Genomic DNA, 144,179 nt, shown 5'->3' with positions numbered 1-144,179 from the left:
CATAGTAGAATAAGTTGAAAAAAGTCATGAATATTTATAGTATAGTATGTAGCAAAAAGTCATAAACAAGGCATAGTATAGTATGTCGAAAAAGTCTTAAAAAAGTAATAGTATAGTATGTTGAAAAAAAGTCTTAAAAAAGTCATAGTCTAGTATGTTGAAAAAAGTCATAGTATAGTATGTCGAAAAAAGTCATAGTATAGTACGTTGAAAAAAGTCTTAAAAAAGTCATAGTACAATATATTGAAAAAGTCAAATAAAGTAATAGTATAGTATGTCAAAAAAAGTCATAAAAAAGTAATAGTATAGTATGTCGAAAAATTCTTTAAAAAATCATAGTATAGTATGTCGAAAAAAATCATAGTATAGTAGGTCGAAAAAAGTCTTAAAAAAGTCATAGTTTAGTGTGTCAAAAAAGTCACAGTATAGTATGTCGAAAAAAGTCTTAAAAAAGTCATAGTATAGTGTGTCAAAAAAGTCATAAAAAGGTCACAGTATAGTATGTCGAAAAAAGTCATAAAAAAGGCATAGTATTGTATGTTGAAAAAAGTCAAATAAATCATAGAATAGTATGTCAAAAAAAGTCAGGAAAAAGTCATAGTATAGTATGTTGAAAAAAGTCATAAAAAAGGCATAGTATAGTATGTCGAAAAAATCCTTAAAAAAGTCAAAGTATAGTATGTTGAAAAAAGTCAAATAAATCATAGAATAGTATGTAAAAAAAGTAATGAAAAAGTCATAGTGTAGTATGTCGAAAAAAGTCATATAAAAGGCATAGTATAGTATGTCGAAAAAAAGTTATAAAAAAGCCATAGTATAGTATGTTGAAAAATGTCTTAAAAAAGTCATAGTATAGTATGTTGAAATAATTCTTAAAGTCATAGCAAAGTATGTTGAAAAAAGTCTTAAGAAAGTCATAGTCTAGTATGTTGAAAAAAGTCATTGTATAGTATGGGTAAAAAAAGTCATAGTATAGTAACGTTGAAAAAGTCTTAAAAAGTCATAGTACAGTAGTATTGAAAAAGTCAAATAAAGTAATAGTATAGTATGTCAAAAAAAGTCATAAAAAGTAATAGTATAGTATGTCGAAAAATTCTTTAAAAAATCATAGTATAGTATGTCGAAAAAAATCATAGTATAGTAGGTCGAAAAAAGTCTTAAAAAGTCATAGTTTAGTGTGTCAAAAAGTCAGCAGTATAGTATGTCGAAAAAGTCTTAAAAAGTCATAGTGATAGTGTGTCAAAAAGTCATTAAAAAGTCACAGTATAGTATGCCGAAAAAAAGTCATAAAAAAGGCATAGTGCATTGTATGTTGAAAAAAGTCAAATAAATCATAGAATAGTATGTCAAAAAAAAGTCAGGAAAAAGTAATTGTATAGTATGTCGAAAAAAGTCATAAAAAGGGTATAGTATGTTGTCGAAAAAAGTCATAAAAAGGCATAGTATTGTATGTTGAAAAAGTCAAATAAATCATAGAATAGTATGTCAAAAAAGTAAGGAAAAAGTCATAGTATAGTATGTTGAAAAAAGTCATAAAAAGGCATAGTATAGTATGTCGAAAAATCCTTAAAAAGTCAAAGTATAGTATGTTGAAAAAAGTCAAATAAATCATAGAATAGTATAAAAAGTAATGAAAAAGTCATAGTGTAGTATGTCGAAAAAAGTCATATAAAAGGCATAGTATAGTATGTCGAAAAAAAGTTATAAAAAAGCCATAGTATAGTATGTTGAAAAATGTCTTAAAAAAGTCATAGTATAGTATGTTGAAATAATTCTTAAAGTCATAGCAAAGTATGTTGAAAAAAGTCTTAAGAAAGTCATAGTCTAGTATGTTGAAAAAAGTCATTGTATAGTATGTCGAAAAAAGTCATAGTATAGTACGTTGAAAAAAGTCTTAAAAAAGTCATAGTACAGTATATTGAAAAAGTCAAATAAAGTAATAGTATAGTATGTCAAAAAAAAGTCATAAAAAAGTAATAGTATAGTATGTCGAAAAATTCTTTAAAAAATCATAGTATAGTATGTCGAAAAAAATCATAGTATAGTAGGTCGAAAAAAGTCTTAAAAAAGTCATAGTTTAGTGTGTCAAAAAAGTCACAGTATAGTATGTCGAAAAAAGTCTTAAAAAAGTCATAGTATAGTGTGTCAAAAAAGTCATAAAAAAGTCACAGTATAGTATGTCGAAAAAAGTCATAAAAAAGGCATAGTATTGTATGTTGAAAAAAGTCAAATAAATCATAGAATAGTATGTCAAAAAAAGTCAGGAAAAAGTAATTGTATAGTATGTCGAAAAAGTCATAAAAAAGGCATAGTATAGTATGTCGAAAAAAGTCTTAAAAAAGTCTAAGTATAGTATGTTGAAAAAAGTCAAATAAATCATAGAATAGTATGTAAAAAAAGTAATGAAAAAGTCATAGTGTAGTATGTCGAAAAAAAGTTATAAAAAAGCCATAGTACAGTATGTTGAAAAATGTCTTAAAAAAGTCATAGTATAGTATTAATTCTTAAAGTCATAGTAGAGTATGTCGAAAGAAGTCACTAAAAAGTCATAGTAGAGTATGTCGAAAAAAATCACTAAAAAGTCATAGTGTAATATGTCGAAAAATTTCATTAAAAAGGTCATGACAGAACTGTGTCTTTGTGATGGGAGCAGACACACGCAAACCCCACGCTCTGACTGGGAACTGAAGCAGAAACTTTGATGTCAATTCTCAATGGTGAAACGGTGTTTACCACTGAGCCACAGCACTGCAGTCTATAATGTGGAAAAAGTGACAAAAGAGTCATAGTATAGTGGCGAAAAAAGTCATAGTATAGTATGTCGAAAAATGTTATGATAAAAGTCATAGTATAGTGTGTCGAAAAAAAGTCTTAAAAAAGTCATAGTATAGTATGTTGAAAAAGTCATAAAAAATGCATAGTATAGTATGTTTAAAAAAGTCAAATAAATCATAGAATTGTATGTCAAAAGAAGTCATAAAACAGTCATGGTAGAGTATGTCGAAAAAAATCACTAAAAAGTCATAGTGTAATATGTTGAAAAAAGTCACTAAAATGTAAAAGTATAGTATGTCAAGAAATGTCATTAAAAAGGTGATAGTATGACAAAAATGTCACAATATACTTGTCTTTGTTGTGGACAGCCACACAATCTCCACATACAAACATCATGTCCTGACTGGGAACCAAACCAGAAACTTTGTAATTTTAACTCTCATTGGAGCAAAAGAGCTTACCACTGAGCCACAGCACTTTGGTCTAAAAAAAAAGTCATAGTATAGTATGTTGAAAAAGTCATAAAAAAGGCATAGTATAGTATGTTAAAAAAAGTCAAATAAATCATAGAATTATATGTCAAAAGAAATCATAAAACAGTCATGGTAGAGTATGTCGAAAAAAAATCACTAAAAAGTCATAGTAGAGTATGTCGAAAAAAATCACTAAAAAGTCATAGTGTAATATGTTGAAAAAAGTCACTAAAATGTAAAAGTATAGTATGTCAAGAAATGTCATTAAAAAGGTGATAGTATGACAAAAATGTCATAATATACTTGTCTTTGTAGTGGACAGCCACACAATCTCCACATACAAACATCATGTCCTGACTGGGAACCAAACCAGAAACTTTGTAATTTTAACTCTCATTGGAGCAAAAGAGCTTACCACTGAGCCACAGCAATTTGGTCTAAAAAAAATGTCATGGTATAGTATGTTGAAAAAAGTGAGGAACAAGCCATAGAATAGAATGTCGGAATAAAGACAAAAAAAAGTCATAAAAAAGTATATTATAGTGTGTCGAAAAATGTCATAGTATAGTTTGTGAAAAAAAGTTTTAAAAAAAGTCATAGTATGTCGAAAAAAGTCATAGTATAGTACGTTGAAAAAAGTCTTAAAAAAGTCATAGTACAGTATATCGAAAAAAGTCAAAAAAAGTAATAGTATAGTATGTCAAAAAAGTCATAAAAAAGTAATAGTATAGTATGATGAAAAAAATCTTTAAAAAGTAGTAGTATAGTATGTCGAAAATAATCTTAAAAAAGTCATAGTATAGTATGTCGAAAAATTCTTTAAAAAGGCATAGTATAGTATGTCGAAAAAAGTTATAGTATAGTATGTGGAAAACAGTTATAAAAAAGTCATAGTATGTCGAAAAAAGTCATAGTATAGTATGTCGAAAAAAGTCATAAAAAAGGCATAGTATAGTATGTCGAAAAAAGTCATAGTATAGTATTTAGAAAAAAGTTATAAAAAAGTCACCGTATAGTATGTCGAAAAATTCTTTAAAAAGTCATAGTATAGTATGTAAAAAAAAGTCATAAAAAGTCACAGTATAGTATGTCGAAAAAAGTCTTAAAAAGTCATAGTATAGTGTGTCAAAAAAGTCATAAAAAAGTCACAGTATAGTATGTCGAAAAAAGTCTTAAAAAAGTCATAGTATAGTGTGTCAAAAAAGTCATAAAAAAGTCACAGTATAGTACGTCGAAAAAAAGTCTTAAAAAAGTCATAGTATAGTGTGTCGAAAAAAGTCTTAAAAAAGTCATAGTATAGTGTGTCAAAAAAGTCATAAAAAAGGCATAGTATTGTATGTTGAAAAAAGTCAAATAAATCATAGAATAGTATGTCAAAAAAAGTCATGAAAATGTCATAGTATAGTATGTCGAAAAAAGTCATAAAAAAGGCATAGCATAGTATGTTGAAAAAAGTCTTAAAAAAGTCATAGTATAGTATGTTGAAAAAAGTCAAATAAATCATAGAATAGTATGTAATAAAAGTAATGAAAAAGTCATAGTGTAGTATGTCGAAAAAAGTCATAAAAAAGGCATAGTATAGTATGTCGAAAAAAAGTTATAAAAAAGCCATAGTATAGTATGTTGAAAAACGTCTTAAAAAAGTCATAGTATAGTATGTTGAAATAATTCTTAAAGTCATAGTAGAGTATGTCGAAAGAAGTCACTAAAAAGTCATAGTAGAGTATGTCGAAAAAAATCACTAAAAAGTCATAGTGTAATATGTCGAAAAATTTCATTAAAAAGGTCATGACAGAACTGTGTCTTTGTGATGGGAGCAGACACCACTAAACCCACGCTACTGGCCGGAACTGAAGCAGAAACTTTGATGTCAATTCTCAATGGTGCAACAGTGCTTACCATTGAGCCACAGCACTGCAGTGTCTATAATGTGGAAAAAGTGACAAAAGAGTCATAATATAGTGGCGAAAAAAGTCATAGTATAGTATGTCGAAAAATGTTATGATAAAAGTCATAGTATAGTGTGTCGAAAAAAGTCTTAAAAAAGTCATAGTATACTATGTCGAAAAAGTCATAAAAAAGGCATAGTATAGTATGTTGAAAACAGTTTTAAAAAAGTCATAGTATGTCGAAAAAGGTCATAGTATAGTATGTTGAAAAAAGTCATAAAAAAGTCATAGTATGTCGAAAAAAGTCATAGTATAGTATGTTGAAAAAAGTCATAAAAAAGGCATAGTATAGTATGTCGAAAAAAAGTCATAGTATAGTATTTAGAAAAAAGTTATAAAAAGTCATAGTATAGTATGTCGAAAAATTCTTTAAAAAAGTCATAGTATAGGTATGTCGAAAAATTTTATTAAAAAGTCGTGTATAGTATGTCTCAGTATGTAAGTATGTCGAAAAAAGTCTTTAAAAAGTCATAGTAAGTTGGACATGTAAAAGCATTGTAGAGTATGTCGAAAAAATCACTAAAAAGTCATAGTGTAATATGTTGCAAAAAATTTCATTAAAAAAGGTCATGACAGAACTGTGTCTTTGTGATGGGAGCAGAAATAACGCGAAACCCCACGCCTGGATCGGAACTGAAGCAGAAACTTTGATGTCAATTCTCAATGGTGCAACAGTGCTTTACCATTGAGCCACAGCACTGCAGTCTATAATGTGGAAAAAGTGACAAAAGAGTCATAATATAGTGGGCGAAAAAAAAAGTATGTCGAAAAATGTTACGATAAAAGTCATAGTATAGTGTGTCGAAAAAGTCTTAAAAAGTCATAGTATACCTAATGTCGAAAAAGTCAAAAAAAGGCATAGTATAGTATGTTGAAAACAGTTTTAAAAAGTCATAGTATGTCGAAAAGAAGTTCGTGTATAGTATGTTGAAAAAAGTCATAAAAAAGTCATAGTATGTCGAAAAAAGTCATAGTATAGTATGTTGAAAAAAAGTCATAAAAAGGCATTAGTATAGTATGTCGAAAAAAGTCATAGTATAGTATTTAAAAAAGTTATAAAAAAGTCTAGTATAGTATGTCGAAAAATTCTTTAAAAAAGTCATAGTATAGTATGGGTAGAAAAATTTCTTAAAAAGTCATAGTATAGTATGTCTCAGTATAGTATGTCGAAAAAAGTCTTTAAAAAGTCACAGTATAGTATGTCGAAAAAGTCTTAAAAAAGTCGTAGGAAAAAAGCATAAAAGGGTATAGTATGTCAAAAAAAGTCAAAGAAAGGCATAGTATTGTATGTTGGCGTCAAAAAATCATAGTATAGTATGTCAAAAAACTCAAAAAGTAATTGTATAGTATGTCGAAAAAAGTCATAAAAAAGTCATGGTATAGTATGTCGAAAAGTCTTAAAAAGTTAAGTATAGTATGTAAAAAGTCAAATAAATTATAGAATAGTAATAAAAATCATAGTATGGTCAAAAAGTTATAAAAGCATAGTAAGTATGTTGAAAATGTCTTAAAAGTCATAGTATAGTATTAATTTTAAAGTCATGTAGAGTATGTCGTGAAAGAAGTAAAAAGTCATGGTAGGTATAGCAAAAATCAAAAAAATAGTGTAGTATGTCTAGGAATTATAAAAAGTCAAGTGGAAACCAGTGTGTGAAAATGTTGAAAAAGTCATAGTATAGTGTGTCGAAAAAAAGTCTTAAAAAAAATCTATAGTATAGTATGTTGAAAAAAGTCATAAAAAAGGCATAGTATAGTATGTTAAAAAAGTCAAATAAATATAGAATTTGTGTCAAAAAAGTCATAAAACAGTCATGGTAGAGTATGTCGAAAAAAATCACTAAAAAGTCATAGTGTAGATATGTTGAAAAAAATCACTAAAATGTAAAAGTATAGTATGTCAAGAAATGTCATTAAAAGGTGATAGTATGACAAAAATGTCATAATATAATTTTATCTTTGTTGTGGAAATAGCCACACAATAATCACATACAAAACATCATGTCCTGACTGGGAACCAAACCAGAAATTTATTTTAACTCTCATTGAGCAAAAGAGCTTACCACTGAGCCACAGCAATTTGGTCTTAAAAAAATGTCATGGTATAGTATGTTTGAAAAGTGATGAACAAGTCATAGAATAGAATGTCGGAATAAAGACAAAAAAAAGTCATAAAAAAGTATATTATAGTGTGTCAAAAATGTCATAGTATAGTTTAGGGAAAAAAAGTTTTAAAAAAAGTCATAGTATGTCGAAAAAGTCATAGTATAGTAACGTTGAAAAAAAGTCTTAAAAAAGGTCATAGTACAGTATATCGAAAAAAAGTCAAAAAAAGTAATAGTATAGTATGTCAAAAAAGTCATAAAAAGTAATAGTATAGTATGATGAAAAAAATCTTTAAAAAGTAGGTAGTATAGTATGTCGAAAAATAATTAAAAAAGTCATAGTATAGTATGTCGAAAAATTCTTTAAAAAGGTATAGTATAGTATGTCGAAAAAAGTTATAGTATAGTATGTGGAAAACAGTTATAAAAAAGTCAGTATGTGAAAAGTCATAGTATAGTATGTCGAAAAAAGTCATAAAAAGGCATAGTATAGTATAGTCTAAAAAGTCATAGTATAGTATTTAGAAAAAAGTTATAAAAAAGTCATCGTGATAGTATGTCGAAAAATTCTTAAAAAGTCATAGTATAGTATGTAAAAAAGTCATAAAAAGTCACAGTACTATATGTCGAAAAGTCTAAAAAGTCATAGTATAGTGGTCAAAAAGTCATAAAAAGTCACGGTGATAAATGTTAAAAGTGTGAAAAAGTCAGAAGTATAGTGTGTCGAAAAGTCATAAAAAGTACACAGTATAGTATGCCGAAAAAGTCTTAAAAAAGTCATAGTATAGTATGTCGAAAAAAATCTTTAAAAAAGTCATAGTATAGTGCGGAAAAAGTCATAAAAGGTATAGTTGTATGTTGAAAAAAGTCAAAAAATCATAGAATAGTATGTCAAAAAAGTCATGAAAAAGTCATAGTATAGTATGTCAAAAAAGTCATTAAAAAAGTCATAGTATAGTATGTTGAAAAAAGTCATAAAAAGGCATAGTATAGTATGTTGAAAAAAGTCAAAAAAGTCATAGAATAGTATGTAATAAAAGTAAATTAAAAAGTCATAGTGTATATGTCGAAAATTCATAAAAAAGGCATAGTATAGTATGTCGAAAAAGTTATAAAGTCATAGTATAGTATGTTGAAATAATTCTTTAAAAGTCATAGTAGGGTATGTCGGAAAGAAGTCACTAAAAAGAGTCATAGTAGAGATATGTCGAAAAAAATCACTAAAAAGTCATAGTGTAATATGTCGAAAATTTCCTTAAAAGGTCATGACAGAACTGTGTCTTTGTGATGGGAGCAGACACACGCAAACCCCAGCTCTGACTGGGAACTGAAGCAGAAACTTTGATGTCAATTCTCAATGGTGCAACAGTGCTTACCATTGAGGCCACAGCACAGTCTATAATGTGGAAAAGTGACAAAAAAGTCATAATATAGTGGCGAAAAAAGTCATAGTATAGTATGTCCAAAAATGTTATGATAAAAGTCATAGTATAGTGTGTCGAAAAAAGTCTTAAAAAGTCATGGTATACTATGTCGAAAAAAGTCATAAAAAGGCATAGTATAGTATGTTGAAAACAAAAAATAGTATTACAAAAAGTGTCATAGTATAGTATGTTGAAAAAAGTCATAAAAAAGTCATAGTATGTCGAAAAAAGTCATAGTATAGTATGTTGAAAAAAGTCATAAAAAAGGCATAGTATAGTATGTCGAAAAAAGTCATAGTATAGTATTTAGAAAAAAGTTATAAAAAAGTCATAGTATAGTATGTCGAAAAATTCTTTAAAAAAGTCATAGTATAGTATGTCGAAAAATTCTTAAAAAAGTCATAGTATAGTATGTCTCAGTATAGTATGTCGAAAAAAGTCTTTAAAAAGTCACAGTATAGTATGTCGAAAAAGTCTTAAAAAAGTCATAAAAAGTCATGGTACAGTATGTCGAAAAAAGTCACAAAAAAGTCATGGTATAGTATGTCAAAAAAAGTCACAAAAAAGTCATAAAAAGTCATGGTATAAGTATGTCGATAAAGGTCATAGTATAGTATGTCGACAAATTCTTAAAAAAGTCATAGTATAGTATGTCGAAAAAAGTCTTAAAAAAGTCATGGTATAGTATGTCGAAAAAAGTCATAAAAAGTCATGGTATAGTATGTCGATAAGTCTTTAAAAAATCATAGTATAGTATGTCAAAAAAAGTCATAGTATAGTATGTCGAAAAAAGTCTTAAAAAAGTCATAGTATAGTATGTCGAAAAAGTCATAAAAAAGGCATAGTATAGTATGTTGAAAAAAGTCAAATAAATCATAGAATTGTATGTCAAAAAAAGTCATAAAACTGTCATGGTAGAGTATGTCGAAAAAAATCACTAAAAAGTCATAGTAGAGTATGTCGAAAAAAATCACTAAAATGTAAAAGTATAGTATGTCAAGAAATGTCATTAAAAAGGTGATAGTATGACAAAAATGTCATAATATACTTGTCTTTGTTGTGGACAGCCACACAATCTCCACATACAAACATCATGTCCTGACTGGGAACCAAACCAATTTTAACTCTCATTGGAGCAAAAGAGCTTACCACTGAGCCACAGCACTTTGGTCTAAAAAAAATGTCATGGTATAGTATGTCGAAAAAAGTGATGAACAAGTCATAGAATAGAATGTCGGAATAAAGACAAAAAAAAAGTCATAAAAAAAGCATATTATAGTGTGTCGAAAAATGTCATAGTATAGTATGTGGAAAAAAGTAAAAAAAAAAGTCATAGTATGTCGAAAAAAGTCATAGTATAGTACGTTGAAAAAAGTCTTAAAAAGGTCATAGTACAGTATATCGAAAAAAGTCAAAAAAAGTAATAGTATAGTATGTAAAAAAAGTCATAAAAAAGTAATAGTATAATATGATGAAAAAAATCTTAAAAAAGTAGTAGTATAGTATGTCGAAAAAAGTCATAAAAAAGGCATAGTATAGTATGTCGAAAAAAGTCATAGTATAGTATTTAGAAAAAAGTTATAAAAAAGTCATAGTATAGTATGTCGAAAAATTCTTAAAAAAGTCATAGTATAGTATGTCACAGTATGTTGAAAAACGTCTTAAAAAAGTCATAGTATAGTATGTTGAAACAATTCTTAAAGTCATAGTAGAGTATGTCGAAAGAAGTCACTAAAAAGTCATAGTAGAGTATGTCGAAAAAAGTCAAATAAATCATAGAATAGTATGTAAAAAAATGTAATGAAAAAGTCACTGTAGTATGTCGAAACAAGTCATAAAACAGTCATGGTAGAGTATGTCGAAAAAAAATCACTAAAAAGTCATAGAGTATGTCGAAAAAAATCACTAAAAAGTCATAGTGTAATATGTTGAAAAAAGTCACTAAAATGTAAAAGTATAGTATGTCAAGAAATGTCATTAAAAAAGTGATAGTATGACAAAAATGTCATAATATACTTGTCTTTGTTGTGGACAGCCACACAATCTCCACATACAAACATCATGTCCTGACTGGGAACCAAACCAGAAACTTTGTAATTTTGTAATTTTAACTCTCATTGAGTATGTCGAAAAAAGTCATAGCATACATAGTATGTCGAAAAAAGCCATAAAAAAGGCATAGTATAGTATGTCGAAAAAAGTCATAGTATAGTATTTAGAAAAAAGTTATAAAAAAGTCATAGTATAGTATGTCGAAAAATTCTTTAAAAAGTCATAGTATAGTATGTCATATTATAGACTATAATATGACTTTTTAAAGAATTTTGACTATAATGTGACATACTATAATTTATAGTATGTCACAGTATAGCATGTCGAAAAAAGTCTTAAAAAAGTCATAGTATAGTATGTCGAAAAAAATTATAGTATAGTATGTGGAAAACAGTTTTAAAAAAGTCATAGTATGTCGAAAAAGGTCATAGTATAGTATGTTGAAAAAAGTCATAAAAAAGTCATAGTATGTCGAAAAAAGTCATAGTATAGTATGTTGAAAAAAGTCATAAAAAAGGCATAGTATAGTATGTCGAAAAAAGTCATAGTATAGTATTTAGAAAAAAGTTATAAAAAAGTCATAGTATAGTATGTCGAAAAATTCTTTAAAAAAGTCATAGTATAGTATGTCGAAGAATTCTTAAAAAAGTCATAGTATAGTATGTCTCAGTATAGTATGTCGAAAAAAGTCTTTAAAAAGTCACAGTATAGTATGTCGAAAAAGTCTTAAAAAAGTCATAAAAAGTCATGGTACAGTATGTCGAAAAAAGTCACAAAAAAGTCATGGTATAGTATGTCAAAAAAAGTCACAAAAAGTCATGGTATAAGTATGTCGATAAAGGTCATAGTATGTATGCCGAAGAATTCTTAAAAAAGTCATAGTATAGTATGTCGAAAAAAGTCATAAAAAGTCATGGTATAGTATGTCGATAAGTCTTTAAAAAATCATAGTATAGTATGTCGAAAACAGTCATGAAAAAGTCATAGTACAGTATGTTGAAAAAAGTCATGGTATTGTATGTCAAAAATAGGTCATACTACATTATGACTGAATATGCATGTCTTTGTGGTGGGAGGAGACCCACACAAACTCCATACCCAGATTGGGAACCGAACCAGAAACTTTGAAATGTCAACTCACAATGGTGCAACAGTGTATACCACTGAGCCACAGTACTGTAGTCTACAATGTGGAAACATTGTCAAAAGAGTCATCATATACTTTCGAAAAAAGTCATAGTATAATACCGTATTTCCTCAAATAAAAGCCAGGGCCTTTATTTACCTGATCTGCAGAAGGTACCAGGCTTGTATTTGAAGCAGGCATTTATCAGAGGCAGGCCTTTATTTCTAATTCCATCTGTTTCATAAGTATAATTATTTTAAATAAACTGTTTTAAATGAAAAACCATAGCGTTCCAGTGGATAGAGAGCATTCATTTTTTAAGAAACATTTTGCAAAAATATCACCAATATACAACAACAGCCAGAAGGGCGACAAAGCAATTTGGGTCAGAAATAATCAAACACCACCATCGTGTCAGTTTGAACCCTGTAAATGTAATGGGTATTTATTTCAAATACAGGTACTACAGTATTGCTGGTAGAATACAATAAGAGCATAGTCCCTCCAGCAAAACGCGATTATGCGATCGCATAATTCAATGCATAATCAGCCAAAGTCCGCATATTCATGCGGGGGCCGCATTTTTTCAAATTGATTCACAAAAATGTCATAGTATAAAATGTCGAAAAATTTCATTAAAAAGGTCATGACAGAACTGTGTCTTTGTGATGGGAGCAGACACACGCAAACCCCACGCTCTGACTGGGAACTGAAGCAGAAACTTTGATGTCAATTCTCAATGGTGCAACAGTGCTTACCATTGAGCCACAGCACTGCAGTCTACAATGTGGAAAAAGTGACAAAAGAGTCATAGTATAGTGGCGAAAAAAGTCATAGTATAGTATGTCGAAAAATGTTATGATAAAAGTCATAGTATAGTGTGTCAAAAAAAAGTCTTAAAAAACGTCATAGTATAGTATGTCAAAAAAGTCATAAAAAAAGGCATAGTATAGTATGTTGAAAAAAGTCAAATAAATCATAGAATTGTATGTCAAAAAAAGTCATGAAAAAGTCATAGTATAGTATGTCGAAAAACGTCTTAAAAATGTCATAGTATAGTATGTTGAAAAAATTCTTAAAGTCATATTAGAGTATGTCAAAACAAGTCATAAAACAGTCATGGTGGAGTATGTCGAAAAAAAAAAAAATCACTAAAAAGTCAGTGTAATATGTTGAAAAAAAGTCACTAAAATGTAAAAGTATAGTATGTCAAGAAATGCCATTAAAAAGGTGATAGTATGACAAAAATGTCATAATATACTTGTCTTTGTTGTGGACAGCCACACAATCTCCACATACAAACATCATGTCCTGACTGGGAACCAAACCAGAAACTTTGTAATTTTAACTCTCATTGGAGCAAAAGAGCTTACCACTGAGCCACAGCACTTTGGTCTAAAAAAAGTGATGAACAAGTCATAGAATAGAATGTCGGAATAAAGACAAAAAAAAGTCATAAAAAAAGCATGGTATAGTATGTCGAAAAAAGTTATAAAAAGTCCTAGTTTAAGTGTGTCGAAAAAAGTCATAGTATAATATGTTGAAAAAAGTCATAAAAAAGGCATAGTATTGTATTTCGAAAAAAGTCATAGTATAGTATGTAAAAAAATTCACTAACAATTTTAGTATAATATGTCAAAAAAGTCATAAAAAGTCATAGTATAGTATGTCGAAATAAGTAAAAAAAATCATAGTATAATATGTCGAAAAAAGTCAAAGTATAGTATGTAGAAAAAAGTCATAAAAAAACGTCATAAAAAAGCATAGTATAGTATTTCGAAAAAAGTTATAAAAAAAAGTCATATTCACTGTGTTGAAAAAAGTCATAGTATAGTATGTCGAAAAAAGTCATAAAAAGTTATAGTTTGTTGCAGCGGTCGAGAGGATAATTAACTAGTTTGGATTTGGTGTGTGCCTCCAAAGCAGCTCCAATGTTCACTCTTTTTCCAGTCTCTTGCTCATTTCAATATCCGTTTTCTTTTTCTGGGTGAAGAAGAAGACAGATGAAATTTTGATTTTGAATACGTGTGGTCCTCCATGTTTCCTTCTTCAAACTTGCCGGGGCCAGGAAGCTATTAGCAGCAGCTGTGAGTTGAAAATGCAAAAGGCTGAGCAGTATAGCCTGTATGTCCCTTACCGGCTAACGTATTTCAAGATGGCGCATCATTATGGAGCGTCTACCCCAGTTCATGCAAGTGCAAATGTAAAATTCCAAGCTAATAGGAATACTTGAAATTGATGGTTGTGGTCAATATTCATGAAAAAGGACAAGTTTGTGAACGGCAATACAGATTTTGATAATGAACAACTACAAACGTACACTCTGGGGCTTTAAAAAGTCATAGTATAGTATGTGATAAAAAAGTTATAGCATAGTATGTGATAAAAAAGTCATAGTATAGTATAAATGTTTTCCTACACTCTTTGGTTATAAAAATTAAGTGCTTTTGAACATTAGACCTTGGGGATCAGTGGCCATCTTGGATTTGACCTCTAACAGTCCTCAGAGGTCAAATTTAACTTCCCTCCACATCTGAAAATAAACCTTATGCTATATAGTTTTTTTTTAGAAATGTCATGCTTTTCTCATAAAATGCACAATTTTTTGAGAACTGATCCGCTATACACTTTAATATAGTGTATGTTGTACAAGCAACTTGTTTACATTATCAGTTCAGGACTTGGCCAGCAGATGGCAGTGCATGACTATTGCATACTATCTTCAGCCTCTATACCGTTTTACAAAGAGACAGATCCTATAAAGTACAGGTTAAGCTAATATTATGGGGGTTAATCAGCAATAAGTACCTTTGTTTGTCTTTTCAAAAGCTAATACCATTGGACACTAATGAGGAAAATAATGAATGTACTGTGCTACTCACAATATAATACATCCATGCAGCAGCAGCAACAGGGACTTTATTTTGAAAGTCATGTTTAGGTAGCTAAAAAGGAGGCAGTCGAACGTAATAATTTGAATAGTCTGATATCTCAGATATAATATGTGCAGGATTTGTGTTAATCCTTATTTTAGATAGGGAAATATCAGCTCTAACAGATTTTCTAATTCTAAAGACGTTATTTAGTTTCTTTTAAAACTTGTGGATAAACCTTGTGTGGACATTTTGATCTGGATTCACTGACTTTTCAAGCAACTTCTTAGACCAAAAATGTCAAAATGTTCAGAGTTTAAGTCCAGAGAGTTAAACATCTTATGGGTTTCCACTAGGACATCTTCCCCACTGTCCTCTTGTAATTTAAATGCTCATTGCAAAATTCTTTTTATTTTACTTTCTCCCGTTCTCAAGGAGTTAGAGGTCAGAGGTCACCCGCAAAAAAACCTCCTGGATCTGGAAAACATTCGGTGTACTCCTTAAAGACACCCAGCAGCCTCATAAGTACATTGTCCATCTTGAACACACCCTCCTGCTGTAATCTTATTAAAGACATAATAATAATTTAATCATTCTTATCTTAATTATCATTAATGCAATCATAGCTTGCTCTGCTACTGCTATCTAAAGCTGCTCTGGTTCATTATTATGTTTTGACCTGGAGTGGCCTTATCACTCTATTTGAGGCCGGCCAATAGTTTCCCCACAAACAGATCCCACACACACACACACACACACACACACACACACACACACACAAACGTCACAGTGATTGTTGTGTAAAGCTGCTGACGCATGGAGGGGTGTAAAGTCCTTTCTACACTTATGTAGGACATTGGGCAGGGGTCAGTAGCCCAAACTCCTTCCAACCAGAACTAGTAAATGTATACCAGATCTTCATTTTTTTTTTTTTTTTTTTTTAGTTTACTTTATAACTTACTAATAAATGCTTTGATGTCATTATTTTATAGGGACTCTCCTGGACTGAACTGGAAATGTCAAGAAAAGATTATGTAACAATCATCTGTCATCACATTTCAGACTAAAGAAAAAATCAATAAAAGCAATTTCACGTACATGTAGTCCATTTATCAATTATTACAAACAAGGTTATAAGGTGTAATAAAGTTAAACTTTTATTGCAAACCAAACATGGTCACATAAATCTTAAACAATTTTACAATTTACAGTACATTTAACATGAATTGTTACATATACATATTTAGGCATACCTTTAGTCATTTCTTGTTCAATATACATTAAATCTAGTACACATAACTCCAAATATACAAACAAACTTAAATACCGTCAAACTGCATTACAGCAATATTAAAATGGAATGTTCAGTTTCGATGTTGTCGGCTTACTATTGTGAGACGAATGGAAGACTACTGTATATGAGGGGGACACAGTTGGCAAGCAGAACTACACAAACATCACTCTCTTTCTCACCTAGCAGCTGTGCTCTCTCTTTCTCTCTCTCTATCACCACTATTGTTGTATGTGCAAATGAAGATATGAAACATCGTTTGAGTTTCTTTACGTCCCGCGTGTTAAAGCCAGAACAGGTGTGTTAATTTGGTGCTACGTCGTTCCTCTCAAAACAGCTGCTCTCCCTAAAATGAGCTAAATGAAACGCGGTGACCTTAAGGTTGACGCAGAGAAACCCAAAAGATGTGAGTTCTGATGGAGAGAAAAAAATAAAAGGCACCTTTGAGAGAAACATTTTTTATCATCCCCCTCTGTAACATTCAGCATCACATGACTCCCTTGTTCAACCACACAGACAGTAAGTAAATAATAAAAAACTAAAGCACCAAAATAAATGTCATCTCCAAGCTACTTATTCAAACACAACAGGTAGGTCCCCTGTGGGTTGTTAGACAGAAACACAAAAGAGGGAAGATGATTCGCTACATCGATGAAGATGGAAATCCTTGTCAGGGCTGGTACGGTACGGTCCAGCCTTCCTCTTTTGAGAAAAGGTGGAAGTTGGTGTGTGTGCTTGTCAGTTGTGGCTTTAGGGTCGAGGGAGGCTATAAAGCTGCCTGAGCTGTGTGCAAAGGACCTCCACTATCAGGTAAGAGATGGGCAATTGAGGGCTGCAGAGCGTCTCTGTCTGTTGTGGAAGGTTGAAGTATTTGTGTGTTGGTAAATCAGGGTAAGATGGAGGATTACAAACCCCAATGAATCATCTCATCATGGCAGGCTTCCTCTCGTAGCAAGTCTTCTTTCAAGAGTTGGAGAGATCATGGCAAGTACACACGTTTAAATTCTTTGCAGATGCAGAGTTGTTGCAGGCATTGCTTCGGGATTGTCCATCATCCCGACGGGAAATGTAATGTGGGGTCAAGATGCAAGTCCATGGACACGCCACAGTTCTTGTAAGTCTGAACTGGAGTCCATTGAGTGCCTGTGTTTAAATACTATAGATAAGAGTCCATAGACGGGGCATAGGAGAAGCCCACAAAGGCCTCAGCAGCCTCTTTGATGCTGGCTGTGGCGAGCGCGCTGTCTGGGGAACAACCAATGGAGTTGGGCACCGGCTCGTCTGTGAACTCTGGATCAAAGTGCCGCAGGTCGTTGGGTCCCGTCTGGGAAGGAGGAAGGAGGGAAAGAGAGGATTAGTCAGGCTGTAGAATACCTTGCCATAATTGGAAATGTTTTAAACCTCAGCGAGGATGTTCCAGGCTCTTGGTCTAGTTCTATAAATGTAAATACTGAGGACTAGGACATGAGCAAGTCTCCTGTAGAAAATCACAAGTCTGCCATAATCAGCACTTATTGGGGTATTAAAAAGGAACGTACCACGTTGGGGTTGAAGGGAGGGGTGATCTTTTTGGCATTGAGGTCATCCCAGTTGATGGGGGAGAAGAACATGTGGTTCTTAATTTCAATCTGTGAAGAGACAAAAAAGACAAATAATTAAACAATGTCCTTTAATGTACATAATATGTTAATATGCATACAGATATACACACATACGATCGACATGATCAAACACTTACAAAGTCGTCTGTGCAGCCCAGCCTCTTGGTTCGGTCCTTCTGCAGAAGGCCCTCCAGCAAGTGTCTGGCTGCATTGGAAATGTTGGGTTTCAACTGCAGCGGCTTGTTCAATATGTTGTCATACATTTCTGCTGTGTTGCGGCTGTAGAACGGAGGCTGGGGAGGGACAAAAATAACTGATTATCATCTTGGCAACAATAAGGAGCGAGAAATCCACATGACGAACACTGATTGCATCATTTTAAATCAGTATAACTCAATGCAATATAATTCAATATTATCAGATATATTTCTGACAAGAAAACATTAAGGGTGGGGTGTAACTTTACTATAAAAGCATGTAAGGTGAATGTGAATGTTACTCACCAAGCCATAGAGCATCTCATAGAGAACAGCTCCTAAACACCACCAGTCTACCGTCCTGTCATACGGCTGCTTGTGTAGAACCTCAGGAGCTAAATACTGTAGAGAGAAATGGTAAGTTACAGTACTGAATATAAGTTTTTATGACTATGAATATGACTTTTATTAGTGCTGTTTCCGAATCACCGGATGTTTTGTCCTTACCTCTGGCGTACCGCAGAAGGTCGACGTGGTCCCGTTGGGTTCAATGTTCTCCTTGCACAGGCCGAAATCTGTAAGAATGATGTGTCCCTGTGAGTCCAGCAGGATGTTCTCTGGCTTCAGGTCTCTGTAAACTATGTTGAGGGAGTGGAGGTAGCCCAGTGCGCTGCCGATCTCTGCCGCGTAGAACCTGGCTCTGGGCTCGAGGAAGCAGCGCTCTCTCTGTAGATGGTAGAACAGCTGGAAGACAGAGAAAAAGAGTGTTTTGAGTAACAAAACCTTAAAATGTCTTGATTATGTCATAGATTATCCACAAAATGACATGAGCAGAGATAGGAAATTAGAAGACTAACGATAAAACAGACAAATACAGAGACAAAGAGGAAATCGGATGGGAGGAAATAAAGAGGCAGGAAGGCGGCAGCTTAAAAAGTTTGACAAGGGAAGAGAGATGGGACGAGGGCCAGAGGTGGGGAGTGAGAGAGCAGCAGGATAGAGGGGGAAAAGAGGAGAAGAAAAGAGAAAGGGGAGAAGGAGAGTAAATGCTTCCTGTTTCTCAATGAGGCCCATATATTATCAACACTGTCTTTGCTTGTCCAACAATCGCAGGAAATTAACTCGATTAGACACACACTGAGTCTGAATGGTGCCGCTAATTTTGGCCCCAAGTCTGTCCCACTGTCCCAACCCACCACATGATTTCCTGAGAGGTGTTTCCTTTAAAGAAAGACAGAGAGCGGCAGCTTCTGTTCTGCTTCTCATGACAGGATATCCCCTCTGTCTGTCTGTGTTTCTGCCTCATCTTGCACTATATTATTATTCCTCCAACTATGTCCATCTTTAAAATGTCCTCCTAGGCCATTCGTTTATCTTTAGCTCCTTCTTTAAATAGCTCAGCTTCTCCCTTCTCTTATATCATCTCTGCTTCATGTCCTCAACTTTTTCTGGCAGCAGTTCAGCCGGTAACTCACCTCTCCTCCATTGATGTAGTCCAAGATGAAGTAGAGTTTGTCCGCTGTTTGGAAAGAGTAGTGCAGGCCCACCAAGAACGGGTGCTTGACATTCTTTAGCAGTACATTCCTCTCTGACATGATGTGTTTCTCCTGAGGAATACAAAGAGCATGCTGTTAGAGGGGTTGACACTTTGTGTTGCATGCGTACTTTCGGTATGTCGGCATGCACATTTACCTCCTTCTTCTTGAGGATGGCCTTTTTCTGTAGGACTTTGACTGCGTAAAACTCGTCATCTGCACGATGGCGTGCGAGCAAGACCTTGCCAAAGCTGCCCTTGCCGATCACTTTGAGGAAGTGGAAGTCGCTGGGTTTGGCCGAGGGGTTGGAGGATGGACCGAGGTTGATCTGTTGGGATGGACTAGGCTGTGAGAGGAGATGAGGAAGTTATAACCACATTATGAACCCCAAGATGTATGGTAAACATGCAAACAGAGGATATGTGTGTGTATCTCTGCATACGGTGAAATGTAAGCAAAGGTAAAAGCACACATTAAACTGTTTAATGCAAATATACTTACAGGAGGAGAGGGGTTTGTGTTCATGAGCTCAGCATCCTGAGGGGGACTCAAGTTCAGAATAGACTGGACTTCAGGGCTGAAAAAAAAAACACAAAAATTTCAAACTCATTTAACAAAGTATCTAAAGTATCCAGATTTTTTTTTCAGTGTGAATCAGCTGATCTGGGAGTCACATTAAGTCACAAAGCTTCCCCAGGGGACATATAACTGGCATGTCTGGTTGTTTCCCAATGTTTGTCCTCCAGTGAAAGCAGAACAATAACATGAGTCAGATGGTACTCACTGCTTGCAGGCGTAGGAGTTTGTGGCAAGCCTCTGAATGAAGTCGTTCAGACCCATTCTCCTCTGTTTCATAAAAGCTGCAACACGAGAGAGAGAAAAATGTTTAGATTTTTAAATTAAAAAAACAAACAAAAAGATGTCCATTCATGAAGAATCAGCTTTAAATATCCAGTTATGATTCCGTACCAGTGACTAATGCCACTAGCCCTTTAGATTTGGAGTAAGTCAGGACAGACTTTTCTGTCTCTGTCTTGATCGTCATGATGTGATGAGTTGAACGGCAGCTCTGTACTCATCAACTGCCTGTCAGCTAAAATATAACTATCATGCCTTTGGCTCTTGTTTTATAACAGACAGGGGAGGAGGGAGGAGCTTCCCTCCCACACACCCCCTTGGTGGGCGTGATAGGCCTACTCTACTCTCCTTTCAGCTAAATGGACCGTGAGAAGACGATCGACCCCCTTCTCGACCAATAAGAGGCCGTTGCGCTCCTTGCGCGTCATAGCCGCACCTCAAGAGGTGCTTGCGTCAAAAACATAGGAAAAAAGGGGGAAAAAAGTTCTTTACCACAACTCACTGAAAGGTCGATCTGTACTATTTGCACATATGTTTGTTCAACACCATGGCAACTTTTCACACAGTCTGAACTTATCACAAAGAAAGCAACACTTCAATCTACACTAAGCTGCGAAAACAAATCCTATAGGCTAATGACATCCAGATGTGTCCACTAACGGTGTCCCTTAATCTTATTCTGTACTCTTACAGAATAAACTGCAAATTGTACAAACATGTGAACACTAGTAATTGAAACTAGAGAGTTCATGAGATTCAGGATTATTCTCCAAGCTCCTGAATAGTTTTTATTACAGTGTATCCATGTTCCCCGCCTAGCCCCCACTGAGATTGCAACTTGGTCCTGTACAAATAATCGGATATAGCCTCTTAACTAGGCCTATCAGCTTTACCTTTTGGCTGCTTCTCAATTAAAACGGCCGGGGGTGACGCAGGTTCCCTCGGTATACAAAAGGAGGGAGAGCCTAAGCTGAGCCGAGGGAGGCCCGATGCCAAGAAAATGCCGCTGCTAGTGGAAAAGTACAGACTGAGAAACTCCTGAATAGCCTACATCCAACTCAAACAAGAGAAAAAAACACAGATCGGCAAGCCTTTCAGAAGAAGCCAAAATACTTCAATGTGATGATCAGAATGGAATTATGTTGAAAAATGCCACTCTTTTTGCGTTTTATGCGTTGGCACACATGAGACCAGACGGGCTCAGTTAGGTACAGTTATGTAAGACACCTGGTTCAAGTTTAACCAACATGCATGGGTGGAATGAAAGTATGAAAGACGATATCACCTATGAAAGGCCAAACCCATTTTATTGATAATAACCGTGCATAAAAAGGAAGAAGACAGAAACGCAAGATTTTACTTATTCAACTGTAATTAGGCTACTAATATATAATTCACAGTCTTGCGTAAAAACATCAAAACACGCTGTAATTTCGCAGGCACTTGGTTTCTTAGTAGCCTGAAAAGACATATGAACTTTAGTTTCCAGACAATACAAACAAACCTATCAGATCTGAAGGAGTTCTCATTTCTCTGCCTGCAGCGCTCAGCGTTCAACAAGTTGCAAAAGAGAGTTGCCAAGGTTTCTCTGGCGCTTTCGACAGAAGCTCCTTATCAGCGAGCCTTAATGTCCATAGATAGCATCATACATCTAGGTCACGCGATTATGGGGTGATAGGAGCACCCCCCCCGCCCCCAAGTAGGCTATGTCTGCCTGTGCTTTCTTCCCGACCACAGACGATCCTGACACAAAAAGTAGACCGCAGCAATACCATTAATTCCCACAACACAGACCTACAGTTCCCTACAGGAGCATTATAGGAATATTATGGCGATGGTTTCCGAATGGAGAAACCCATCGCTGTTGGTTTAAAATGAATAACGTTACAGCCTACTTACACGTCAAAGCGGCTGTTTTGTCTTTCATAGGGATGCTTTATTTTCCGAATCACAAGACGGAGAGCAGACTTCAGGGTCCTCGGCAGGCATGCAATCGAACTACACTGCATTCCTCTTCTTTGAGATTTTCATCCAGAAGATTTTTTCCCTTTCTTTTCAGGGCGGAGACGTCCCGCCTCTGTTTCCTTCCACTCTACAGTTTGGTGTTTGATGCATGCTGAATGAGTTTCCCTCGGGGGGGAGGGGCTTCAAATGGTCATAAGCTCCTACTTTAGAGTTCAGCCATTACAAATATAGACCTCACTTCTATTTACTGTAATTAAAAATCGAACAAAAGGATTAAATAATGCATTTATTCATTTAGATCTGCAGTTGCTTTCACCTGCAGCGAAATGGATAGAACGGTATTTAAACCCATGAAACGGATGTTTGTTTTTTTATCCAAATAAAAGGAGAAACAGAATCAATCTGCAACTATGTTTATTTACACAGCTGGTCCCATGCACTATCAATATATCACTAACACCATTAGGTGTTGACACATTTTTCTAGCTTAGCACCTCCTCAATTATTTGCATTCCATTTGAAACCACACTTTTCTTTATTTGTAATCTTTCACATAAAGACAAACACTTGCTTATAGTAAAATGCTGAATGCAAACATTTGGTTTACATACTGTAAATGTAACCTTGAAGGCAGTTTTTATTTTTTCCAACACAGCCTGCTAGCTCAGGTCATTCACCCGCTGAGCTCAGAATTAAAAAGTCACCCGGATTTGGAAATTCACTGAGTTCACATTCATTCGAAGTTTGGAGCTGCCAACAAGTTAAGGCCACATTAAATACTCTTGATGCATTGCTATCCTAACTACTGTATGTTGTGCATGAGTGTACACGTAGGATAATGTTTTGCAGAGTTTTGTCTTTGGGAGTGAGTGAAAGAGTAGAGAACAGAGAGAATAAATGAGAGTAAACAGATGTGAGGACACCAGTGGTGGACAGGTGATGCAGTAAGGAAAACATCCTGGAAATGTGGATCAGACGAAGAATACAGAGATGAGACACTACCAGTGACCTTCCAGTCACTTATTTAACTGAGAGCAAGGGACTGTGTGTGGAAAGGTATGCTTTGATGTGTAAGGGTGAGAAAGAAAGTGTGTTCTTTTGCACTTGACCCGCAGCCTCTTTCAGAGAAAATCATTGTGTTTATTGTGCAAGTGTGACTCTGCAGTTTTTAAATATAGCCTCTACTTTTTACTGCTGTCTCAGTTTCTCTCTTAACTCAGGTCAAATATATTATTAATAAGCCCCCCATAGCCACCTGATGACACACACACACACACACACAAACACACACACACACACACACACACACACACACACACACACACACACACACACACACACACACACACACACACACACACACACACACACACTCTCTCTCACTCTTGCTAAAACAGAGAGAGAGGGAGAGGGGGAGAAAGGGCACATCAGGTACTTCCTAAAATCCCTCAAGGTGTCCAACACGCCCCTCGCTCACTGCACCAACAACAATTTAGCGCTAGATATTTCTCCCTGAGACAGCACAGGTTGCCAGCCTTCAACATGCATCCAATCCCCAATATCACACCATTGAACACTACAGCAGCAGTCCACATGGGACCTAAACCGACATCTCTCATCAGCACTTGAAAGCATCTCACGTCAAACAAGCGAGACCTTGAACATCAAATGCTGCTTTCTCAAAAACTACGAAAAGCATTGACCTTGATAACTTGACACAGATGTACAAACATTAGAATGGTTTTAAAGTCTGAATGATGAACAGCTACTTTGCATTATTATCCAACAAATAAGAACTAAAACATGTAACAGGAGAGGATTAAAAGTGACGATGAAGAAGACGTTACCTCCGAGCACTGATCTTGTGTCTGCATCTGTGGTCATAGCCCAGAGTTGAATGAAATGAGGAGGAGGTGTAGAGAGAAGATCAGGAGAGAGGAAGGAAGAAAAAAAAAAAAAAAAAAAAGAGAGAGAGAGAGAGAGAGAGAGAGCAATACTAACAATAAGTTCACTCAGTGTTTTTCCTATCTGGCCCTCTTTCCCTCAAGAGGAGGCTCCACAATACTCAAGCTGTGTTGATTGCCTTTCTGTGTGTGTTAGTAGCCTATGTTATGTAACCCACTAGTGCCACTGTCACTGATGCCAAAGTCTTGACACACACACACACACGCACGCACGCACGCATGCATGCACCCCCCCCCACACACACACACACTTAGGGGGCCATTTCGTGAAAGGACAGGAAGAAGTTCGCTGCAGTGCCAGAGTGGTTGAGGTGCAGGATATCAGAGTTGTAATATAAACACACACAGTCCCTCAGCCAACCCACCTACAGTATACCCATACACAGAGAGCCCCATATGCCCATATTCACACTGTCTCCTGACAGATGCCATCCATCATTTAAATCCTTTCCTCTCTTTCATCCTCCCATCTCTCCAATCTTGTAACACCGACTCCCTGTGCCGGAGATGATGAGGCTGTCCGTGGCTACAGTTGATCTGGCGTTGAATGTGAATGAGCCTTGATGCTGAGGAACCAAATGACACCGTTACATAAAGACCTCGGCTATTCAGAGAGGACAGCTTGGCTTTTGTTTTGGAACTGGTGTGTGTGGAGTGTTTGGCTAGCTATACAAAAAGTAAATGGCCTACTTATGCCTTTAGCTAGTGAGACGATTGAGACTCCCCTCTGTTTGAATTTTGATATTCTTTGGCTTGTGTGATTGTCTCTGTTAGAAATGTCCGCTGGTCATTGGTGTGTTCGGTAACACTTTATTTTGTAGGTCACAGACTTCTTTGATTTCCTTGAAATAAATTAATATGTAACTGTCAATTGTTAGGGTGTTCCAGGAAAGGATCATGTGATTTGGAGCACAATACCAATTACTTAACATACCATATAGTCAGTGCACAGCAGGTCAGCTAAACATTCAAAAATGTACAATACAATTATTACCTTATATGAAGAATAAATAATCAAGGAATGGCTGTTTACCTGGGTTATACTCATAATGGAGAAGTTATTTTAAGGATATTAACAGCTGCTTATGAACTCAACACAACTGTTTCACATTACCGTAATAAATACATAAATACTACAGACCCATTGCTCTGACCTCTGTGGTTATGAAGTCTTTTGAGCGCCTTGTTCTGGCTCACCTCAAAACCCTCACTAACCCACTCCTGGACCCCCTACAGTTCGTAGAGCCTATAGAGCCAATAGGTCTGTAGAAGAGGCAGTCAACACGGCTCTTCGTTTTATCCTCCGGCACCTGGACTCCTCAGGATCCCACGCCAGGATCCTGTTTGTGGACTTCAGCTCTGCCTTCAACACCATCCTCCTGGCTCTGCTACAGCACAAGCTGACCCAGCTGCATGTGCCTGACTCCACCAGCAGGTGGATCACAGACTTCCTGTCTAAACAGGAAGCAGTGTGTGAAGCTGGGGAAACACATCAGTGACTCTCTGGTCATCAGCACTGGTTAAATGTATCCCCTCTGCTCTTCTCCCTGTACACCAACACTGCACCTCCAGTCACCAGTCCATCAAGCTCCTGACGTTCGCGGATAACTCATTGGACTCATCTCTGGTGGGGAGTCCACCTCCAGGTGGGAGATTGACCACCTGGTGACCTGGTGCAATCAGAACAACCTGGAGCTAAACACTCTGAAGACAGTGGAGATGGTTGTGGACTTTAGAAAGGACGCAGTCACACCCGATCCCATCACCTTTGGTGACTCCACAATGTAAATAAGGTGCCAGAGTGCATGAAAGAAATCATCAAAAGAAAGTGCCAGGGGATGATTCGGGACTTTCTGCTAAGGTCCTAATGTCCTCAAATTCTTGAAACATCCCTGGGTATGTACACATTTGACCTGTGCGGGGCTGCTGCCACTGGATTTGCCTCTTGGCGAAGATAAGTGAGGACAGCAAATGTCAAATTTTGAAAAATGGAAGGATGAATTTGATAAATGTTTATTTACTGGCCCCTGCTTGGCATCCTCTCGAAATGCAAAATGTGTCCCTCGGACAAAGTAAGTTGAGTTTTTTGCCGTAGGCCATCAGGATGTCCAAAAGGGATAACATTTTTGCAAGGAGAGGATTTTGTGGTTGATCCACATTTTTTAGTGGCCCATATGAGGGCAAGGATTTGGCTTTTGGATTAAGGCTAGAATTAGGTAGAGGTTGTGATGGTCAAAGGTAGATTTAGGGGACAGAGATTATATAATTGGCAGCCCTGGCTCTGAATACAGTACACACACCTAAATTTGTCAGACTGTAAATCTTCAGGGTATAATGGCAACAAACATGTTCAGACAATCTTCAGAACTGTCTCTGGTTTGGGAGTGCCTGAATGGAAATGTAAAGTATATGCACATGTTTGTGTTGTGTTTGTGAATAGGTGCGTGTGTAGGTTTGTATGTTTTCCTGTGTGAAGTGCAGGTTGACACAGGTGAGCGATGTGTCATGAATGGTGGAGGAAAAAAGTAAATAGCTGTAATGTTGATATTATTTTTGCATTACTGAGAACAAAAGTGTTATGTTTGAGAACACACACACACACACACACACACTGGCTTTGCACTCACATATAAACCTGTTGGCATATCAGGAAGAAGAGCACTATAAGTCAGTAAGTGTACATTTTGATTAACTGCTTAAAAGCAAGTTGACGAACATGCTCTTTGGTAATTACAGTAAGACCACAGAGAAAGAACGCCCAGTTTGTTCCTCTGTGAAATGTTACTGTCAGAACTCTACTCAACATAATTATTATTGTATTGCATTTAACCCTGGCTCTCCAGCATTGCTCTCTACTGCTCCCTCAGTCACACACATCATATGTGACAAACTCCAACTTGTAAGTGCTTCGAATGCTGCTAACCGCTGTTCTTGGAACGACAGGGTGTAGCTGCATCACGGCCGAAGCCAAAGGAACAGCTTGTCACCAGGTTGGCTAATTACTCGGATGTCTATCCCTGTGCTGAAAACTCCCATAATAAACAGGCAGACAGTTACTCCCAGTAAAAAAACATTTTCATCAGAGGGGTTCTTGTCACATTTCTCTCTCTGGGGATGTTCCAGCAGGCAGCAGGTACCAGCAGATCTGCCACAAAGTTGTGGTATTGCAGTTGCACAGTGTGATAAGAGGTGGTGGAAAGTAACTAAGTACATTTAGATTACTTCTGTACTTTAGTAATTTGAGGCACTTGTTCTTTGAGTATTTCTACTTCATGTTCCTATACTTTATACATATTTAGTTACTACTGCTACAGGTAAAGACTTTACACACAAAATACTTACACATTAATTCAGTAATATTAATCCAATGATATACTATGTAATATAGCACATAGCACATGGTTTTTCAGAATTATGAGTATTTTTTCCTTTGATGCTTTACAGTTTTTTTCGATTGCTAAACGTCAGTGGGCACAACTGAAGTCACATGTGCAAAACTCAAACTACAGTCTGCACTACCAACAGTCACCTGAACTAAACAGTTCACATCACCTGCAAAACTCATTCAAAGCAACACAACTCTTTACACACTTCTCAAAACAGGCTCGGTGCAGCCAAACACTATGAACAGTCCTCACTGAGATAACACACACTGTCACTCAGAACACACTAACAGTAAACACACTAGCATCAAAAACCAATACAGAAATTACAAACGTTTCATCTTTACAGTTTGAACGATTTGAGTGACTTCACACTACTCAATAGTTTCTTCAAAGAAAAGATATAGATTTTATAATACACCAATTTGTACGTAAGGTAAACAAGAAAGAATGAAAATTAGCAGTTTGCTTCAATATAGTATTTTGTCTCTAGTAGTTTATGGAATTACTGGAAAGGTGCATAACAGTAACAAAGAACAGTGTGACTAATCCTGCCTCTCTCCAGCATCATGCGGCAAGTTTTCTTCATCACATTGGATGTCTGCATCATCTCTAAATACAAATGAATGTGGAGTTTCCATTGCTTTCACCTCCATTACTTTCTGAAAAACAGTAGGAACAGTTTTACTATTGTAAAGATATAGTGTTTTTCACTTTTTTTTATAGCTGTGTACATAACTTCAGACATCTTACCTGGACATATTGGTATCTTTGCTCTTTTACCTGTTTCTCTCAAACGGTACAGTGTATAATTGTTTCATTCTTATTTGGTGTTTGTATACAAAAAAGGCTTTCTGAGCTTTCTCTATATAAGGACCATATATGTTCACTAACTAGTCTAAAACAAGACACCTGCTTAGACTTTCAGCTAAAATTCCAATCAGCAGTGTTTGAAATGCACCAGACTAAAATCTATTCTGTTTTGAATGTGTGGTTAACAGTTTTGACAGCAGTGTGTTAGCATTTGAACAAAGTGCTGTAAATCTACAGTGTTGTGCATGTTGTGGTTAAAGTCATGGGATACGTGTGTAGAGTTTTGAAAACTGTGTTCAAGCAATGAAAAACGAACTAGAGTTTGGTCCACATGAACTGCTGCTGTGCAGACTGTAGTTAGAGTTTTGCACATATAACTCCAGTTGTGCCCACTGTCGTTTAGCAATAAAAAAAAGGTACATTTTACTAATAATGCTTATGTACTTTTACTTAAGGGACATTTTCAGCATATCTACTTTATATATTTTATATCGCAGTATTGATACTTTTACTTAGGTAAAGAAGTAACTTTGACTACAAAGGAAAATATATATAATAATCACAATATTTAATAATAGAATACATAATGTTATAGCAATGCACTACAAATTAGAATATGTAAAATTTTAGTTTTCATCTGCTAATTATGATGTAAAAATTCAAGAATTCATAAAGTTTTATCCAAAGGTGAAAGAAAAGTTAAAGTTTGTTGGTAAAAAATTATGTAATGGTGAGCTGAAACACACATGAACATGAGAAGAGCCCATGCACGTTTCCCAGCAAATTTCCATTTCCCTCTAACCCTGTGACCAAACCAGTGTTTCTGCTGCAGCGAGTGCCAAAGGTGTGGAAAAGGTCACTGTCATGTGTATGATGATCAGCGCTCAGTATTGTGTCTGTAACTACTGTTTTACTCTCCAAGCCGGTTTCCACAAAACACCAAAATAGTAATTTTGGTTTATGAACAACAGTTATCATCCTGGGAGTTTAGAGGTTGGATTAGAGAGCCAAGTTGAATAAGGTCATGTTACACTGTGTGTGTGTGTGTGTGTGTGTGTGTGTGTGTGTGTGTGTGTGTGTGTGTGTGTGTGTGTGTGTGTGTGTGTGTGTGTGTGTGTGTGTGTGTGTGTGTAAAATCATTTTGCTCCCACAGCCATTAGGTTTGGAAGAACGGTAGGAGATTATTTTGAAATGGTTGGGAAAATAAGAAAACCTGCAGATAATAAAGAGAAATTACCCAGGACTGAATGGCAAGGGATGATGGAGAGAGATAACAGAGGAATGAGAGTCACAGTGTCAAAGACGGATGGGAAAGAAGGAGAGACGGGAGGAAGTGGAAGAATACAAAAACAACGGGCTTAGTTGCCGGGGACTTACTGTTGTCGCCAGGGCAACAGTAGCTGTCTGGGTCTGACTCATTGTGGTAGTACAGGTCCATCGCCTGGGGGAGAAATATGGCATTAATTAGTAAAAACAAATTGAATACTTATATGACAAAAACATGCAAATAAAAGTACAGTAGATGCACTCACACTGCCATTAGAGATTCAGACTGTGGATTTAGTTCCATAGCAATCAAATAATTTCCTTAAAGTTTAAGTCATGTATTCATCAATGAATGACCTGACATTGTTGTGTACAACCCTGCAAATCCAGTTTTGGCAATTTTCTTGTTTCAATTCAGTTGAATGATAATAGGTGTTCTTCACCTTGTGAAAACTGTACAGCCCTTATAACATTCTTGTAAGTCCTCATTAGATAAATAAATAAAAGAAATAGGCTTGCCAAGCTACAATCTCTCAGTAGTTCCCAACCTGGGGGTTGGGCTGAACTGAACACAGGTTAACATGCAAATAACATGCTGTGAGAAGGGGTCACAAGAAAACATTGGTTGAAAGGTAGGGATGTAACGATACACTCAACTCACGATTCGATACGATTCACGATTTTAAGTTCACGATACCATTTTCTTACGATTTTTTAACAGAATGAACTGCAGACAAATGACTCAGAAATATTACTTCATATAAACTGTGCAAAACAACACGTGTCCTCTTATCAAAGGTTAAACTAAAATTGTATTTTATCTTAAATAACAAATATTAAATTAAAAGAAATGGATTTTTAAGTGACCGTTCAGTGGGTAGAGCAGGTGCACATAAACACACGCACACACACATATATATATATATATACACACACACATACATATATATATATATATATATATATACACACACACACATTTATACACACACACATATATATATATATACATACACACACACGCATATATATATACACACACATATATAAATATATATATATATATATATACACACACACATACATATATATACACACACACATATACACACACATATTATATATATATATATAACAAATAAAGTAAGAAGACGTAGTAATGTCTGAAGTCAAAGTAGATTACACCCTAGGTCGTTTCAAAATTGCATCGCGATTCATTTTTTATCTCAACCGGTGGTAATCTTTACACATTTAGATCGATTTTTAACCGATTCACGATGCATCCTTACATCCCTATTGAAAGGGTTACAACCCAAAAGGTTTGGTAACCACTGATCTAAGCTGCTTTTCTAAGCTCTTGAAAAGAGTGACTCTAAGAGATGTGACATCAACATCAGCTCTCTTAATCAGCATTTCTAAAACCACAGTTCTGACCCAGACTTGTTCGTGCTCCAGTTTCAGTTGGTTCCCCGCATGACGTGTTTTAATGAGGCTGGGTTTCCAGGGTGAGACTGCATTAAATCACTTGAGTCCTGTGCTGAAAGCGGTGGGAAACCTCTGCTCTAACAACATGACGACACAGTGTTATTGTGCTTAAGTGAGACTAAATGCCAGGATGAAAAGAAGATGAACTGCTTTTGACAGCTGGGCTAAGTTCACTGTGCAATATCTTTAAACTGTTTATAGAGACAGAAGAGAGTCTCAAATGTATCTCTTTAATAAAAGACAGACCAGTGGTGGAAGTGGTCAGCAAAATGTTCGTAAAGTAGTAAGTAAAAGTATTCATTCTGCAGATTTTCTTTACTGTTGGGACTGGCCCCCTTCAAAGGCTCACAAGATAAATCTCGAAGGAAAGAAAAATAAAAAATAAGGGTCTGCTACACAAATCTGAATTCACGATTTGGGAGGTTTAGAGGGGAAACTGACAGCAACTCATACACAAAAGGCCTCAACAATACACTGTTTTTGTAAGATGCCAAACGCCATACAGGCTGGGAACCACTGGTTTAATCTTTAACAAGGCATTTCATTCTATAAACTTTCCAAATAATGTTTTATATAAAATTGAAATCTGAAAACTAGTAACAAGCACTTGAGTAGATGTGCTAAGTTCATTTTCACCACTGCATGTAGTGCAGTGGTGAAAAGTGCTGCATACACCACATGTATGTCTTTGTGTTTGAGTGTTGACCTTTGGCATGCTCCATTTGATTATAAAAGTCAATACATTGCTCTATATACGTGGAAGGTTGAATGATTTAGAAATGTGCATGTAAACACTCCTGAATGTGCACAACAGCAACTACTTTGAGTCAGTCCCACTTATTCTTTTCACATACAATACCAGTATAATTGGCAGCTTTTGCATCTCAGGACATTTCCATGAAGCTGACTGTGAAATACCATCTTAGCCTAGTTTGCTGTTCCAGGTTACAGCTCTGAAAACTTAGCCCTGCTCTCAGTATTCTGCCATGGGTGTTTTCTGAGAACAAGACAAGCTGAGGCATGTGTGTGTGCGAGTGAGTGTGTTTGTGTTTGTGTGTGTGTGTGTGAGTTGTCTTAATCTTATCACTTTGTGTATTCATTCAGAGGTATCTGTAGTCACGCTGGTCTCTCTGAAGTCAACAATCACTTCACCATTCATGCCCCTTTCTCCTTGGATTTGCCTCTCATGCACATTCCCTCTCTTTCTTCGGGGTTGTTTATTGATTCATTATAGGATTTGATGGAGTCGTATCCATAGTGATGGTGAATCTAGGCTTTCCGTTCATTAATATTTCATCGCAGATTTATGTTTCTGAAAGAAGACAGAAAGTTTGGGTTGTTCAAGCAGTGGCAAAGAGAGCCAGGGAGGAATATTTATTTTCTGTGTGAGTGTCAAGGAGAGGTAGAGGCTTGGCTGTGAGTCATAACATAAAGCACATTTAACAACAAAAGGGCTAGAAATACGATGCTGTTTTAGCATCGTATATCTTCTTTTTTTTTTTTTTTAATAAGAAATCAGTAGTAGTAGTACAGTCCCTCCAGAAAAACGCGATTATGCAATCGCATAATTCAATGCATAGCTAATCAGCCCAAGTCCGCATATTCATGCGGGGGCCGCATTTTTTTCAAATATGCCGCACTTTCGCCGCATAAATTGCCAATTTCTGTGCAAAATATGCGGTGCTTGCATGATTTCATAATCCCCGCATATTCGTTGCAAAAAAGTCACATATAAGTTGAAAACATTTTGTTTACTTCACACAAGAGCAGCCATTTTCCCCTGTTGCCATGGGAACATTATGAAGTGACGTAATTACGCGACGTGAACATCATCGAAAAGCAGGTGTTGGAGGTTGATACTTTGAGTCTCTTAAGTTGGTATCCAATAAGAAAGCTATCTTAATATCTGATGTTTACACAAATTTCTTTGTTTAAGTGCTCCTGCTGTCTATATTATTAACGATTTTTGAAAGTCTGTCTCTTTTGTATCTTTTATTTCCCTCTGTTTAGACTATTACTTTTATTTTTACTTTAATATTATATTATTTGTATATATTTTTGTATCTTATTTGTTTACTTATTGCAATGACTGAATATCTGTAAACTATTTTTGGAAATTAAGTTTAAAAAAAGCAGGGTGTTGGGGAATCACTTTTTCTTCTCTTTTTCATCAAACCGCATTTTTTGCAAGTTCCCGCAATTTCATCGCATAAAATTGCCTAAATATCCCGCATATTCCATCGCATTTTTTAAGAAAATGTGCCACATAATCAAGGATTTTTGCCCGCAACAATCACAAAAAACCTTTTCTGGAAGGACTGGTAGTAGTAGGTGTTATCATATCAACTGAGAAAACACAGTGTCTTCAACACAATCAATTTCATTGCACATTGCTAACATCTATTGTATAATATGACAAAGACTGAGGATTACCTGAAATCCATCAAGGACACCTGGAAGTCCCCTGCTTTGGAATCAACTGATTAATGCAATCAAATTAGTGTTTCCTACCCGTAATTTAATTAGCTGTAGGCTAACTTGCCTGTGTACGTTGGCGTGGCTGCCAGGTATCCTCCAGGGCGTAGCTGATGTAGGGCCCACTGCAGATGGAGCACTCCAGCATGACAGGGCTGGCTAGGAGGGGCGAGGTGTGGATCCCCCAGGACTGACAACCGCCCAGGTGGACGTCTGACTCTGCTTCCTTCTGCTTGCCTGTACCGTCGGTGTGATGGCGGGCCAGCATCTTCCACTTCCTGACCTGTAAGTGAAGATAAGTGAAGGTGTTTTTGCAATGGCCCGAAAAAGTTTTAAACCAATTATGTGGAATGAAAGCAACATTTAAGACCAGCTAACAGCTCTAGTCAACTCCTTCACTTTATGAGTAAAATATATTCGGGTCACATTTGCATTGCACAGGAGGCAGTGAGTGAGTTAGTCTCAGCTTTAGCAGTAATCTCCTCTCGTGTGACAGCTGCAGTGACACACTCTCCTGAGGATTTTTCATCACAAACACCTCTTCACAATCATTTAGCATGTGGCAGGCAACACTGACTGAATACATGTCATGGGCATGAACCACAAATACCCATCAAGCACACATACACAGGAGAGAAAAGGTGCGAGAGAGAAAAATAAGATACATGGGATAAATGGCAGCCATGGTCAAGGTGCACATAGCTCTTGAGGAAACCAAATTGTTTCGGTGGATGTGTCATTGACCCAAAATGGCTGTTATGTAAGGTAAAGTGTGTCCTTGGCACAGAGAGCCAACATGTTTAGTCATTGCAGCCATTTCAAATAAGTCTTATCAAGGCCTCTATCAGTGGCTGCTGGCCTCAACTTGGCATGGGGAACTGTGTGTGAGTGAAATTATGTGTTTGTGGATTAGAGTCCAAACCTTGCAGCTCTACCCGTGTGTGAATGGTTGCTCCCTTGACTATATTTATAGCTCAGGGCTGGAAGGACAGAATGTATCCAAACAATTACTGAGGGTGTCAAATACAATATGATACCATTCTGTCATAATGCTCTGTGTGTGTGTGTGTGTGTGTGTGTGTGTGTGTGTGTGTGTGTGTGTGTGTGTGTGTGTGTGTAGGACTGCCTCTATCCGTATGTAGTGAAATTATTGTCAATTTTGTCAAAGTTGAGAAAATTGTCTTGAATCAATACATATGACTATTAAAGTGTTAAAGAAATAGTTCCACTTTGTTTGGGAAATACGTGTATTCGCTTTCTGAGTTACACAAAGTCACTACAGCCAGCAGCCGGTTAGCTTAGCTTAGCACAAAGACTGGAAACAGTGGGAAACAGCTACTATGGCTCTGTCCGACTTTAACAAAATCTGCTTTCTAGCAGCTCTGAAATTCACTAATTACAATTTCATATCTTGTTGGTTTAATCTGTATAAAAACGTTCCATCTTGCATACTAATTCCAATACATTTGTATGTATATGTGAACTAAGTACATACAGTATTACATGTGTATTGCCAGCTACATATTATAAACACAAGAAGTCTTGGACAGAGAGGAGGTATCTGTTTTCTCTATGCAGCATTTCATTATAGTTGTGTACTGTATGTACAGACCCATCTGATCCTTATTAGGCTGAACTGTACAGTACATGTTAATCATGCAAATGATCCTTTTTTGTATGGCCTCTTCCTGAACCCTGTTCCAGATAAAGTAGTACCATGCATTCTTTCAGTGGTATATGTACTGATAGAACACATATGTGCATGCTATCTCCAGACTCCTCTTTCTCCCAAGCCCTTTCCATGCCCTTTGACCTGGTTTAGTGCTGCGGCTCTTTAAGACATTGGTCCTGCTGTTAGTTTGGTTTCATAAGGCCTCTCTTGTAAGATCTGTCCTTTCACCTCATAAACTCAGGATGTAATTTAGTTCAAGGAAATGCTCAGACTAAGGCCAGGATGTACACATCAACCACAAAGTCCCACAAATCAAGAAAAAGAAACGTCATGCACACTACACCAGACTTAAACAGACCCCTTTCTTCTGCCTCCTCCTCACTAACCTCTTTAACAGCCCTTGGCCTGTGTTCAATACACATCATCTTTGAAAAACAACAGTGTCTCAGTCACTGACAAAGTTATGTAAACACGTTGCCTTTAGATTTGCCCTTTACTCTCATACAGTTGATCTAGACATAAAATACAGTACTGTATGATGAAGCTGCAACTGAAAACACTGTTGTCGTGAACATTACCGTAACCACATAACTCACACTTACCACAACACTCAGTGTACCGCAAACACATATAACAATAAACATATGCATAATGTATCAGGAAAGTTTCCGCATAAAGTCTCTTCATAGGGGTAACATTCTGTTTTTGTTGAGACTGTTAGAGGTGTTCATTTATTTATTTAGCATTTTTAGGACTGTGTTGTAGTACAAACTGGAGTAGTGGCTTTGAAAGAATAAGCTGCAGGGAGGTTCTAATGAAAGACACTATTGAGTTGCATTATGGGAGTTGTAAGATACTGTATTGCATGTCTTTTTGCGAATTCCACAACTGTATGGAAGTGCAATACTAAATTCCCCCTTTAAGTATTACTGTCTCAGTAATCTGACTTCTCAGTCAGAAATAATTTGTATTAACTTATCTCTATTATCCGTTACGTTTAACAGTAAAGGCAGGCATGATACTAAGGTGAGAGTTAAGGTTACAAAGTTAGCTTTGAGCTTGAAATTTGATTGCTTGGCCTGTTCACTTTACAACTAAAAAGTTGGTCAGTGGTAAAGCACTGGCAATGCCAGTTATGGGGCCGATAATTATGGTTGATAAGTGGCTAGCACCTGCTATACCATGCAGTGCCTGGTGATAATCATTGGACGTTAAGCAGTAGACTGATATAAGTCCACAATAAGATATTAAAAGAGACTCAAGTATAACTAATTAATAAGTTGATATTAAGTTTAGTTTTAAAATTGGACAGTCCATATACATTTAAAAAAGAATAAATAAAAGCTTACATATACTGCTAATCAGTGCTCAATATGACTAAATTCTGTAGATCCTTTTATAACTACAGTCAGATAGAAAAACACAATGACATAGAGGTACTGTGGTCACAAATTGATCAACAGTGACCGAAAGATATTAAATATATTTGCTGAACCAACCAATCTGACTTCTAAGCCTCTCTAAAGTAGTATTTACTATTTGCTGTTTTGCATTTCTGTTATTCTGTCCATCCAATACAAGCTATACCTCCACCTAAGGCCTTTGTACGATACAAAGTAGATAAGGCTAGCGTTTATAGTAGTGTTATTAGAAAGCTTATGGCCCTCTTTACTGGTAACTCTCTTTTTGCCTCACCCTGCTTATCCCTTCCTGTCCTCTACCAGCTCTCCTCTAACAAGCTGTGTGATGTCCCACATATGTCTGAGCATCAAAGAGTAATGAAATGAGGGGATGGCGAGAGAGCATAGGTGGGGGGAATTATAAAGTAAAAGGGAATGAGGTGCGAGCGGAGATATGGAGACAAAGAAAAATATGTTTGAAAGACAAAAGATAAACAGAGAGAATGAGAGTGTGAGATAGTCTGACATAAGCTATCCCATTCCCTGTCAGAGATAATACTTGCTTATTAACACCAAGTTCACTGCTCTTTCTTCTTCTTTTCTTTCCCCCGATTCTTCTGTTCCTAGATCGCAAACAGGTTTTTAAAAAGAATGGGAGGGGGGGAGAGATTAAGTCTCAGAAATACTGTCCAGAGCCAGGGAGAGAGAGAAAGAGAGAGAGAGAGTGAACCTAAAAAATTAGATAGAGTATCTGAGAAACAAGACAGCAGGATAGAGAGTACTGTAATGTTATTGTTAAACAGGGGAACAGGCCAAGGGGTAAGTTTGGGATTTCAAGATTGGGATATTGACCCTAAGCTGCTTTGCGGCCATTTTCACCCTCTGGTATCACATTCTGACTCTTTTCAGCCTCAAATCCTGGGAAGCTCTGAAGTCTTTCAACCCTGACTTCCTGGCAAACACTAATATTCATGGTCATCCACTGTGCCTTAATCCCTGCCATTTATCTTGGAAATTAAAAAGCTGCCCTCACCCTGGACTTTCTTTTTCCATTTGTGCTGAAGGTACAGTCACCAAAGCGATCAATTTGATAGTTGTGGAGACCTTTCACTCAAAACCACACATGTCAACTTGCTGGTGGTGCTAGATGAAAAGTCAGGGGATCACCAAAGTCAGTGGGATAGATGACCTAAAGCATGTATGGTTACTTCTGCAATTGGATATCAGTGCTAACTGTCCATTCAAAACAAAATGGGTTTCACAGCATGCCAATACACTCATTTTGCATCTGGACTGTGAATGTTAGATTATTTCCCATTTTGCTGTTGCATGACATTGGATTTAGTTCATGGATCTTAAGGATGTAGCACCACAAAACCAAAATGATGTATTAAGGTTGACCTTAACTGGAAATAATAATAATACCAATAGGTCTGAGCCTTTTACAGCACAACAAAATGTGGTATGTAGCCTAGTAATAAAGCACAACTACAATAGTTTTTTGTGCAATAGTTATACCATGAGTAAGCTAAGCATATTGTCCAAGTGAAAGAAGATCAGGTCAACTCTGAGCTTGTCGAGTGCGAGCCATAAGCCCTGAAACCTCAGTGCACTAAGCAGTTTCAATAGAGCTGAGTGTGTGAATGGAAGAAAATAATGTTACACTGCATAGTCAGGGTGCTGCTGAGCCTCTGTGGCGCAGCAGTTTCTTGGCATTAGCTCTGGAAAATCAAAATGGAATATGGGATTAGCTGGGTTTTCAGGGTAGATTAGAACAACAATAATTCCCAAATTCCCTCACAATGAGACACGCAAGGTGGGTCAAGGTCAGCTGAGAGAAATAGGGATGGAGGGAGATAGGAAGGAGACGGGGGGGCATGAGGGAGGAGTATAGATGCTGGTGGATCCCCCAAATACAGGGGAATTTAGCCACAGGAGGTGTAGAAACTGATTCAGAATTTGTCACCGGTCTTTTGAGTCTTGTGAACATTCAAGTCACTGATTATGCATTGAATATATACATAATAGTTTGTTTTATATCAATTAATATACCAAACCATCAACTATTATCAGTTGTCTTGATCATTTAACCTCTTTCAACCCGTTCTCACTCCCAACTGGTAAAATACGGACGTGTGGTCAGTGGCTCTCAGCATCAGATACGACGCAATAAGCATCCCTCAGCGTGTGTATGGAACGCACCAGGCAGAGCAGCACCTCCGCGGTGCGTTAAGATGACATAGTATTAAGAGTGACAACGGTAGCATGTAGTATGAAAGCCCGAAATTCCCCGTAGGGAGGTTGGTTGGGGTGGTGGATAGGTCAAACAACGCAGGACTTTCACCCCAGAGACCGGGGTTTGTTTCCCGCGTGTCACTGAAACGTTTATTTTATAACCCCCACCCACGATCTTAACCTAAACCCAACTGTCCCGTTCTTGTCCCACGTGTCACGTAAACGTACCTTTTATAAACCCACCCACGATCTTTTCCTAAACCTAACTGCGTCAATAGTGACGACAATAGTCCTGACCCAGCGTGTTTAGATAAAGCCTGTTTAGATATGATGCTAAAGGAGACTTTTAGCGTCAATAAGAACGCCAAAGGCACCTGACCAAGCGTCAGTATTTTACGCAATAGGAGGAAGAATGTGTTGCCCCTTTTTTCAAGCACCGAAACCAAAAATTTAAAAATAAAATTAAAAAATAAACCTGTGTGACTTCTTTACAACCACTTCCCTCACATTTTACCACACAGTCATGCAGTCATGCAGATGTATATCTCGCTCTACATACGCCAAATGACTTTGTTATCTGTATCAAACCAGACACAGATTAGTCAGGATGGCTAACAAACAACCTGCTCTCCTTTTCCTTCTTCAGCTATCCGCTAGCTTGCTATAGCTATGGTTGGGTAAAACACAAGTTAATTCACACATCCCAGTCACGACAAATCCAGGAAACTGCAGCCAAGGTATGAAGTACCTTCTGTATGTATCTCCTTTTTGTGCTTTGGCAGAGAAAGCCTGTATAATGCTGTAGTAGAAACAGAAACAAATGCACTGTCCAATTCTAGGGTGTATACACATACATCCACTGTGAACAATGAAGATAGATCATGCAAGAAAAGCAAGTTTATTACTCCAACCACATTCTTCCACTGCCAAAGCACTTGGCTTTGAAACCAAAGAATTAGCAGTTTGCCATTGCTAAATGTATCCTAAACAGTGGTAGCTTAAATCTGCCTTCCGGACCCTATGAGAGTTTCCTTATTTAAATGCTGCTTAAATATATTTAGATCAGAGGAAAGAAAAACATGAGTCATGACAATAAGGAGGACATTGTATGATGGCAGGACAGTATCAAGGTTGATATAGATAAGGCATGATTTTAATAGTGGCAAAGGGGAGGTTTAACAGACAACCAGCTCTATCAGGTATTGCCAGGAAGACAAGAAGGAGCTGGAAGTTTGCCCAATCAATACAAAATGGCTTTATACCAACGAGCTGGCACCTCACCAGTTTCATTACTAAGCACAGAGTTTGAAAGACTCAGGGGGTTCTGACTTGTGGCATTTATATGGAATGAATATAAATGTGTGCTGAGCTCCATATCAAGGAGAAAAGAAAGTTTTGAGTCAATTAGCCAAACTATTGAAAAGAGTACAAACAGAAGTTTGGAATGACAGGCATTTCTCCCTGGTTTTGGTACTGTACAGTATGCATGACAAGAGGGATACTCTCTGTGTAACTTTGTATATAATTGGACTTGTGGGTTTTTTCCCACAAGAAAATTAATTAATTCCTTCTTATTCTCAATACAAGCTAAATATCGCTTTGACAGTAAAGCAATTCATGGAAAATGCAACTAAAGCTGGAATTCAAGTGAGGTTTTTGGCAAAGGTAACTTGTTTGGGTAGTGAGGACAGGACAAAGTGTTGGTCTTGAGAGACACGGGCAACAAAGTTCACAAGTTCATTAGGTGCACAGTTATCCAATACAACAGCCCAATAAATAATACAGTTTTGCTGAGACTGTATCAGAGAGTCGATAGTCCTTTTGTAGACTGCAGTTTGTGGTGTTGAATTGAATTTCATTCATTCTCAAAGATACTTTTCTAAAATTGACCTAAATATTGATGAGAAACCACCAACTCAGCCACACATTAATATTTTTCCAGTGTTCACAGCTGTTGGAGATGGCCAGAGTCCAGAGTTCGTGTCCTTGCCTCGAAAGTGTCAGCAGAGTGCCAGTTAAAGGTCACCAATGAAGTGGTGCAACCTTTGAATTTGACACACAAGTCATTAACCATTAGCTCTGTTAAGAAGTGATCTACTGCCTCTTAGAATGCACAAGTTAGACACTTCAAAGATAAGACTACTTCAAGAACCAAAGTCTGGAGTTCAAAGTCCAACAGAAATGTGTTCTCACAGTAGAAAACCTCATTGCACCATAAAAGTGGTTAATCTTTTTCTAAGAAGATGATGTTAAGAGCCATAAGTTGGCCAAAGTTGTGGGCATTTTTACTTCTAAAATCGCCCTGTCATCCGATTAAACACCTGAAATGTATTTGCACTTGTCATTGACTCACAGTCTCACTTGACAGGATCTTTGATGAAATCACACCACCATCAACTGCCTCCTCCCGTTCTCATTCACTGCCTCAGACATGATGCATTAGCATTCGTGGAACAGAGCTTTAGCCTGCAGGGCCTTGTCACTGCTGAGGGAGAACAAGAGAGGTGGATTTGTCACAGGTCGTCTCCCTCTGTTTTGACACCGTGGAGAACGATCCGTTACAGCCAAATTCCACATGAGAAGCACGCTCTTGAAAACACCACTGATCATCTGAGCCGGGTGTTTTTTTTTTAACTGTGAGGACAAAGGTTCAGAATGATCAAGCTTTTAGTTCCAGCTGACTCTAACAAAACATTAACAAGATGAGCCCACCTCACCGAGAAATGAGGTTTCTAGAAATTCATATGCAGTTTTTCACCCTCTGCTTTGCTACCACTTTCAGCTAAGATCTAATCAATAGTTGACGACATTCACAAGCTGCATGGCTGTAGATAAAAATCACTGTTCTTCTTAGACACGCTTGGCTTCTCTCATCTTCTTTGATTTCTTCAACCCTCCGTCTTTTTCATTCACTTCCTGCCTTCCTTCCTCCTGCTCTCTCTCTGTCTATCAAACAAATATGACCATGTGACGGGTTAGGCCTTTCTGGGTAAAGTTGGTGTTTAAACCATAGTGACTACACTGACTTATTAACAACACTATCACCTGATCCATTCCCAGAATAGGCCATAAGGAAATGGAAATAATGCCATAAGCAACTTAGGTAATGGCTATGACATTATATACAGTAATACATCATGTTTAAATATAATATAAAAGAGTGATTTTGCTGTTTTGTTAATACATCAATTGTTGTTCTCTTTGTATGAGACTTGATTAGAAGTTCCTGTAGTGCTCTAAAGCGTTACTAGAGTAAGATTCTAAAAAAAAGTATTGAAACTGTGTAACAAGAGAGATAACATGCCAGGACAACCAGAGGTCAGCAAAAGTTCATGTTCTTTTCATTTTTGATTAAGTCTTCATCAAGAACAGTACAGTGTTACATTAGCTTAGCGCGTGTGTGTGTGTGTGTGTGGTATCTGACAGTCTGTTGTTGCGTACACAGGACAGTACAGGACGTCCTTATCAGGAGGATTTATGCTTTTGAATTCTGGTCATGCTCAGGCAGTGGGGCAGATGCTCTGACCTCATCCTCTCTCTTCTAATAAAACTGTCCTCTAAGCTCCTCTCATCTCTCTCTCTCTCTATCTATCTATCTATATATATATATATATATATATATATATATCACTGCTGTTTCTTGTGTTTATGTCTCTCCCCTCAGCTCCACTAATCATTTCCCTCTCCATCTATAATTGTTTAACCTTTGTCCAATTTTAATTCTAATTTCTTTACCTGTCTTTCCTCCTACAGTAAAACTTATTTGCTCTGTAGTTATCACCCCATGGAAAAAGAAACGCAGGCGCCATAAATTTATTACACTGATTTCATAATATAATAAGATCAGTGCCATAAAGTTTGTCTACATTTAGCTTTGGCTCTGATAGACTCATCGCAAGCAGCAGCGGGGTCAAGGCTAGGCAAAGCACTGGGTCAAGGCTAAGCCAAGCTACCTGCATTTTAAATGATGATGATGCTTTGTAATTAGAAAAAAAAGCTGCTGTGATGGATTTTCAATGAGGAGGAGATGTTGGGCAATCTGTCAGGGAAGCCTTTTTGGAGGGAAAAGAACACAGAGATTTCCTTATATTAATTGAAATATTGCAGAGTTCATGATTTATTTATTTTTTGCCCTGAAGGGGTTACTGAAAACTTGACTTTCAGTTCATATGGAGCTCCTCTGGCAAACAATTGCATTTTGTGGCCAAGTAACACATTAAAAAGCTTCCGCACTAAATAATAAACTTCTAGATTTACAACAGCATTAACAGTGAAGAATAAAGAGCATCAGATTAGACCATGATAAATGTCCTCTGAGCTTTCCCTTCTGTCTTTGCACACTTAAGAGTAAGCTGTTACTGTCTGGCAACGTCTCTGGCATATGTTCATCTCCTCCTTCAAAATGTGACAGCAGCCTTTCACCCCACTTTCTTAAGACTGAGTCTGAGACACTTGTTAGACAGCGACTGATACGGTTCACATTGATGAGCTGACAAATTTCATAGTGAAGCTTTGCTCATTTGCATTTACTGTAAGTCAGGCTGTCGGTGGCCTCCTCGATCACGGAGCAGTGTGTTTGGCTTCAGGGACGGACTGGGGCTAAAAAACAGCCCTGGACTTTAATCCCAAATAGGCCCATCATCCAGCCATTCGCCCGTAGCTGTGCGCAACAGACACTAGCCAGGATGTCCTGATACTATGCCACAATACTCTATTAGCCTATCAGACAAGGTATTCACAACAAGTAACATCTCAAAACCAATGATGAGAATTGGGGTTGTGTTTATTAATGAAGCCTCAGCCTTCAAATAAAAACCAAAAATGTACAATGCCATAATATCTGCATTGAAAATAAAATTCAAATAATGAAATGTCACTGGCTACAGAAACCCCAAATTACACAAACTTGTAATTATAAAACAGTAGGCCTACAGAGTATTACTGACAACACTTTCAGAGATAAAGTAGGCCTATACCAAAACTAAACTGAGAGTGTTTGTTACTATATACTATAACTATTCAAATATAAATGTATAACATGTGTTGCTTTGTGTTAAAGAATTAACATTGAATCACCTATTTAATATTTTCTCGATGTCATATTACACTTTTGATTCATATTAAGGCTGTGAAATGATGAAAATGACTAGGCCCTATCAATGTTGTCTGTGAAGCTTTCACAAACAACCACCAGGTCTTTGCCAGTTCCACAATAGTAAACACAAATATGAAAGACAAGGAAAAACTGCACTCTGATGGAAGACAGACAGAAAGTGCAAGCTAGGATTTTTTGGTTAAACTTTTGATTAACTTTGGTGAATTATTTAGCCCCCTTCCCTGTTTGTTAGCATGTTTAGAGAGGTACCAATGCATTATTGATGTTTTCCCGTTTAATTTAATACCATATTCTTCATCCTAGCAGCAAAAGTGAGCTCACTACAACCTCTCATATACAACCAAGTTAAATCGCGGTCAACCCGCGATTAATTTCTAACGCGTTTAATGTTTCAAATTAACCTAACAGAAATGATTAAATACGTTAAGTTTGACAGCACTAAATGGCACGATAATTTTCATAATCATGATGTACACCCATGTTGAGCTGACTATGCAATTCGCTAAGATAGGGATAACTCACGTCTAATGTAGGCCGACTCTTCTTCAGTTTTATGTTTACACGTAGGCTAACAGTGATCATATTAGCGCCCCCTGCTGTTGGCTGTTAATATCGCTTTAATAGACTTTTTTTTTGTGCCGAGAACGCACAGATTGTCAGTCCGTCCCTGTTTGGCTTGCGAGGGAAATGTTTCTGTTAGTCCATTTGTCCAACACGTGTCATGCTCTGCGTCTGTTTGGCAAGCCAACTTTGATGGCCCGAGTTGTTAAGTGTCTGGACAGAGTGTGCCGAGATACAGTAGGTAGGGAATAGTTCAGAACATGATGTCTGTGTGCTGAGTTTTTGCCAATGCCACATACAGTACATACCAAATACAGGAAGAGTGCCTTTCGGTGCATATGGTTGTGCATCTAACTGCTACTGTATGTTGTAAGTTTCTAGTTTAAATGCGGTCAAGAGTCTTGGATCACAAAACTACATAGATGTAGCTGCTACGTCAGTCCTGTTTACTGTAACTCCACACTCCTGCATTGACTTCACACACACTCTGCAGTGAAAACTCCTCCTTTAACTCCCCCAGTCTGCTCCCACTGCACCGCAACAGCCATTAATTCTACACACACACTGCTTATCTCCAGTGAGACATTAGTGACAGATATATGAGGTCAAGAGGTGGAATTGATGGAGAGATAGAGAGGAGCCAGAACTGCCTGGAAGAAAACCAGAGCAAAACTGCACTAAAAGGCTTCAGGAAAGAGAATAAAGTGATGGACAACAACACTGGGCTGTTTTATATTCTTACACGATTCAATGTTGTTTCTCAGTGCACATGCAAACACACACAGTACACAGTGTGGGTTTGTCCTGCTGGGACAGTGATGACTCATACTATTGTGTCGCCCACAGGACTGGAGAAACACACACACATGAGCGGGAAACCAATTGACGGGTAGGATGACTGATGGGAGTGGGATGGCTTTCATGATTTGCAAGGACAACCTGGACACCTGCGGCAGCATTACTGTGAATGGACTGTGTGTGAATGTGTGTGAATGTGTGTGTGTGTGTGTGTGTGTGTGTGTGTGTGTGTGTGTGTGTGTGTGTGTGTGTGTGTGTGTGTGTGTGTGTGTGTGTTTGGGGAAGGCGTTTGTTGACAGCATGCACTGGTGTTTTTTTTTTTTTTAATACAATGTTCATGTTTTCTGCTGAATATCTGCCTCCTGCTCTTGCACCGGCCCGTAGTGAGCAACAACAACAAGGTTTATTTTCTAGCATTGCCCCAGTCTTCTTAGTGTTTATGTTACATAACAATACTCGTGGTAGAGCTTAAAGGGAGAATACAGACAAGCACAAAAATGTCTAGAGTCCTCTTAGTACCTAATTTGCCTCTGACTTATTTTAATGAGCGCTAATGGGCAAACAGAGGGAGCTCTGTAATGGTGTGAGTGGATATACTTGCACCTGCAGGCCAGAGAAGGAGATTTGTGGTGAGAGGTTGATGGGATCTCTTTATTTGTTTTTCCCTTTACCTTGCAGCCCTTGTTGTTGTCATGGCCGCTGGTTTGCCCACTGGCAGGGCATGGCGAGCACGGCTCCTGGTGGTAGTACTGGCCGCCCTGCAGGCCGCCATAGTGACAGCAGCCATAAGGCGAGGGGAAGTGTGTGTACCACAGGTCGTCAGCCAGCGGACACTTTGGATAAGGGTAAAGGCCTTTCCCTTGGGCCTTCTCGACGCTCACCTTGGGGTTCGTCATCCATCGTCGTACCTGCGCGGGAAAGGTACATTCAGGTCCAAAGCAGTTAGAGAAATACATTTTTTTGGAAGAAAAAGGTTGGTTTGATCTCACTTTTTTTTTGTAAGTACTCGCATAGGTGCTCCACAAACACACACATTGTCAACCCTGCCAGCTGCAACCTTTGATCAGAAGAGCTTCTCATGTTATCTCTGATTACATGTCATTTCAAGTGAAATGACATGTAATCACACACCCCACACACACACACACACACAATTACACTTGAAAGAGGCACATATTGCTTCTCTGCTCTGCCACACGTTCAACACATGAATCAGAAACACACACACCTGTCACACGTAGATGACACAAAGTACAATGTTGATTGCCCTTTTAAATATGACGAAGAGTGACGTCTATCTTGTCTCATCTTGTCTAAGTTTCTTTAAAATCTTTGCCTTTAACTTGACTTGCTTTAATGTCGACAATACTTGAGAAAGCATTCTCTGCAGAATCCATATGTGGCTATTATAATGAATTATCACAAATCAGAACCTTTCTACATCCTTGTCTATAACAGATGTTCACATTATGCAGCCGTATGGTAAAAACAAGTGAGACAATTGTGTTTAATGGTGAGATATCACCAACACATGGGCAAGTTGGTGCTTGAAAGCACATTGCATACACACATCTCTCCTGCAGTGACTAAGACTTCCCAGAAAAGCACTGTCACTAACCGCAAAATCCAGTGTGTGTGTGTGTGTGTGTGTGTGTGTGTGTGTGTGTGTGTGTGTGTGTGTGTGTGTGTGTGCGGGCATGTGTGCGTGCGTGCGTGCGCATGCGTGAGTGTGTGTGTGTGTTTTGGGGGAAGAAACATGGAGGAGAGGTAGTGAAAGTGCAGAGGAAACATGGAAGACAAAAGGAGAGTGACAGGGAAAGAAAATAAAAGTTTTCATTAAAAGCCTTATGAAATCTGGTCCTGCTGCATGAATCGAACATTTAGCAAACACACACCATGGGGGCAGTAGCCTCTGTGACTGAGCAGCAGACAGCTGTGACATACACATACACATACACACACACACACACACACACACACACACACACACACACACACACACACACACACACACACACACACACACACACACACACACACACACACACACTGAGAATGAATGCCTAAGTCGAAGGGGAGCCAGACAGCACGTCAAGGCATGTCGGGTCTAAAGGAAAAAAGACTTGGAAAAACACTCCACCAGGTCAACAGAAAAACAAACCAGTCACTGTAGGACGAGCACACAAGTTTGATGACACACACCTAAAATAAGAATACTACGCACAAGTTTCTTCAAATGAAAACATGAACGTTGACCAATTAGAGGATTCTCTCCATCATATTCAAAGCAGAGTGAGAAATGTTTTTGGCATTACCCCTTGGATCCAACAGTCCACAGACATACCTCTTGTTTAACATGTCACACTGACCATGAAACCAATGAGATGTGTCATCCGAAGCTTTACTCTTACTCCCCTCAGATGTAAAAACATGATGCTCACAGCAGTAGGAATATGTTTTCCTTTTTGTGGATCACTTTAAAATCCAGGGAAGAGCTATACATTACGTTATGTTTTGATGGGTTTGTTTGTGCATTTGTAACACGTCTTATCGCAAAATCTGTTGATTATATATTGATGAAATTTTAGGGAAATATTGCATTTCAAAATTTCCATATTGCCCACATGGTATGTCTAATCAACAATTGATATGTAGAGTCAATATTCACAGACAAAAATATACACACACAGAGCCATTGATTTTATATTTCCTTCCATCATTTCCCTTCTACATTTACAGTACATGATACAATCCTCTCTCTGGATATGCTCTCCCCATTATGTAATTAAGCTCATTTAGACACAAATAGAGAGAGAAATACACCCACAGTAGCAGGCATTAATTCTGATTTGGGGCTGTGTGCTGATGCATATCTGGAAACTTGTTTTTCTTAGAAGAGTGCAGAAGGAAAGCCAGTTTTATATAAAAAATATGTTTAAAAAAAAAAAGCAAGAACAGCTAAATATGGATAGATGGATAGATAGATCCTCAGGCTCTTAATTCCTGATTAATATTTACATTTTTTATTTTTTAATCCCATGGGAGACTCATCGCAGCAGAATGTGCCTGTGGGAGTGCGTGTTTGTGTGTGCGTGGGTGTAAACACAACACAATCTGCCCATATTAACCGGCCGAGTCATCAGGGATCCACACCATACTGTACGCCATCTGAGACCAACACTCACTGTTGGAAAACTCTACTGTGAGCAAGAACACACATCGATGACAGCCAGACTACAAAGGTATAAATCTACCCAGCAACCAAGGACTATTTATCAAGTATGTAAATCATTGTTGATTGTTCCCAATTAGTTATCCTGGAACATATTCACTCCCTAAGGCTGAAAATGTGGTAACTTGAACATGATGACCTGTGCAATAAAACCTTACTTCATCATCTGATTTATTAAATTACACTGTCTGGGTAATGGGAAAAATAATGTTGTGCTATAATCCCAAAGCAAATACAGTGGATACTGAGTAAATGCATCAATCCACCTCTCCTCCACAAGCTGGAAGTAAAAAAGTTAGTAATTTCCTTTCCATCATATACCCCACAGTCATGTTGCTCAATGTTTTCTTTTGATCTCATGTAAATCGGCTGCAAATTATTCAGATCTGAGTGAGCAGAAGTTGAACTGTTTGGCAAGCTAGCATGTTTTGAGTGAGTGTAACAGACAGCAATGGAGGTTTAGACAGATTAACTCGTGAAAACACGGAAGCTCAACAGAAGTCCAACAAAGATCTGATCAAACATGTCAACCAGTTTGGCAGTAATTCCCATTTCAGTTTATCAACACTATGACATTACTTACATTAACAATCCACTGTGTGACAATGGACATCCATCCACATATCCATATCACCTCTCTTTTGAAAAACTGTTGCTTTTCTACTTTCCTATCTACTTTGATTTATAAGATTTCATGTTTTTATTTACTTCTGCAATAGAAGCATTGAGCAAAAGAATTGTCACTAACATGAATATTTAAATATATTTTAAGAAGTTGAATCAATTAATCATTCAAAATCATCAAATCTATCAAACCATAGAAACCTAACACAAATCCAAAGATATTCAATTTAGGATCATGGAGAACTAAAAACAATAGCAAATATTTCCATTTAAAAGTCAGAACCACTGACTGACTTCTTTTGCGATTTTACTCAAATGTCTAATGATTATTGATGACTAAATAATTAATCAATTATCAAGCTAGTTGCCGATTAATTTGCTTTTGATTTTATGCATTTTTCTTACTTCTACATCTGTTATATTTTTTCTAATGCATGCATATATTTCAACACACTTGTGGGTTCTCTAATGCAACAGTGTTTTGGAGCATGCACAAACACACACAAACACACGCACGTCTCTCACACACACACACACACACACACACACACACACACACACACACACACACACACACACACACACACACACACACGTCTCTCACACACACACACACACAGAGAAACACAGTAAACACAAGTATGCAGGGAGCCAAATCTTGCGCCTGATTAGCATGGCTTAGCTTTCACAATGACATCATCTCTGGCATATACACACACACACACACACACACACCAAAAGAGAGGGAACACTCCGGCTGTGACACCTTCTCTCTCAGCCAACATACCCCCACTCTGGTTGTGTAGGTGCATGTGTAGGCACACACCCACAGAAGCATCCATCCTTAAATGTGTGTGTGTGTGTGTGTGTGTGTGTGTGTGTGTGTGTGTGTGTGTGCATGTCACCCAAACTCACCTTTCTCTTGACAAACTGGAAAGCAGAGCACTTCTTAAAGGAAAAACCAGCCTTCTCTTCACCTCCCCCACCTCCTCCTCCTCCCACATTCACCACCTTCATGGCCGACACCGGCACTCCGCTTGCCTCTGTAGATCCCAGGGTGACGGACAGACTGACAGGGAGTGAAAGAGAGGGAGAGAGGGAGAGTGGTTTAAGGCATGAGGAGAAAGCTGTGGCTTTTGCAGAGGTGAGTGCGGGACAGCAAATAAGAGGGATGCTGCTGTGTTGTGAGAGAGAGAGAAAAAGCAAACAGAGGGTGCAGGGAGGAAAGTGAGAGCAAGAGGAGGTGGAGGTGGAGGAAACAGATGGACCAAAATGCGAGGCACAGAGGTAGGACGCTGCATTGAGATTACTGGAACAACTGCGTGTAAGGACGGATATTAAGATAGGGAGGGAGTGAGAGAGAAACATGCTCACAAAAAGATGGAAAGAGGAGGAGGAAGGTACCATCTCCTGTTGCTATGTTTACAGCCAGAAGTCAGAAAGCATCTGCACTGTCTGATGTGTGTGTGTGTGTGTGTGTGTGTGTGTGTGTGTGTGTGTGTGTGTGTGTGTGTGTGTGTGTGTGTGTGTGTGTGTGTGTGTGTGTGTGTGTGTGTGTGTGTGTGTGTGTGTGTGTGTGTGAAGTTTAGCCATGAGTGTGTTTACATATCCCTTTGAAATAGTGTCTGTATGTAAATAAATGCATGCACACATGCCTTCATCCTTCCATACCTTTATACTGGTGCGTTAGCTGCTTCCGCTGCAGCTTTAACAGCCTCTTTTTATCCAAGGACTCCTCCGAAAATGGTCCCAGATCAGATGCACCAACTCCTGCTCCTGAGGTACAGATGTCCCTACCCTGTTGTCACTGAACTATGCCCACATACCCAAAAGTCAGTATGTCAGTGTGCGATTAGTGTGTGTGTGTGTGTGTGTGTGTGTGTGTGTGTGTGTGTGTGTGTGTGTGTGTGTGTGTGTGTGTGTGTGTGTGTGTGTGTGTGTGTGTGTGTGTGTGCGCACGTGTGTGTGTATGTGTGCTCAGTTGTTTGGAGTGCACTGATGCCGCTGTGGTGTTAGCCTGTAAACAAACACCTAGGTGTGTTTGTGCATGTGTGTGTGTGTGTGTGTGTGTAGGAAAGAAGGATGTGGGTGATGTCTCCAGCTGCAGTCTTCTGGCTCACACCAGCGCTACTTTATCAATGAACGGCTCTGCAGTGAGCAAATGTTGCCTCCCCTTCTCTCTCATTCCATCTCTCTCCCTCTCTCTCCCTCTCTCTCCCTCACTGTCCTCATCACCACTCTGCCCTCCCCCTTTTCCTTTGCTCGCTCATTTTCTGCTGCAATCGATGGTGGCACCTCCCTCCCTTTTTCTCTCTCTCTCTCTCTATCTCTCTCTCTCTCTCTCTCTCCATCTCTCTCACCTTACACTTCATCCCCCCATGATTTATTTCTCTTTTCATGTCTATAAAAATTGTCCCAGTGAGGACTGAAGAGGACAGGGACACCTAAATTATGTCTGTATTTATATATATGTATGGGTTAAATGTACTGTGCTATCTTTCCTGACAGCTTTGGTCCAGCTGGATTTCATACACACATGCAAACACACACACACACACACACACACACACACACACACACACACACACACACACACACACACACACACACACACACACACCGTCATATCTGTGTGGATGCCATTGCTTCTTTCCTGATGTGACACCCAAGAGCGATAAAGCTGAATCATGTTCCTGTTATGAGTCCATGCACTTGATGTGCACAGTGAACCTGGCAACTAAAATGCAATCATGTTTCTAATTCGGAGCTGGCTATGTTACCTTAAAAATAAATGATAATAAATGAAATATTAAGCCAAAAGGAAAAACTGTTACATTTTTTGCAACCCTCTAAATAAAGATATTTAAATGCTGCATGTTTGGCAGATTTTTCTTGTATCCCATCTGTCTGTCTTCCACAAATATCAATTAAAAGCTGATGTTTACTGCCTTCACCAATGATGAGGTAAATTAGTTTAAACTTGACCTTTGCCTGCTGTAGCTCACAAACTCAAATGGCCTGAGGCATTTCTAGCAGCTAATGTTAAAGTGTGACTTGAATTATAATTGGGGCAAGATCCAAGGCATTGTTTGTATGGCTATTTCTCTCAGTGTTGCCCTCTGTTTAGCAAAAGTTACATATTCTCGCTCGACAAAAAACAAAGTGTAAACACAACAAGTTGTGGTTTAAGGGGGAGTTACTGTTAGGTGATTTTATCTAAATCAGTTGCTGGAGTATTTTATTACAGCAAGTACAATATTAGGTTACAATTGCACTGGCTCTGATTGTATTGATTAAGACAGAACCAATTAGAAAGGAAAGGTTAAAATAATTCACTGGGAAAAAACACCACCTCCACTCGCGGTGTGAATGACAAGGTGTTTCTTAATAACACTTCTGTGGCATATGGGGAAATTAAACTCTAACTACGCAGTAAGTGAGTCCGTTTCCTTCCGCTTTATATTAGGTGAATGTAGTTCTCCTTGCAGGGGAACCAGTGACTGTGCAGTATTACTGTAATCAGGATCAGTCAGAGGCCCAATCAACAGTGACTCATCAGTAATGACATGGAACAATGATTGGTGAAATCAGCTTTGCCACCCAACTGCATAAAAACTGAGGGCGGCTTTACCAACGGAGGCAAACTATGTATTTTCTTCTATAGTAAACCTCTCAGGATTCATACTACTCTGCTTGGTTTTGTCAACATACTTAGTGCTTAGAGTTGTTTTTAACTTGAGCTCTCCGCTGGTAATTGCAAGGGCTACACATAATTAGCACAAAAGATGTAAAAAAAATAGTTTGAGCTATTAAGTGCATTTTTAATACTTGCTTCACTGCATCTAGTCAATAGAATATAAAAGGAAAATGGCTATTTTGGCTAAATATACTGTACAAGCTCCATTGGATCCTGATTGGATTGTTTTGTTGAATCCAGTCATAAGACTATAGGAAGATAAGAAAACTTAGTTTGCCAAAACTCCAGGGTGATATATATATAGTCTGACAACGTTCTTACATAACCGCAACAATTTCTCACTCAAATATAAAGCTCTATGGCGCATAAATTATTCTGTGAGCTCCCAAAAGATTCTCTCCTGCTCTTGTGAATTCAAATGCAGCCGATAAATAATTAATAACAACCTTTCTTAAATGGTTCAGAGAATTGCCAAAATAATTGCAAAGTCAATAAATTATGGATCTTCCTAAATGTGAGCTAGATCCAGGGAAGTATCATATAGCTACCCCTTTTTTTTAAACAGCCTCCGACAGCCGAGTGAAATGAGGGGGTGGTGTGTTTACTTGCATTTTCCTGCTTATTATTTACCCCTGAATAATTAGACAGTACATTTCCAACTGATAACTTTTAATAGAAAGCCAAGTGAGGCTCTTTTAAGCCCTTGTGATGGTCAGAGGTGGTATACACTTTATATTGCAGTCTGCTAATGAGCTCCACTGGGCATGTTTTGATCATGTACCGAACAAGACCTGGTAAAAAATAAATAAATAAATAAATCTCTGCTAATCCTTCTCAGCACTTGTAGAGAGAAAAAACACCCCAACTTGACTCACTCGACTCCCTGATGAAACCAGTGCAGAGACAGCATAGACAGGGCAAACAAAACTAATGCGATGAGAAAATATGTTTCTATTACATTATTGTGGTTGCCCATTTCCAATATTTAAAACTCCTTAAACTACAACACTGTGTCTTGTTTTCTGCATAGATTCACCAACTGAAGAATCATGACAGTGTAAAGGGCAGCAACAAAACTTCACTGGAAATCAATCATGCTTCTGTTTATCCTTGCACTACAAGCCATATGTAGAGCAAAGAGGTCTCCACCTTGACAGCTAGTTTAACAGTATTCACATTTAGAGCAAGTTTTGTCAAGAAAAGAGTAAATCAACATGGAACATGACGAAAAGATGTGTCTTTGCAAGCCTATCTCCCCCACTCTCTCTATTTTTGTCTTTGCCCTCTGCCCTATCACCACAGCATTAAACACAATTGAATTCCGCTTTCAGCTCTGCTTTTCTGCTCAGAGAGGCAGGGTCATGGCTGCAGTCTTGCCACAAGTTGATTTTTCTGGCCAGGGACATGCTGGCCACTGACACCTAGAAGGTGAGCTCATCACTGGGAATGATGCTCCGAATTCCTTCCACAATGTTTACATGACTGCATGCATCTCTGCGTTGTGCTAAAGTCTTTTTCTGAGACACATTCACATCCACTGTCTTCTCTCACTGTCTTCAGAAAAGCTGCTCTTGACTCTGACTCACTTTCATAAATTAACCATATTCTGCTCGGCCCTTCTTCCAAAGGCTGCAGCAAAGAACATCTACAGTAGGAGTGCTTCTCTCATACACTACTGTGAGTTCTCTCCCACGCCGAAAATAGTAATCCTGTCTTGTGCATGTGTTGTCACAGGTGTAGGTGTCTGTGTATTGTGTTGGCATGTGTTAGCCTGTGAGATTGTTAGCATATATCGGTACACACCGACAGCATTTGTTTGTTGTGAATCATCTCAGGAAGCAAAGGTGTTGAAATGACGGAGGATTAAGAAGCAAGGTATAAGAAGTGTGTGTATAGTGTGTGACATTGTGTCTGTGTGTTTGTGTGTGTTAGGACTTCCACCTGCAAGTTAATACAGATTTTTGACAGGTGCAGTAAACCACATTAATTTACTTTGACAACCACATTAAGACTAATAATTAGAGTGATGAACACAATTTTGGGAGTGTGAGTGTGTTTGTGTGTCTGTGTACATGTTTCAGCCTGTGTCATACTTATTAGGTGTACTTATGGTGCGTTCTTTTTGTCTTGTAATCGCAACTAGTAGCTTGAGTGTGACGTCACATCCATGTCGGAAAACGAGTTACCGTGGGTTGTTGCGTTCTTTTTGTCACACAATACTACGAGTTGGAGAAAAGATGGATTTTTGTAACATTTTTAGTAACATTTAGGATTCTATTCACCCAGTTATTGATATATTACACAACTATATTTCACAGTTTGCTGCATGAAAATTACGTTTTGATTAACGTTAACGTTAGGCTACTGCTCTGCTTTCTGCTCAAGGCTCGGCTTAAAGCCGTTGTTGTCATATAGCAACCGAGCGTCTCAGCTGCACAAGCTACAAAATAACTAATCAGGCGGTATTTAACTCCTAATAAGACTGTAGCGATATGCCTATAGGTAGCAGTATACAGTGCTATGTGTACGACTTCTTCATTTGGTTACAACAAAGACAAAAGTGCTTAAAACTGTAGAAAACCACAATGTTTACTACGTGTGATGCACGACGTAGCCATCTTTGAAAGTGAGCTCGGGGTCCTCTGAGTTCAGACGACTTGACGAGTTGTAAATACGACCTCGGGGGCGTTCTTTTTGCAACTTCCGGGTCGTAACTCCGGAAAACAACTCGTAAAACGACTTCGGTGGACAAAAAGAACGCACCATTACTAAGGCTCTCCAGGTCCTGAAGTCAAGCTGAATCTATCATTGCTCAATGAGCAGCACATAGCCACGTGCCTACTGTTGGTGCTAGTGTGTGTGTGTGTGTGTGTGTGTGTGTGTGTGTGTGTGTGTGTGTGTGTGTGTGTGTGTGTGTGTGTGTGTGTGTGTGTGTGTGTGTGTGTGTAACGCGTAGGAGTTAGTAGCAATGGTGTGTGCAAAAGGAGGGTCGGGTCCTGATAATCTAGTTGGGCATACAGAAATACTCACCTGCCTGTGATTGTGGTGCAGTTGCATTTGTGTGTACTTTCGTTTGCCAGAGTACTGTGTGTGTGTGTGCGTGCGTGCATGCATGTATGTGTGCGTGCACATGGGAGGGAGGGAGGGAGGGAGGGAGTGCAGCAATGAAACAGTTCCCAGTGGGACTGACAATACTGCAGTGCTGAGCTAAGGAGACAGAGGGAAATAACTGGAGAGGTGACAACCAATTACAATGGCTCACTGGCCGACTCTCATCACTGTGCTCAGTCAGCTCAAACAGGAACAGCAAGCAAGACTCCCTCACTCAGGATTTATTTTACATAATGTTTCATTTGCCATGACACTTTAAGATGAATGTTTTAGTGTTGGTACTTTGTAGAGGTGTGGAGTTGGGTCATATGACTTGGATTTAATTCAGACTCAAGTCACAAATGTATTGGCATCAGACTTGAACAAACAAAAAAGACTTTGACTTTAAAGGATAAGGCTTATATTCTGTGTTGTCCTGAAAATATTTCAGGAAAACACCAAAACCAACAATGAATTGATCCTACTAAAAAGTACTGCCTGTGCAGTTAAAAGGCTAATATAGCTAATTCGTCTTCGTCATACGGTTCAATTGATGTCCAAAAACTTCCAAAAACACAGCAATGAGTCACACAGTTACACTGTCTTATTTTACAAGTTTCTTACATCATCAGTATGAATGAACGGGCTTGGGGCTGAGTATGGTCTTTTGGTCTTTTAATGAGATTAGACTGCCAAACAAAGACTCACAGCTCTACTGTAGCTACCCTTCTGAAAAGGTACACTACATATGCAGAAGCCAGGAGAATAAAGAAGATGAACCATCTAAAGTTTACTTTCAGTGGCAGGGTGGCAATACCACAGCAATACTGAGACTGAACAATACTGGAAAAACGCATGGGAGAAGAAGGCAACATATAACACCAATGCCCAGTGGCTAGTGAATCTAAGAGCAGACCACAGCAACCTCCCAGAACAAGACCCAGTAACCATCACATTGGCAGACATCCATGAATGAGTGTCTCACATTAAAAGCATGGGCCAGATATGTTCAACACTTACTGGCTAAAGAAGTTGACTCCACAACTAGACCTGTTATTAGAGGACAATCCTGATCATGAAGGACCCCCAAGTCACTTGAGATTCAAGAACAGACAGATTAACCTGTGCAGTGGAGTGACTATCAGCCACATTGCTGACATCTAACTGTATGAGCGTGACATTGACTCACTGATCCACATCACAAGGCTCTACAGCAATGACACCGGAATGTCAATCGGATTAGATAAATGTGGTCAGATGGTATCAAAGAGGTAAGATAGTCACAGCTGAAGGGGTGGAACTACCAAGAGGCAACATGTCGATGTTCAGGACAGCTACAAATACCTTGGAATACCACAGGCAAATGGAAACCATGATTAGGCTGCAAGGAAGTTAGCCACAGCCAAGTACCTAGACAGGGCAAGGCAGGTCCTGAAGAGCCAGCTGAATGGTGAGAACAAAGTTTGAGCCATCAACACATATGCTCTGCCACTCATTAGATACCCAGCTGTTATAATAACCTGGCCAAAGGAAGAGATAGAAGCCACTGATATCAAGACAAGAAAGCTCCTCACTATGTATGCAAGGTTTCACCCCAAGTCCAGCACCCTGAGACTATACACCAAGCTGAAGGAGGGTAGCCGAGGACGAGTGAGCATCAGAGCCACTATACAGGATGAAACAACAAAGATCCAGGAGTACATCAGGAAGATGGCCCCAAGTAATGACCTGCTAAGTAATTATCTCAGGCAGCAGAAACCCAGTGATGAGGGGACAGGTTGAGAAGAGGAACCATCATGGAAGGACAAGCCCTTGCATGGCATGTACCACCAACAGATAGAAGATGTGGCTGATATAGAGAAATCATATCAGTGGCTGGAAAAGGCTGATCTGAAAGATAGCACAGAGGCACTAATCATGGCAGCACAAGAACAAGCTCTGAGCACAAGATCAATAGAGGCCGGGTTCTACCATACCAGACAGGACCCCAGGTGCAGGCTGTGTAAAGATGCCCCTGAGACAGTCCAGCACATGACAGTGGGGTGTAAAATGCAGGCAGGTACGGCATACCTGGAACGCCATAACCAAGTTAAGTTAAGGATGCAGAGAATGACAGAGCTAAGATCCTGTGGGACTTCCAGATCCAGACTGATAAAATGGTGATGGCTAACCAACCTGGACATCGTGGTGGTCGACAAACTGCAGAAGAAGGTAGTGTGATAGATGTAGCAATCCCAAGCGACAGCAACATCAAGAAGAAGAGTTTGAAAAATGCTAAGGGCTTAGAGAGGAGCTAGAGAAGATGTGGAAGTGTAGGCAACACTGGTTCCAGTGGTAATCAGAGCACTCGGGGCTATAACCCCCATATTGGGACAGGGGCTCCAGCAAATTCCAGGAACAACATCTGAGATCTCTGTCCAGAAGAGCGCAGTCCTAGGAACAGTTAAGATACTGCGCAGAGCCCTCTTGCTCGCAGGCCTCTGGTAGAGGACCCAAGCTTGAAGGAAGAGGACTGCGAGTGGTGAATATTTATTTCTTATATATATATATATATATATATATATATATATATATATATATATATATATATATATAGACATATATAGAATTCCTGGCAGCTTGTCCACTCCCTGTAGACGCCTATTCAGAGCAAAAAGCAAGTTTGTTTGTAAAGTACACTTCAAACACAATGGTAATCCAAAGTGTTTTAATGCATTGCAAATAACATTACCTGTTCAGGAACACTGACTGCTTCTACACATGTCACCTTTATATGATTGCTTCAGAGCGGAACACAAGACCATGTAATTGCATTTTAAGACATTATGCTCATTTCACAGAGTTTGAGTAGACTATACTCTGGTATCTCACTGTGAAAGTACTCTGTAAGACATTTCCAACAGCAAGGGTTACTGGGACACAAACATTCAGAGATTCTTTCACTCTGATAGCAAATTGAGAGTGAACAGAAAAGTCAGCCACTTTCTCACACCTCAGTGGAGGTTTACTGTCTGACTAAATGTTGATTCAAATGTTTGATTTCCACTTACTGATAGCAAGGATTTATTGGTTCAGGAGGACCTTCAAAATGCAAATGCTCTTCAGCAATAAGCATCCCTAAATTAACATGCATTTTTAAGTTTAAACAATGGAAGTTTTACAAGGGGTTTGTTTATTTCATAATATGAAGAGGTTTGAGGTTTTTCAATCCAAAAATATTTTGAGAAACACTAAAGAGATTTATTTTATTACATTTGCTGCATATAAGAAGTATTTTTGCATTTCTTTTTAAATGCTTTATATGTGTTGAGCTTGACAGATCATTCTTTCCATTGCACACAGCAGTCGACAAAATCCTTTCAACTCAAAATTGACTGACTTGCTTCATCTGGAGCTTTCAAGCGTATCACATGGTCCTTATCAACAGAGTTTGCTCAATTGCTGGAACTGTTTAAATATTCTAACTTAACCCTTGTGTTGTCATTGAGTCAAATTTGACCATTTTTTAATGCTCTTTATCAGAAATATGTTCTGCCATTCAAAATAATAAAATGGTTTCAACACAGTTTCCTGACTAAACACTGACATATACCAGTCTGTGATAATCCATCAACATATATTCATCTGATCTTCACTTTAGTGAAAATAATTAATCATTTCTGAGTAAGTTGACATTAAGTTAAGATGTTTTGTCAACTTATGTGATTTTTAAAGATATATTTTGACATTTTTATGCACATGACTGGTTACAGCATCACAATGAGTTAACTTGTATAAAGTGACATTTACAAGAATATAACATTTGATTTAATAGTAATATTCATAGTTTAATGAATTGTAATTATACAATGTAACAGTAGTCTATATCCACGACGTTCCACTTCCGGGATTGCTCCGTTGCCGCCGGAAATTCCACCGGATTTCACTCTTTTACGGCCGGATGTCCATTATCTTCCTCTTTCTTTGTGTTGGAATTTTAAACTCTGGTCAATTTATGAGGACTAAGGTTAACCGCAGCGCTGTGAAGGAAGGTCTGGCAAAGTGAGACTAGCATTTCAGTGATACTGTTTACAATCTGGAGTTTACATTGACTTGTGACCACCTCCTGTTTGACTGAAAAAAATATTTTAAAACACGTGGTAGCGATGTGTGGGGAGATGTCTCAGATGGGTTGAGTCACCTGACACTCACAGACCTGATGTTCACCATGTGATACCTGTCTAAATAGTGCCAAAAAATATCAAGGTATTTCATCACATGATTTTTGTCACAGGGTTTTCAAAGCAGGGAAAGCCTAGGAATGTGAAGTATTTGGCTGTGAATCTTAACAACCCATCAGCTTTTTCATTTTCAGTTCTTCTCAGCCAATTGCCTAAAGATTGGAGGGACAGGACGAACAGGAGTTGTGAGAACTCATCTATCATGTGACAGGTCGAGAGAGGAGAAAACATATGATATGACATAATATAATGTAATATTGCAATACAGTGAACATCACCATGGCATGCAGTGTTTCTTTGGCGCACATATGCTGGTTTCAGACATGTGTGCTTAGGGCTGTCTACAAATTACTACACCGAAAAGAGATACAACAAAAATATGTATTAATTTAATGATTAAATAAGGTAATGTCTCCAAACTTACCTCAATTATTACTTGTCTCCTGCTAGTTATATTACAGCACTTAGTTTAAAAAATAAGTTAAATTAAAAAATATTTTTGTTGCATCTCTTTTCGGTGTTGTAATTTGTAGACGTCCCTATGTACTCGTCTCACAGCAGCAACAACAACAGCAGAGAGCAGAAGCCAGCAGGCAAATGTTATTAACATAAACTTCTGGTGTACTTACAAACTTTCCAATCCATCGTTTTATGAGTGCATAACCTATATATACTAGTGTAGACCTTTGGTATCATTTCGGGCATTATTAGTGGGGTCATTTAAGAGATACAAACGTGGGTCCATTAGCCCCGCGCTAAGCTATTCAGCGGCTAACGCTACTCTACGCTAACTCGCCCAATGTTAGACCCAGGTGAAAAAAGCTTCTGGGGGGGTGTTTGGCTCGAGGTCATGGTGCAAAGGACCCTAGGGTAAATTACTCCGAACCATCACTTTAAGTTTTAGTTGAATATTTATGCATGTTTTTTATGATTGAAATGCCTGCATCAGTATGTATTGTTAAGGATCATTTGAAGAAACTGTGTCATGTGAAAGCTGTTCACATGACCTGAAAGGAATAGTATGTGAAGTATGTACCGTAGGTGTGACACGAGACATCATCAAGTGCTTTTGTAAAGATGCAGTACATACTGTTATACTGTATATAACAGTATACAGCATGTCTAGTTGACTGAATTTATCTGCACTGTGGACATACAACAGACAAACAAAACCATTCTAAATAATAGCTTTATGAAAACAAAAGTAAATCAGCCATAGAGGATGAATAAGTTGCAGGTCTCTGCACTCTGTGTTATTACACCCTACCTTGTGACTTGGCTGCCCAGCTGAGATGTCAGTCACAGCGTACAAGGTGGCGCCTTGTCCGCTGTGACTGACATCTCAATCTCCTGACCAGATCTCTTGGAAATAGGAATTGAAACAGTGGCCCTGGCGTCCTGCCTTCAGCTTGGCTGGCGCTACATAGCTGAGACTGTAACTCACCTGGTCTGTGCAGGGCAGGTTAACATTGTGTTCCAGGGACACATCATGTTGGTCAAATCAAATCAGTTATTACTCAGAAACATCAGGTGAGATATTTTTGATGCAGACTTTTGTGCAAACCTCTAATCCCCTTCCTTGCCTGTCAAATAACTATTTCAAATATTTAACTCTCTCTTTCTTTGTCTATATGACCTTTTCAGTAATACAGTCTTCAATGGATGATTGACAGGAATAAACCGGGACCTGCTCACATGCACACACACATACACACATACATACACACACCTGAGTCATGTGTCTCTCAGGGCACAGACCAAAGGGCATTTTATCATATCTTTTCATCTTTGGAGTGCAAACCTTGACGCCGGGCTTTTTGTGCATAACAAACGTGCAAAATCACCAAAAAACGTCAGCTGCAACACTCTATCCACAACAGCACAAATGACGGTAGTTTGCTTGGAGCCAGGGCACAAAGATGACATTGCACCTGTTAATTTGGTCCTGCGCAAAAATAGAGTGAAACTATTTCACAGTAAAATCCAACTTCTGTATCAAACCCTGATTTCTAACATTTCAACTGTGCTAAAAAAGTTATAAGACTGGAAAGTTTTGCGCTAGGCTTGAAAAGTGTTTTTATTCATATGGGATGTGATTTTTACACTGTTGAAAACTTTTGTGTAGGTTTTGATCCTCCCAAAGTCTGCAAATTCAGAACTTCAAGGGAAAGTGAGTGGATTGGCAGGGGAGTATAGATATTGAGCCTGTGGCGTCTCTCCTTTGAAAACACAGTGAATCATGAATCTTCTTTTCTCCCTTTTGGCTACTGGTCCAAGCTATGTTTGTGTCATAATCTTGAGGTCATCAGTTCAATAGTGTCACCACAAACTTTTAAATATTTCTAAAGTAGATTTATATTTAAAAGGATAAATTACTATTAAATCACAGATAATGTGATATCAAAGGAAAGGCCTGTATATTCTGTTTTTCAATATTATATACATTTTAGGTATATTAGTTGTTGTACCTGTAATTAATTAGATTGTATTATAAGTGTTGCGTTTTGACACAAAGCATAGCTCATAGGTAACTTAACAGCAAACTCTAATTGTGCTCAATACTTTTCCCATTGCCATGCATGGTCCATGTCAAACCTTTTCTTTGCCCTGTGTACCCCTCTCTGCCACTCCTATTGAACCAGCTGTGAAAGTCCAGCCTTTCCAGGAACAATGGGAAGCGCTGACTTCAGAAGAGCGATCAAGCGATGCCTCTCAGATAAGGAAAGGCTGCAGGAGCCACAGAGAGTATGCAGACGTACAGCGGCACTATTTACAGACATGCTTTGTTTCTGCCTTTTGTCTCTCAGGAGGCTCATGGCATGCCAATCATTTCCCGTTTGCCCTGATCTGTGCATCGGATATGAAATCACAGTTTATATTTATTCTTTACCCTGTAAGGTAAATCATATGTCCTTACAAAACTATGATCTCAGTCTCAGATGTCAGACCAATCTCCAGCAACTGAATATCAATTCGATTTTAACTCATTTATCAGCATCAAATGTCATCAGTTTAATTTTAACATTTGTTGATACATATTAGGGATTAATGGTAACACTTTATTTAAACCCTCCCTATTTAACATGTTTAAACAATTAACACTTGAGAAATGTTTATAACACACTATTATGTGGTTGTAAGCAAATACAAGCACATTTTTAAGCTTAGATTCGTTGTATAAATAGTTAATTAACGCTTAAAAATGCAGTGTAACATAGCTGTATGCCTACACAAAAACAAATCTCAGTCTGTTACAAAGCAATACACACAAAAATGTATAGAAAGGTTTAAAATTGCTATAAATATGTTAAGAAAATCCAATGTTATATTGCGTAACATCATGCTTTTATATATTTATACACCAGTTATTGGCGCATCATCAATAACTGAGAAGTACGTACGCACTCTACGCATGCACGCACACACACACACACACACACACACACACACTCACTCTCTTCTTTACTTGCCTGAGGTTCAGTGTGTCCTTATTTTCCACTTCCTGCACAGCGGTCAGCTGCTTCCTATCTGGCGCCACACCAGTGAGTGACCGGCGGCCCCCCATCGCCACGGTAACACTATGAGGGGGGTCAAAAGCAGAGGGACAAAAGATGAGAAATGTCAATAGGAAGAAAAGGGACATTCCTACCTAAGTTAAGTAGGTTTGCGGAAATTGCAGAGTGATTATGCAATGCAGCAGGCGCTTCAGCCATAAAAGGTGTACGATTGTGTCACAGGCTCATATTGGATACCGCCTGGAAAGTCCTTTGTCAATAGAAAACTGCATCATTAAGTCATCACTCATACTTGATGCCATCCTTTATTAAAAACACACAGGATGTAATCTTATTACCTTGTCTTCAAAACACTCAAAATTGCAAGACCGATTATTAGACTTCCTGGAGTGATTTTATTCATTGTGAAAGTTAAATCACGAGTCAAGGCGTCCGCTTTGGCTGTAAGGCAAGAATTTCAATTTCATCATGAATGGCGTGGACATGTACGGAAAGAGGGGGAACCAGTTCAAAGTGAAATCCTGATAGATTCTGAGAAAAGATACGGATAGCCAGATGAATGAAATACAGGAGGAGCGTGCTAGAGGGGTAAGTAGATGTGAGAGAAAAGAAAAAAAGATGAATATAAAGAGGAGAGGGAGATGAAGGCACAGGGAGAGGAGAGATCGAGAGATCTGACAGGGGGGACAGCTCTCTTTCATAAAGAGCATTGAATATGAGCCTCAGTCTGTCTCCCCAGGGGATGTGGCCTGGTTTCTCTTTTCCCAACACACACACACACACATACACACTGAGCTGTCAGTAGATGCTAAAACTATAGTAACCAAGAGCACACAAACTAAATATTTGCTTTTGAGCATTCAGATACACATGAAAGCCAAAGTAGGTGGAATGTACTGTTAATTCAAACATTTATGCCCAGAGCTAAATTAAGTTCTCTTGCAGTTTCTTTCCCTTGTGTACATATGGATTAACACAGACTTTGATGCAAACTTAAGGAAGAAAACACTCCAAGCATCAACAGTCAGACTTTGGTGCAGCAGCAAGGGCTCCTGTACTGACAGCAACCTCAACAGACTTCAAAGCTCACAATGACATGTTGCTTTCAGCAGACTCAGTCCATGATTGGGTTGCAACAGCTATTCGTAAATCCATTCCTAAATTTGTGTCCTTTAACTACTAACTAAGTAACTACTAGCTAGTTTCAAACCATGCATGATATTACTAAACTGGGTTGCATCATAAAACTTGAGGAATTTACTGTATCACAACCTGTAACATAACTGCTAGAAATAATAGTTTGGAAGCTTTACTTGGTTTAATTTATATACAATTACATGTGTTTGGAGAAATGTGTTTTACAGTTAGTATTATTACCGTAATGCAGTTTAGAATAAGTGGGGAATATCAGATTATGCTAATCTAACCAACTCTGTTTGGAAATTCAGTGTGACGTTAGCATAACGCTTGAGGTATAGGCTATTGTGTTATTTATTTTTTGAAACATAATTTTAGATCTACACAGTTTATATAATCAATCAAAATCAAGTGTCATGTCAGATATTCAATATTATCTCTTTTCCTATTCAATCTAAACAGGTGACATGGTAGCAAGTTTGTTTAATTTGGCAGTTCATTCAGCGGCGTAGACGTTGCGCCTAGCATAACAGAGTGATAATTTATAGCAATTCCAGAGGAAGAATTTCCTTTAGCACACCAAATGCTAATCAAGCATTAGCATGCCAGTGTTCACTGTATTTTGTTGAATTCTGTGACCTATTCTACGGTGGCCGACAGGGGCAAACGCACTGCTGCTTAATGAAACACACGCAAATAGACAAAACACAAGCAAATTAAGAAAACATTCTCATTAATTTGACAACGCATGCGCAGCATTTAGCAAACTCACTGCATTTCCACACAACACAACCAAATATCCAAATATAGCAAATATAGAAACGATGCAAAAAGAAAAGCACACAAACCCCGAAAACAGAAACGATGCAAAAAGAAAAGCACACAAATCCCGAAAACAGAAACGATGCAAAAAGAAAAGCACACAAACCCCGAAAACAGAAACGATGCAAAAAGAAAAGCACACAAATCCCGAAAACACGTTGTATCCAGTTTACACAATGGAAGTTCTCCAGGCCTCTAGGGGTGCGATATGTAGAACAGCTTGATTTTCGACCCCAAAAGAGAGAGAGAGATAGAGAGACTGCACGTTCAATCTCAGTGAAACGGTGTGCAACTGCTTTGAGATCACAGACTGTAAATATTAAGTCTATGTTTTAGATATGTTTTCTCTTGTTTGGTGGGTGTGTCTCTAGTTTATTGGCTCAGAACTCGAACCTCCTATGGCGCCATTTTGATGCTACAAAACGATCACCTCCTGTTAGCATTCCACTGACTAGCATTCATTTTGACGTCACTTTGACAGCGAATAACTTTACATCTGAAGCGTTTAAAGACTCTATTTGTCCATTGTTTATTTCTAAAGAAACATGACAATGTGTAAAAGGCTCCATTACCTTGTATCTCACGTTATGGCTCCGTAGCAGACGTTTTTATAAAAATAGGCTAACGATTGTGTTACATAGTAGAGGAATTACCGTATAGTACAGGAGAAGCTCGCAGGCAGTTTGGACTTACATGAGCTGTTTAGGTTTAATTACTAATGTTAACTAGCATTTTAGTTAGCAATAATTAGCCTGTGCCCATGTTATCTCCTTACATATACCTACGCTCTCCGTCTCTGTAAGATTCGGAATGATTTAGATTTCTCTTGGCACAGCTACCAGAAGACTTACAACTTTCAGACAGGTTGCTCACGTCACATGGCTGCGCAGTAACGCTCAGCGCTCACCGGAAAAGTGCTTCCAATATCCTTCACTGGTCTCCGTCCAGAGCAACGGGATCTGTTGGTCCATTCTTATATACTGTCTATGGTGATACCCAATCAACAGAGACATGTCTGTAAACTCATGTTAATGAAAAAGCAGAACCTCTCTCCCCTTGAGGTCGAAAATCAAGCTGTTCCACTTAGCGCTCCCCCTAGAGGCCTGGAGAACTTCCATTGTGTAAACTGGATGCAGCGTTGTTCTGGTGCATTTGTTTTCGGGGATTGTGTGCTTTTCTTTTTGCATCGTTTCTGTATTTTCAGCGCGTTTGGGTATTTGGTTGTGTTGTGTATATGCAGCGTGTTTGCTAAATGCTGCACAACAAGATGTTTTCTTAATTTGCTTGTGTTTTGTCTATTTGCATGTGTTTCATAAAGTTGCAGTTCCTTTGCCCCTGTCGGCCGCCGTACTATTCCCCCGGATACTGACTGTGATACATTATCAGTTGTGCTCTCTGTTGTCTGGATAGATGACCCAAAGGTCTGGGTAAGCTTTTTTTTTTCCTTGGTATTTCCTGTCCTTAAAATTCCTTTCAGGCTAAAAGTCATAGCTGAGAAGGAAAATGTGCACTGCCAGCACCCTGGGGGTTGGCTGGATGGATTATCATTGCCAATGGAGGTGCATCCTGTTGAGTGTGCTTTCACCTGGTTTTTTTTCTGTCTTCATTGCACTGAAAAATAGCCCACTATTTAAAAACAAAAGGCATATTATATAGAAAAAAATATACAGCATAGACCGGCAATGACATCCACAAATATGTATAATAACCTAAAAAGGTAAGCATAAACTTATTGTACATGGAAAATGCAGGGGAAGCCAGAGCCCGTTGAGCTGTAGCCCCTAGTGAGAAAAACTCCATCTCTTACTGCTTCCCTATTCTCTTTAATCTTTCAAACTTCGAAACCCAAACTCAAAGAAATACAGGACTCAAAATGTTCATCACAAAGCAATTTCTTTGTATTAAATGTAGTGCAATTGATGTTTTGAGTGCAACTAAATTGCAGATAGAGGCACTAATGTAACTGTGAGAAATACATCACCAGTCAGCCTGGTGCCTTAGGAACTGCATTTACAGCAAGTACAGTATTGTGCAATTAAATAAAGATGTACAAGTCTGGAGGACAGACATTTAGACTTACTTTTCAAATGACCTAGGTTCAACCAATAAGATTACTTTGCTGTTTAGAGTGAAGACCTCAGTTTCATCACTTTAACCATTTTCTAGACGTACTGTAACCACCAAAACCATACCTTAACCAAACTGGAATTATATTGAGAAATAATGGCCTTAAAGGCACTTATTGTGGATCCTACTTCGTGGTTGGAAAAAAAACTTCTACAATAACGTTAAATACATGTGATTAGTTATAAAGGGGCAAACTATGAATCAAGTATTATGTATTTTCTTGTAAACAAAGTAATTTTACTAATACTTCAGCTTGTCTATCCGAGTGATGAAAATGGTTTCCTTGCAGGTAGAAAGTTTGTTTTATAAACGACAGACACTGACTGTGGACTTTCCGTTTTCATTTCTCTCTCTGTACCTTATTCACCTTACTTATGTCCTCTCTGAGAGAAAAAGCGCATTTCCTCCTCCTATTTCATTTGTCTGCCTTTGAGGAGTGAACAAAAGATAACAGTTTTGCTTTTGGGTAAGAGGCAGAGCGAGATGTCACTGAACATTTGAGGAGAAAAATTCAGAGAGCTGTCTTCGTCATGGAGATCAGCAGCGCGACACACAAAGTGCTATATAAATAAAACTTCACTTCCTTACATATAAACTGAAGCACTGATGTGCACACACATATACACATGCACGACATTCGCACACACACACACACACACACACACACACAAACACATATATACACACACACACACACACACTATTGAGAGACTCCAGCTTTGCTTTGAAATGTAAATGTTTCGGCCACATTCCAGGGAATACTAAGCTGAGAAAGAAAAACATACTCTCCTGACAAAAACAGTGAAAAAAATGTAAATAAAAATAAAAAATCATAAAAGTCTGGCGCCTGCAAACAAATCACTCCCTAAAGACACAATGTGACTTTGTAAGATTTTTCTTTTTGAAGATAGAAGTATGCAAAATATGTGTGATGAATCATTTAGTTATTTTGTGACATCAGATTATCAGCAAGTTGCAAACACTAAGAAAAGCATCCCAATGTACAGTATGCCACTGTGGCCCTGCAAGAGGTGTTATAATACAAACTCCAAAGCCAACAGACCTGACATTTCTCTAACAGTAATAAACGAGAAGGTAGTGCAGTCTCCTGTAGTGGTAGTCTTTTGGGTTTTAAGATTCCACACAGCATAAACAAAGGCAGCAAAGTGGTCTCATAGTGTTTTGACCATAAGGGGCATACCTTTGTGTCCATGGATCTGCTTTTGTTTTCCGCATGTGTGCATGCATCGGTTCCTGTGTGATGTGAACTCCACCTTTAACAATGAGAACTAAGAACTAAAACTATATATACTATATATATATATATATATATATATATATATATATATATATATATATATATATATATATATATACATAGCTGAAAATGTTATTAAATTAAATATCAAAAACTGTATTTGAAGTAAAGATCCTTAGAACAAGTAAATCCTGCAGAGTGGTTGCATATGTCATTTGTAGGCTAAAGTCTTGACAATTGTAAAACTATTTAAACCCTAAGCTAACAGGGTTCTTAGGTGTGTGTGTGTGTGTGTGTGTGTGTGTGTGTGTGCATGCTTGCGTCCGTGTGTGTGTGTGCGTGCGTGTGATAGCTCCTGGTGTCTCATGAGAAGGATTACATTGCTTCTAATGTGTCATTACACAGCATCCTCTCTCTTTTCATAGCCAGAGGAAAATGTAGAAACTGACACAAATGTTGCATTTTCTATATACACAGGCTTGTTTATTAATGCTCTTGTTTGACCATCTATCTTACTGTCTTTCTCTCTCACTTTTGTCACACACACCTAAATTGACACACAAGCGTTGCCATAAAATCTTGCTGCAAGTTCATTGGCTAAGGCAGCACATCCCCGAACCAATAAGCATGTGGGACAGGTCTGTGGACTGGTGGCCTGCTGAAACTACTCGGCAACTGAATCCTCTTGGTATGCCAATTCATGAGCATATACACAACACACAGAGGGCAGATGAGGGGAAGTGGGACACGTCCTGCATACAGAACAGGCAGATCTGTCTCAAAGACGAAGACATATTGAAAAAAGAGTGACGGAAATATGACATCACAATTATTAATACTGATTACTTGACTCTGTGTGTGTCTGTGTGTGCACTCTGTCTTCCGTCTGCCCAGTCTCCTCCCATTATCCTTCTCCTCTCATCACCCCTTACTAATTGACTCATCTATGTCAGCAAGCATTTCTCTCCTTCCCCTGCTTCTGTCTCCATATTGCTCTGCCCTGTTCTCATTTTTCCTCCAAATTGTTTATTATCAGGGCCCAAATCTTACTAACTGCTTCTCCATAATTCTCTTCCCTCTGTTCTTCACAGTCAGTAGCTCCTTTTAAGCTTTTCTTCTAATTATCTTTCCTCTACCCTCCATTTCTCTTCTTCTTTCTTTCCTTATCCCCCATCTTCCTACATCAGCTTCTTCATTTCCTCTTCTCTTTTCCTTACCTTCCTGTTCTCTAGGCTTGCATATTGCTTCCAACTGACAAAGTAATTAGTTTCTCTGGGCTGGCGATCAGCCTGTATTCCCAGCAAGGATAGCACATTTATAAATCAGCAGTGTGCTCATTTAACTTGTACTCTCAATGTGTTTACATGTAAGCTTAGATCTGTGAAGGATGCAAAGTTAGACATAGAAATTAGGAAAAAGATGAAAGTGTTTAAGAAGAGATGAAGCTAAATAAGGTGGATAAAAGTGCACTGTAAAAACAAAAATGTTGTGAAAACTCAAAATTTCAAGGCAACTTACTGCACTAGATTTTTGAGTTTTGAGGCCAACTCAAACTCCTACGTTTTGAAAATAGTTCAGCCAACTAATAATGTTTTGTTCAAATAATTAACTTTCATATGCTGTGCCAACTAATAATGTTTTGTTTAAATAATTTATCTTTCATAGATATAAAAACTTAAAATCTTAAGTTTTACATACTAAATAATTCAAAAAACAGTCATGTCAACTAATTATCTTTTGTTCAGATAATTAACTTTTGTGTGTAAAAACTAAGTTTCGACTTCTAAAAGAGCCCCCGTGCAAAATAGGGGCCCATCTAAAGCTGCTGATCTTGCATCACTTGACATAAAAGGACCACTAGTGAAGTGACGCACCGCAGAATACTGGCTGAAGGAAGCCTATTACTGCTCAAAGTCTAACACTGCAAAACTCCAGCTCTTCTTATCAAACGTAACAGTCACTTACCTCATGGTTACAAATGTAAACCAGCACAACAATGACAATTACCAGGCAACAAAACATTACATTCTAAGCAGACACGTTTAATAAACGGAATTCATAAAGTTACATTTGTATTTCGAACAAACTGCAAACTTTTCAGCAAAGTTTGACACAACCATTTACTGCCTTGCATCATGGGAATTGACCAGCCAATGAACCACCTGACTGCAGTACGCAAATCGGAGTTCAAGGCATAGAGCAGGCCGAAAAGGTAGGCAACTGAAAACCCCTGCAGAACTGCCCAGGAAACCCTGTTTTAGCGTGGAGCATGAAAAGAGTAATTGACCTGGCCTCAATTTGAGTCTAACTACAATTTCAAAGTGGCGCCACCATACATTTTGAAGTGAGACCAACTTATCACAATAAACTTAATACAGTGAGTTGAAGTAACTACTTTAACAAAGTTTATAATGCAATTATGTGTTTTTTGTTCTGTTTAATTGAAAATCAAAGTAAGATGAGCAATTTCAAGTTCTCGTTTTTACAGTGTGTGTGTGTGTGTGTGTGTGTGTGTGTGTGTGTGTGTGTGGGGGGGGGGGGGGGGGTGTGTGTGTGTGTGTGTGTATCTTTCATACTGTACATTTCTCCATTCCTCACCTCTTTTCCTAATCACCTGTCTTTGTATTTATTAAAAGAAATCTAATTAGACAATAAGATTTTAATGATAGGATAGGAAGGGTCTGTCAATGAATGCCTCCCACCTACCACACACACACACACACACACACACACACACACACACACACACACACACACACACACACACACACACACACACACACACACACACACACACACACACAGGTTTGTGGCACTATCTTTGTGGGGACCCATCGTTGACATAATGCATTCCCTAGCCCCTTACCCTAACCTTAACCATCACAACTAAATGCCTAACCTTAATCCTTACCCTAACCCTAACCATAACCTAATTATATCCCTAGTATACTGGACTCCCGGTTTTTGGACCCCACAAATATAGTTAAACAAGCCCACACACACACACACACACACACACACACACACACACACACACACACACACACACACACACACAAGAATGAGGTTACATAACAATTAAATCGAATAATTTTAATTTGTCTCTCTCTGTCAGTGAATATTGATGTTACAGTGTGACATTCTTTTTTTTATTTTGTGAAAGAAACACCCTTGCCAAAAGCTATCGCTGCAGTTACGCTGACATTACATCACTGCCGTCATGGTTGCATCATGGGAGCAGGATTGCTTGGTCTTTGGAGTCAAGGAATAAGGGTCACTTATGTCAGAGAATAACAGAAGAGTTACATCAAAACATTTTTGGCAAACTTCCTTGATGTAACTAATGCCATTATTTAAGGTAAGTAAATCATTTTCTTATGTTTTAAAGATGAGTTACAAGCCATTATAGTTATAAACATTTTCATGAAGTCCAACTCCATACTATTTATGGTCTTCAATTTCTTACAGAAATAGACAATAAATACCTCTTTTTTATTTTAAGTCGGGAGTCTGCCATTCCCACGCTGGATTAGAATTATAAAGAAAGCATGCAATCCAATATTGCGGTTCCTATTATCTTTGACTGTCTTCTTTATCAGAACAACATGATTATGTTTGGCTGCGCTGTGAACAGATTCAGCAGTTGCTCCTCTGTTGTATTTCTGACACTGTGCTCAAGGACTGTTACAGTGCTGCTGTATTAAACCTTGTTATGATCACCAGTGAACACATGTGTTGCCACATCAACCAGGACTAAAATCTTATGGATTCCAAAAAAATAATCCATTTGGCTGGTATTTATCCTTTATTTGGTAATACAGCAGTTATACATGTTATTGTTATCCATTAATAAATGTTTAGTAAGTTTTAAGTAAAGGATTTTCACAATTTGTAAACCCAAAATGTATTCTTGTTAATGCCTAATAACATAACTGATCTCTAAAGCAAACCCAAGTAAATTATGTATTAACCGTTGATAAAGCCATTAGTTGTCACTGAACTATGCCCACATACCCAAAAGTCAGTATGTCAGTGTGCGATTAGTGTGTGTGTGTGTGTGTGTGTGTGTGTGTGTGTGTGTGTGTGTGTGTGTGTGTGTGTGTGTGTGTGTGTGTGTGTGTGTGTGTGTGTGTGTGTGTGTGTGTGTGTGTGTGTGGCACCATTTGTTTGGGAGAGGAGGCCAGTTTTGAAGCCAACTGCCAAAATGGGACAGATGCTATTTTCAAATTCTCGTAAAGGGTTTCATCTATCCTCCTCATGCACCAGATGGGCAGGTTCGCCTCGTAGGACAATACAGTGAGTCATAAAGTTAAATACAAAAAGACAATCACAGGAAAGTATTTGAGAGTCGATTTATTGCACCTTTCTTGGTGTCATGTCACGGCACTCAGTAAAGACTGAACAATTGAAGTATTTGAGTGCAGCTCGGTCCAGGTTTGAGTGGTTGGTTTCCAATTCAGAACAACGCCTCTGTGCTCAGTGCCTATTCTCTTTTATCTAATCTCTGAGTAGGCAGCAACTTTCCTGGTTGAAAACTCACTTTTGTAACTCCGGCATCCTGTATATTTTTGCTGTGACATTTACTGCTTCTTATGGATGAGATTATTAGACACGGTATCAAAACACACACACACACACACACACACACACACACACACACACACACACACACACACACACACACACACACACACATACACACACTGCTTCTCAGATAGCGTGGGTTTTCTTTGCAATCTTGCCACTCTGTATGCCTCTCTTAGTTCTGCTTGATACATATCAGCTATTACGTAAAGATGCTGACTGCCTCACTGTGCAGGGAGCAGTCCTGTGCTGACTGGCTGACTGAAATGTCAAGTGCTGTCCGAAGAACAGTTTCATCAGATACTGCAGAGCTGCAGTCAGAGTCTTGCCTGGTCAGATAGTGACTGGGTCAAATAAGTGTCAGTGTATACTTTATCCTGTGTGGAGCTTTAGATGGGTGGTTCATGGAATTGGGACAAACCGTGTAAGGTATACTGTATACTGTAAGTGTCAGTAAAACTCTGCTCAGTTGACTTTTGAGTTGTAACTGTGAAACACAGAAACAACGTGTGCTGCTGATGTCAACAATCACTACTGAAAAACATTTTGACAAAAATGTGTTTCTATGCCACAGGGCTGTGAGAGAGTACAGAGAGTCCAAGAAACAGAAGAGAGAAAGGTCAGATGGCCATCAGCACTATATGTCTCCCACTTTGTCTGTCCCAAATGTCAAGCAGACAGCCAAAATATCACTTAAAAGACGAAACACAACAGTGAGTATTTTGAGGCTAAAGTTGGGGAGGTTATGGAGGAAGTAAGCATTTTCGCTTTTATTTCAAAATGTTTGTGTAATGGCAGCCGTAACATTAATGAGCAGGTGCTGAGGAGGAGAAGAATGAAGAGAAAGAGAGCCAAATTGGCTATTTTGGCCTTTTGCGGGGTTATGGCTGCAATTCACTATAGAGGTCTGTGTGGATACAGAGACGAAGCCAGGAGTGGTGGGACTGCGTTGTGAATAGCTTCACAGAGACGCAGTTTAACTCCCGCCGGCGCATAATTGTGACAAATGTCGATGTAGATTGACGTAAAAGTCACATCAAATCTGCCTTGGTTGTTCACACTGCGGCCAGCATTTAAAAAAATCAGACCTGGGTCAGATTCAGGGCCACATATGGAAGTGGTCTAAATCTGATTTTTTCAAATCAGATCTGGGCAAGATTTGAGTGTTCACACTACTTCTGAAGAAGTCTGACCTGGTCACTTGACCCCCCAAAAAATCTGAATTGGGCCACTTTTGCCTGCAGTCTGAACGTAGACTAAGTTACGTTTACATTCCCTGTTTCTCACAAAAACTATTTTTTTGCATCCTTGAGGCTTAATACATTTGTTAAATGTGTTTCCTTCTTCATAAAACGTTTGCAGAACTGATTGTTGAAAGAATATGAAATGTTGCTTGTTTGCCATGTTTGCTTGCTAGCAGTCTTCCACTTCCCTGCCTTTGTTGGCACATTGCTGCATTTCTTAACATTTCACCGCCGCTAACTGTCAATCATTGTAACCGTATCATCCACATGCACATGTGCCCTCGTGCAGGTGCAAAAGAAACCCGGGACCCACTCATAAAAACATTGCTCCATAGCACTACTACCCTTCAGCAGAGATCTTCAACCATAAAAATGCCTGCAGTTTAAAAAGGTACCAAACTGCATTAAGACTGAAAAACGTTGATAAAAGTTAAGATAAAACGTTGATAAGATATGGAATGCACTGTAATTAAAAAAATTATAAAATGTAATAATTACTGACATACAATGACATACATATAATTTGGCACACTCATTTGCAAAATGTATTTTACTATAAGCACCCTCCTATTGTCCTGTATCGAGCCTTTACAATAGCGTTCCTCAAAGAATAGCGTGTAGTGAAACAGTTTCCCCCCTGGTGCCTGTGTGTCTACTTTCCAGTCAGTGTAGTGCAGGGGTGTGGCGAACAGGGATGGAGTAGTCTACATTAGGAAAAGAACAGACACTGGAGCAGTTCAGACAATGGCTTTGGCCTGCCTCTGCTATTTTGAGAGGCTCCCTCCACCTTTAGCTTCGCCCCAAACATCAGCCACCCGCCAATACTTAGTACAGCTTTATCTTTTTGGTCTCGTGCAAGCAGAAGTCTAATCTAGACGAGAGGGTGAGTCATACAGTGTGCAGGATTTCTTGTGTATTGAAACCGCTTCCTGGATGCCGTTTCTGTCTCCCCGACCTGCTGCCATCCGAACAATGGGTTTTCTGGGTCAGGAGTAAATTCAGATTTGCTTTTGGGCAAATATTTTAGTCCCTATGTAGAATACCAGTAACATGGATATGATATTTATTTTATTTCCATTGTACATGAAAGTATGGACTTACCCTTCTGCTTGGTTCTGTGTCCAAAGTATCCACTTTGAGAAATCTACAGTACACACACCAGCTGTGACAGCGCCCTCAGCACAGGAAGCCCAGCCTTCCGATGACAGGAAGCAGCCTTCGCCATGGAGACAGCAGTCTGAGCTGGTGTCCTGCAGGTCAAATACAAGCACACGCAATATGATACCATCTATGGAAAAGGTAGTGACTTGAACTGACTGAAAAAACTGATGCACAAAACCCTTCCCTGTTTAGACAGTCCATAACCTTTAATCACTGGAGAGCGCGTATACTTTCACTCGACCCTGAGGTCAACACAGCTCTTTTAATAGCGAGGAAGCACAAAGCCTCTGTCGCTCCATGAGGAGGTAATGACCCAATCGCCATCCTCTCGCGTCCCATTGTCTTTTGATCTTTCTTCCGTGAATCCCCACTTATTACGGTTACATTTTAAACTGATGCTACAGTGGCATGTTGAACAGGATTGTTTTGAGAATGTCTTAATTTGTATTATTAAAGTGGCAGCTATACAATAGAGCTGTAAATGTGAATTCAAAAACGAAAACTAATCAGTCAGTCACTGGTGTGCCCTTTCAAAATAATGTTATCATTAATAAAGGAGATACGCTTTAATTTATCAGTGATTACTGTAAGGTTGACCAATATACCAATACCATACAACACAACACTATACTACACCATACCATAATACATGCCTACCTACATATATACAAGTTTAGAACCCAAAGCCATATTTTGCTCATCTAGGAGCACAAATCACATACTGTATATAGTGTACTTTTGCTCAAGGTGATCATTTCAATCAACAATGTACATAAGAAGGACAAAAACTATAAAAACTACTTATAATTGAAGCGTTGTAAAGGTTTATTGCTCAAAATTGTAATTTTTGTAAGTTTTAGGAGTTGGAGTATATCTTTTGAATACTTGCAGGGGTACATAATTCCTTCATGCAACCCTGTATGTATGTATGTGTGTGTGTGTGTGTGTGTGTGTGTGTGTGTGTGTGTGGTGGGTGGGTGGGTGTGAGTGTGTGTGCGTGCGTGCGTGCGTGCGTGCGTGTGTGCATGTGGGCTTGCGTGCGTCTGTACTATAGTAACCTTAGTTCATTCATTCACATTATACACACTGTTTCCTCCAGCATGTTTATGCTCTGGCTCCTGACCCGAACCTTACACACACTTTCCTCATACTCCTCCCAAACCAAAATATTTACCTCTTTCTCCTCCTCCTCATTCCCTCCCTCCCTTCCTTTTTGTCACTAAATCCTCCCCTTCTACCTTTATATAGTATTTGTACATAAGCCGCTGGTCATGACGTCAGAGTTGTTATTTGAGTGTTTGGGTGTCCAGGAGCATAGTTGAAGTGCACGTACAGATCCAATCAATCCAATAACCTTCCCTGACAACTTCACATGGGGACACAGGGTTTTCAAAAGAAAACACATAATTGCACAAGCAACAGGTTCAAGTTTTTGTTGTTGTGCAACCCAGCCAATCAGAATGGACCAGTAAGGGGGAGTCTCAGGTCAGCATGCGTTGATAAGGTCGATTGATTGAAAATGTTTGCGTGAAAAACATGTTAAATGTTTTGGCGACATCGGTGGATGTGCCATAGAAAACACGACACAAAGCAACAGGTTAAGGATGTGATGTGACAGCACAACGTTGCCGCATCAGGTCACTCTTTATGAAAACCAGCGCCAAGAAGTGACATAAGAACCAAAACAGACACAGACAGTTTTGTTCATCTTTACCTCCCACAGGAAGATTGTGAATGGAATGATACGCCGCACCAAACCTCAGAGGCAGGAGACTGTCTTTAAAGTGATTACACTGAGCAATGTGGAAATGTGGGACGCAAGTAGGAAACACACAGTATATCCTCACTTGTGATTTTCTGTTGCTAATGTGACTTAACTGGCTATACTGACAAATTCTGTGTGTACTGCAAGCTACTGATACCCTACATGTGTCACAAATGTATGCAGGAAACTAAACCAACGCATAAACAAGACTTGGTTTTAAGTATTTCTCGACAACTTTACATATCCATGACAAAATAAGCAACAATCAAAGTTAAAGATAGGAAAGAACATCCCAAGTTATTATGGTGCGTTCTTTTTGTCCACCAAAGTCGTTTTACGAGTTGTTTTCCGGAGTTACGACCCGGAAGTTGCAAAAAGAACGCCCCCGAGGTCGTGTTTACGACTCGTCAAGTCAAGCTCACTTTCAAAGATGGCTACGTCGTGCATCACACGTAGTAAACATTGTGGTTATCTATAATTTTAAGCACTTTTGTCTTTGTTGTAACCAAATGAAGAAGTCGTACACATAGCGCTGTATACTGCTGCCTATAGGCATGTCGCTACAGTCTTATTAGGAGTTAAATACCGCCTAATTAGTTATTTTGTAGCTTGTGCAGCTGAAATTGGCTAGAGACGCTCGGTTGCTATATGACAACAATGGCTTTAAGCCGAGTCTTGAGCAGAAAGCAGCAACGTTAACGTTAATCAAAACGTAATTTTCATGTATCAAACTGTGAAATATATGTGTGTAATATGTCAATAACTGGGTGAATAGAATCCTAAATGTTACTAAAAATGTTACAAAAATCCATCTTTTCTCCGACTCGTAGTATTGTGTGACAAAAAGAATGCAACAACCCGCGGTTATTTGTTTTTCGACACGGATGTGACGTCACGCTCGAGCCACTAGTCGCGATTACAAGACAAAAAGAACGCACCATTATTCATCAACCTTACACACACTTTCCTCATACTCCTCCCAAACCAAAATATGTACCTCTTTCTCCTCCCCCCCTCCTCCTCCTACTCCTCCCTCCCTCCCTTTTTGTCACTAAATCCTCCCCTTCTATCTTTATACCTTCTACCAGTAGTTGTACATAAACCGCTGTACATTAGCGTCAATAATGTTATCAGAGTTGTTATTTGAGTGTTGTTTTGAGTATGCCACGTGACAACAGGTAGCTATAGAGATAAGTTAATAATACATTGGGTGTCCAGGAGGATAGTTGATGTGGATACAAGTGCATGTATAAATACACACGTATAGATCCAATCAATCCAATAACCTTCCCTGATAACTTCACGTGGGGGGACACAGGGTTTTCAAAAGAAAACACATAATTGCACAAGCAACAGGTTCAAAACACGCAAAAGTTTTTGTTGTTGTGCAACCCAACCAATCAGAATGGACCAGTAAGGGGGAGTCTCAGGTCAGTATGCGTTAATAAGGTCAATTGATTGAAAATGTTTGCGTGAAAAACATGTTAAATGTGGTGGCGACGTCGGTGGATGTGCCGTAGAAAACAAAGCAACAGGTTAAGGATGCGATGTGACAGCACAACGTTGCCGCATCAGGTCACTCTTTATGAAAACCTGTGTGTTCTGCAAGCTACTGATACCCTACATGTGTCAAAAATGTATGCAGGAAACTAAACCAATGCATAAACAAGACTTAAAGCCCCCGAAAACTTGGTTATAAGTATTTCTCAACAACTTTACATATCTATGACAAAATAAGCAACAATCAAAGTTAAAGATAGGAAAGAACATCCCAAGTTATTATTCATCAAGAGTTAAGTAAACACTCAAGGGTGTGATTTAATCAGATTTGAGTGGCCGGGCAACACAAGCAAAAAAACACTGATTGGTGCTTGGTGCACCTTTTTCCAACTTCAAACCAATAAAAAAATCAAGAGCAAAAACATGAAAAATCACATGAGAAATCTCTCATGTGAAATAACCACTGTCCAACTGTCCAAATTTTCTGCAAGAAAATGTTAAGTTGGACTCCTGATTGAGAAAATACGTTTTCAGGGCCTTTAAATGTTTATTAAACCAAACATCATACAAAATACAATGCACTGACCATTTTGCAATTCTCAAAGACTTTGGTGGGGCTTACATGTAATGTTATGTTATTATACTGACATAAAACCATGCATTTTGAAAGTATAATTTCATCACAATCTGGCTAGAGACCTTGCTCTGGACCAGTGTTTTGAGCAGCAGGCAGACCAGCTGACTCAACACCCTTTTACCCTGCCACTAGCAGTAAAATGACCGACAGGTTTCATTTCCACTGGCCGTGAAACTATCATGTGAAACCTCAGTATGAAGGATGTCACTAATATTATAGGTATTACAGTTTTTTCCGATTGCTAAACGACAGTGGGCACAACTGGAGTCACATGTGCAAAACTCAAACTACAGTCTGCACTACCAACAGTCATCTGAGCTAAACTGTTCACATCACCTGCAAAACTCAGTCAAAGCAACACAACTCTTAACACACGTCTCAAAACAGGCTCAGTGCAGCCAAACACTATGAACAGTCCTCACTGAGATAACACACACTGTCACTCAGAACACACTGAGGGTAAAAACACTAGCATCAAACACCAATACAGAAATTACAAACTTTTTCATCTTTACAGTTTGAACAATTTGAGTGACACTACTCAATAGTTTATTTAAGGAAAAAATATAGATTGTATAGCATACCAATTTTTACATAAGGTAAACAAGAAGGAATGAAAATCTGCGGTTTTCTTCAATATAGTATTTTATCTCTCGTAATTTATGGAATTACTGGGGGAAAAAACTAAAAGTACATAACAGTACCAAAGAATAGTGTGACTAATCCTGCCTCTCTCCAGCATCATGTGGCAAGTTTTCTTCATCACATTGGATGTCTGCATCATCTCTAAATACAAATGAATGTGGTGTTTCTATTGCTTTCACCTCCATTACTTTCTGAAAAACAGTAAGAACGCAGTTTTACTATTGTAAAGATATAGTATTTTTCACTTTTTTTTATAGCTGTGTATGTAACCTCAGACATCTTACCTGGACATATTGGTATCTTTGCTCTTTTACCTGTTGCTCAGGCTTTCAGCTAAAATTGCAATCAGCAGTGTTTGAAATGCACCAGACTAAAATCTATTCTGTTTTGAATGTGTGTTAACAGTTTTGACAGCAGTGTGTTAGCATTTGAACAAAGTGCTGTAAATCTACAGTGTTGTGCTCTCTTCTCTCTGTCTCTGCCACTTCCTTTCTCCCTGCCTGCCTTCCTCTTCTTCTTCTCATCTCCCCAACTGGTCTTGTTGTATCCTGAGCACAGCATCCCAGTGGACCAATAGATGGCTGGCCTACGGGTGTTGTGAGGTCCCATTGTGCATCTACATAGCCCTCTTTCTTTTTGTGTCTGTCTTAGATCATCTCTCTCTCCTTCTCTTTATTTAATCCCACAGTTGGTTTCAGTGGCACGACTGACAGCACCCTAGGATAAGTGTTCTGCTTCCTTTTCAAGCACTCCTCAAACAGAAGGTTACGCAAGACACACACACACACACACACACACACACACACACACACACACACACACACACACACACACACACACACACACACACACACATGCTTTAATACGTAATGCCAAATCATCCAATTAGCTGAGAAGTGGAAGAGGAGATGAAAACATGTGAATAAGTTCTGCCAAATCCATGTGATTATCCCTCATGAGACTCATCTTTTTTTTTATTAGAGACATGAAGAGAAGAAACTGTACAATATTTCTAAAGAAAAGCCTTAAAGAGATACATCATTTTGTGTTCCAGAATTGTAGTTCCTTATTTAATACCCCATGAATCATCTCTCGACCCTGAAATTCATTCTGTTAAGAATCACTGCCATAGATTCCATTGTTGTCCATAAACTATAGTGATCCACACTGACAAGTACCTTATTATGATGAGCATGGGCATATAGCGTTGACTCAGTCCCAAAACATTGTCCTGCTGCCATAACTACTCACTAAAGCATCAAATGTGTATTAATCTGCAGATAAAAATACTCCCAGACAAATTCAGTGTTTGCTCCTGTTTGAATAACATTTGATATGATAAAATTGTAAATTGGAGTAGCACATTGATGGTTTTTCTTTTAGAAAAATACCAGCCAAATTCTTATTACATCATGCCAAAACTACTATATAATCACCTGCTATTCAATATTTAATATTTCCCTACTCATCTCCTGTGGCTCTCTGTATGTTCATGTACACCTGAAGTAATTTTTAAGTTATAACTTACAATGAAATTAGTGACTGTTTAGTTGCACCAACCATCAAAATTCAAATTTGACCAGTGATTCCCCTTGTGAGCAGTCTCACAAAGAATGAATTCAACTATAAGATAAGATCACCACACAGAAGCAAACTAAATGAACAAATGTGTCTGGGAAAGTAGGAAAAACTTAAAACTGAACTATCCCATTAAAAAGGTCTTTACAGAGTTGTGTATTCACAGCATAATGAACTACTGTCCAGGGTTTACCAAATGTCCAAAGAGAAAAGAAATGGCAGGATGCTTTACTAAAAAGGAAAACCAGCTTTGATCATATCAGAACTAACACTCCAGCCAAAGAGCACAGGACACGAAAAGGCTCATTGTCCACCTACAAAGCAGTGACATTTATGACAGCATACTGCTAATTAGTGAAATTAAATCAAAAATGTTATTTTCCCCTGGGAGTGTTTAGTTGCACATTGTGCACAAATGTGTGTGCATTTGTAATAATGAACATGGACAAGGCCAACTTTGCAGAAGAATCCCCGGAAAGTGTCCCTTTCTCTCTGCACTGAGTCAGGAAATGCACTGAGACAAGGCCCTATTGTCACGAAAAGCATAAACGAGGTGGCGTGGTGTGTGTGTGTGTGTGTGTGTGTGTGTGTGTGTGTGTATGTGTGTTCTTAAACATAACCCTTTTGTTCTCAGTAATGCAATAATAATATCAATATCGCAGCTATTTACTTTTTTCTTCCGCCATTTATGACACATCACTCACCTGTGTCAACCTGCACTTCATACAGGCAAACACCCCTACACATACACATAACACACCTACACATGCACATATTTACAATATGTGTGTGTGTAGAGTTATTGCACTTTTGAAATAATAATGTTGAAACAGAATTGTCCTTGTACTAATTTGATAGGTAAATATTTGGTGTGTTATGTAAGTGTCCTACATTTTAGGTCATGGAATGACTACACTATTAGACGCATAGAAAGATTAATGAATGGATAAAAAACGGATATAGGGACAACAATGCACAGCTTGGATCGTTAACCTGAGGAATGTTAGGAATTCCTATGTGTTTATGTCACAAGGGATCAGTGTTGTCAGACAGATCCCTGGTTGAACTGTAGGTCATGGACAGGGAGCAAATGTAAACAGACGGAGGGGTAACATGGCGTCCGTTTTGTCATGTGCCAGGAAGGGTCAACCAATCTTTGTGTAGTTAGGTGTGTTTGATCTTTTGTGGCTGTGTTCCCAGAGGTGGTGTGTCACCGGCTGACCAATAAAATGGCAGGACAGGCTGCCAGCCTCAAAAACAAAAGATGATAGGGGTGAAGAGACGGATGCACAAGCAGAGGTAGGATGAAAGAAAAAAGGGAGGTGTGCTGGAAGACTGGTAGATACCACCTACTGTAGCCTACCTGAGGTAGGAGGATTAGACAGACAGGAGATGTAGGTGGAATTGATGGAGATCTCTGGAAGTTAATCTTTAGCACTTTATCACCTATAAGCAGTTACAATCAGCACATAAACAACCACATAAACAACTAATAAAAGGTTTTATAACTATACAATATAATGTAGTTGTATACACTCACCTAAAGGATTATTAGGAACACCTGTTACATTTCACGTTAATGAAATGATCTAATCAATCAATCACATGGCAGCTGCATGGCATGGCAAATGCATTTAGGGGTGTGGTCCAGGTCTAGACAATCTCCTGAACTCCAAACTGAATGTCAGAATGGGAAAGAAAGGTGATCTAAGCAACTTTGAGCGTGGTACGGTTGTTGGTGCCAGACGGGCTGGTCTGAGTATTTCACAAAATGCACAGTTACTGGGATTTTCACACACAACCATTTCTAGGGTTTACAAAGAACGGTCTGAAAAATGAAAAACATCCAGAATGGTTCAGTCCTGGGGGGCGAAAATGCCTTGTTGATGCTAGAGGTCAGAGGAGAATGGGCTGAGTGATTCAAGCTGATAGAAGATCAACTTTGACTCAAATAACCACTTGTTACAACCGAGGTATGCAGCAAAGCATTTGTGAAGCCACAACACGCACAACCTTGAGACAGATGGGCTTCACCAGCAGAAGACCCCACCGGGTACCACTCATCTCCACTAAAAATAGGAAAATTAGATAGATAGATAGATAGATAGATAGATAGATAGATAGATAGATAGATAGATAGATAGATAGATAGATAGATAGATAGATAGATAGATAGATAAAACTTTATTGTCCACTGAATTTACATACACTGGAAATTCGTCTTTGGCACTCTGGTAACATAAAACACATAAAACACAGCTCTCAATATAAGTTAAGTTATATAATTACATACAATATAAAAAAGGCATGAATAAATAATACTAGTAAAATCTCAGTTCTGATCATTCTCCTCAACATCGCCCTGGCAGGGTGGTGAATGAGTGAGTGGGAAGGGGAATTATTTTAGTTTGCCTTGATTCAGGATGGATAAGGCAGAAGGAACAAAGGACTTCTTACACCGTTTTTCCTGGCCATTGGGACCCTCCATCTTCTGCCAGATGGCAATAGCTGAAACGATGGATGTAGGGGGTGGGTAGGGTCATTGGAGACCTGGATAGCCCTTTGTTTCATGGAACGACTGTATATGGTGTCGAGTTGTAACTGTTTCTCTCCTGTGATTTTTCTGGCTTGGTTTACCAACTGAGCCAGCTTAGTCCTATGTTTCACTGAGAGGTTCCCATACCAAGAGGTGATGTTGAACGTGAGAAAACTCTCAGTGAGTGACCTATGTAGCATGGTCAGGGTGTGCTTGCTGGTGTTAAAAATTCGTAGTTTTCTAAGAAGGTAAAGACGCTGTCTTGCCTTTTTGTAGATGTAGTCTGCATTAAGTTGGAATGTGAGATCTTCATCTATAATTGTCCCAAGATATTTGAAGTTACTGACCTGTTCCACATCCTTCCCCTTCATGGTGATGGGCATGAAGTTAGGTTCTCTGTTAGGTTCTCTGTTGCCTGCTCCCCTCTTTCCTCCAAAGCACATTTCCTTGGTCTTACTGACATTCAGATCAAGGTAACTGCTGTCAAACCGAGTGACAAGATGGTTGATGTGATGAAAGTAGGAAGGGCTGTTAGCATCCTGTAAGCAGGCAACAAGGGGCCATGTCATCTGCATATTTAATTAGGTGTGTAGATTCATCGCTGTTATAATTGACCTCATTGGTATATATAGAGAACAGAAGGGGGGACAGGACACACCCTTGTGGGACACCAGTGTGTAGGACAAGGCAGTCAGAGATGGTATTGTTCATATGGACACGCTGAGGCCTTTCTCTCAGAAACTCCCTAATCCACAGAATAAGACTATCGCTGACATGCGATAGTCTTATTCTGTGGCGTTCCAGGAGAAGATGAGGCTGGACAGTATTAAATGCTGAGGAGAAATCCATAAAAAGTACACGTGTAAGTTTTGGCCTTGTCTAAGTGACTGTGTATTTTATCTAAAAGAGTGAGGGTGGCATCCTCCACACTTCGGTCCGCTTTATAAGCGAACTGCATGGGGTCCATGAGCTCAGACGTTTACAGTTTAAATTCTTTGCCCACTACACGCTCCAAGCACTTGGATAATAAAGAGGTGAGGGCAATGGGTCTAAAGTCATTGAATGACTTAGGGCATGTTATTTTAGGCACTGGGATAATGATCGCCATTTTCCAGGCCTCAGGGACAAAACTGGCATTGAGGAACAGCTGGAATAACTGGGTGAAGATGGGACCCAGTTGAATGGCACACTCTTTCAGTACCCTTCCCTTGAGGCCTCTGGTCCAGGGGCCTTGCGGGGGTTAACATGCTGGAGGAGTAAGGTCACATCCCTTTCCCTTAATGTCACGGGCATAGCTCTCATCCCCTCACAAGCAAAATCACATTTGTCACTGAAGTCATGTTTATCAAACCTAGAATAAAAGACATTCAGATCATTTGAGAGTCTGGCAGGGTCTTCGCACTGAGGTGCTATTTTATGATTCCTTCCCATCATAGTGTTAAGTCCTCTCCAGGCATCCCTTGCGTTCCCATTCCTTAATTTCCCCTCAACCTTATCTTTATAGTCCAGTTTTAGTTTTTTTTTTAGTTCTTTCTGCAGTTGTTTCACTTGAGGCTACAATTTGCACGAGTTCACCAAAATTGGACAGTTGAAGACTGGAAAAATGTTGCCTGGTCTAATGAGTCTCGATTTCTGTTGAGACATTTAGATGGTAGAGTCAGAATTTGGCTTAAACAGAATGAGAACATGGATCCATCATGCCTTGTTAACACTGGGCAGTGTAAGTGTTTATTAATAACATATTTTCCATAACTGTGACTCCTGAATCATATATAATATAACATTATATTAACAGATAATGAAATACTTTTTTAAAGTAATTTTATTTCTGTTAACATCATTTGGTTACATTGTTAACATCAAATACTAACAATGTAACAGCTACAAATAATGTGAAATATGAAGTTTTTATGCTATGTATAAACGGCATATGTAACGTGAAGTACTACTACTACTACTACTATTTCTACATCTTTCTCCTGCTCTGTTAGTTGTAACCCTCATATAGACACATCTAAATGTATCTTCCTTTTTTCTGTCTTCCTCTATTCAAACATACCGTATAGGATGTCTCTTCATCCTTTCCCTTCAAAGTTTCTTTTTTCTGTCATTTTTTCATTCTCCAAACACTCCCACTGTTTAGGTGGGAGGACAGAGAAGAGGCTCCTGCTATAAACCAAAATGTGAGTGAGAGAAAGTTTTTTCGGGCAGGAATTGAAAACTAAAACACTGGCTGGGAGGTAGGGTTAAGTTTATTCTTGTGTATATGCATGTTTTTGTGCATGAATCTGCAGATAAAAGCTTACCTGGACAATGGCCTGAGGAGTCAGAGGCCAAACTGGGCCACCTGGTCCCACAGCCAGGAACTGACTTGTCAGCATTAAATATGCAACTCACCCTCTCTCTGTCTCTATTTTTCTCTCCCCTTATGCACAGACAAATCCACCCACGCACTGACAGACAGGCCTCGGCTCTGTGCGGTCTCAGTAGAACTCTGATGGCCTTTGTGAGGCAGCCATGCTGGAGGCGACAGGCTCGGCGCGCACACTGTTCCATCATGACATGTTGGCTTCGTTATTTCTCCATTCAGGGGAGGATTTAGTGTCATCCTTCCCCCTCTGCATGGAAAATGAAATTAAGCGTTGTGAGCCTTTTTCCAGTAAGACATTTATGCCATGAGGTATAAGAATTTATTGTAGAGAATTTGAATTTATTTATCAGTATGCAGCAGGGAAGCCCAGATTGAGACAGTGTAAGGCTAAATGTCTTTTCTGGTCAAGAAATTTCAAGAAACATGTCAGTTGGTTTGGATCAGAATGACAGGATTTGGTTGCACCAGTTATTCATAAAGCCACGACTAAGTGTATGTGTTAAAACCTTCCTACACTAAGTTCTTAATAGATAATAGTTAGCTTCAAGCTAGTGATTAGCTAAATTGGTAATGTCTTAGCCAGTTAAAACTTTTGTAAAGTGTAAATCATTTTCTTAGAAACATCTGAGAACCAACCACTCAAGTCAATCAATTACTTCCGAAAATTACAGTTTTAGGTGACCAAAAGACATAAAATCAACTGCCAATTGTTTGTGAATGTTGGTATGACTGTTGTATTTATATAAGCATATGTCTTTCAGAGTTGGTAGTATTCAAGTAGTTTAGAATGAGCAGGAAATATCCCGTTATGCTAACCTAGCTAACATTATAAGGTTATTAAGCAAAACGTTTTGTAATTTAAGGTATGTATTTGAAAATGTGTATATCATTTAATCTTCCCAGTTTTTGACTTTTTTTCAAGTGTTGGGTCAAATGCTTCTAACATATTTCATATTGTAACTTACTCTAAACAGGTCATGTATTAGCAAGCTAATGTTAGCTTTGTCAGTTGGGTCACTTACTGTAGCTACACGACTACACTAACCCTAACCTGGCAGTAAGTGGGTGTAAACATATTTCAGCCCATATAAACAACTCATTTCTATATAAAAACTAGTTTGTGTGGTTAAACATTTGAATTCACTGATACATAAATCTCGACTTGGTAAACACTTACATTATAATGGGAAATAAAAAAAAAAAAAAAAAACTAACATGTGTGTCCCAAAACAATTCCAAAAGATTTGATTCAATATTGCAGCCTAATTTGCACTTGTCTGACAGAACTGTTTAAAGCAGTCATGACATTACAGGACTACACAAGCATACTTACTTTTATAAATAAAGTACTTAATACTTAGTACTTTAATACTTAAAATTCGCATTATCTTTATTAACTCGGTAACTTTTGTATCTTTCATCTATTCACCTTTAAAGATTAAGTGACTCCCAGTGAAAAGATCCCTGAACCAAATATACTCACCTGAAAGGTCAATTGTCTGCTTCCTTTCAAACTCTTTAATTAAGGCTCCAAAAATCTAAGCCAAGCAGTCACCCGGGGCCACGGTCTTAGCGCAGAACAGATCCAACTAGATTTGAAATGAACAGATAAGATATACTGAATACAGATAAAATTAAAAGGAGGCTAAATAATACTCTTTTATATTTTTCAGACAGTCCTTTGAAACTAACAAAGACAGTACCCATGAACAGTGGAGGCTATTCTATTAGGCTTCAAAAGGCATTCAGGTTGGTTGGGCCACCTCCTCCACCTCATGTGAGCCATTCATGCCCATGTTATAAAAACACCAAAACCATTATTATATCCAAAAGAGCAGGTTACTCACAACATGTATCGACATACAGTACAAAACTATGAAATGCACCTGGAATAACAAGATGAAAGACATTCGTCATCATGTCAAATAATAAATATGAGCTATCTAGAGCAGATCGTCCCACAATGAGCACACATACACTGTTCCACTTCAGATGAGTAATTACCTACATATGTGTCAACATGTTCAGTATTTTCTTCCCCAGTGTCAGATGAGAGCGGTTAGGTAACCAAGAGAGAGGCAGCGTCAGGCACGTTGGCCTACAACGCTCTTGACCCCTTTTACTCTGCTGCCTACCTTGCGCCACTTTACTTTACCTGGAGAGCATCTTACATGAACAAACATTGGGCAAAACATGGTGATGTTGGTATGACAATGTGAACAATTCTAAAAAGGATTTATTATCTTCAAAATGTCACGTTAAATTGGTCCCTACAGAGAAATCAGCAGGACAGAACAGCTGGTTGGTAATCACTGACCCTGTTTACACCTGGTTTTAAAGTCTTGGGTAACCAGATCACAAGTGGACAGCGCTAAATACAAGTTTAAAGGTCCCATGGCATAAGAATTTCACTTTATGAGGTTTTTTAACATTAATATGCGTTCCTCCAGCCTGCCTATGGTCCCCAAGTGGCTAGAAATGGTGATAGGTGTAACCGAGTCCTGGGTATCCTGCTCTGTCTTTGAGAAAATGAAAGCTCAGATGGGCCGATCTGGAATCTTGCTCCTTATGAGGTCATAAGGAGCAAGGTTACCTCCTCTTCCTCTACTTTGCCCACCCAGAGAATTTGGCCCACCCATGAGAGAGAGGCATCATGGCTTTCAAACGAGCAAAGTGGCAGTTGGTCAAGGCCCCCTTCCCTCCTCCTCAATAGCTACAGACACAGAAATGACTAAGGAAAGCTCATTGTGGGACTGGCTCTAGTGGCTGTAATTCTGCACCAAGGCTGAATTTCGGCAAAGAGACTTACTAGATACAGTATTAGGGGACCACTATCACAGGTCTATATAAAAGCATCCAAAGAGCACCATGTCATGGGACCCATTAAACAACCACCAAGACGCATTGTGATCCGATCACTTAAACCACTTGTAAAGGTGGTCTGACACGCATTTGACCGCATATCTTTTGTAGTGTAAACGCAAATGCATCCTGGTGCAGTAACAGCAAAATATGTCATCAACGCAGGACGTAATGGTTGTTTTGGTGACAGTACGCCAGCGCTCTGTAACTTGCCCATTTAACGACAAGTTGGACGAAATATTGCGTGACCCTCCATCATTTTGCTGTATGGAAGGAAAAGTGTTAAATTCTGCTGACAGCGATCTCTCCAGCTGTACTGAAACAAAACTGCTAATATGACTGTGAGAGTGTGAATGTAATAACTGTACCTTCTAGCAGAAATGTGGAAATCTGAACATGAGCGATCAGTTGGAGAAGCATTATAGACACGTGTGAATGGAGAAGAGTCTTCTGATTGCATAAACTCTTGTGTCTCTTTTCTGGAAGCTTCTAGTATTTCAGACTGAACTTTGTATCAGTAACCATTTATTATTTCCATGCTGACCTGGTTTCTCTATATTGTTTGCTCTGCTGGGGTTGACCCAAGCTTTCATGTCCTCTCATGCGTTAGTTACACGATGCTATGCAAACTTCTCTTACAGAAAGGGCCTCAGTATGGTGACGTCCTCTGCATTAGACATTAGCAAACAGCACTGCAAACAAACAGCCTGTGCTTAGTGCAAAGGACTATGAGAAGGTCATCCCTCTCTTTAGTGGTTCATTAGTTTGGTCAGGCACCAAAAGGACAACAAAGGTGGATATGACAGCAAGACAACAAACGTCTTAGAGCTCAGAGACATTTTTCTACTTAACCACCAGGACAACCCAACCCCAGCTACATCACAGCTCAGTTTAATCTCATCAGAGATTCCTGTACCTGATCCTGTATTATGTTATTGAGAGAATGATACACTAACTAGCTCTTCCTAAATGGGTGTGGAGAATTCCCAATGGCCAAAGATAATGTGCAGGGAACCACCTCAAGATAGAGGAACTATTCAGGCATGAATCATTGCTCCCTGGGGAGTTGAAATATAATGCCTTAAAGTGTAGTTGTATTCTATAGCCATAATTAGACAAAAGCCCAAATATGCCATATTTCTTCAACAAAATTGTCCTGTGGTTTTCAGTTCCCTTCTATTTCACTGCTCATCTTTTCTGTAATAAAACATTGTCCTATTGCAGTATCACACTGCTCTCCAGAGTGCAAGGATTGATTGACAGCATTTCTAATGCAATCCAAGAACTGCCACTAGACCCAGAACTTTACACATTGTTGGCATAATAACAAGGCCTGAGGCTTCCTGACACATGTTTGCACTGTGCTCCATTTTGAACCAAACAAAATCATCATCCCTTTGCTCTTTACTCTGTTTGTCCACACTGGTGTAATTTGACTTGGAACATGCAGGACTGAGAAACATCTACCACAACAGGAAAAGGACTGCCTCACTTCAATTGTTTGCACCGTGGAAGTTAAAAGACCCAAAATCCTGCCCTTTTCAAACTTGCCTTAAACGTGCCAGTGTAGTTATTGAATGCTGAAAAATAGCCTGGTCCATATAACAAAGCAGACTCATTTCAGAACTAATCACAGCAGTGGATATAACCTACTAGCAAAACTCTGTTTCAATGGAAAGATCCTGTGTCCCACGATGCATTTACACAAAATGGATAAGTACATTGAAGATGTCTTCCCGGAGGTAAAATGGGACTCTTTATTACATTACTGGTAAAAAAAAAAATACAGTCCAGATGGTGTGAAGTATAATGCTGTAATTGATGTATAATCAGGATAAACACATAATTTACTCAATTTGTCAAGAAGAAGAGCTCTAGGCCACCACATTTTGGCAACTACAGTGGGATGATGTTGTTCAGTATCATATCAGCCTGTTCGTCAAAATGTCACATTAGCGTAACACAACTTATTAACTTAAGGAAATCAAGTCATAACCAAAGCAAAGCAAAAAGGCAAGTTTTTTAGGTAATCGAATAACTGGAATTGAAGACAATATGCAGAAAAGAAGTGTAGCTTATTTCCAACCATATTGGGTGAGCAGATACAGGTGAGTTTCAGTTGGTGATAGTTAAATAACGATATGTATTTCGAAAGATGTCAAGTGTGACAATGAAACCACTGGGAATTAGCATCCAACTCTGCAGTCCCCCTCTGCTCTACGGACCGTTTTAGCATCTTTTAGCTCATTGTTTTGGTTTAAAAAGCCTGCAACTTTGCTGTTTTCATTCTGTTATTTCCAGTCATTAGCTACAAGCTAGTGAACATAGTTAAACATTTAGCAGCTAAAGAGCCAGATATTTCCCTCAGTAGTAGTTAGAGACCAAAAATAGTGCTAAAAGAAGATACTTGACTTACAGTCGCCCGTTGCTGAATAACTGTTGACTTCCTAAAGGTTGGCATAGAAAACGCTATGTGACCGAATCACAGAGTAACTTACAGAATGCAGAAGTCACAAAAAGGTAGGTTTCAGATGGTGCTGGCTCATAGCCAAAACAAGTCAGAATGTTATGCAATCCAAATATTTTAAATAATTGCTATTTATGATATGAAATGCAGGGAAGGATAGTTAGTATCTGACTTAGCACTACTCATCTTCTCAGTCATGGCCTTGTGTTTGTTTTAAAATTGTACCTTAATAGGTAGGCTACTGCATGTGGCTCCAGCTTTAGCTGTCATTTCAGACTGGTAAATGCAATGCACCTGAGATTGACATGTAGCTGCAGACATTCAGCCTTCTGTAGCCAAGTAACCTCATACGCGTGGGGTTTCTCAACTGAGTTTGCTTAACCTGCTTGAACTACAGCATTTTCTCAGGACTCAGCTTCATCTCGGGGCTTATCTGCCACAAAACCCCGACCGCCCGCTGTGGAAAATTCCCTGAACCCAAATGTGACAGACGGCCTTGAGAGATGGAAGCGTGGGGAGAGAAGGAGGGGCTGGTTGTGAAAAAAAGCAAGCCTACTGTGTGTGACACATGACATTCAAAGACAGAGAATAGGAGAAGAAAAAAGGAGAATGCCACAGCCAGGATAAAGGAAAGACATGGGAAGAATGGAAACTACATATTGCTGGTTTTGTCTCTACTGTTCCATAGTCTACTTTGTTTCTCATAAGACCAATAAAAGACCTTTTAATGAGCAAGCATTAAGCCTGTGATTTAAACTCTGATCGCAGGTGTCATTCTGGAGAGGGTTGTGTTAGTTTAAGTGATACATGTAAACAAAGCTGTGGAATCTGGGACACAAGGAAACATAATGATTCCAGGTCGCGTCTGTGAGCCTTTCTCTGTCTTTTGCTTTTTCTCTTGTTATCTGCATCTCTCTCATACACACATTCACATACCCCTTTCCAAACAGGAAATCAAATGTTACTGTGTGTACATTTATAATTAAAACATAAAAAGATAACATTTCACAGACTTATTGCATTGGGTTTTGGACAAAAGAGAGAAAATGGCTGTGTATTGGTTGTGGCTGTCAAATACTGTAGGCCAACATATCAATGAGAAGGCCGTCTGCAGGAGGCCTATCACATCCCGTTTTCATGCAGCCGGCATGAAAACAGATGCTTTATATATTCTGGCAGGCTAGATATTGCAGTTTCCTTGTGGCTATAATATGGAAGGATGCTCTATTTTCATTATTCCCCGTGCCCGATAAGATGAGATGAAAGTTAAATGCTTGGTTTGGCTGAAGCCAACAGTGGTGTCCTCAAAGTCACGTACAGCGGGGCGAGACCTGCTTCAATGAGCGTTTTCCTTCTCAATGAAACATTCACAAGAGGGTGAGATGAAAGATAAATAAAGAAAAAAGGGAGGAAACGGAGGAAAATGAAATAATTGCTGACTTACTTTGTTCCTATTCTGTTTGTAAGATTATGACGTGTGTGTGTGTGTGTGTGTGTGTGTGTGTGTGTGTGTGTGTGTGTGTGTGTGTGTGTGTGTGTGTGTGTGTGTGTGTGTGTGTGTGTGTGTGTGTGTGTGTGTAGCCTTAGACCTCCTAACCTGACTTGTGGGTGGTATCCATTTCATCACACGCTATGTTCTAGGAAGGCATAGGGGTTTGTGTGTGTGTGTGTGTGTGTGTGTGTGTGTGTGTGTGTGCAATCATGCAGCGTGACACAGCACAATGCCCATTCCCTAGCCAAAACACAGAGGGTGGGACACACACACTGCCTCTGTGGTAAATGTCACATACACTGGGAGACGTGATTTTACACACTCACATTACGAATAGGGCGCGTCCCTCCTGTACCATCTTTTCCTAAAACTGTCATGGGGGGGGGGCTCAGATGGAGCAGAGTGCAACGCCAACACACACACACACATGCTCATATGCATGCATGATACAGTGCACACGTCAGTCTCATCTCACACTGCATTAAGTCATGATGATTAGCAAGGTGAGGAGACATGTTTAAGATAATTTTTGGGGCATTTTAGGCCTTTATTTTGACAAGACAGCCAAAGACATGAAAGGGAAGAGAGAGGGGGAATGGCATGCAGCAAAGGGCCACAGGTTGGAATTGAACCTGGGGGGGCCTGCTGCGTCAAGGAGTAAACCTCTACAAATGGGTGCCTGCTCTACCAACTGAGCTATCCAGGCGCCCGTGAGGAGACATGTTTAATAGGAGGCAAAGAGGGGAGGGAGAGTGTGCTGAAAAATGCAAGATAAATCTGATCAGGAGGAAGATGAACCAAGCGGCTGAGGACGGTTGTGGTTGGCAGATTTTAATCATTACTTAAAGGTGCACTATGAGTTCCTGTATGACATCACTTCTGTTGACGTTCCAAGTAAATACCAAACAAAACAGAACAAGCTCGCCCCTCCCCCCATGTTTCGGTAACTGTCATGACTAAAGGCCTTTTTATGGTTGTGCGTAGAATCGACGGCGTACCCCTCAGCGTCTACGCCGGACCCTACGCAGTAGCCTGACGTGCACCTCTCGAATAATTTAACCACACGTCAAAGCGACGCACGTCTCTTTGTCATAGTGTTTCTCTCACTATGACTCTAGAGTCAGTACTTGCTCCGAAGCTAATCGCCGTCATTCTCTCACTTCTCCCTCTACCACACACTCCCCCCACACACACATGTGCCGGATCGACGCACACACCAACGCACAAGTATAAACACCAGGCTACTTATGTAGGCTACGGCGAAAGCTCTGCGTGGAGCCTCCGCAGGACCATAAAACGGCCTTAACTGACTAACTGTTACTAACCCCCACCCTCTTCCCAACCATCTTGTCGGTGATTGGCTGGAACGTGGTTTGTTGTATTTTGGTGCACAGCCTGTGCCCCTAGTGTTTGTTTGATGTTTACGACCCCTGTGTTGTCTCCCGAGACCGGGCTTTTTCACAGTGTATTCAGGGGGCAGGCAGCTAGCAGATCAAGGAGAGATGCCTACGATTTGAGACAAAAATGAAATTGCGCTGAAACCATGCAGGAACTCATAGTGCACCTTTAAAAGATTGTTCGAACATAGCATGTACTGGCTGTCAAGTCACTTAAGTTAGCTACTATTTAAAGAGCCATACCTTTGTCATTTTAAGTTGAGATTTCCTTTTTTTGAAGAAAAAAATTATAAATTAACATTAAAATGTGATTGTACTGTATCATATGTGGACAAGATTTGACATGATTTCAGTATTACTTTAGTACAGCCTGAAATATCCCCAAAATGTTATAGATAGCCATTAAATTTGGTACACACATTCATGTCCCCTTCAGGATGAACTTTAATAACTGTGGTGATTTTTCATCTAGCACCACCTTCAGGTTAAAATTTGAATTTGTCCGATACTTCGTTTTATGACTAAATACCTGCTAAACTAACATTACCATCAGCCTCAGCTGTACTTTGTGTTTAGTGCTAGTTAGCAAATGTTAGCATGCTAACTTCAGTCAGACAGTCAACCAGTTCACTCAGCTGACTTGCTGACATTCCTATTCCTCTCTGCACAGGACAGTTTGGCATTTATTCAGCTTTCTTGCGTCAGCAGGTCGGACATAAAAAACTCAAACAACTCATTGTAAAACAGTTATGTCTGAGTACCAAAGGTTTGCATGACGCAAAACATTCTATAACAGAGCAGACTTTGACCAGGTGTTCAGATGTAACGTATAACACCACGATACATGTAAGTATGTGTGCTGATAAAAATCAAATCTGTCAGCAGACCTGTCTACTTGTATCAGACCCAGAATCTGACATATATCTTTTGCTGACATTGTGTCAGAGATACAATGAAGATTTGCGGCATTCCACAGACAACAATGACATAACGTTTCAAAGTGCCCATAAAAACACACTGACCTACATGTAGCATTTATATAAGGTGTTTTAATTTAAACAACAGTTGTGTTACAAAACAGCTGAAGAAGTACCAGTGGACAATGATTTGCTTTTTGGATTTGGTTAGCCTCAGGCACATACTCTACTAGCTGTACTTTTTTACTAACCTTTCCACTTTTCTATTTGAATTACCAGTGTTTGCATGCCCTCTTGTCAAAATTGCTTGCTGAACACGCACTACTCAATGCATTTCAATATTGCAAAAATATTCTACTAATGAAAAAGAGATGCATGTTTTGCACTGTGATACTGTATATTTCCTCTTCACTTGACATTTCTATTGCATTTCTGCTTGTATATTCATCTGTATTGTTCCACTCTTTGTAGGCTATTTTATAAATGTGACATAATTACGGGCTCCAGTAATCCAAGAGGGTGGGAGCAGACACGTGTCATTGAAATTCCTAAGAGTTGCTGACAGAGGCTGATGAATGTCAAGATTAACTACAAAACTGTATCCACGTTTCTCCAATCCATTTCTTTCCCTCCTCCCTCAGTGTTTGATCGTGATGGTCTTCACCTCAGTGAAGAAGTGGTAGGAATCCTTCCCTCCCTCCCTCCCCACGCCAGAATTCTTCATCCCTCCAAAGGGCAGGTTCAGATCTCTCACCAGCCAGCAGTTGGTCCAGACCATACCTGCCTGTATCCGCCTGGCCACCCGGTGAACCTTCCCAACGTCCCGGGACCACACCGTGGCCCCCAGACCGTAACGCACGCCGTTGCCCTTGGAAATGGCCTCATCCTCCGTGTCGAATGGGCTGACGCAGGTGACAGGGCCGAAGATCTCCTCCTGCATGACGCTGGAGCTGTCAGATATGCCTGAGATGACGGTGGCTGGCATAAAGTAGCCCTTGGTGTTGCGCTCAGGGAGTTCCAGCTGGTCAACTCCCTCACCGCAGTGGACGACGCCACCTTCAGATTTGGCGAGTGCAACGAAGCTTCGAACCTGGGGATCAAGACAAAGAAGGATTACCAAGTGTATGATTATTTAAAACAATCGAAAATTGTTTTTTCACAGCATTCAACAGTTTGTTTTTTAATCACCTTCTCCAGGTGCTCTTTGCTGATAAGCGCTCCGTTGTTATTGCTGGGGTCAGAGGGCACACCTGTCTTCCACTTCTTAGCCGCAGCCACAAACCTTTCCAGGAACTCAGAGTAAATGCTCCTCTCTACATAAATCCTGCTGGTGCACAAGCAGATCTCTCCCTGAGAGGGAAGGAAAGAAGGGGAAGATAGAGGATTCTGATGGAAGCACTGATTGTTCAGGACATTGTTTTCATGCATCTGCTACGTGACAAAATATGGAATGTGATCTCCCCCATGTGGACACACCATGTCACTGCATCCTCATCACATGTAACAGTTCTTTATACCAGTTTTCATTGACATTAATAATAAGAATAAAACTAACCTCTACTCATGTAGCACTTACAAAAACAGAAGTTCACAACTGCTCTGAAGAAACAGATAAAGACCATGGCCAGGTTAACCTGCTAAGGATCCACTGGGAAATTATGATCTGCTTGGCCCCTTTGAACCCTTTGTACGTTTGTGCAATGTGTGACCACAAATTTGCTGTGTGTTTACTTGTGTGTGACAGTAATTTAGAAATATGCAACATAAGCGCAAAGCTGAAGTTCAGTTTATTAAAAGTGTTCTTTTGACACATGGATTCTCTCTCTTCCTCAAGACGAAAAATCAAGTAAGACCCTCCTTTGACATTTTGTGAAATAAGGTTATTCACATTCTTAATGAGAGTTATATGAGAAGGTAAATACTATTTTGATGTCTGTTCGTTAAAAATTAAGTTCCAGCCAGCAGCCCGGTAGCTTAGCTTAGCATAAAGACCGGAAATAGGGGTAAACAGCTAGCGAGGCTCGGTCCGACGGTAACTATCTGCCAACCAGCACCTTTAAAGCTCACTAATTAACACGCTACATATTATTGTTTGTTAAATCTGTACAAAATCTGAAGTGTAAACAACAACAACTCGTTATTTTACAGGGGTTATGTGCTTGACGATTCCTTGGCCTGGCAACCAGCAGAGACTCCAGGAATCTGTATGTCTCCAAATGTGAAACTATTTCTTGAACTTTTTTAGTTGATACACATTTCAACAAAAGAAAAACATCTCAACTTAAGGATCCTTTGCTATCTTTGAACTGACTGAGCAAACTACAACTAACAACTACAACTAAAACTTTCACCTGCTGATGAAGACCAGAACAAGTCCAAGACCTTGAGTTATGCTTTTTTTTGACAAAATATTTCTCTCTGAGTTGATGTGCTTAAGTGGAGCCTATTCCTTAACACATTTTCAATTAAATTAGCACAAAACAGTTGATCCACAGTTCTGGGTAATACCCCTCACAATAAGATGTAAACAAATAATGACAGCAATAGTAAAAGTAACCAAAAGCCTTAAATCAAGTCTTAAAACACTCCCTAACACTCTTCTCTTACCTGATTGGAGAAGCTGGAGCGGACCGTGGTCTCGATGCACTGGTCCAGGTTTGCATCAGCAAAAATGATGGCAGGGTTTTTACCACCTAGCTCCAGTGACAGCTTCTTACAATAAGGGGCGCTCCGCTCTGTGATGCGCTGGGCAGTTGCCGTGGAACCAGTGAAGGAAACCAATGGGACGTCAGGATGGCCGACGAGGGCGTCGCCTGCTCTCGGCCCAGTGCCAAATACGATGTTGACTACTCCCGGAGGAACACCTGCAGCGATAGACAGGTTTATGGATTTCTTATTAATATTCTTTTGTATTTGTTTATTAACATTTCCAGATTTAACATACAGAATAGTTTTACATATTAAATCCCCCCACTCCCTCCCTCCCAGATCCTCCAGATAAAATATAATTTAGAAAAAGTAAGTAAGTACAAGACCTTTGAATCAAGAAGAAAAGCAGACAAACGAACAGCTTCAACATAGTTCACCAAAGATACACATAGAATTACTCACATCCTACAATTAATACAAATTGGGCCATTTCAGACTCATGTTAAGAGGTATTCCAGTGTGTTACACTGGTTAGATTATCAGAGTAAATCAGAAAAGTCATCCAGACTCTCTTGAACATATGCATATTAACCATTAAGGGGATTTGTATCTTCTCCAACTTAAAGGGGAACTACGCAGTTTTTTTTTAGCTAAATTTACCTTAACTGAACAGCTTCAGAGTCATTGGAATGGTTATATGACTTTTTTCGGGTTGAATGGTGGTCATCTCGCTTCCCCCTAGCACCTGTGAGTGGAAAAACCACCCTTGCAACTTTTGGGCGGCGAGCCGCCGGCATCAGCATCAGGAAGTATCGCGTGATATCAGGTCTCGCCATGTAACAAATTGCTTTAGGCACTGCACACATACACCCATTCAGGAACCGGCTAGCTATAAGAACAAGGTAGCGAAGGAGTTTAGAAAAAGAAGCAGAAAGCTAGGAAAGCGGAAAGAGGAAACGGCAGACTGACCGAGCGAGTTTTTACACAGTGTTGCCAAATATCTATTCCGAAGCTGTAGGGGGAACTCTATATAGAAACCTGCGAGTGCGAGGAAAAAGCAAAATTGCCAAAACTGCATAGCACCCCTTTAAGATAAAACATTATATTCCTGATCCATCTGAACTGAGATGGAGGTTTCTAAGGTGGTGTTTGCCCCAAACACAAGTGGGTTCGATGCTGAGGTAAATCTTGGCCAGTTTAGCTTTGGTAAAATGAAAACGCCATATCTACTGTTTGAGGAGGAAGAGCATTCCACAGACCTCCAGGGAGAGGAGTGCCAAGATCTTGTTTCTAGAGTGATCTAAGGCTAGCCATATTAGGCTGAGGATTTATATTGGCTAATATCTCACAGATCCTTGTGATGGCGCCCTTGTGACTAGGGAGTATCTAGTGATGTTGCTGGGAGTATCTCAGGGAAAGGATGGTAACCCTTCTGTACAAAATGTCTAATCTGTAAAAAACTGTAGAAATTAGAGTGATTGATTAAATGACGTAAACACCCCATTGAGGTATAAATCTTTAATAACTAGAATTCCATCCCCATGCCATGCTCGATAAGACAGATCTCACTAGGCTCGGGTAAAGAGGTGGTTTTACATAAAAGTGCAATTAAGGAGGCTTTTTGCAGACCAAATTTTTTTCCTAAATTGAGACCATATTCTGATTGTGTGAGCTATAACTTGATTGTTGTATGATGTACTATTTGCCAGTTGGTAAGAAAGTGACTAAGGAGTGAATACGAAGATCGTATTACTCATCTAAATAGTGTAGAATTTAAAGTTTTGTGAAGAAGCATGCTTTCTGTGCAATAATTCATGAGAGAATCCTGCTAACTTCTGTGCGTGTAAGTGGATTGCTATTGCATTGTGGGTGCTGTAGTCCTACCAGCCTGCTGCATCAACTTGCACATCATCCAGGCAGTCACGGAGGTCATCTCGCTGGGTTTTGCCACCACTGTGTTGCCTGTAGCGATTGCAGGTGCAATCTTCCATGTCAGCAGGTACAGGGGGAGATTCCAGGGGCTGATCAGACCAGCTACACACAACAACAACATCATTTATAAAAACATAAAGCACAAATAGAACGATTTTATGGCAAACACCCTGAGTTCTCACCCACTCCCACAGGGCAGCGGATAGTGTAGTTCAGGCAGCCCATGTGGTCCATCTGGCTGCAGTCGGTGGTGTGGTGGAGCAACGATGACGCAAAGAACCGGAAGTTGTACGCCGATCGAGGAATGTCCACAGTCCGTGCAAATGTTACGGTTTTACCTGTATTGTTATACCAAAGATACAGAAGAGGTGAACAGCAGAGAATAATACCACACTCGCTTCTTGAAACGAGTTTGATATTAGACATTCATCAACCAATGTTTAATGATGATTTCTATCTCCTCAACATTTTAGGTTTAGGTTTAGGTTACTCTAAATAAAACACATTGCTTTTGTAATTGTAGGCTATGGTTTAACTAATGTACTGTAAAATGTATTTGTCTTTCATTTAGGTGAGAAGCTTTCCATTTAAAATATGCCCTAGTTGTTATGTGCATTTAAAAAATAAACCACCAAGATAAAACAGAAAAATAAAAATACAATATAAATCCTAGTGTTTTTGATGACCTTTTGTCTTTTCATCTTCTATAAGAATTGATTCATGCTCCCCAGAGCCCAATCTCTGTTCGTTTTGTATAATGCTTGAGCTTTCCTCTAGTGCCACCCTCTGGCCAAATGTCATCTTGGCACACAACATATCTCATAAACTAATTCACAGGCCCTGTTTTTATTTCTTCTACTAGTACAAGCCAGAAAATAGCTAAATAATCAGTATGTTGTTCAATCTGTCCAGCACTTTTGTAATGTGGCATGTACAAGGAACATAAACAAGGAATTGCAAAGGATTATATAAAAAACAAAAGAAGCAATTTTTTTATATCTGTATAGTAGTCAATTACTTACAGGCAGCTTTGTTGGCCTTGTTTTACCCTTGTGTCTATTTCTGTGTATTTACACTGAGAGCAACAAAACACCAGAATCAAATTCCTATGTACACACATAGACTACTTGGCCAAAAAAGCTGATTTGGGTTCTGATTTTGACAATACATTAATGGTTTGTCAATTAAGGACAAATATGTTATGGTGCCAGCTTCTCAATTGTGAGACTTTTCCTGTTTTTTCAGGCTGCTTTTCTTTGTTTTACATTATTATAAACCGAATAATTTGGGTTTTGGACAGTCACCCTGGTACATTTGGATACTTTTTTGTACTATTTTCTGATGTGACCAAACCAATTTGCAAAAAACGAAACAATTAGCAAATCTATATAATAGGGGTGTCACAATTCAATCTGACTTTCAATTTAAAAAAATGTTGTCAACATGGATGGCAATGCCACAATAAGAGCCATTCAATGGCAGAAGAGTACTTCGCAACAACAGTTTGTGTTTCTCAGAGTTTATGAAGTGCAATTGCCACCATTAGGCCATTCAGAGAAGCAGAAGGATTTTCCAGTTCTGTAGTTTCTCCGTCATCTCCGACTCCGACAGTGGCCATGCTGTCTGGAAAAGTTAAGCTGCAGGCTACTGGTAAGCTACATGCTACCAGCCGGTAAGCTACGCTGTGTCTGGCTTTTTTTTTTTTCTTCGGATGTGCACAAGTAGAAAAAAGGGGGGAAAATACTGGGGGAATTGGCAATCCTGCTTTTGATTCTGGTAGTCTAAATCAAAAGGTCATTTCGATCGATTTTCGATTTAAAATCAAAATCGTGACACCCCCAATCGATAATGAAAAAAAAGTGTTGTTTTGCAGCTTTTTATCATTCATCAGTTACTACTGCTATACATAAACTGCATATAAGGGTTTACAAAAAATTGGATATTAAATACGTTTGTACAAGTATGTGAGCATGCAGTCGTGTTCTTTTTGACCCACTGTCCAAGCCTTTTCTGTCAGAGCCACAATTTTTTGGAATAGTCTGCCCAATGAATTAAGGGAGTGTAATAGTCTCTCCTCCTTTAAAAAACATCTTAAATCTTGGATTAGGGACAATTACAATTGTAATCATACATCAAATACTTAAGCCCATGAACATATTTTGCTTTTTTTATTTTCTTTTTCCTTTATTTATACTGTATTTTATACTGTAATTAAGTTGAGGATTAGATGAGGTGAGCAACATATTGTCTGTTTGAGGGTATATTCATATTGTTTTAAAATTTCTGCTGTATTTATTACATTGCTACTGTATTTATTAGATTTACAGTGTATTTGTATTGATTTTTGTATTTTAGGGTGCCTGTTAAGACCTGGCTAGGGACAACAGATGGAAACTAGCACTTGTAGCTAACTCTGGCTTGTTTACAGCAAGTAATTTGTCTGTTGATCAATGAGCATTGTCCCTATCAAATAAATAAATAAATAAAATAAAGTTCTACGGACTGACTCAACGTGTGTTAAAACACTATATGACACCTTGGTCTCTGGACTCAGCTTGGGCCAACTCCTCTAGGTGGGCTTCCAACAGGTCAGCCAGCTTGTTGAGGACCTGTGCTCGCTGCTCTGGGCTGCGGGCGGACCAGTCAGGGAAGGCTTCTTTAGCTGCCGCCACCGCTGCCTCCACCTGCGGGCAGTAAAGTGCCAATTAGCACTAGACTTGGGCCGTTCAAATGTCCAAGCCGCAGGCTCAGTTTGCATACAATCAAACCAGTTCAGCCTGGTAAATCAGACTGGACATTATGGAAATCAACCTACTTTAACTCATATTAGCTTATTAACTTATATTGTGCTGTGTAACTTCCAGGTGATGCTACACTTTAGTGATTCTCAACATGGGGGTCAGAACCCCCAACCAAGTCGTTCCAAGATAAATATGAGGGGTCAAAGATGATTTTTTTTTTTTTTCAGTTTTCTTCTGAAATACTAGAACCTCCTTTTTGCTTGAACTCTCATTTCATGTCAACATCGAGGCCACAACCTGTGCAGCGGGATCACAAATACATTGTATACACTGGGGGGATTCTATGTAAAAAAAATTTAAACTTTTTATAATGGCTAACAACTTTGATTTTATAAAATAAAAAAAACAATTAGTCCGGTATGATAACCCACTGTAATCTCACCACTGTTATGCTCAAAATATTAAGGTTTATTGACATGTTTAGTCAATCCTTATTATCCCACCAGGGAAAAGTTTGGGAATGTTTAATAATTACTTCACTGTTGACTCTGTACGGAGCAAAGGTGCTTCTCTCCGACTATAATCTCTGAAACACTGTTTCACATGCTCCCTGGAAGAACCTGGATATTCAACAAGAATATGTGACGTAAAAACGCTTTCCTTTTCATGTCCTGGGCCGTCTGCAAGAAATTTGTGCAAAATGAAATCTTGCTGAAAAATCCATGCGTGTAATAAAATGCAATCCTGCACAAAGCCCTGCAATAAAGTATACCTATGTGAAATGTATGATTAAAAATTATCTTATAGAGTGAACAGAACATGAAAATTATTAACTAAAAAAAAAACACAAAGACAGAAACATGAGTCATGCACAAAAATAGGAACAACATATGCCAAATAAAGGTCAAATGCACAGCCAAAGACGAACAGTACAGCCACCAATAGATCTCATCTAACCCTACATATATTTCTTAACGTGTGGTAATTCAGAAATGACCACACATCTGTGAAAACCTTAACAAAATCTTTACCATATTTCAAATGTATTGCAGGGCTTTTGCATAAAAGGAAAATAGTGTATTATTTTCAATACACATTAGGCTACTGCAGAGAAAGTACCAAAAACAAACAATCCTAAAGTAATATTGCATGAGGCCCTCTCCTGTGTGTCTGAGGATGACCCACCTCCTCCTTGCCGCTGTCAGGCACTTTGCAGTAGACCTCCCCGATGGACGGGTCGTAGGAGTCGATGTGGTTCAGACTAGGGATGAACTTCCCTCCGATGTAGTTCTCCAGAACCAGGTATGGACGCTGCTCTGAGGCGTTCGGCATGGTTGCAAACCGATGATATCAAACTAATACAACAGCCTGAGAGAATGACTGCTGCAGGTAATGTGTCTAACCACATGGATCCAAAATGGTTGGCTTAGTACTGCTCCTCCTACTTTACAGCCGCCTCATGTCACATTTCACAATAAAGTGCACTATGGTGTGCAGCAGCAGTAGGCTAATTATTCTCCCAGGCACTGGTTATAAAGTTCTCATAGGTACTGATAAGAGCTCATTAAATAGATCTCCAAAGCTAGTGTATAAATTAAGTATTAATTGTTACAACTATTATACCGCTCAGTGCGGTAGACATGTGAGAAGAATCAGCACCACTACTGTAAATTCACAAAAACACATTTAAGATACAGGTATGACAGCTTAGATCCACACCATAAATAAAGTGGTCTATTCAGTCAGTTTTGTTGGGACTTCTACTGAGCGCAATAAGGTGTAACATGTATAAACTTGTACTTCTCGGTTATGCTGTAATAAAAGTGGAGCCTCCAAGTTCATTCTTGGCCTTGGAAATAGAAGTTGATTGTCCTGAAAGTGCCCAGAAAAAAAAAACATAGAAACAGGTTAAACCTGCTGAACAGCTGCCAGATCAATGGACCTTGAGGAGAAAGAAGAGCAGCAGGCCTGTAGGATCAGTGACCTCGTCGGGCTGTGCTTAAAGACTTTGTCCTATTTAAATGTTAAAGATTAACCCTTTTTTCTCACCATTGAATTAGACACACTTCATTTTTGTATTCCTATGAGCACAAGGAGAAATGCTAACGCAACTCTTGAAGAAAAAAAGTCTTGGACTTGTAGCATTGACAACCGCTCCGATTATTCTCAATGCTTTTAGGGCCCCTCAGAGGTCTGTAGACAGAAAGGCTTTTAGGCTTTGCTTCAAGGTGACCACCTTGTCACCTTGAAGCACCTTTTTTTAAACCTATTTATGTAACATGAATAGTTGGCTAGCCCGATGAAACCTGCCTCAAGTATGTATAAATGCATGTGTGCATCTTTGTGTGGATGACAGGAGAACTTGCATGTTACTGAAGCTATCCTGCGGACCTACGCTCGGTCTGTCCGTGTGGTGGAAATTCCTCTACACGAGGCTTGAGTTGAATTAAGAGACCGCAACAATCACTTGCATGGAACATCATCGATATCACGTATACTTGCAGTGCAATGCAAGCAAATATGTATTTCAGTCAGCGTTTATTCGATTCCACTGCTGTTCTTCGTTTCTGGAGTCGGCAATAGTTTATCATGATTTTTTCAGACCTTTGCCCTGGCCACATTACATCATTTTGCCATGTGTGTGTGTGTGTGTGTGTGTGTGTGACTGATGCAATGCCAATTCAGCCAGCAACTGTGGCAGCTTTAGGGAGTCATAGCATATATTCAGTCGTATTAGATTGAATGACTATCAATTAGCAGTAGTATTTTTCAACTTTAACAGAGATAATAGAATCACTTACAATAAAAGCAGGTCCAGAGAGGACAGACAGTCACAGCCAACAGATTGCTGGTGCATCAGCCACAAAAACTGCCAAGTCATGTAATGCAAAAATGTGTGATAACATGATATGCAAACCACCATACTATATTTCAGTTTTTCTGTCCATTCTCTGCATAACTAGCCTTTGGCCTAATTTGATGCAGACACTTTTCTGTGTATGCATACAAGAACTAAAGAGACTAACTAGATCATCGCATTAATAACACACTAACAAAGATCTAATTAAGAACCCAAACCAGAAACCCCCATGAATTCAAACACACCATCTGGCATTATATGCACCTACTGTATTTAACACTACTTTTTTCTTCTAATTGGTGTACTGATCTCCCTCCAGGCAGTCACAATTACTCATTGAGGAGTGTAGGGCTTTTGCAGACAGGCAGAGTACTCTTGAGGAGGTTTTTTTTGAGTTTTTTTACAGACTGCTCAAACACATCTAGATATCTTTTTTTTTCCTAATTGAAAAGCAGAAAAGCATCTTTGATTGGCTGCTAAAATGAAGGCAGAATGTGTTTTTCTTTTTAATCGTTCCATTGACTAGTCACTGTTGATTCACTTATGATCTCTGATGTTTCCTGTCTTTCTTACAACACTTAAACACGTATACTTTGCTCGTATCTCTGTCTTTCCACCATCTCAACAATTGCGAAAAAGTTTGTAAAACGACGACTGCAAACAAGTTTACTTTGAGTGTTGTTGCTTCTATACAGTGACAGTGAGTTGTGTCTTTTAGGGTGCTTTCCACTCCAGCAGGAACAACCCCATCTGTGTCACTGTCAAACCTTGACGGGAAATAATCACCAATACATTTTCACTTCCTACCTACTTTTACATATGTTTTGAGACGTAGAAAACCCCAGGTTTTTAATGATGCTATTTTTCACAGGTTGTACTCCAGAAACCTGTCACAAGGATTTAGAGAATTCTTTTTATGAGTTGGATTAAAAAGGAGACTCTTCAAACTGCTGAAATCAAAACTCAAACCACAGATTACTGATGTCAAGTTCATTTTGCATCGTCTTCCTTCACATTACCTTCACCAACACATGGAGAAAATAGAAACACAGCTCCTTCAACCCTCCTCCTCCTCGCTGAGTCTTTGATAGAAAAAAAAAAAACACAGATGAGCACTTCAAAAAGCACGTTGGTGCTTTACTGTTAAAGCATTTCAAGTAACTTTTGTTTGACATAAATGAGAGTGATGTCTCTTTATCCAGAGAGGAACATTTGAAAGTTTCCCTTTTTGTTTTACAAACTACCTTGGTTAGAGTGTCTCCATGCTCATGGTAAAAATAATAAATGTTGCTTTCAACTCCCGCATGTTATTACATCTCATTCGTCATTTCTGTCATTTAAAATTAGTTATTTCATGTCAGCGGTTTTGATTAGGAGAGCCTTATTATACTGTGAAGCTGTGATGTTATTCCTCATCTTAACAGAAAAAACGTGGACTCCATACACCAGAAAGCAAATGTCATGCTTACACCACAGCTGATTTGTCAACAGCTCCAGTTAAACTATCTGCACTGGTTGCTACACCAGGGTTCTTTCAAGTCAAGATAAATGATCAGCCATGGCTTCTTCAGGGAAAGTAAATTGACATTAATCACTGTTAAAATTTCAGTGTGGTAAGATTGACTTTCAGAGTTGGATTATATTATTGTTTTGGCTTGATCAAACAGTGAATTTAGAGCACAGAGGTTGTACTAAAAAACAAATGGTCAGACGGTGGGAAAATTTGAAGTGGAGGAGGGGCGCTGGGTAATGCTCCTGTTTGCCGGAGGAGGCTGCTCAGCATCATGCCACGTTGTAACTGTGCAGTTAGTGTTGACCCTAGATGGGAGACGTCGCTGGATGAATGTGACACTCTGAGTCCATAAGGGGAATCTCTAGAGGAATTGCACTTTGTCTCTGGCTGCATGCAGTCTCCAGAGTAAGGTCTGACTGGCTCGGTGTCGATGGAAAGGCTCTTCATTCTTTGATCTGCCGTGAGGAAACATCAAAAGGAAACTGACTCAGGACACTTTACCAAAGAGAGAAAACTATTAATGAATAACTTCTTAAAAGACCCAAATACTGATATATAAAAAGATATATAGCGTAGAAGTATGCACTAGTAGTTAAAAAACATCAACCCGCTTTCTTGCAATAACACACAATCTATATGTTGTTTTTGACTATATCCTAAAGTTAGTTGCACTCTACCTCAGTGACAACCCCTGCAGCAATGGTGGAGCCGACATATCTGAGCATGAAGCGGCCCAGCTCCTTGAAGTCCTTGTACAGCTCTAATGACACCGGCCTCTGGGTCTGGATCTCCACGATGGCATTCATGCCTTTACTCAAGCACCTTAATAGGACAGGAAGTAAGGACATGAAATATTTAATAAAGTAGAAAGTAATATGAAGCACCTTCGACAGTGACTCGGTTTATCGTTTCAGTAAGGAAAATCCTTACGTGTACTGTATATTGGTAATATGAAATAATGGACTGATAATAGAATGCACACTCACTTTGGTTTCTTCTTGAGGACCTCGCCGCTGCTCTTGTGTAAAACGCTGATCAGTTTCCTAATGGTGGCCGGCTCACTGACTGTGTGGTAATGCAGCAAGACCTACCGCGCGCACACACACACACACACACACACACACACACACACACACACACACACACACACACACACACACACACACACACACACACACACACACACACACACACACACACACACACAATGAACAAACACACACATAGAATGAAACAGAGATGTAAGAATGTACATCCAGTACACATGCTAGCATAAACTGTTGTGCAACGGTGTTTGCTTGCACTTACTGGGAAGCCTTTTGTTATGGGAACCTCGATATTGAAGAGAAGGATTCGGGCTCTGAATCGAGTACAGACTCGAATAGGCTCCTTTGGATCACAGAACACACAGCCCACACTGGAAGGAAGCAGTTATCACTAAATATGTAGCCAAATGTGGCAGTCTAAACATATAGATAACAGACACCATGAGTAAATGTGTTGACAGCAAAACAGACCTTCATGCTTATATTAAATAAACAGTGGTAACATTTTGTTTACTTGATCTTGATGATGTCCATGCCGGTGACTGTCAGGCTGACATGGTCTCCTGCTGCAGCCCAGTCCAGAGCTTCATCGTGTAGAGTAATACCTGCAGTACACACAGACAGAGTGGAAGTCACCCAGCTGCCACAGGATGGCAGCGTTTATCACCACTCACATTCAGAGATGCACAAAAAGGCACGCTCAGATGCAGTTTTGTTGAAGCCGAAAGTGCTATTTACTCAAAGAAGAAAAGAAACTAGTTATTAATGTCAGCACAGCTTAGTGGAGAATCCTGCCTGAGAAAGTATCTTAATGTATGATCCAGTATCCTTAGTTCATTTCAAGTGTTTAATGAATTGCACGTACATGTGTATTTTCTTTTGCTGTTAGATGCTGACAATAAGTTAAGTTAGTTCTTTCTCTTTTTCTTTTCTTTTTTAGGTATTTCCACCTGTGTAGTGGCCTCCTTGTCAGCATATTAGCAGCTGTCTGTGATACAGGCGTCATGCTCTGCTACTGCAGATAACAGAGCCTCGGTGAGCCTTTGTTCGCCTCTCGTGTGCTTTTTCTCATTGCCATCTATGAAGAAAATGCTATGTAGGACTACATGAAAATGTAAGGGAAGTACCAAAGTAAGCCACCATGCCAGGCTGGCAGTAAAGACACACACAAAGTGCGTACCTTTGACAGTGCAGGTTTCATTGGGAGGCATAGCCAGTATTCTCTCTCCGGTCTGAATGTAACCAGCCTCGATCTTCCCTGTAACACAGAAGCCTGAACCCTGGTCTGGGGAAAGAAATACAACATCAGCTTTAATTTAGAATAGGAGAAATGAAAAGGGACATGAACAAAATCACACACACTGTTAATCTGCGTCAGTGACTTTACCTTTGAACACATCGGAGACACACAGTCTGAACGGTTTGTCTACGGATCGCTGGGGTGCTTTGAAGGCGTCTTTAGAAGAGAGGGGGAAAAAACAGAAGAAAAAAAAAAAAAAGAGGAAGAAAACAATGAGAAGCAGAACGTCTAGAAAAATATTACGAGAAGTCTGGAGACCAGTGGTGATGAATCATTTTCGCTGGTACTAGATGAATAACACTTTTGTGCGGTTACGGCCATAAGTTCAGACGATCAGCACTTTCATGAAATGTCCTGTGAAATCCATATTGAAAACGTTAAAGAAACTATACATTATTTCCTTCCTTTTTATCCATGAGTCAATCAGTGCTGCGGTGAGTCATTTTCAAGTTAATATTCCACTCAAAATTTGTGCTTTGAGTATCAAACATTCACAGTCACAATGTTTCCAAAAAGCGAAAAAAAAAGTGCCAAAACATTTGTAGGAACGTTTCAAACCAATCCAGCAGCGTAATCACCTTCTAGACTCGGACGCACAGTATGTTAGATGCAGCTTTGAGCTTCAAACGGGGAAGCAGTGCATTTTTGTTTTTCTTAGAAAAAAATATGACAGGAACATATTGAGCATATCAATGGACAGCAAAGAAGTGAATTATGAAGGATTTATCAGACTCCGTGCAAACATGTCACCACTGGAATCCTCTCAACTGAATGAAGTCAAGGTGATCACTTGCTAGCAGAGTGCTATTTCTTGGCCAGACAGTAACGGTTTGATTAAAGTATGATTTCATTCCATTAGTTGATTTTATTTATTTTTTTAACGGTAAAAGCTTATTAATATTGGATACAAGTCTAGATTACTACATATGGGCATTTAATACAGTTCAATCAACTTTTCCTCAGAGAGACCTGGGTCTAAGTTAGGGGCTTTTTTTCAACTTCAAATTTTTCCCAATTTTCTAGACATAGTTATGCTTGAGCTCTCTACAGCAAGGATTAACAAAGCCAAGTCATCAACTATCAACCTATGGAAAAGCACAGCAGCACAAATATCAGACCTAATGACCTCATCGCCACAAGAACTAGAGGAGAGTGACTAGGCAAGGTGTGAGTTTCTTTCTTTCTTTCTTTCTTTCTTTCTTTCTTTTGTTTTCCTTGAGACCGCAGAGGGTGGGAGAGGGTTTTTGTTCTTGTTCAATTTGTATTTATCTGTTCTACGCACCACTTGACATTACCTGGCACATATTGTGGAATTTGTTCTGCATGTCTGGATGATAAAGGGTGCTAAAAAATAAACAATTTATCTAAAAAAAAAAATTTCAAATGATGTCCCAAAAAGGAAACTTTTGTCAACATCGGTGTAACCTAAAAAGATACATTTCTCTGTTGAATCATCTCTGTTCAACTTGCTGCAAAATGGGATTGTCCAGCAGACAAACTGACCAACACATATATAATAATAGATCAATACTCTGTAAATAATCTGTGTATCGATACAGTATTGCCACAGAAAATATTGCAATACTACGCTGTATCAATTCCCCCAACATCCCTAGTATAAGTTAGCCTCGGCTCCGCCCTCCTACATACTTCCACTCAATTTTCATTTTCCTTCAGTACGTCGTGTGGGTTTGCGGTATATTCGCGGGTTTTCTCCGGCCAATCAGCGAACAAAGGGAGTGGCTGAGAACGATGACGTTGAGGTCGTGCGCTAGTTTGAGTTGTAGTTCCCTAAGGTCGGCAGAGAAAGATGCGAGCGAAGCCATTCGGTCCGTTGTGCCAACGCTGCCGAATATCCAGAAGTTAAAACCCGAGCAAGAAAAATCTTTGCTGAGTTTTGTTGGTGGCCATGATGTTGTGGCCCTCCTCCCCTACGGGGTTCGGGAAACGTTTGATTTTCCAGCTCGCTCCGTTAGTGGTGAAGGAGTTGGCTAATGCGAATGCTAGCGATGCTAAGCCGACGGTAGGACCAGGCTAAGTCTAAGTGTCAAAAAGCAGTAAACACTTTGGGCAGCTTGCAGCATGCTAGTGTGCATTACCAATCTGCTCCAGCAGGCTGGGACCAGAGTACCAAGAGATAAGTTGTGACACTGTACTCCTGGTGGTGAGGTTCTCTCCTGACAGACCGCTGCTGGGGATGTAGAAAACATCAGACTCCTGGAAAAACATTTAAACACTGGATCAAATAAAAGAAGAGCTAGGAAATACTATTCCTCAGCCAAATATATTTAAATTAGTTATTATAGCAATGCTGATAAAGAGTTTAACATCCTAATATGTAAAGATGTCTCTTGACTTGGTGCAAACGTACCTTGAATCCTGCCTGCTTGAGAAAATGGCCAAGTTTGGTAATGATGTCTTGGAAACGCTCTTGTTGCCAGTTTACCTGATTTGTACATACACAAAGGAAATATACAAAAGACAGAAAGTTTCCCCTTCAGCGCGGCTTTGAAATGGAAATGTTTCAGCAACATGCCAGTGATTAAAAGGAAACAAAAACACAAAAGGCGCGCGCGCGCGCACACACACACACACACACACACACACACACACACACACACACACACACACACACACACACACACACACACACACACACACACACACACACACACACACACACACACACACACACACACACACACACACACACACACACACACACACACACACACACACTTCCCTAAGGCCTTCTTCTCTCCTGACCAACATTTAGATGTGTTAAGTCTTGCACTTTCAGAAAAAGATTCTAGGTTGGATTGAGACCAAAATATGTAAACTGCACATATAGCAGCTTACATATTATTACAGAAAATATACATTCTGCTGCTTGATTGTTTTTTCTATCTGAAGTGTGTTTAATGAGGCTAATTTTTAACCCAATTTTCACCAAAAAAGTATCTTTTTTTCTAAAAGAAACAGATTGCATTAAAAGTGTGTTAACGGTCAAATCAATCACCCATGTTGTAAGTCCCTAACGCCTCCCCACTTTGTGTCAGTAATGTGTAGCTGGGTCTGACCTGGTCCATCTTGTTGACAGCTACAGCCAGCTGAGTGACACCAAGCGAACGCACCAACAGGGCATGCTCTCTGGTCTGACCGCCCGCCTCGAAGCCTGCCTCAAACTCTCCTCGGCTGGCGTCCACCACCAGCACCGCCACGTCGGCCTGGAGAGACAACCAAGGGGAAAGATAAGACCCACATGCATCTGGTTGTGCTGAGGCAGATGTGGCCGTTAAAATCAAACACAAACTCAATTCGGTAGGTAATTCAACAGCTGAATTCTGATGTTTTAACACATAGGATAAATGTAAAATGAGACAGCTTTTGTGAGACTTAAGAGTGGAATGTCTGTAATGTTAGAAAGCATTTCTAGCCGCATTAAACCATCAAATTAGAAAAGGTAATGTCTTATGCACAAAGGCTAATACAGGGACATAAAGTAACTAATTTAGGCTTAAAGCCACGATGATGAATAGATGAGATGTTGGAACAATAATGCATTTAAAACGTATGAGTTTTTCTACAAAGTACAAATTTTACCCATTTTAAACATGTGCTCAACGATCTAGATGGAGACAGGTGAGCTGTTGTTGCTCATCTTCGATGGCAAATATTTTAACTTGTAAAAAGCTTAATACAGTCAAATACATCATACAAACAGTAATGTAGAAATACTGGTTCTCTTTTTAAATTAATCAACACTTTTATGGAGATAATTACAGGCTGAGAGGATGTGACTGACAGCTTCCTCTGCTTGCAGCAGAAACCCCTTAGTCACTACATGAGGCTGAACGTGAGGACAGTCATATTGTAAAAAGAGAAATTACAGGAGTGCCTCAAAACAGAGACAGACAAGCACACCCATGCCTGCAAAAACACCTTGTGACACTAACACCCAAAACCACGATAAGTTATTTCAAATCATGCTGACGGGTGTGGCAAGCCGAGGGTATACCATAGAAGGGAAAGGAACTATTTTAAATCGAGCGGAGGTTCGTTAAGTCAGAGAGATGGTTAGTTTCACTGTGAGGCTTAATTTTAAAATCATCTTCAAGGGTTAAATTTAGTTTACTGATATATTCAGCTGTACTGGAAGATGTTAATATCTTGTGTACTACTCATGGGAGGCACAAAAATTTCGTTTTTCTTTTTTAAATTTGTATCATTTGTATTAATTTTTTTTTTATTCATTCATCGATACGATTCATCCGTATCGTCCTCTCCTATACTACATTATATTCATTATTCACCTCTTATATACATGGTGTGTGTGTGTGTGTGTGTATATATATGTGTATATATATACACACACACACACACACACACACACACACACACACACACACACACACACACACACACACACACACACACACACACACACACACACACACACACACACACACACACACACCTGAGCCACTTTGCTCAGGAAAATTGGGATAACTGCTGCATATATGCACACAGGTCTTAAGTATTGTACATACATGAAGCTTTCTAATGGATTTATTTGTATATCTTTTTCTAACTCATCTGTAGCCTCCTCTTCTCAGGTTATTGTAACACTTAAATAAGTAAAAAAAAGAAAAGAAAGATACACACTGGGTCCAATTTCTATCACTCATTGACTGTTCCTCTTACAGCAACAACAGCAGGTCTATACTCTAACACATGGAGATCTCTCATTCACTGTGTTGGTTTATATGCGTTGTGCAGGCTGATTAAATACTGGGTATACCTGTGCAGCTCCTGTGATCATGTTGGGGATGAAGTCTTTGTGTCCTGGTGCATCCATCAGGGTCACCACCTTAGAGTTTGTCTCAAACTTGGTCATGCCCACATCCATCGTCACACCTCTGGAGCAAACACAAAGAAATGACGGGATTTCTTTTTCATAAATGAAAAAAATGCATCTGTAATGTGTACACTCGTTTTTGTAGAACTTCAACTGTGAAAATGCTGTAAATAAAACAATGGATGGATGTTGATGGTGAGATGCTGAGCAACAGGACTGCCTTATTAGGTAAGTTGTCAATTTCAGTTCAAGGGAGACGTGTCCTAGTGGGCGAGGCTCTCAGTCAGATGTTTTAAGTATTTCGCATTCACTTCAGAAGTTACTGATAAGTGAATATGGATTCCCACCCAAGTCACTTTCTGTTTCTCACATATTTCGCTTCCGTTTCACTCTGGTAACAACAACAGAGACGGCAAACAAGGGCATATTTTCTAAACATATTGTCGTTGTTAAAGGAAATGCTATTCATCAGCAAAATGCATCCCAACTAATGTAGGAAAGATTTGGTCCTTCTCATAAACAGGCCATTTTTGCGTGATCCCATCCAGGACAATATTGTGTCAAGTTACAATCATTTGCACCAGTAATGGGACAAAATGTTTGGCTCTCAAGATTTGCTTGTTATCAACCAAAGCAGAGAGCAGGAAGAGGCTGCTGTTTGGTAAGCATCAAGTGCCCCTGTCCATCTGTAACCAATCCTGACCTCAATGTGGAGGGGGACAATAGAGAGGTGTCCTGTCCATGTATATGTATCTGTTTGGGTGTAGCTTCACCCTCAAAAAGTACCTGTCCCTCTCCTCGCCAGTTTCATCTAGGACCCAAGCATAGGCGAAGGAGGCCTTTCCCGCCTTCTTCGATTCCTGCTCATACTTGTGCATGGTGCGCTTGTTGACGTTGCCCAGCAGATAAAGCAGGTGGCCCATCAGTGTGCTTTTACCCGCGTCCACATGACCTGCAGAGAAGAATAACGCAATAATGCTGAGGAGTTAAAGATGAAAAGAGAGAGAAACAGAAAGAGATAAAGGAGCTCAGAGGGTGGGGAGTGGTAGAGGACACCAGGGAGGGATGTGTGAGGACAGAGGATGAATGTAACAAGAGTGATAAGATAGGGGAAGAGAAGATTTAAGATATTGCAAAGGGAAGCCACAGATGGGAGAAGGAAAGAAGCAGCATTGCTCAAGTGGAGGGAGGTGCACTGAAATGGGAACAAGGATCGAGGGTGAGAGGGGGGAGGAAGAGGGCCGTGGTGAAACGAAAGGTTTCACAGCCTGTGGGAAACTAGAATCATCTGCACTTCTGAAACTACCAAGTCACCTTTTCTGGTGTAACTGAGAATGAGAAAACATGATTAAGCAACTGCACAGGTCTGCAGTTCGACTCATTTACCACTATTAAACTTAGACTTGTGCACTAAAAAGGCAGACTGAAGATTAAAAGTGACTGCTCATTTATATCATTTTATCGCATCAACAGCTCTCCTTTTATTCCTTTTTTTTTTTTCTTTGTAAAATCTAAAGTGAAGGCTAGCCATGTTCAATTGTGAATAATGAAAGCCAATGTTATAAAACACCAGGAACAGCCAGGCTGTAAAATGGATATCAAACCTACTAGAAATGTTTTTTTAAGTGTGCACAGTGCTATGTGAATCTACTTGCAGTGCTACTGATACTATGTAATGATGAACGTGAAATGAATGCTTATCCAAAATAAAAGTGACTGCCCAGTAAAATCAAAAAGAAAATGGCAGAGTCTTTATGAGAGACAAAACGTGTACATTTGTTTTTTCTTCAAACAGCAGCTATGTATGCAATGTGTGGCCTTCTGGGAGGACTAGATTTTGAAAGAAGGGAAATGGTTGAAGAAATGTTCCTGCAGGGAAGACTATTTCGAGACCTTATCCCCAAAAATGTGCTACTGTATTTCCAAATATATAAAGTTCCTTCAGCTTTAGTTTTTATTGCATCAAAAACAGTCACTAATGTTACAGTAGTACTGCATATCACTTAATAACTCAAGCAGCACTTCTGTGTATTTAACTGTAGATTAAATGTGCACTGATGGTAAGCAAGTCAGAAATGTTATACAAGGATGGAAGTGAGCATCATATTTTGTGCATAATTGACTTTTGTTTCCTTTGTTATTGGTGTTGCTCCCTAGCCCTGCCCTGCTCCTTAATGTGCTATGGTAAAATTTGAAGTTATGTGTAGTTTTATGTATTTTCTTCCTACCTATAACAACCAAATTTAACAGAGGTTTGCCCCCCTGCCTCTTCTCCAATTCAGCTTTGATATTGATCGACTGCCGAGCCTTTCCAGAGGAGCGGCCTGGGGTGGGAACTGTAGAGGGCTCGTCTCCATTGGACCCTTTAGCTGGAGTCTCAGGGCGCTTGGGCGTGGCCTCTGAGGGAGGGGTTGCGGTGGCGTTTTCAGGGCTGCCACCACGGCGTACCGAAGCCGTGACAATGCCATTCTCCCCTGTGCTGAGGAGAGAATGTGGACGAGTTTAATCACGATGAAACATAACCCTTCTCTGCAACATATGATAATCAAGCAAGTATACAACTTCCAAAATCATAGCACTGATGCATTCCTAAACAACAAAGGTTTATCTAGACTAGGGTGATCACTCACCACTGAGGTTCACAGCTAATCCCAATTTACAGGCATAACTACTTTTCATTTCATATAAAAATTACTATTTTGCCAAAGGTTAAATGATTACCAATGTCACAAAAAGGAAAACATTTCACCATAGCGTAAATGATTTGTGGCATTTCATAGGAACGATGTGCATTTGTGTGCAGATGTGTGTTAAGTACCTGGGAACATCAAAGCCCATGGTCTGCTTCTTGCCAGAGACTGTCATACGGGCCACTTTGGGTACCACTTCAGAGTCCAGTTTATTGTGAGACACATCTCTTATTTTAGCTACAGGGAACAGAGGGGGGAAAATCAGTTCACTTGCTCACAAACAAAGGCAATCATGACTCACTGTGGCCAATATCTATGACATGAGGAACATACAGCATTTTTTTTTCCGATAGAAGTGACCTTCAATGTGTGAGAAATGGCTCACTGGCAAACAGTAAAAGGTTTCTCCCACCAGATTTTCCAGAAACTTGACCCTCAGTCAAGACAAGTATTGCGTAAAGATCATATAGGTGTAAAAGTTTATACACACACACACACACACACACACACACACACACACACACACACACACACACACACACACACACACACACACACACACACACACACACACACACACACACACACACACACACCTCTTAGTAGTTGACAGTGTAAAAGTCTGGGAATAAAGTCGTCTTGACATCAGAATAGTAAATAATTTATCAGTGAATGCAATTGGTTGAAACGCTGACTGCATCAGCAAAATAGTAACATAAAATAAATGGTAACATTGTGCCACTACTATGTTAGGAAATCCAGAGGATATTACTACAATGTACTCTTTATGACTATTTCCTTGGTCATAGCGGTGTGCCTTACTGGAATTGAAAGTATATATTGTTAAGTGTGAGCATGTGATGCTATCAGTTGCACTCTGAGCCTCAATCTAGCTGAATGGTTCATATTCTGCAGCAGTGAGACATGTTCAGGTCATTGCTTTGTCATCCCAGTCCCAAATGGCCACCACTCCCAGTCATATCAACCTGCTACTGATTCATTTAGACTGGGCTGCACAGCCAAGCCTACTACACCCTGAGTGCGTCTGTGTGCATGTGTGTGGCAGTGACATCCTGGTTCAGAGAGGGTTAATTTCAGAAGTGGCGCCGTTCCTCCCTCTCCACCCCCACACACAACAAAAAAAAAAAAAAAAAAAAAAAAAAAAAAAAAAAAAAAAAAAAAAAAAAAAAAAAAAAAAAAAAAAAAAAAAAAAAAAAAAAAAAAAAAAAAAAAAAAAAAAAAAAAAAAAAAAAAAAAAAAAACGATTCAAACAAAAAAAAAAAAAAAAAAAAAAAAAAAAAAAAAAAAAAAAAAAAAAAAAAAAAAAAAATTGCATTTAGAAATCCACAACAAACAAACAAATGTTCAGTGTTTATTTGTTACAACTTCAAAAAGTGATATTGGTCATAAAATGTCACTTTCCTTTTATATTTTTGGTTATTATCAAAACAAGACATACTCCCGCACACTGTCCTCGCGGATTACAGTATATTGCAGCATTTCAGTCCTAAGACTTTCATCAAGAAAGAAAAGCAAGAACAATACTGCTCAGGAGTTTGTTCCCTTTTGAAGTTTGTCTTTTAAGACTTGTTAAGATTTTAGTTAACAGGTTTGGTTAAGAATGCATTTGATAAATCATACTAATCCTGTGTGTGCTCCTGTATGCTTCATGCAGTTTATTCATCATAAAAAATACCCTGAGGGAAAATGAGAGAAAAGGCGGTGAGATTCAACTGAATTATTAATGGACTTTCTCTAACCAAGCATTCTCTGAATGACTTGCTTTGCATTAGAGAAAAAGTCCCTCTCATTCTGAAACACTGATTCACAAGCGAGGCAGCTCACTGCACCCTGATGAGGTTTTTTTCTTTATAAAAGTAATGGCATATGCATGTTTTATTCACACACACTGATCCCTATTTGTTCAAAAGATGGGAGCAGGGGACAACCAAGGCAAAGATATTCTCATTTAAAAAAAGGTTTTAGCTTATTAAAAATGCTAGCTGCACATACAAAATGACGATGGATAAATGTATTTCTACACAGAAAGTTCTGAAACTACCTGTATTTGTAATAGACAGACAATTGCAAAAAAGAAACCTACAACAGTTGTATATCATCACTGTGTTATCTGTCCTGCAGTAAGCAGCAACATGAGATGGAGAAAGCACTCTGGGGAATTTTGGTTCTTCCTGCAGCTGGGGGCTTTTCATGTCCTTACTACAGTGACGTTGAGGTTTCTACCACCTGTGTCAAACAGGACACCAGCCAGCTTGAAATTTACCTAAATGGAACATCAGCTGTGAAACAAAGGATCTCATTAGATCACATCAAATCCAATAAGGTCATTAGGATCAGATAAACGAACCAGTACACCTAACCTAATGTACATTTTGGAAACAAACCACAACATAAAAACTAAGCATCTACATCACCAGCCCATAATCATTAAGTACCTGAAGTTTTTTTTTTCCCTTCACTCTTTTTTGTAACCTGGGGTGAAACAGGCCGACGCACCCTACGGAACTCCCAAGTTTTTAAGTAATAAACAACCACTTTTTAACTAGAAGACATGTTGCTCTGTCAAAACTGTAATACCTTTGCAAACAACTGACTTTCCAGATAATAATTTGGGTTGGCCTGGGGGTAGCATTAAGGAGGGCGGCCTGAGAACAACTACACAGTGCAATCAGGTTCTGAGGCTTGGAGCAGGATCTCTTTACACTGTTTAGGTAAACAGTTGGTGCCCTCCCATCCAGGATTTATCTGGTATAGGGGACCCATGCAGTGACTAAAGAGTGAATGAGTCATCTGTACACCTTGGCCTAGGGGCCCAACTGAGCACAGGATAAGAGAAGTCCGCCCAGGATATGCAAATATCAACCCTCCCTCCCCCCGTTCAAATACACACAAGTTTGCAGGCAAAAGTAAAATAAAGTGTTTAAAGAGCAGGTAATGGGGTGACTGACAGTGTCACAGGGCAAGGTGGTTGTGAAACAGAGTGAGAGATCCATGACAGAGATATAGAGGCAGATGGAGAGAAATTTAGTCAGATGCTATACCTTCAAAAGCACAATACATACCCAAAAAATTTAATAAACAAATTAACTGCTTTGATGGTCATCACAATAAAACATGAGAATTCTGGAAGAGTTTCATAATGAGACTACCTACCACTTGAGGCCGCTAAAGGCTGTAAAAGACAATAATTACATTTGACTTGACTCAAATCTTCATGGGCCTACTGTGGGGGATAGTGTGGGGGGGCGGGGGGGACAAACTCATTTGAATATTGCATCAGAGTAACTTTTGTTTTGTCTGGCTCTGGTTACAAAAAAATCTTGAGGGAAAGGAACAATTTGTGAAATGTGCAAAGAGTGTGAAGATTCAATTGATGCTTTAAGTTCCTACATAGGGTGATTTCCACCAGAGAAGATGAAGTGAAGTCACCTGGCATAGTATTTGTTTGGAATTAAAACCTACATACTGGCTCTCCCTCGGACATGGTGTCCTATTTTTGACTTTAAATGAATATATAATACTAAGAGTTTAACTTCATTCACATTTGAAAAATCGCTGAAGATATGAATGAAAATGACTATGACAGAAATGAGCCATCTGGCAGAGAGAAAAGCTCTGAGTAGGATCCATCTGACCCCTTTCAGGATGACTGACACCCCCCCACACACACACACACACACACAATGTGGATACCACCACTCATTTCATAGAACGACATCTATAAAAATATCATCTCCTTGTCCTCTACACCCACCTACTCAGCAGACAGTAAACCTTGAGTCATATACCAACCACCTGAGAACTCTCACCAACTGTTTACAGACAGAAAATATAACTACAGTAGGATGTGTCTCTGACCTTCAGCATGGTAACCATATTGTCAATGCACATTTGGATTTAAATCGTTTAACAAAATAATTACACAAAAAAAAAAAAGTCAACATATTTTAAGTCTGTGGTGTATCCACTTTCCACTCAGAGCTTTCTTACTTATCTTAGTCATATAGTCCAGTGGTGGCTTTTTTGTGTGACAGACATCTGGAGTTTCCAAAGAAACAGGGTATAAAGTCCAAACACTCAGATTTTATGTATGTATGTATGTATGTATGTATGTATGTATGTATGTATGTATATATATATATATATATATATATAGCAAAGTGATCATACTGTGAGGTTGATTTTATAATCATCATCCACCCTAATAATGACATGACATACTGGAGAAGAGTTGTGTGATATTTTTTTTTTTACCACGCCGTGAATTAAGTTAGTCGTTTTCCTGTTCTGTATGAAGTCTCTGTTTGTTGACATGACCGTCGCATACTGTTCATTATGTCTTCATTAAGCTAACAATCAATGCAATAAATATTCGTGAACAATGGTTTCCCTACACGTTGTAAAACATGTAAAACCCATTGCTTTACCATTGCTAGGTGTGCAAATTGCCAATGTGCAACAATGCAGGTGGAACTGATGGTGCAAGAGGAGGACGATTCAGAAGTGTCCTAAATATCAATGTAATACTCATAACTTGTTGTAATATACAAGTGTTTCTTATGTGGGGAAGAGCTAATGAGGGAGTGATTTCAGACACAGTGCGAAAGAGACCAAGCCGACTACCACAGGGGAATCGGAATGAAAATCAGTGGTATCGATAACACGCCATATACACTTAGCTTCCAACTTGACAAGCAACTGCAAAACTGTTAACATGTCAATTATAGTATATAGGTCGGTACCTACCAAGCTGACCCAAGAACATCCACAGTTGAGACTCTGATGACTGAATAACCAGACTGATCTCATAAAGTGGCGTATGAATGACCCGCCAATTCGTATGCCATTTTTGCATGTTATCAAGACGCATAATCGCTTTTTAGCGTGTTAACAACACTGTTCGGCCGCCATTGACCTACATTACGTGTGAATTTTCGCCATAGGGAGTAGTGTGAAAGGATGTAAGTCCGCGGATGGGTAAAACACAAGACTTTCACCCAGCAGAGCCGGGATCTCGTCTCGCGTGTGGCGTTTTTCAACCCTTTTTTTTTTTTTAAGCCTTCCCCAATGTTTCTTTCTTAAACCAAACAGTTTATTGTTTTCCTAAGCGTGTGACGTTGGTCACCGTCGTGTTCTTGTCATCTTTTTGTTACTAAAGCCTTTTCCAATGTTCTTTTCCTAAACCCAACCCTTTTTTTTTTTTATACACGCGTGTGACGTTCTCGCGATAGTACAACACGGTCTCGCGATAGTACGACACGTTCTCGCGATACGACGCCCACTGATACATTAGCGCAAAAACATTATTACTGTCATAGCAAGGTTTTTTTTTTTTTTTTTTTTATAGTCAGGCTCCACAACATGTAGATCATAAATGAACCAAAATGATTTCTAAAGCCACTGTGCATGCCTTCCGCAAACTGTCACATCATAGCTTTATGAAGATATTTTAGGATTTGATGACCCAGTGTTTCCTCTATGTTGATAGAAAAAAATTCTGCCGCCACGGTATCAGAAATAGGGCAGACGCACAACAGGGTTTCCCCTATGTACACCGCGCACTGCCGCTCCTTCAGCTGTTCATGAAAAGTCATAAAGTCGTAATTACACGACTCTGCAGAGCTCTACTGAACTCAAGCGAACTGTCATCCACTCTCTCTCCCCTTAGGGTGCGCAATTGGAACAGTGACAGGACGTCATCACTCGCCAAGTCATGGCAACCAAATAAACAGGGCGAGTACTACTTGTCACTCAATCTTAGGCAAAGTGACAAACAGCGACGAAAGCCGCAACATTAAATCTGCACTCGCGCGGGTCCCGTGAAATATGACATACAGTTTATTGGAAAATAGCATTGTAGACACTGACTTTGATGAATTTAGCGTTTATCAGACCCCAGATGAGACAAGAAGCTAATGTTGGCGAACGATGCGGTGACAGTCCCTCTGGCTTTGACGCCCCGCTGCGGGAGACGCTGTATTCCTCCGACACGCTGCATTAACGTTACGGTTTTAAAACTGTTTTCCAGGTTAGTGGGGGTGCATACCGCTGAAAACCAACCAAAAATATAGCAAGTAATGTTCACTCAGCGTTTTGTTTTGTTGTTAAACTGTGTGTAAAATGAGTGGTGACGTTAAATCACCCTACGGTACCGTCTATTTGCTGGATGGTTTCAAAGTAACAGTCTGTAGCTAACATTAGCAGATAAGCCCGTACTTTTTGACGTTCGACCCCCCCCACCGCTGCTGAAAAAAAATCTAGAGGAAACACTGAAACGTCTGTAGAAGTCAACTCTTGTCTATATTTCTTGCAGATTTTTCCATTCAAACAAAGAATCCTATTCTTCTCTAAGCCCTTTTTTCCTGTAAACATCTCACACCACAACAAAGCAGTAGTATCGATGGCACGTCAATCCAAATGCACCCGCTTTCTTTTGACCACTTGTTGTGAGTAAAATGGTATTTTCCAGCATTGGCACCACATCACAACAACACTATGTTTGTGCAACATGTACGCCTTGCAGAACTGCAGAGCTTGTAAAGACATTAAATGATTTGATCTGTCAAAGCCTTTGACAAAGCTGTGAAAGTCGAGAGACATGATCAGAGTTTCCTACGTAGGTGGTGTGTAAGAGACACAGAGAGTTAGATGATCGGCCGCTGTTTGCTTGGGGTGACATTTTCTCCAAGAGTGCAGCTTCCTGCTCAAACCCACACACTGGCTCGCCTTAAGAGAAAAAAGGACTAAACTGTGGCTGGACAAACCCACTAGTTAATGAGACTTAGTCATTTCTAGATTTTCACATCTTGAAAAGATATAGACACCCATCATCTTCACAGAACACACCACGACATCCCTAATACAACTAATTATGTCCAAACATCCTAATGCTCCCGGGACTTCACGTACACTGAGAAACGTGTTTGACTTCTAATGTTTGACTTGTCATTATTACCATTATCTGCACTTTATTATCTAGCATTTCCCTCAGGCACGCCAGTCTGTTTGACACCCTAAGGGTTCGCTTTACTCAGCTCTCTGTGCCTGTATAAAGTTTACACACATCTAGCCACAACCTTACCCCTTCACTCAAAGGAGCAGCCTAACATTTAAGACAACAATGAGGCAGTGCAAGAAAATGACTAAACCGTAAGAAAAGTTTGACATCACCCCTCATCTCCTCCTGTATCATTACTGCAACACAATAGTGTACTGACGATGACAGTAATAAGATTAGGTGGTAGCTTTTTAGGGTTAACACCACGTATACAACAGGTCTCCTCACAGTTGTTGCTGTTAGTACATGTAATTATCTCCCAACCCTTGAACCAGTCCTTGTATAATCTTAAGTCTTAATCATGCATTTCTTTAAGGGAAAGAGTCTCCATTCAAACCAATACCAATGACTCGCACTAAACATGTCAGATGCCTCAAGCAACACTGGGCTAACCTACAAAAAAAACAAAAACACATACACTGCACCAGATACATAATGCAGTATTAAACATAAATAAACAATAAAACATTTCATTTGGAAAATTCCAATGCTAAATATGATTACACCGATGCCAATAGTTCATCCTTAAATATAGAATTACTACTTAACAAACATACATACTCTACTAGGGATGGAGAGTTCAAGTAAAAAAAAAAAAAATCAAAACCGTTCGGTCTGCTAGTCAGAGCTCAGGGCATCTACAGGTATGTATTGTTTGGTGCGGTTTAGCCTCAAAAATTTCAGTCAAAAATACTTGTGCAGAAGAAAAAAAAATACTTAAAATAAAAGTCATTGGGGGAAAAGCCTCGCGCCATAGTGAAATGAAACCGTAGTTGGCACGGATAGGTTGCCGAGTGCAGCTGTCAGTCCGTCTCGGTGCCGTGTAAGAGCATTAGGATTTAGGGTTACCTGACAATGATGGAAAAAAAGTGGTGAATAAAGGGGCAATTGGGTGCAAGCACTGTACAACACATCTGGCTTATGCTAGCAGCAATACTACCAATATGATGGCACATTTACGAAGACATCCCGCCAGTGTGTCCATTGACAGAGCAAGTAGGGGAGAGTCGGGGAGTAAAGAGCAACACAGTAAATCACAAATTGTATTTTTCTTGCCGAGGATAAAAATAAAATTTATAAAAAATAAAATCAACAGATCAGTGTTGTTTTGAAAACAGTGACCAGTTTGTGTTATGTTGCAGTTAATGTTGTTTTTTCCTTATGACATCTGACACTTTTCCTTTTGATAAAACAAATCCAGCCATATCCTTTCATTGTATTTCAAATACTTCACCCCCCCACCGCCAGAAAACAAACTGCACTGAACCAATATGAAACGATAATTTTGTGAACCGTTCCACCCCTCACATTTTAGATCCAAATACAGAATAGAGCACCATTTTAACTGGTTATGTAGAATAAGGTCAATCGAACAAGCCTAAAAAAAGATAATTTTTACACTCTGACAAACAAAAGCACACCCAGACACAACCAGAGAGACACGCCCAGACACAGGTGCATTCAGGGTACCTACGTGTAGTAATCTTTATTTCGAAATTGGCAAATTAACCTCTGGCAGAGTGTCATGACACACCCAGTGTAAATCAAACTCATTTGTACATTGTAATATTAAAAGCTTGTAAGAGCAAAACAAAAGTCATTTTACCTCAGGTCTGAAGGCAGTCATTTTGAGTCACATAGTGCACTCTTTATTCACAGTGCTTGCATTCATAGTTAACTCAGTTCTTCAATATCAAACATTAAAAGAGTGTGTGTGTGTGTGTGTGTGTGTGTGTGCACGTGCATTTGTTCTCGCTCCCTCATGGGAAAATCTCCAGGTGTCCTCTAAACCAAAATGCCTACCCCATGATCTCAAACACAGGCAGCAGTAAACCAGAACAATGGTTAACTGATCCATATTCCAATAGCTGCAGCACACCTGCAAACAAAATCAACCTCTTTTTCTCTTTTGAGGGTTCATGCAGATCAAAACTAGAAAAGAGGTCATGCAGAAAGATATACATTTTGAATTTTCCCTGGCTAAGATTAAACTAATTTATTCTCATACAAAACGTGTCAATTAAAAAGTAAATGGCCATCCAAGCATAGAAAAATAAGTTACAGTAAATGAGAAAATAAAATACTAGTAGGTTTAGTAGTAGTAATAAAATACTAGTACTTTAAAAGCTGCGATTATTTTCAAGCTGCCAGAGAGACTGAGTACTTACTGTAATCCTGCTGGACTTAAACAGCATTGACTTGTTTGCTTGCCTCTATAAAAAAAATAATGCTGTAATAATACTTTTCCTAGAAGAGTAATTTTTAGCACTGATCAACAGCAAGTGTCTTATTCTGTCGTACTGTTGGTCCCAAAAGTTTATTTTATTTCAGTTAAAAAGACTGACGATCGAATGCTGCATCTCTTTGAGTTTAGTTCAGTTGGTGGAGGAAAGGCCACCAAAAAGATCTCAGGTTCTCCTCCCAAGTGAGTCAATGCAGCACCAACTAGACGCAGCTGAATTAAGTGCTATTTTTTATCCTCTTCTCTACCTGGTGAAAGCTTTTCGCTGATTAGCACGGACGATGTCGTCGGGCGAAGGCGCGTCAAAGCGGAATGGTACAATTGGCGAGAGTGGTACATGATGCTCTTCGGATTTGTGCTGTGATTTACACAGGAAGGCCTGGTAACCACTTCCTGTCCTCTGACCTCTTACTTTTCCCCTCAATATATTCCTTTTCCTCTTCTGTGGTGTGTGGCTCTGAATCAACAAAGTAATCGCAAATACTGATGGTTGTGCAAAAACTGAAGCATCCAGCCCCACGGCAACTGAAGTTGGAGAGGACGGTGAAGGGAGGTCGTTGTCAAAGTGACGAGGGCCTGCTTCGTCTGACTGGGCCATGAGTGCACTCAAATCAATAGCCTGCTTCAGCTTAGGTAGCCTGACGTTTTGGTTGTATGGTTTGTGGTCGAGCTTACGCTTGGTCCCACCCTCTGTAGTACTTTCTGCTAACGCATCAGCCCTCTCTGGTTTAGCTGGTGAAAGGAGCGAGGTGAGGGAGTACTGTGACCCATTTGAGGTGGTTGAGGTTTTGCCTTTGTGTTCAGATGCCAAATGTGACAAAGAGAGCAGCTCAGAGTTGCCAGGTGGTTGTTTAAGTGCATTTGCTGGAGATTCAGCCCTGATGGGTTGAGGGGAAGTAAAGGAACTGGTGGTTTGATGTTGCAGGGCTAGCTGAGACAATGAGACAGTACCACCTAGGCATGCAGGAGTATTGTTGGTTGGTTTAGAAAAGGAGAGTGTGTTTGCTGGTTGTTTAGTGCTCTGTGATTGTGATTGAATGTGCGTATCCCTGTTTTGGTGCTGTGAAGTGAGGCTAGACAGCGAGAGTGTTTGTGCAGCCATCCCCTGACACGTCACAGAAGTTATGCTGCTTTGGAGAGTAGGAAAGGAGGAACTCATGGTCGGGCTGCGGTTTGAATGTTCCTGGATTAAATCAGCCAATGACTGGCTTCCCTTAGGATCAGCCATTGTGGCTTTGCCTCCAGTCCCAACTCCCACTGGGTGCGGACTGCTCAAGAGGACAGAACTGAGACTCCCAAACCCAGGAGGAGCAGCCGGAGAAGAACTTGCAGTTGTTATCTTGGGAGTATTAAGCGACAGACTATGGAGTGAAACTGAAAGGAGCGAGGGAGCTGAGCCGTGGGATGCTGAAGTCATGTTTAAAGATGCCAATGTTCCCAATGAAAGACTATTCTGATTAGACATGATGGACGGAGGTGAATTAGGTCCTATGGTGAAAGCACTTGAGGGAACACCCAAACCTCTCCCTGTGTTAACTACTCCTGTCGCCTTACTCTTCTGCTCATGCTGTGACATGAGCTGTGCCAGACTGGCACCACTGCTAACACCTGGACCATTGTTTTGATGGATACAACTTAGAGTTTCAGAGCTGCTAACCACAGGGTCAACCTTATGTTGCGATAAGAGGTCACGCAAGTTTGGTGCACTTGTTTGCACACGTGGGTATTTGTGTTCGCACAAATCGGTCTGGGGTTTATGTGCATTGGACGTAATGTCTGTGTGAGAAGCGGGCAAGCAGGCTCCTTACCTTACAAGAGCCAATTGTAGTTGTCGGAGAGGAGCGACAGGAGGACCACAGAACAGAAGTCAGATGAATCATACAATAAACAAGAGGGAGAAGAACAGAAAGAAGGCACTCTGTTAAACATTAGCATGACTAAAATGTGTCATCGCACACGTGTGAAAAATGAACAGTGATATGCTCCTGGCTGTTAAGTTTTCATGTACACAATACTAATGAACATGATTCGAAATTATCTTTTGTTCAAGTATCTTCTGAAGAACCCACAGTTATTCAGTAAAAAATATCACGATACAGTATTAGATGCGGTCAGTACCACCAAGCTATGTCTACAACAGTCCAGTTCTTATTTTTTAACCAAGACTAAGCTCTGATCCTGCTTTATATTAATGCTTTAATTCAAGTGGCCTACATCAAAACCCATTACACCTACTTAATTCCTGTTATCTTTCATTCTTTACAGTACAGCCTTCTTTGTATTTACAGTCCTTTTAACTGGTAAGTTCTCAGCTCTTGACTGGACTCTAAAAGCCAAATATATTCATAATTACACTTAAACCTACTACTTAAATATATTTTTGTGTAATTCCTAATTATATCAAAGTGAGAATATTATTCATCTATACTGAACTACTTCTAATTATTGAGGAAAGTAGGAAACTAGATCTATCAGTAGCTACATGGCAAGAAAAAAACACTTATGAACCAACTGTGAAATATCTCAATCATTTTGCATACTGGATAAAAACCTTTTCAGATCCTGTGCTTTGTTTAGCAAATGACTGGAGAAAATGTTCAAATACCGCCAATAACCATTCTCTAATATGTAACTCCTGACCAATAAATTGGTCATAATTTGATCCGCTCCAGGCGTACCTTTTTCAACCACGGCCGCTTGTTTGGTTCTTTGTGGAAGCGGTGCTTTCTCCTGGCTAACTCTTGCTACCGAAGCTGTCTCTTCATTGGTACTTCTGGTAACTGGGGCTGTCTTAGCGTCTTCAGACAGGACTGCATCCAATGCCTTCTGTGGGTCGAATCCACATTTTATGGCTGCCTGGGTCAGGATTGAGTCTGGCACTGCATCTCCCAAAACAGTCCGCATATGGTCCAGACAGGAATACAGCTTGGCTATAAGGTACAACACACACTTTAAACACAGACATTGTATTTGCGACCCAAAAAAATTACAGATTAAACAAAGAAAACTACTTTTACAACTTAATGTTTTTAATTAGCACATTTTCAAACACAAAGATCAAAAGGTATAGGTCAGAAGATCTCCGTTATTTGTCACTTGCATACCAGTGTGTGGATTTCATAATATTACCTTGGTCAAGAGGGTCAAGGTTGTGGCTGATGGTAGGGGACATGGGTACATCATCTTCATATTCTTCCTCTTCTAAAGGCCCCTCTTTTGGTGCTTGCCTCTCTTGACGAGAGTAGATAAACTGATTTGCTGTATAAACCACAAACATCTTTACTTATTGGCTGCTTACAAACTAGGAGATGTGATGTCTGGTTAATGCTGCATATTTTAAATAAATCCTTTATTGAAAATTTAAATAAACTTCATGAATAAAAAGCATATGAAACAAAGTTCTTATAGTTTAATATTGTCTATTATTGTCTAATGTATCGGCACACATATATTCTCGTTGACCTATAATAAATATTGCATTCACTGATACCAACCTGTTGCTGGTGATATACAGCAGTCGTCATCTACAGAATGTCCATAAATGTCATCATCGTCGAAATCTAGAAGAAAATATAATTAAGGTTCAATTGTTTTTCCATTTCTCTACTTTACAAAACAAACATGTAACGCATTTGTAGTAAAGAGAAAGAGTCCTTTGTTACAGCTGTCACTTTGCCTTGCCAGCAACTTTAACGTTACAGAATGCATAACGTTAACAAACATTAAATAGTGAGCCAAGTAATTTTCTGAAATAAATTCACTGTAGGTTTAAGAATTTGGGAGGGTTAATAAATGAATACGATTGAGGATGTCTATATACCATATCCAACTTTGTATTAGAAGATTGTTTACATATTTCAAAACACTGGAAAGTTAGCAAGCTAGCTAGCTAGTAACGTGAGCCGTCGTTAACTTTAGTAAACATAAATATTAGATAACGTTAGCTACATTATAAGTTATAGACACATCACATAAAGTGTTAACGTTACTCTGAAAACTTGGGTCGATAAGTAGATAATAGTATTATAGTGCAATATATCTTGTGCCGGGTGCCAGGTGACACGACAGCAACGTTATCTTGCCAGCTAACGTTAAACTAGCTAGCTAGTGTTAGCTGCTAGAGCGACAAATAACATTGAATTTTAGCTTAGCGGCTAACGATCTTAGCGGTTTGCGGCCTTGCAGGAACGCATAACCCGTTACCAACTAGCTAGTTAAGGTTATCTACCTTCATCGTAGTTGTAACCTCGAACATTTCTGTGCCGAGACATTTTGCTAAGTGTCTTCTCTCGCCCCCAGCGTAAATGTTTTTCGGCTCACAGACTGTTGACATGTGTCTCACTGCCCGACTGCCATTGCTGTTGCAGTAGCTAGTGTGAAATGACAGCAGTAGCTAAGTTAACGTTGGGTCAGATTTGATTCAGCAGACTCGGAAATAAATCAAATAAATCAGATTTTTTTTTAAAGGTCTCAAATTTCGAAGTTTTTTGTGTCTTTTGCTGGATGGCAAGCTCGGGGCAGGCTAAATAATATAGCTAGTCATTAAAATAAAAACTTGCTTTCAAACAAGATTTTTTTGCTGACGTAACTTCCTGTTGCAGTTTTTTTTTTTTACTTTATTTAAAAACACTAGTCCATCAACAGTATGTACAAAGATTCTCATGCCAGATGTGCATACATGAGAAATGTATCAAACACGAAATTAGTCTTAATTGCCTTCTTATTTTAAGGTCTTGTATAGTGACTTCCTGTGGCAGTTCCTCCAATGCGGCCTAGTTTTTATTACATATTACTGCATGGGATCAGATCTCCCAAAAAAGGTTTACTTGCACTCTGTCTGACAGATAGAAACTGATTTCCAATCAAGTTATGTTTGTAGAACTTGTTATCTGCAGTTGGAACTAATACATGTATTGGAATGACTAGGAGGAAAATAAACTTGGACCAAAGATAACGATAATTTTATCATAAATCTTCAGGGGCATAGCTACAGAAAGAGATGGAAGTTTAATCTGTAGGCCTGTGTAACAGGATGTAGATCTACTGATTAGGGTCACAAGGGTCTGAAGTGAAGGAGTAAAAGGGTAAATGTCTGATTTTTTTCTTTTCTTTTCTTAGAAAACCCAGTGATCCTGATGATGATTATGGAGATAATTTAGTCAATATGTTTGCATGGGACCAAAATACAGTCAAACACTATTCTGTTTTGTTTTTTTAAATGAGGAAACACTTAAAATACATATTAATGATGATGTCTTATTAATGTAAAAGAGGAAGCACAATAACGCAGTTGAATCATGACAAAGTGGTTAAGAGCTTTTTTCCTCTCTGCAAAACCTTAAGAAAATGATTTTAAGAGGTCAAGAGAAGTGCACTGAAAAAACACGAGAGAGTTTGCCTGCACAAAATACACGTACAACTTTCAATCCCACCTGTGATCTTGGGGTGTGAATGTCTAAACCATTTTTTGTCAAAGGTTATGCCCTATGGTTAGAGGCCAACCCATCTGATCCCACACTCTACACCTCGCACAAACACATGCACCCAATGAGTGACATCATTTTTTCCTACTATCTTTGTACCACAAGAAACTTATAGCCTGTCTACCACAAAAGGGAAATAGATGTTTGTAACCCCTTGTGTGCTTGTGTTTGTGCACATTTATCTGTGACTTGGTCTTTGCATGTATTTTATGGTCACACGCATTTGTGTATGCATGTGTGGTTTTTGATACATTTTGTTGTCCTGATCTCATCTACAGTAGCCTGTGTGCCAATGAAAGAGAAGAAGATGAAAATGTCAGACAATAATCTGATACCAGTGATGCAGGTGAAGTATACACTTGCACATCTGCACGGGTGAAATGAAATATGAGGTTTGGCGTGTCTCCCCAATCTATAAATAGAGCAGAATAAAGAAAGATGTCTGCTTAGGTAATTGTAAAGACCTTTTCAAAATGAATGGCTCATATTGCAACTGGCAGTTTGACGAAGAGCAGCTTTTATTGGCAGTAGCTAGTAAGAACAGGAGGGGGGATCTTTCATATCGGGAGGGGATAGCGGAGGAGTTTATTTATTGTGCAGTTTCACCTTAGGTTAAGAGCGTGCGTATGTGTCTGCGCGTGCGTGCTTCTAAGTGGGTGGAGGTTTCCCCTCTAAAATTCCACTTCCTGCATTTTGAAGTCTTGGTTGCACATCTACATGTCAAAATAAACAACTGCACACAGACACACTCATGGAACGCATGCACACAGGTAAACAGACACAAACATGATCACTTTACAGGGTCACACAGGTGACAGAGAGGGTACTCTTCTTTTGCATCACTAAAATGTTTCTAGGACACTCTGAAACCAAAGGCAGCAAAGAGCAACTGATATGTATGGAAATGGAACATATTGCCTAAGTGAAAAGCAATGCATGAAACATTAACATTAAAATTGTTATATGGTGTTTGCAGCTTTTCTCATGCATTTTCCTTGTTTAACATAACCTTTTGCAGACCTAAACAAAACGCAACAAGAACTTTATTCAAACCAAGTCTTTAGCACATTGTCATTCCAAATAAATGTTTTTTGCATGTTTCTTTTTATTGTTTTATGAAGTCTTTCTGCTTTATTTATACAGTCAGATTTAAAGACGAATATGCGTTCGTGCTGCTACAAGGCTTGGGTGTGATTTTCACACCTACACAGGATCTGAACATTTGTTTCCTTTGAATGTCTTTTAAACACTTTCTGGTCAAATCTGTGCTGCGGATGTGGCCACAGAGTTCACAGAAAGCCTGATCAATGAATCAGTGGCAGCCGAGAAGGATTTCTGAGAGGAATTAATGTTGGGCTGATTAGATGGATTAAACAGATGGATTGACAGATTGCGAGAAGAATGAGCAGATCAGTGGAGGATGGGTGCTTTGTTTAAATGATGTAGAATATATATAATTGAATGACTAATACACTTCATGGTTTGCATCCATCATATTTCCTCTCTAACTGAATTCTATTCAATTCTAGCAGATGCACGAAATAGTTGTTAGAAAGTGGATGGCAATGGTATGGAATCAAGTGAAAGCAAAGGTTTGCAAATCTGTCAACAACAGCATGCAAATCTGAAAACATTAATCCTGGTGTAATTGTAGAAGACAAAGCTTATGTGCAAGTGGGCGAGGGGTGACGTCCATCCCAAAAGTTGGCAGTGAGGTAATGCTTTACATAATTTAGGCACTAGGCATCATGGGAAGAGTATTTCACAGGAACTCACTCCTGTGGAAAATGCAAAACCTAGACCTTTGGCAGTCTGACAGGTGGTCCAAACAACTAAAGTCAATGAAAGAACACATGTGAGGTCCTTAAATTAACAAATTGTGAAATTAAAAGGGAATGATGAATTAATTAAACAAAATTTGTTCTAAAACACAAAACAAAAAAACTTGACATTCGATTATCTATTTCCATACAGTATGCATTCATTAGGCAAGTAGGTGTAATAAAATATTCTTTAAAAAAATAATGTTCCTGAATGATGATCGCTGGATTTCAATGTACCGCAGAAAAATAATAATGTATGAATCCTTTGCCTGTTTATTTAACCACATAACCATACAGGATCACATTCACTTAGGATCAACTCTTCTCCAATGCAGGCCTTTACATACACATACAATTAACAATACATGTTTGGCCTTCCCAACTCTGGATCCGAAAGCCTGGTGGGGTGATATCTCAAGCCCAGGGGCCATCATTAAAAAATATTCAAATGAGCCAACCTGCACACAATGCTTTGCAAAGGGGGCAGCCATCACAATACCTGCTCTTAACCTGTCCAATCGTGCCCATGCAAATTTCCTCAGTTTGGAGTCAATGGGTCTCAGGCTTCCTGCTCAACCTACTATTGGAGAATTTGCATACCCTGGCTCCCTTCATTCAATTTGGTTTCAGATAACAAGATGTAGTTTTTAATATTACCCTCGAGGGAAAAGACATATTTGGGGCTTGTGCAGAAAAAAGGTAAAGGCACTTACTTACAGATATGTGCACAAATCAGACAAGTGGAGACAGAACATCATTTACACATTTGTTTTTACTGTACATACAGTATGATTTAGGTTACTTATTTAGCTTCTTTTGTCAGGTTAATAATTCCTTTGTGCTGTATCTATTTTACTAGTCCACATTTCTTTCTGTGGGGCATCTTGTATTGCAATCTTGCATGATAGCTGCTATATAATTAAATATGTTTTGAATAGATTAGAAGTACCACCTCCTCAAGGCAAAAATGACTGGAACAGTGCTTGTGTACACAGGTGTGTAAAGGATTTGAAGCCTACAGCCATTGCAACCTGGCATTTTTTATGTTACAAATAGCCTTTGAACCAACAGTTCATCAATAGGTTGCATGAATAATAGTAAATATAAAATCGTCCATGCTGTACTGCATGTCCAGTCCTGTAGGTTATCTTGATATTTCTCTGTCCGCAGTAAGTGCTTCCCTTCACTAAGCACTCTGTTGCATCAAATAGTAATGAGTGTATGAGTGTGTACATGTAGTCCTTTATCAGGCCACTATGATGACTGCCCTGGTACAATAGGCTGGTCTGGGGTGATGGTAATTACAAGTGACCAGGGCAATACGGTCGCGTATGGAGGAACTAATACAATGAGAAGACACATTTATACAAATAAAGCATCCCCACACACACACACACACACACACACAGACACCCTCACCCCTTTAATGAATGGCTGAGCGACGACAGTCCTGGCCCAGGGAGAATGGAGAACTCAACCAAAACAAGATAATCATAATACTTGGTGGCCAATTGCATTACTACAGAATAATGCAGAAGTTACAGCTGGGAAAGGAGCATTATAGCATCCATCATTGAGAGAGGGTTGCTGAAAAACAGGATCAACTCGTTTCTAATGTAAATGTGAATTATTATCATTTTTAATAAATGCAAAGACATAATCAGCAAGCTGCCATTTAAGATTCTCAAAAGACAACTTGACGAACAACTTCACACATATCATGTGTGCTTTAAAGGAAGTTGTCCTATGAGGTGCAATACATCCCCGCAAAAAGTTGAAGTGCCACTGCATTACTTTCTTTGTCTGGGCAAACATAAAAGCTCATTTTACCGCCGGATGATAAGACCAAGGTCTTGCATTTTTTTATTACTGAGAAATATCTGTAGGCATAGGCTATTTGCAACAACAGCAAGGTTGCCGCGAGCACAGAAAGCATTACAACTTAACTTTCCTAGCATGCCAAAACCCCATCCCGCAATTGTTTACTACATCCAGATATATACTAGTTTCCTTCGCCTTTTCATCAGAAGAGAGGTAACTCTCGAAAATTGTTGACAAAAAGCATTTAGCGCGGACGACCAGGCGAAACCCGCCTTTGACAAGTCTACTATGTGTTGTGGCCTGGTGCATTCAAGAATACTTCGTAAATGTTAGAGGCACTGTCCAATGCACTATCCTTGAGGCCCTACTTTCCCACCAATTTTTTATTTGCAGTAGGCCATATAATACAGCTACATTTTATCATGGCATTTGTATTATGTAATGTAATAGTGTAGATCTGGCTAAGCATTATTAACCGATTTTGGTTTAGATGGTAGACTACAAGGTTTTTCTCAGCAAAAAAAAAAGCACAAGTTGATATGTTTTCTGGAAATATAAGTGTTCTTATAATTGCAGTCGCTTTCTTGGATATTACCTAAAATTCGGACTTTTTCCGTGTCTGTTTAAATAGTAATTTCATAACGTCGGACGGTATTTGAAGTATACTTTATTGGACATGCGCACTCGGCCGCACGCGCTCAGGAGCGCCAAATTTACCGGGATGCTAAAGGAGAGGGGAGGAGCAGTAGTAGAGGCTGCTGTAGTTTAAATTAATGTCAACCTGCCTCTTCCCCCGGAGAACAAACCCAGCGCAGATAGTGAAAGTACGTGCTCAGTGCAACCTGCGAGCCGCTCTACAGATATTAACATGGCTCGGCGGCCGAGAAACAGGTAAGCTCAAACAGACCATTTACTCTTTAATTTGCATCATCTTTAACTTTCTTTTTCCCTCTATGTGCGTCTTATAGCTCACGTAGTTAACGTTAACTGTTACTGTTTTTCTTTTCACGTTAGCCATCATTTATGTTGTTGAATACGGCATGAGTTAAGGGATTAAGGGTGCACCTTATTGACAGAGTTATTGATCTTTTTCATTAAATCTTTAGTTGTCTAAGCTCTTTTTGTGCTTGTAACGTTAAGCCATTTTTTTGGTTTTCTTGGCCGTTAAAGCTGAGTCGTGGTGTGGGTGTCTCGCTCGCGCGCCCATGACAGGTGGTGGTCATCTGGCATGTGCGCTTCTAGAGCTGCTGTCAGTGGTGAGAGAGAGAAAGGGGTCTCTCTCTGTGTGTGTGTGTGTGTGTGTGTCTCTCTCTCTCTCTACACACACACACACACACACACACACACACACACACACACACACACACAGATTAATAACATTAGGCGGGTGGACAGGCGCGTGCCACGCTGTGCGCAGGACTGCGTGCCACGCTGCGCGCAGGACTGTGTGGTGGATAGGAGCATTATAATAAATACAAAATGAAACACAATGCAGCATAGTCTATGAGACTTGTCAAAACGCACTCACAGACTTGAATGTATTGCAACACGCAATGCCATGTCCTACATTTAGTTTATGAAGGTTTTGAAAACAGGCGCTTGGTTGACCATCAGACACGTTTTCTTTTTCACGTTTTTAACTTGCAGATTAGATCTTAGCCTATAGCCTACAGCAATATAGCTGTCATAAAGGTCATTTTAAACCCGCCTTAATGCAACTTTGATACACCCTGAATGTCGCCGCAGCATCTCTGAAAGCGGGGCGCTCACTGTTATTTTGGAAACTGCGCTTTCACAGCGTCTTCAATGTGTACTTGTCTCGAAAAGTGGCTGCGTGTTGTGTATTTCCTATGTTTTGGTACAAGAATCGCCACAAATTTAAACTTTAGTCACTCTCACCAGCTTACCGTTTTGTATACTTTCTTGATGAGCATCGATCGGCATCAGCTTTCTCTGAAAAGCATCTGGCTACTTGCATTGAGCTTGCGTGTTAAGTTTTAACAATTACTGTTTAAGTGCGTGAATTTATCTTTTGTTTGCGTGTTGTTTGTGCACAAGAAGTACTCAGCAATTTATTTTTTTAAATGTCATACAATTGACACATCGGCATTTTATGTATTTAAAACATAAAATGACTGCTGTACATTTTTCTGTATTTTTCTGTATGGTCATTCATTGCTGTTAATGAGATAGGCACGCATTTGGGTAAATGGACAAAAATAAGGAAGATAATCCACTGTAAATATCCTCTATTACACACAAAACACACACACACACACACACACACACACACACACACACACACACACCTCAGTGGGGTTCCTATTCACCTGTTGCTCTGTCTGTATGACATTAAAGTATCTTACTAGTAAAAGCTTCCACGTTGTCCATGCTCTACATTCTGATTGGTTAACCAACTACCGGGGTGTGTGTGTGTGTGTGTGTGTGTGTGTGCGCGCGCGCGCGCTTGCGCGTGCATGCATGTATGACTATGCTGTACAATGCAAACCATTGCAGGTCTGAACACGCCAGGGTCACAAAATCATGATCGCATGTGCCAATCCCAGTATCTGTGGAAACCAAAAACATTGGAACCTGTTCATCCATGCCCCCCTCCCTCCCACTTGCTGTTCTTCTCTCTCTCTCTCTCTCTCTCTCTCCTCTCTTGTGGGTGTCTTGGCTAAAAGCCTGCACCCAAACCTTCAAGAATGACTGGTTCTGTCTGTGTTGACACCTGATGAATTAAATAGTGGGCTGAGTTCTTTATGCACTCTTTAAAGAGATTATTAGGGAGTAGTTTGGAAATAGACAGGTTCTTATGGTGCTTTCATTTACCTTTCTATTATCTTACACTATTTTTCACACAGCCTCCACCTCTTCTTCTGAATTTCTCTTTGTCTTTCTCTCTTTGTTTGCAGTGTTTACAGTAGTGAGGAGGATGAGGAGGAGACTGAGATGTATGAACATGATTATGATGGATCACTGGCCAAGGCAGGGAAACGCCACCTTGGCAAAACACGCTGGACACGAGAAGAGGTACACACACAAAGACCCGTCAAAACAATTCAAATCCTGCTGTTCAATACAAAATGTTTAACACAGCTCACATGTTGGGTAGAAATGACCTCAGGAGAGAGCATTCCCTAGGACCTTTCTTTTTATTGTTGTCAGGTCTAACCACATTGACTGACTATTGTGTTAAATTGCTGGGAGTGATGTTCATTGCAGTGAGTCTGACAAACTGCAATATGTTTTCTCTTTTTTTCAGGATGAGAAGTTGAAGAAACTTGTTGAGCTTCATGGATCAGAAGACTGGAAAGTTATTGCAAGCTTACTAACTGTACGTATGAGGCCTGTGCTTACACATGCATGTACAAATGCACACACATAAACAAAAACCTCCCATAGTATAAGAATGATTACTAATCCCTGCTCTCTGACCTACCAGAATCGTACAGATGTGCAGTGCCAGCACAGGTGGCAGAAGGTTCTTAACCCAGAGCTCATCAAAGGGCCATGGACCAAAGAGGAGGACCAGAGGGTAAGAAAACAGCCTTTTAGAAAACATTAATGCACTCAGGACATAATGGGTCACACACAAAATATAGAAAATCAATGACAAACCCACATTTGTCTTTGTACATTATAGTAGAACCTTCACATACATTAGTAATGCAGAACCACTTTTGATGTTGGGGTAACGTAGTTGGATACCAGTCACGGGAAACAGGCAATCAAGTGTCATCCAGGGTAAAAAAAATCTGTAGCAACTCCTTGGCTGCTGTTGCACATTTTTAGTTTGCCAAAAAGTTGATGTTACTCAACAAGTAACATGCTTAGTCTCTTAAAGCCTGTGCAGTATTTATTGGGCTAGTCCAAAGGAGTTATATTTCCACTCAGATGCCACTTTAATGATTAGCAGAGTGGCTAACGTTCCACTGGAAACTCCCTCACTGCTCACCAGCAGGTGTTCTCAATCACCTCTACATGTTCAAAGATAAAGAAAGGGGGAAGGAGGGAGCGGAGGGGAAGCATTCACTGACACAATGTACACGTTTCTGAGATTTGTCTGGTTGACTAACAACTTTTTTTATTGTCACTTTCTCTCCTATCCTTTATATAACTGATCGTTTTACCTTATTTTTCTTACCCTCTACCCCTTTACTTCTCCCTCTCCTCCCTGTTATTGCTCCTTCCTTCCTCTTTCCTCATGCCCCTCCACAACCATTTACTTCTCTTCCTTTTCAATGCTCTTCCTCCTCCCCTCTCGTCTCCCACACACACACACACACACACACACCAGGTGATTGAGCTTGTCCAGAAGTATGGAGCCAAGCGTTGGTCGGTGATTGCCAAGCACCTGAAGGGGCGTATCGGCAAGCAGTGCCGTGAGCGCTGGCACAACCACCTGAACCCAGAGGTGAAGAAGACATCGTGGACTGAGGAGGAGGACCGAATCATCTACCAGGCACACGAGAAGCTGGGCAACCGCTGGGCCGAAATCGCTAAGCTGCTCCCCGGCAGGTAAGGCAGAGAATGAAGAGAGAAAGGTGAAAAAAGAGAAGCTAGATAAATCACTAAACCCTTGTTGGTTGACTGTGCAATGTTGCGGTTGAGAGGGTGAAATGGAGGAATGAAGAGAGAAGAAACAAATGAGAAAAGGGATGAAGTGAGCACACAGAACATTAAAGAATATGGAGGTGTGAATACGGAAAGTACTTCCATTGTTTTTGAAAGATAGGAATACAGAATGATTGGGAGAAATAAGGTTAAAAGACAAATGTCAGGACAGGGTGTTTTTTTTTTATAGAAAAAGGGCTAATGAATAAGACTAGGTGAAAAAAGATACTTTATTTTTGACATTATTGTAATTGCTCTGTACTGATATCCTTATCAGTTTTGTGTGCGTGATCTGTGGCAGCCTCTGTGTGTGCCTGCACCACTAGAGGTCCAGGATGTCTTCACATTGCGCATGTTTGTGGATGTGTTTTGTAATGAATAACCTTTAAGTGAATATGTCTCATTTATGATACCCAGGACTGACAACGCTATAAAGAACCACTGGAACTCCACCATGAGGCGAAAGGTGGAACAGGAGGGCTATCTTCAGATCGCAGCAAAGAACTCCTCGCTCTCCATTAGCCATGGCTACGTGAAGACCAACAATCACATCATGGGTTTCCCTCAACACTCGCCCAGTCACGCGCAGCTGCCTCACTTGTCGCAAGTCAACTACGCCTACATCTCCGACACACACCGAGTGAGTGGGCTTTAAACAAACTCTGGATGCTAGCAGGAAAACTAAATGATGCTGATTGTGTAGGTGCAGGCGATTTCATTTATTTGATTTGGATCTGTGTTTCTGATTGGCTTAACAGATACCGTTCCCCATGGCCTTGCATTTGAACCTCCTGAACATTCCCCAGCATGGAACCGCTGCTATACAGGTAAAAACGCAGCATAATTGATCACTAGTGAGACTAGATAGTAAGGCCACAGGAGGGATTGTAAGTGACGATGAATTGTTGCTCAAAATCTGCCTCCTGCTCTCTTTTTCCCAGAGACACTATGGTGAGGAGGACCCTGAGAAGGAGCAGAGGGTGAAAGAGATCGAACTGCTGCTCATGTCAACAGAAGATGAGCTGAGGGGCCAGCCATCACGACCAGTAAGTCGCATGCCTGTCTGCGTAAGCGCGGGTGTGAGCTTCTAAATATTCAAGTGTGACAGCACTATTTATGAGCATGTGCATTTGACCCTGGCTTTAAGGACAGTGGCTGGATGTGTGTGTTCGTGTGAGGAGGAAACATCTGGGGGGTTGGTTTCTGCAAAAATGATGAAATAGGACCTTATTGCCATTTTAGCGCGTGTGCACGACCCCTTGTGCAACCCTCTACTCAACACTTCTTTACATTGAAGTTCCCTTTCTCCTTTTTTTCTCATGTGCTCAAATTTTACACCTCTTCCCTTATTGTCAGGCTTGCATTTTCTCTCTTGTGCTTGTCTGACACTTTCTCTACACTCACCCTACTGTGCATTATATTTTTTTGGATGATTATTCTTTGACAGTTATTTCTAGCCCTCACTCTTTATACCCTTTTCTCCCCCAGATGAATTTGTCCTATCCAAGCTGGGCCAGCCAGAGCTCTTTGACCAACAGCTCAGAGGGTGTAATGTTATTACCTCATCACCAGGCCCCTGCCCTGCCTCTCGACCAGAGCTGCCTACCTGAGGAGAGCGCCTCTGCAACACGTGCCCACAGCAATAACGGCAGCAACAACAACAATAACAACAGCAATCACAGCAGTCCGACGTTCTCAAATACTATTCCAGAGTTCATGGATTGTGTCATTGATTCAGTGAGTAGCTGCATTACTTTATCCTTGGGCTACGTGTTGTGATGACATTTTGTTAATTTGTGTGTGTCGTGACCAACTGTGTCAAGATGAAACTAGGATAGCTTAGCAAGTAGCAACATAGATTTTACCAAGTAGTGGGCTTTGACCCATATTTTCCCGCCCCTTTTCCTAGAGCCTCTCCTCAGTGGATGAGGCCACTACCAGTGGGCTCTTGGATAGGAGCGTTCTCAGAACAGACAGGGTCTTGCCCAATCAGGGCTCAAGAACTGCTCTCGGAGCATGGGCTCGTTTCATCTGCTCAACCCCCAAGCCTTCACCAGTCAGAAACCTTCCATTTTCACCCTCACAGGTAGTTAAAGTAGCTGCGTTTGATTAGAATCCATCCAATCACCAACCTGCCACCTTGACGATATCAACAACCAATCATTCAGACTATGTTTCTGTGCTGTTGTTTTCCATCTTTTAGTTTCATTGCAATTATTTTATCGATTAATTGTCTTTTGAAGCACCGGCCCTCTTTTCTCCTTTCCTCTGCATTTCTGTAATTCAGACCAGGTGTGCTTCCATGATCTGCCAGATTGTTTCTGCTTAAAAATAAACCTGTAAAGCTACTTTGATTGATTTGTTTCCCTTCTTTTGTTTCACAGTTTCTCAACCAGTCAATGAGCCCAGAACACTCCGACAATGACTCGCCTGTGGACTCCAAGCCTCCAATCGACCACACTATCAGACCCCAGAAAGAGAATGAAATGTAAGCGGCTCTGTCTCTGATACATTTTATTATGCAATTATGCAGAATTGTGGCAAATGGCGCTTTATAAACTGTTCTCTCTCTCTCTCTCTCTCTCTCAGGTTCAGAACTCCAAACATTCGTCGTTCGATCCTGGAGTCATCTCCTTGTACACCCACGCCTTTCAGGTCAGCACTGGCCATGCAGGAGGCCAAGTATGGACCCCTCAAACTACTGGTGAGATAGAGACTTTGAAAAAATATCTCAAGTCTTGAATTTGTCATATTACCTTCTGTTGTGCTTGCTAAAGTGTCCTTGTGACTCACTGGGGTATGTGTGCCTTTTCCAGAACTCCCCTTTGGAGCAGCAGATGGTACAGTCCATCAAGCAGGAGCCAATGGAGTGTGCCATTGAGCAGCCTCCTATGAAGAAAATAAAACAAGAGGTACTTAACACTCACAACATAAGCATGCACATATGTAAAAAACAAACAAACATGCAGATAAATGTGCGACTGACAAAAGAAGTATTTGTTTTCATGTGGAGGTTCACTATTATTAATGATATACTAATTATCAGTAGCATTGTTTGAGACTACTGTATGGATCCATGTTTGCACGACTCTTGATATTTACCGTGATGTATTTTGGGTCCTAGGTAGAGTCCCCATGTGAGGGGAGCCCGTGTATGCAGTGGGAAGGACAAGACCTTCACACACAGCTCTTCTCCCCAAACGGCCCCGCACAGGAAGTACCTGTAAGCTCACTTTTGACCTAACAGTTAATGTTC

The 144,179-nt window shown here is 39.3% G+C and overlaps 4 protein-coding genes and 1 long non-coding RNA gene across 11 annotated transcripts in view; 2 read left to right on the top strand and 3 right to left on the bottom strand.

Annotated features, from left to right (window-relative positions):
* Window positions 1-15,908: 15,908 nt before the first annotated feature.
* sgk1 (serum/glucocorticoid regulated kinase 1) lies at window positions 15,909-51,110 on the bottom strand. Of its 4 annotated transcripts, XM_039781637.1 has the most exons (14): window positions 50,917-51,110; window positions 50,161-50,314; window positions 46,061-46,297; window positions 33,675-33,890; window positions 29,759-29,822; window positions 20,183-20,258; window positions 19,900-19,975; window positions 19,556-19,744; window positions 19,339-19,470; window positions 18,371-18,607; window positions 18,170-18,265; window positions 17,804-17,959; window positions 17,604-17,693; window positions 15,909-17,389 (listed from the first exon to the last, which is right to left on the bottom strand). In XM_039781637.1, exons 2-14 carry the CDS (start codon window positions 50,260-50,262, stop codon window positions 17,222-17,224), a joined length of 1,839 nt encoding a protein of 612 aa, XP_039637571.1. In that variant the 5' UTR covers window positions 50,263-50,314; window positions 50,917-51,110; the 3' UTR covers window positions 15,909-17,221. The 4 variants fall into 4 exon arrangements, with proteins under 4 accessions (XP_039637571.1, XP_039637573.1, XP_039637574.1 ...); XM_039781639.1 differs by lacking the exons at window positions 29,759-29,822; window positions 33,675-33,890; window positions 46,061-46,297; window positions 50,161-50,314; window positions 50,917-51,110 and adding an exon at window positions 24,069-24,173; XM_039781640.1 differs by lacking the exons at window positions 29,759-29,822; window positions 33,675-33,890; window positions 46,061-46,297; window positions 50,161-50,314; window positions 50,917-51,110 and adding an exon at window positions 22,156-22,384.
* A 39,842-nt stretch (window positions 51,111-90,952) lies between these two features.
* On the top strand, window positions 90,953-93,192 carry LOC120546280. Its single transcript, XR_005636850.1, has 2 exons — window positions 90,953-91,736; window positions 92,859-93,192. It is a non-coding gene; the product is annotated as an uncharacterized LOC120546280 (long non-coding RNA).
* A 3,187-nt stretch (window positions 93,193-96,379) lies between these two features.
* Window positions 96,380-105,009, bottom strand: aldh8a1 (aldehyde dehydrogenase 8 family, member A1). Its single transcript, XM_039781170.1, has 7 exons — window positions 104,775-105,009; window positions 103,385-103,532; window positions 101,031-101,186; window positions 100,801-100,950; window positions 98,875-99,131; window positions 97,456-97,617; window positions 96,380-97,357 (listed from the first exon to the last, which is right to left on the bottom strand). The coding sequence occupies exons 1-7, from the start codon at window positions 104,919-104,921 to the stop codon at window positions 96,905-96,907; spliced, it is 1,473 nt and encodes a 490-aa protein (XP_039637104.1). The 5' UTR covers window positions 104,922-105,009; the 3' UTR covers window positions 96,380-96,904.
* A 2,079-nt stretch (window positions 105,010-107,088) lies between these two features.
* Window positions 107,089-131,765, bottom strand: hbs1l (HBS1-like translational GTPase). 2 transcript variants are annotated; one of them, XM_039781168.1, is made up of 18 exons: window positions 131,405-131,751; window positions 130,671-130,736; window positions 130,306-130,434; window positions 129,855-130,106; window positions 117,985-118,093; window positions 117,395-117,645; window positions 115,953-116,118; window positions 115,110-115,227; window positions 113,389-113,535; window positions 112,680-112,754; window positions 112,408-112,525; window positions 110,396-110,464; window positions 110,189-110,293; window positions 109,523-109,613; window positions 109,271-109,379; window positions 108,949-109,049; window positions 108,640-108,784; window positions 107,089-108,417 (listed from the first exon to the last, which is right to left on the bottom strand). In XM_039781168.1, exons 1-18 carry the CDS (start codon window positions 131,445-131,447, stop codon window positions 108,406-108,408), a joined length of 2,106 nt encoding a protein of 701 aa, XP_039637102.1. In that variant the 5' UTR covers window positions 131,448-131,751; the 3' UTR covers window positions 107,089-108,405. The 2 variants fall into 2 exon arrangements, with proteins under 2 accessions (XP_039637102.1, XP_039637103.1); XM_039781169.1 differs by lacking the exons at window positions 107,089-108,417; window positions 108,640-108,784; window positions 108,949-109,049; ... (9 more) ...; window positions 117,395-117,645; window positions 117,985-118,093 and adding an exon at window positions 126,367-128,979 and having other exon boundaries at window positions 131,405-131,765.
* Window positions 131,766-137,066: 5,301 nt separating this feature from the next.
* myb (v-myb avian myeloblastosis viral oncogene homolog) overlaps window positions 137,067-144,179 on the top strand; it is an 8,979-nt gene continuing 1,866 nt past the window's right edge. The window contains exons 1-14 of one of the 3 annotated variants that reach the window (XM_039781166.1): window positions 137,067-137,194; window positions 139,222-139,339; window positions 139,572-139,643; window positions 139,752-139,844; window positions 140,607-140,827; window positions 141,341-141,563; window positions 141,682-141,750; window positions 141,865-141,969; window positions 142,412-142,660; window positions 142,833-143,009; window positions 143,308-143,411; window positions 143,513-143,627; window positions 143,740-143,835; window positions 144,048-144,146. In XM_039781166.1, coding sequence (XP_039637100.1) covers window positions 137,172-137,194; window positions 139,222-139,339; window positions 139,572-139,643; window positions 139,752-139,844; window positions 140,607-140,827; window positions 141,341-141,563; window positions 141,682-141,750; window positions 141,865-141,969; window positions 142,412-142,660; window positions 142,833-143,009; window positions 143,308-143,411; window positions 143,513-143,627; window positions 143,740-143,835; window positions 144,048-144,146 — 1,764 coding nt within the window. In that variant the 5' untranslated portion in view covers window positions 137,067-137,171. The remainder of the gene's footprint in view (window positions 137,195-139,221; window positions 139,340-139,571; window positions 139,644-139,751; window positions 139,845-140,606; window positions 140,828-141,340; window positions 141,564-141,681; window positions 141,751-141,864; window positions 141,970-142,411; window positions 142,661-142,832; window positions 143,010-143,307; window positions 143,412-143,512; window positions 143,628-143,739; window positions 143,836-144,047; window positions 144,147-144,179) is intronic. The other 2 variants (XM_039781165.1, XM_039781167.1) reach the window with 2 other exon arrangements.

This window comes from Perca fluviatilis, chromosome 18 (genome assembly GCF_010015445.1).
Source record: "Perca fluviatilis chromosome 18, GENO_Pfluv_1.0, whole genome shotgun sequence".
NCBI classification, from domain to species: domain Eukaryota; kingdom Metazoa; phylum Chordata; class Actinopteri; order Perciformes; family Percidae; genus Perca; species Perca fluviatilis.
Note: the sequence above shows the minus strand (reverse complement) of the source record. Positions and strands in the feature narration are given on the sequence as shown.

Bases quoted from the DNA above. Each gene is read 5' to 3' on its own strand.
- sgk1 (XM_039781637.1), bottom strand. From the start codon at position 50,262: ATGAAGGTGGTGAATGTGGGAGGAGGAGGAGGTGGGGGAGGTGAAGAG. The intron at 29,823-33,674 runs GCAAGTTAGCCT...TTTCTCCCCCAG, and splicing joins AGCCACGCCAACGTACACAG to GCGATGGACCTGTACTACCA. The intron at 18,266-18,370 runs GTAAGGACAAAA...TTCTCTCTACAG, and splicing joins CCTTCTGCGGTACGCCAGAG to TATTTAGCTCCTGAGGTTCT.
- aldh8a1 (XM_039781170.1), bottom strand. From the start codon at position 104,921: ATGCCGAACGCCTCAGAGCAGCGTCCATACCTGGTTCTGGAGAACTAC. The intron at 100,951-101,030 runs GTGAGAACTCAG...TGTTGTGTGTAG, and splicing joins CCGCTGCCCTGTGGGAGTGG to CTGGTCTGATCAGCCCCTGG. The intron at 97,358-97,455 runs GTGATTAAAAAA...CTTGATCCCCAG, and splicing joins GCAAAGAGCACCTGGAGAAG to GTTCGAAGCTTCGTTGCACT.
- hbs1l (XM_039781168.1), bottom strand. From the start codon at position 131,447: ATGTCTCGGCACAGAAATGTTCGAGGTTACAACTACGATGAAG. The intron at 109,380-109,522 runs GTAAACAAAATG...GCTTCCTTCCAG, and splicing joins ATGGACATCATCAAGATCAA to TGTGGGCTGTGTGTTCTGTG. The intron at 109,050-109,270 runs GTAAGTGCAAGC...TGCGCGCGGTAG, and splicing joins CCATAACAAAAGGCTTCCCA to GTCTTGCTGCATTACCACAC.